This window comes from Mesocricetus auratus, unplaced genomic scaffold (assembly GCF_017639785.1).
Source record: "Mesocricetus auratus isolate SY011 unplaced genomic scaffold, BCM_Maur_2.0 Super-Scaffold_100008, whole genome shotgun sequence".
Taxonomy (NCBI): Eukaryota; Metazoa; Chordata; class Mammalia; order Rodentia; family Cricetidae; genus Mesocricetus; species Mesocricetus auratus.
This window is the reverse complement of record NW_024429192.1, coordinates 42864504-43008682: the sequence shown is the minus strand read 5'-3', so window position 1 is coordinate 43008682 and position 144179 is coordinate 42864504. Positions and strand designations below refer to the sequence as shown.

Below are 144179 nucleotides of genomic sequence, written 5' to 3'. Positions count from 1 at the left end.
TAAAGCAACAGAAAACACAGTAGTGTGATCTAAGCTGTAGAGGAGCAGCCATAAGGTCATTTTGACTGCCACCTTTTGAGTGATTAGGAAGTGACAAGAACATTTAGTGGGAAAGGTCCAGAAACCCTTGATGAACAAATAATCCCACAACACAAAGAATTTCCCTTTCTAGAATAACAATTGTCCCCCTATTAGAACTGTTGGTTAAAATAGCACACGTTGCAGGAAAGTACCAGCGGAAAGATGCTGTGATTAGTTTGTTCCAGTTTGATTTTTGCCATCAACAACTTTTTGGGGGTACCATGGGGTATGGAACACATAGGCTATACATTATGCAAAATCCCATCAGGCTAACTCACTTGAATATTTTTTCTCATTCAAGAAAGTTCTAAATATAGTGAATTGCTACAGGCCAGGGATGTGGTTCAGTGATTGGGTACGAAACTGATGTACAGAAGGCCCCGGGTGTCATCTCTAGTAACACTCAAACACCAAACAAACAGAACACCAAAAAGCTAAAACACTAAAAAATATATAATGAGTTGGATTCATATAAAGTGGAATTGTGGTTTTATTAACAGGTTAATCATCCACTGTTTGTACAATTTTGTAGTAATTAGTAACAGATCACTTTTCATGCATGTTGTAGCTGCAGATACAAACCCCTCTGGGCTAGAGAAATGAAAGAGATGAAAAGATCAATTATAGGGAATCCAGGAACCAAGAAGAGAGGAGGACATTGAAATGATTATAAGCTTTGGAGGCCTGGCACATGGAGCAGATTTTCCTAAATGGTTAAAGTCACTACTCCACAGTGTAATTTGGAGGCTCTCACCACAGCACCCCTTCATCAGATGCTCTGAAGAAGGACCAGGGACTCAAGCCTCCCAGTGCCACTCCTGATCTCAAGGCACACTTAAAGTAGTACTTGCTTAGAGGATACAAGGGATCTCACTTGCTGAGAGCCACAACCTGGCCAAAAAACTTTAGCTAGTGACAGGTGCATCCTTTTCAAACCTAAGCTGTGACAATACAGATGACCCTGTGCTTCAAATACCCTATGCTGCTTCCTCCTAAAATGGAACTCGTTACTCTAGTGGAAATGTCAAACATCACCTCCCTAGCAGAGCTTTAATGAGTATTATACAAACAAATCAGCATTTATTCTTGTGCCCTCCTTTACAAAGAAAGAGCATATACGGAGCTGTGTACAGTGAACATCTATGAAATGCTGCAGGAAAATACACCTACTTCCCCCAGGACACACAGCTGGACAGGCCCTGCTTCTCCATAGGATGGAGGGAGGCACTCCTAGTAATGTTCTGGTGGGTCAGACAATGCCCATGAGCCTGGGATCCCTTCTTTCTCTGTTCAAGGATTAATCTGCCTTGAGAAAGGCAATAACTAAAGGACAGTGAAAGGATGATGTAAAAGGACAAAATGAAAGGAGAAATGAAAAGTGGGAAGCCCACGCTTTTTACATGCACTCTTTGTGCTGAGGTTTCACATGCTCACAAAAGCCATACTTCAAACACAGGGCAGATGCAGCAAAGGAGGCCTTGGCCTCCACTGCGATAATCAGGATGGAATTGGGGCAGCATAGCTGCAGAGCACAAAGGCCTCCCTTTAATGGCATCCTAGGGGCTGGGGTGGAGTTTTATGCCACTCTTTGCCCGCCTCCTCCTCCTGCTCCTCACTGCAGAGTAAGACAGGAATACAGGTGGTCAATCCATTTGTTTTCCTGCAGTAGCATGCTGGAATCTGACTATTATTCCTCAACCTGTCTCAACCGGGTGGCTGCAGGTGACTCTAACTTCTGCTCTAGGACACTTCTTTCTATCACACTGAAAATGCAGAAAAACATTCTTCAAAAAGTTAAAAATGAAATCTATATTTGCACTGAAAGTCATGTGGGAACTTTCTTTTGTGATTCATGCTGACATGTCTTTTGTCTTGAACTCATAAGCAGGCAATATCACTTCCATTGACATATGTTTGGGCAGCTAAGAAACCTGGAGCTGGAGATCTTGCTTAACTGCATATGGCTGACTGTGATAAATTGCTCCTACCCAGAGATGCCTGCCTTGCATTGTTGGTCTCAGGTATTCTAGATGGAATGCTGTCCATCCTTAAAACGTGGGCATCCTCAGCCAGAAGAAACTGGAGGCTGTTGTTACTCATTTGCAAAAGGAAGCTGGAGAGATTTTACAGAGATGTCAAAAGGCAGAAGAAAAGACCAGGAAGGCAGCCATTGAGGTGAACCCAACGACTGCTCAGTTCTACCTTTCATAGTTCACTGGAATGATGGGAGCCTTAGGCATAGCTCATTTGCAGTTGGGAAGGAGTCCATTGATTGCCCATATGGTCAAAAGGAGGTTAACTGACCTGTTTTCAGCCTGAAAAATTAAGCCAATTAGCTCTTCCAACCTACCTTGACAATGAGAAGAAACGACTGAGCTGCTAAAAGCAAAATATTATGAAGGCAAAAGTCTAGATCTTGCTTTTGTTAAGTTTAGTTGCTTCTACTGATGAATCAATATATTTAATATCTATAAACAGTCATGCATTTTGTGGCAAATGTCTGTTTTCCTAGGGCCTTTAATCCTTTTATCATGACCATTTAGAATCCATGCTTCAGTCACATGCTACACATTCTTAACTTTTGTGTTAGTAGTTAAAGCAGGTAGAAATGGCTTTAGGTGCCAATGGACTCTCTATTAAGTTTATAATCTAAAGCTTTAGATGGTGGTTTTTCTTAGGGGCTTCTCCTAACACTTTGATAAGATACCCTGACAAAGCATTTCAAAAGGGATGAAAGTGTTCATTTGGGCTTAAGGCAGAGAAGTTAAGGTGGCAGGAGCTTGCAGCAGCTAGACACATTGCAACCACAAGAGCAGACAACAGCAAATTAATAAGTGCATGCCAATTTTCAGCTGTCTCTCTATTTTTGTATGGTCCTGGATCCCCTGCCTAGGGAAGTGTTGTCACCCATAGTGGACAGATATTATCACATCAATTAATATAATTAAGATAATGGCTTATTGGCACACTCAAAGGCAAAATAATTGTAGATCTCATCAAATTGAAGGTTAGCAACGACCTTTTCCTAAGTGATTCTAAACTTAGTCTCAGTGTACCCTTGTGGGAAAATGTCATCCTTCAGACACCCTCCATGGGCCGATGCTGGAATTCTGTCAAAGAGAGTAGCAAGTAGGAGGGTCCATTGACAAAAAGAAAGAAAGAAAGAAATCAGTGAAGACAACATGAAGGTGTTAAAAAGTTTTGATGCAGATGACTAATAATTGCAAGTCACAGAGTTTGCTGAATAAGTTCATAGCTTGGTTTTAGACTATACTCACTGCTCCCCATGAAGTACTTTAATGTAGTCTACTACGTGCAGACACATGCAGTAACTCGACCCTAATATGGGAGGGGAAGCTGTTGATCTTCTTGTTAAAAAGAGTGTGGGACTGTGGAGAGGGGACTTTCAATTAGATTTTATATTAGCCATTTTAAAATTCAAAGGAAGTGGAGAGCTTCCTTTAATCTGTGTTTGCACAAGTTATTTGGCACACGGAGAATAAAATAAAGTCTTTGCTCCATATCCCAGCCACCAGGTCACTGTCAAATCTAAGCTTCTCCTGGCATAGAGGAGTACACATGTCACAATCAATTTCCATCTAGAATATACTTCCCTCTGATGGAAATGAGATGTGGGAAAAGCTAAAGATATCTATTGGCCATGGGAAAGATAATATGCATGACATGAAAATTCACAAAGTGACAAAAGAATAGATAGATAGTCTTTATTCCTGTTTAGTAGGCATCTAAAGAAATACACTTGAAGATACTGCAGGCTTGACCTTGCTGTGTGTTATATGATTTTCTTAATAATGTTGAAACATGCAAACTACTTCTTTCCCTGCCCAGTTACCCAACCAAGCTGCTCTGTGTTTTCTGCAGGACAGCAGAACCCAAGCTGCCTCTGAAATCTGCAATTCACTCTTGTCTCCACACTCTGCATGCTAGCCTCATCCTCAACCTCTGAAGATGGTTTGATCAGATAGATAGAGAAGCTTGAGGATGGAGTTCTCACATTAAATGCACTAAGAGATTCATGGTGCAGTTTCTTATTTGGGTCCTGGACTAAACCCAAGACACGGTGCATGCCAGGCAAATCCTCTACTACTGAGCTGTATTCCCAGCATGATAGAGTTCTTAATGATTGCCATGAAGCACTGTGCTCTTGTCTACATATCCAAAGCTAAGACCAGACTTAACAGTTAACTTCGCTCCTGCAGAGTGCCAGGGATGAGAACATCTGTTACTGCCAAATTCCTGGATCCTAAATGTGTTTCCAGAAGTGAATCAGAACTATAGAAGTTAGATGGGAAAATAATTTGTGGAGGCAGTGCGCTGCACACACCAATCCCGGTACAGCACCTGACATCCACTTTTTAAATTCAATGATAAAAGGTGTTCCAGTACTTTAATTCAATTAAAACCATCGCCTCGGTTAGTCATCCTTCTTGTTCTTGCAACACAGGTTTTGTATCATAATGTTTATATGGTGCTTCATCTTTGATCTCTTTCCCTGCTACTCAGCCCCCATCTCTCCCATGGATGCTGCTATTGCTTCTTTGTTCACACACTTAAGGGCAGCAGAGGTTAAAGAAAACATGGTGAGAAGAAATGACAAAGACAGAAAACACCCTGGCACTCAGTCAGACCAAGATCCGAAGCTCAGCAGCAAAAACTCAGTTGGCTACAGGGCTAGCTTGTTTCTCTTGCCTTCTTGTTTAGTGTCAGAAGAACCAAAGCAGGAACAAGAGAGCAAGCCCATTTAGAAAGCAGGAGGGGAGAATATGGAGCAGACAGTTAAAGACTTAGAAAAATGGCTGGATGAAGTCGCATAGACTGGCAATCAGAGGAGCAAAGAGCAAATTCAGCAACTGGAATGCAGACTAGCAGGTTAATTAGACTTGACAACCCTAATTCAAGGCCTTGGTGTCTGGGGATGATGTGCCAGACAGTCCCTTTCTAAAACTCCCATCACTTGTTCCTAGCACCTTCAGAACTTTTCAGAGTCTGACCTAAATAATGCATTCATTCTTGCTTGATGTTGGGGCAGCAAATAGGACTTGAGTGAACTGTGCCTCCCTCTTATTGCTAAGAGAAAAATGTATCTCTTCCCATTCACCACACCATTCCTCCTGGGGTTCTTCCCAGGGAGGGCAGCCAACTGTATCTAAGCCTGCCCTTCCATTCCTGCTTCTGGGTTACTTCTCCTATCATGGCCTCTGTAGATAATGTCCACCTCCTAGAAACTGAAGAAAGGAGAGAGAAACAAATGCATGGTCTACAAGGACTTCATGTTGGACACTAGGGGTTACCAGAAATGATGTTGTTGACTTTGTCTTCAGGGAGCTTAGACAGTGGAAGACTTACCACATAATATTTTTATTGATTGTTTAGGAATTTCATACAATGCACCCAGATCACACTCACTTGAAGCAGATTCAGTGACTGCATACCTAGTGTATGATAAATGTAATACAACATAGTGGAGGAGATGACCTGGTGAGTCATGGCACAAGGGTAAGCCACTACTGCTTTCATAGTGACCTCACCATTCTGACCTCATCTAATGCTAGTTACCTTCTAAAGGCCACACTTATGAATGTTAGTAGTATAGGATTTGGGGGGATTACATTTCCAACAAATAGACTTTAGGGTACATGTTTAAACCATTTTTACTCTTTAAAGCATATTACATGTGAAACTCTATGACCTGTAGGGTTCAGTTTAGCAAAGCAACATTCTCTTTGAGGTGCTTAATCACTTTAAAAAATAGTTTCCCCTCCCTCCTGTCCTCAATACCCCTCCCCCACCTTCCCTTTGTCCACTCTTTCTTCATTCTTATTCACAAAATGGCAGGTCTCCTGTGAATATCAACAAAACATGTCATGTCAATGCAGTAAGACTAAGCACTTCTCCATGTATTAAGGCCAGGCAAGGCCATGGAGTATGAGGAGTAAGGTCCCAAAAGCCAGTAATGGATTCATAGGCAGTCCCTGCTCCTACCATTAGGATTCCCTCAAGAGGACCAAGCTACACAACTTTAATGTATATGCAGAGTGCCTATGTCAGTCCTATGCAGGTTGCCTGGTTTCCGGTTCAGTCTCTGAGAGCCCCTATGGGCTCAGGTTAGTTGATTCTGTGAGTTTTCTTGTGGTGTTCTTGACCCCTCTGGCTTCTACAATCCTTCCTCCTCCTCTTTGCAGGATTCCCTGAACTCAACCTAATGTTTGACTGTTGGTCTGCATCTGCTTCCTCTAGTTGTTGAATGAAGCCTCTCTGATGACAATTGGGCTAGCCACCAATCTGGTCACAGGAGACGGCCACTTCAGGTTATGTATTTGCTATTACTAGGAGTCTTAGCTGGGGTCACCCTTGTATATTCCTGAGAAATTCCCTTGTGCCAGGTTTTTACCTGAACCTGAAATGTACCCCCCTTTCCAGTAGTCTCTTTCAGCACTCCTGCCTCTGTTTCCCCTCAACAGTACACCTGTAGCAAGTCCTTTAAAACAATATGTGGAAATCTCAATTAGTGTGTCAACAAAGAGAAAATATGGTTTTATGGGTTATCCACAAGGAAACTGCCCACCTACTGACCTTCCCACCTAGTTATACCTTCCTTGGGAAAACCAAGGAGGGTAGTTTTGATTGAATAGTTACAGGAGGCAATAGTAGGCAGGGGGTTAGCCTGAAGAGATCTACTCATACCTCATGATGACAGGCGTCACTTCTAAAATGATTGTTTTACTTAGGGTTTCTGTTGCTGTGAAGAGACCCCATGACAAGAGCAACTCTTATAAAGGAAAACATTAAATGGGGGCTAGCTTACAGCTTCAGAGGGTTAGTCCATTATAATCATGGCAGGACAAGGCAGACTGCAGGTAGACATGGTGCTGAAGAAGGACTTGAGGGTTATCTACACCTTGATCTGCAGGCAACAGACACATCCTTATGTCCCACACTGGGCATAACTTGGGCATATAAGACTTAAAGCCTATCTCCACAGTGACACACTTCCTCTAACAAGGCCATACCTAGGCATTCAAATACATGAGTCTATGTGGGCCATATACCTATTCAAGCCACCACATTACATTCCTTGGCCCCTATAGACTTGAAGTCATAATATAATTCAAAATGCATTTAGTCCAGTTTCAAAAGTCTCCATAGACTATCACAGTCTCTTCTGAAATTCATGCAATCCCTTATAAAATCAAAATAAAAAATAGACTATGTATTACCAACATATAATGGCACATTGTACATTGCTGTTATATATTACCATTCCAAAATGGAGGGGAAGGGGGATCATGAGGAAATACTGGACCAAACAACACAGAAAAACAGCTGGCAAATTCAAAACTGTGTATCTGATGTCAAAGCACTCTTCAGATCTCCAACCCTATTCAGCTTTGTTGACTGCAACAAATTTCTTTCTCTTGAGCTGGTTCCACTGTGTTAGCAGCTCTCCTCAGCAGGCATCCCACTGCTCTGGAATTTGATATTTTGGTGTCTTGAAGGCAATCCAGGTTTCAATTTCATAGCTTCCCACAATGGCCACTTTAGGTCTTTATTCAGGGACACCCAGACACATGCCTGGCCTTAGTGGCTTTCCTTAGTCATGGAGAGGGATTATGTAACCCCTTTCTTCTATCTTTGACTCTAAAGCCAGAACTACATGACTGAAGCTGCCAAGTTCTGCTTCTTGATGGGGCAGGAACATGGCTCCCTCGTTCAATTATACCTTCACCAGCTTTCTGTTTTCAGATAGTTTCCTTCACTGCCTAAGCTTGGCTGTCCTGAAACTGGATCTGTAGACCCGGCTGGCCTCAAACTCAGAGATTTGCTAGCCTGTCTCTTGAGTTCTGGGATTAAAGGTGTGGGCCACCACACTTGGTTTCTGAGTTTTCTTTAATTCCTTTGCATAAGTTGGAAATCTAACTGAATCTTGCCCTGAGGTCACCACTGCCTTTATTACATTTCTCAATCTGTTTATCTTCTGGAACACAAAATTTAGCTCCAATTTACTTCCTGGTACCACCTTTCTACTCAATCTGTATACTTTGTACTTTTACTTGCTTAGCTTATTCCTTCTCATTATAAATCTTCATTAGAATCAACACTAATAACCAAAGGACAGAGTCTACACTAGGCTGTTTGGAGATTTGCTCTGCCAAAGGAATTAATTCAAAACTCTTCACACTAGCTTCAGATAGACTTTTCAGACAAGGGCAAAAATCAGCCACATGCTTCACCCAAATATCACAAGACTGGTCTCTAGGCTGCATACTAACATTTTTCTCCTCTGAAACCTCTTGATCCAAGCACCCACAGTTTAAATCACCCTCGGCATCACTGTTTTCCATGTTCCTATTAGGATAGCCCAGTAATCCCCACTTAAAATGTTCAACTCTCTTTCTAATCCATAGACCCAAAATCCATATTCCTCCAAACAAAGGTCATGGCCAGTCCTATCACCTGGCACCAACTTTTGTCTTAGGGTTTCAGTTTCTGTGAAGAGATATTATGACCATGGCAACTCTTATTAAAGGAAAACATTTAATTGGGGCTGGCTTACAGTTTAGTCCATTATTGTCATTGTCAGAAGTAAGGCAGTACATAGGCAGACATGGTGCTGGAGAGGTAGCTGAGAGTTCTACATCTTGATCTTCAGGTAACAGGAAGTAAACTGTCCTACATTGGTCATAGCTTGAACATATAGGAAACCTCAAAGCCTGTCCCCACAGTGACACACTTCCTCTAACAAAACCACACCTACTCCAACATGGCCATGGCTCCTAATAGTGCCATTCCCTATGTGCATTCAAACACATGATTCTATGGAAACCACACTTATTCAGACAATCACAATTGTGACCAGGGAAGTCTGATGGAGAGGTGACATTTGAGTCAAGGAGAATAAAGGAAGTCATGCCTGAGTATCTGATAGAATGGACCCAAGAAGAAGCAGCATCCCCCACTATCTCCCACAGAGACTTTTTCTGTTTTCCTGCCTATTTTTTTTCTCTAGCAGTTGACATCATTCAACATATTCTATGTTTCACTTTATTTGGTTTGCTTCCTCTCATGAGAAAGTATGCTTGCTCAGGGGAGGGATTTGTATCTGTTTTCTTCATTGTTCTATCCTTAGCACTGGAACATGGTGCACAGAAAGTAAATTACTGGATAGATATTATATATATATATATGTATGTATATATTCATTTTGCTTGTGTGACTCTGTGAGGCCACAGGAAATCCCCAGCTGCACCTTTCTTATAAAGCAGGGCTGTAGGCCTTCATGTGACATGTGTGTAATAGAGATTCAGGGTCTGATTAAAATACTCTGAACTGAACATGGATGGGAAAAGCTTCTCAGGTCATGTGGAATGGGAAGATGCTACTTGCAGCTTGCTCTCTGGACATAGAGACACCCATGCAGACCAGACATGCATGTGGATGAGATTTTGCAATGTTGTAGTTTAAGGACAGCTTGCTTCCTCTGTTTGAATTAGCCTGTCACAATCTATTTTATGAACTCACATAGTTCAACTATGACTCTCTTCTGGTGAAGGAATTCTCCTGCAGAGATCACCCTGTTTAGTCCCTAACAGAAAGTAAATGATATGCCCTTTCCCAGACTGCTTTATTCTTTTGGTAGAATTTTCAGTTGGGAAATGTATGGCAGCCTTGTTACCAGTATGTAGCCTGATGTCATGGTCTGTTACAGGCATGAGACCTGCAAAGCAGCCTGGACTCTCAGTTCTAGTACAAGGAAGGTCCGGAGGGCGAAGGGCGAAACATGGTATGAAAGAGCCGACCTATCAGCCTATCATCTTCTCCAGGAAGCTGTTCTCTCTGGTGTGGCTAGACACCACCTGTAGCAGTGAGCATCTTCCAGCCTAGAATGGTGTCATGGAGATGCTGCAGTTCCCTCTGGCCCTTTGACCTCTCTGAGGAGCAGGCACAGGCCTGTGTCCTCCACCTCCTATGCTTGATGTTTGGCTCCATCCTTTTCCAGAGCACCAGAGCTTGCAGAGAACGAGATGAGAGCCAGCAAGTTGCAGTAAGAATTGGAAAGCTATTTATACCACCCTTATTTTTTTTCACACATAGTGTTTGCAGCACTTTCAGAAAGATGCCTTCCTGTGAGAGGCTGAGTGAGAACAATGTGTAAATGAAGTGACTAGGAGAGGCTCAGAGTGGCTATGCCACCAACAGACTTTACAGGATGCTGACTAATTAGACCGGGGACATTTGACTCTTGCTTTCTGGTTAAACACACACACACACACACACACACACACACACACACACACACACACACAGCCACTGAGGATTCTGTTCCTGGTACCAGTTAGAAATAGAAAATATGAAAGACAGGTATCTCAATGGCTGTCTACATGTATCCTGTATAACAGACTTAATCTTAAACAAAGAATTGGAAATAAGATGAGCAGAAATAAGTACATGTACATTGTGACATTATACCATCTCCCCTGCCCTTTTCTTTCTAATGGAGTCCCTGATAAAAGAGGGACTCTCTTGCCCACATACTAATACATAGTAGCCTCCTTAACACAGCAGGTGTACACATTTGGAGTGTTGAGCACAGAGGCCAGGTGTCACTGCCTATTCCTCTCACATTACAAGTATCACTTATGCAGAAGAAAACACGGTTATGCAGACACACACTGTTGTAGGTCCCTTGACAGCAGGATGTGTGGGCCCTGATTCTGGTTCTTGAGACTGAGTTGTTGGAGACTTCAGAACCTCCTTCCCATGCAGCAGGAGGCACAGTGTTGATAAGAAAGTAGAGCACTTCAAAAGCATCATCTTGGGCTAATTAAGATGAAATGAACTACTTGCATGGCTTTTATTACCGGATAAGTGCTTCTTTTTTCCAAGATGAAGTCTGTCTGACACTTACTTAGAGCATATGGGGCCTATCAGAGCCACCAAGGAGTGAGCCCATGATATGTGTAGCTAAGTAAGTAAACATCCAGAGAAAATGAAAGCTTGCTACTCTATCTTCCTGAAGGTGAGGAAGTTGCCATGCTGACAGAGTGAATTGATGCTTGCTAGCAGTGCATGGGTTTTCCTTTTATTTTCTCATTGATTATTCTTATTGTTTTCTTCTTTAAACACATTCATTATAAAGAAAGAAAGAAACAAAGCTATAATTTGGGAGGAGAGGGTAGCGTCCCAAAGAATGTATTATTTTCCTATTGTATCTTGTCTCTGTTTCTTCATTGCACTAACCTTGGTGTTTATAAATGTGCTGTGTGGAAGGTGCATTTCTTAATTATATACAAGTGTCTGTATAATGCTTAGAGTAGAGCCATTCAACTTGAAATAATTTTCTACCATCAGGTCAGAAAATATCTATTGAGTACCTACTTTGTATAAGATATTAGACTGGACCCTGTAATTTGAAAGCTACTCTACATCTTTTTTTGGTACATGTTCAGGTTTGTTTTGTTTTGCTTTGAGACAGGATTTGCCACATAGTCCAGACTGGCCTGAAACCCACTATGATAACCTAGGCTAGCCTCAGACATGCATTTCTTCTGTATTTTATTCACTTTTGTAATGTGGAGATGAAAATTCCTGACAGCAGACAGGAGCATCTCAGTTCGGGTGGCAAAGCTTGCACAAGTATGTGTTTACAAGGCAATAGAGAAGAATCAGAGAAAACATGACTAGACACAGAAGTAGTCCCACCCCTAGTGACAACCAACCAGCCACACTCCACTAAAGGATACAGCCTTCAAACAGTGTACAAAACAAAAGATATGAGTTGATTGGGACCATTCCAGAGTCAAAGCATAATTTTTGCCTCATAACATAATTCTGTGATCTGGTTTGTCATATTTATTGATATTTGCATCTGTTTTTAGAACTTTTAAAGGTCAATGCTGTGTCCATTCAGTCTATCCCTTTCTAATATCAAAATACCCCTCAGATTGTAAGGTGGGGTGTTTTGTGACAACCATTCATAGGTATCCCTTGAGGAAAGAAAATAGTAGTTTAAGAAGAACACAAAGATGGATTTCTTTTCTTAGAGACCTTCCCTAGGAAGACTGTGGTCATACACTGCAAAGGTATCAAGTGTAAACTCACTTCACGGTAGTTCTATGACTTCTCCCCATTGACACATCTCTCCTGCTTTATGTACTTCTTCAGCTTGGACATTTGTTCTCCTTTGTTTCTCTGATGCCAAGAAAACTTGCTATAAAGCAACAAGAGGCTAGGAACTTGTAAGTTTCCTGAAGGGGATGGCAGATCCGTGTGTCCACTCCCCCGTGTGTCCCCTCCCCCATGTTTCCAATCTCCTGTGTGTTCACTCTCCTGTGTATCCTCTGCTGCTTTCCAGCTATGGCTGCTGATTCAAGAACACAAACATGGCTTTCCTGTTGAGTCATAAACATGGGTGCACAAGCTACTTACATTTTACAAATGTATTACAAAACATACTTTCTTCATATTTATGTAGATGGAAACAAATAAGTTCTTTAGTAAGGAGATGCCAGGATGACTAAGAAGTACATGAAATTTATTGGGAGTCTAGAAAGATCGCTTAGTAGGTAAAATGAATGTTGTGCAAGCATAGAGACCTGAGTTCGAATCCCTAGAACCAAGTAAAAGGCAGGCAAAACTGCTTGCTCCTATAACCCCAGTTTCTTGAAGACAGAGACAGATTGTTCTCAGGGACTCATTGACCAGGCAATCTAGCTGAAACAGTGAATTTCAATTTCAGTGAGAGACCCCATTAAAAAGCCAATACAAAAGCAGAGAACATGACTCAGTGGGTAAAGGTACTTGCCACACATGCCTAGAGACCAAAGTTTGATCCCTGGGATTCACATAAAATTGGAAGGAGAGAATTTACTTCATACACTAAGTCCTCTGACAACCACATATATACGATGCATGTGCCCCCATATGCAGATATCACACACATGAATATACATACCTTATTTTAAAGTCTTGAAAAATAGGGCTGGAGAGATAGCTCAGCAGTTAAGAGCACTGACTGCTCTTCTAGAGGACCTGGGTTCAATTCCCAGCACCTAAATGGCAGCTCATAATTGTCTGTTACTCCAGTTCCAGGGGATCTGATATCCTTATAGCAATGCACATAAAATAAAGTTAAATAAATTACATAAAAATAAATGGAAAAGCAACTAAAGAAGATTCCTAACATCATCATCAACATCCAGTCTCTACATATGCCTACTTGGGTGAGAGAGAGAGAGAGAATTGTTAAGGTGATACTCATGAAAAGTAAGGTGCAAACAGATTGGGTGTAGAAAGATCCTCAGGCTCCCATGTAGGGCTGATCCAGAACCAAGAAAGTGTGAACAGAGGACTTGGGTAGAAAGAGAAACACAGTGGAGAGATGCTGAAAAAATCTCCCGCACAAAGGGCACTGTGTCCCATGTTGAGCAGCGTGGGTATGAATTACACTAGTAATTCTGTATGCCAAGTTATTGCAGAGAGGCAATCTGAGAGCTAGTGTTGCCTCATTGCCAACACCATGGCAGATCCCAAAGGCACTGCAGGTGGAAGCTGTCAGGTAACAGCACTTGTCATAGCTAAATGGCAACTTCTTTTCTGGAAGGGACACATAGTGCACAACTGTGGGTATCACAGTTATATCATACCTCAGCTTAAGTTGTGACCCTAACATCAATGTCTTTGCCTTCCCAAGTGAAAGGAGCATCCTTAATATCAGCTTTCATAGTAAACTATGATTAGAATTAGTCCTGTATTGATATTAGAGTTTCTTATAAATACAGTTACGAAGTTCCAAATTGCAAAAGCCAGACAGGTAGAGAGATAGGCAATAAAAGCAAAGACATTGAAAACATAGCCCTGCCTCTGTTCCCTAGATTAAATTATGTATCTACTTATGATTTGGTAACTTTAAAACTAATTCTTAGTTGTGTATGATCAGAATACACTTTTAGGTGGAATGGACTTAGTTTAGGTGGTGGAAATAACTTAGTCAAACCTACAGAGGAGAGATATGAGGATAAATGTGGGACTATGAGCTGGTTCAGTGGGAAGGTTTGCAGAGGGGGTGGTAGCAGGAGAGTCGGGGATCAAAGAGGAGCATACCAAAATGAGCTCTTTAACAGTGTCTTAAATGTCCATCAAGCAGAAAGGCTTGCTTATGGATTCAGTGCCACTGGGAGACGGGGAGACTTTTTAAGATGAAGGGCCTCTTGGAAGGAAGTCTGGATATGGTGAACCTGTGATTGAAAGGAACATTGGGACCCTACAACTTGTGTTTCTGTTTCCCAGATACCAGCAGCAAGAGGGTTGGTTCTTCTGTCACTTTCTTTCTTAAATGGACCTTTGGGACCCTGTGCCTCTACCTTTCCCTCTCCTAGGGGCAATGGGGTGAGCAGTATTTTCCCCAGTTCATTGTCAGTATGATGCACTTGCCTTGTCAAAGGCCTGAAAGCAACCAGGTTGGTTGATTAAGTCTGAAAATTCCTGAAACTGTGAGAAGTAAATCAATCATCCGATCAATAAATCCATACGTAACACAGACCTTTCTTCTTTTAACCTGATTATCTCAGATATTTTGTTACATGCTAACAGAAACCTTGCTGACACAGGGAACAAGTGCCAAGAAACTGGGTCATTTCTGTCTCTGCGCAGTGATGTGATATAGAAACATTTAGAACTGTTTGGGCGGGGCTGGGGGATGGTTAGACAGTTTTGGAGAAGCAGAATAGGCAAGCTTAGAATGCTATGAGCAGAAGTTCGGGGATGAGCCACATGAGGGTTCAGGAGACAAGCATTGCTGATAGGAAACCAAAAAAAAAGGTTTTGCTCCTAAGATTTCAAATAAAGTAAGGACTCATTTGAAAGCTAGAGACCATCCTGTCATTTGCTGACAATTAATTCACATGACATGAATGCTGTAACAAAGATTCCAGGTGCATTTTGTTGTCCCTGCCCTGCTCTTGTGGGAGGCTGAGCTTTGCAGATGACAATTCAATCTGGCAAAGGAAATTTCAAGACAGCAAGGCAGTGGCAGGAGTACTGCTGGCCATTTTACCCAGGTTTACCGTTAGAACCAGGAACAACACAAAATGGATTCTGAAAAATTCTGAAATGGAAAATACCCAAAAAATGCATTTTGTTACAAAAGGAAATGGTTTCAAAGGTGATGATGGGGTCCAGTTATTAAGGATATCAAGGATGTCATTAAAAGGAAGCCCCGCACTTTGTACCAGGATGGCAAAAAGGATTCCTCAAGGGCATCTGAGGACCTGACAAGTTCTTGCTCATCATGGGATCAAAGTTGTGGCCATATAAACTTGTTTCCAGATTCTTCTTTGAAAGGTGAGTCTTAGGGCCTCAGCTAGCACAGAGATGATGGTGAAATCATTTCCCTGGATTACTTTCCCCTTGAGTATGGACATCAGAACAGTCAGAAGTGATTATAGCCATGTCACTGTCAAGTGTGCCCTGGGAAAGCTCACACTGGTGACAAAACTGGGTATCATCCACCTAGCACTGCTTTTACACCATGCTGAATGTCAAAGCTATGGGGTCATGAATGCTTCTACCTAGATTTCAGCGTAAATTTAAAAACCATAAATAGTGGAATCAGAGTAGCTGACAGAAGTTGCTGATTTGGTGCATGCAGCAGTGAGAACTGAAGCCTTGATGGAGACCTTTGGGAGACAGATGCCAAGAACATGGGACATCCATAGTCTGCATCTGTGATGCTCCCCCAAAAGCAATGTATGCAGATTTTGTAGTCAGCCAGCGATGGTATTGAAAGGTAATTGGCACAGTGTGATATGGAGCCCAGCAAAGGGATGTTGAATCATTGGAGGTGTGGGCATCATCTAGATATTGAAGCTATACCCCCTCCTCTTTCTCTGCTCCTTTGAACTCTCTCTTTCCAGAAGGTGAGTAGCTTAGGTTTATCACAAGCTCTCCACTGTGCTGTTCTGCTTCATAACAAGTCCCAAAGCAACACAGTCAAGTGATCACTGGCTGAAATCTCCCAAATTAGGAACACAAATAAATCTTCCCTGCTTCTAAGTTGTGTATTTCAAATGTTTTCTCATAGTGATGGAAAGTTGACTTAGAAGTAAGAAGGCTACAGGCAATATGCAGAGCCACCCTGAGATCATGCGGGATGTAGCCAGTAAAGCTACGGAGACAGGCTTGCCCAGGCCCTTGGAAACACACTATGCCATCATGTGCACTGAATGCAAGATGTGGGACATTGGGATTTGTTTGTTCCCACAGAGTGTTGGTCTTACTTTGGTCTGGTTCTTCCTTTCTTGACCCAAATTTCTCTCCTTTGGGTTGGGAATGACTATCCTGTTCCATGATCTTGTAAGTATGCTCTTTGTTTGGATTTTTATAGCTCACAGCCAGAAAAATGTCTCAAGTCGAGTCCAGACTTGTGCATTTGACTAAGTGTAGTACAGTTAAAATTGGGAATTGGGCATGTATAGTAATGCATTTTATACTGATAAAAGCAGGAAGCTTTGGAGACAGTAGGATGCTATAGTTTGAATGATGAATGTCCCCCAAACGCCTATATCTTAAAGACCTGGTACTTAGTATACACCGTTACTGGTGAGTGATAGAAATGGGACCTACAGAAAGAAGTTCAGTCACTGTGGACATGCCGTCAAGGGATATTTGGACCACGGCCCTTCCTGAATTCCTTCCTCTCAAGCTCTGTTGGTCCTTTGCTCATCCGATATGCTCTCATTTCTGACTGCTGTGACATGAGACGCTTCTTCTATCATGTACTCCCACCATGATGCACCGCTTCACTTCAAAAAGAGCTGCTCAATGAATCAACGCATCACGGATGGCAATCTCCGGAACTGTGACTCAACAGAAACCTCTTAGGAGTGTCTCATGTATTTTGATCCAGTAACACAAGTTGACCAGCAGGTGGAGCCAGTAACAACATGTGAGCATTGGGGTAGGTTTGAAATCAGAGTTTCAGCAAACCGAGATATTTCCTTCATTTGATAAATTAAATAGCTTTGAATCAGAATGGCTGAATGACAATGGCACATGAAGGTGGAAAGGGGTCATGAATGGCCCTATTTACTTGCTTATCGCTTCTCTCCTTTCTCAAAATAATTACAACAGCAAGAACCGATGCACCAAGGTCCACAGAACTTACAGGATCATCCTCAGCCTCTGCTGATATTCATACAAGAATTACAGAAAATGTGCATTCTCTAGAGCTCGTTACTTGAAACTCCAGAGTCAGTAAGTTCAAATGGTGGGTCGCTGGGAGGATGCTTGGGTCCTGGTTTTGCACATGTGGCTTTTGTAATGACTTACTAATAGATGTTGCTTCTACTGAGAAAATTTAGGCTAGGGTAACTTGGTTGGGATGGAAGGACAGAAGACCACATTGAACCCGAGGCTTTAGACTTCCAGCTGGTAGACTGCTATCATGTACCAAGAGAAAGGATCCTGTAGTTACTTAAAATGTGGTCAATAATTTCTCAATATTTGGAGTAAGTAGAGTTAAATATTATAAATCACAACTTGAGATGAAATATAATATATTTCTGTCACACAAAGCTACACCCAGTATAGAACACAGGATTTAAACAACCTTCACGTGCTTATCTCTGCATTTCAGAGGCAGACAAGGAACATATGAGCAGAAGTCAGACTCTGATGGCCCAAGTTCAGCTGAAAACACAAAGTCACAGCAGCAACTGGAGGTAGCAGAAACTTCCAGAGGCAGACACAATGCCATGAATTTCCCAGCTGTTGCTGTTGGCTGATACCCGGAGCTAGGCAAGTAGCTTGGCAGAAGGGACCAGGTTGGCATCATGTCTGCCCATTCTCTGATTTTGCTCAAATCAGAACTATGACTCACAATTAGAGAGAGAGAGAGAGAGAGAGAGAGAGAGAGAGAGAGAGAGAGAGAGAGAGAGGGAGGGAGGAAGAGAAGATGAGAGAGAGATGCAGCTTTTCCCTACAGGAAGACAGAGCACTCTCCCTTGACCTTGGGAGTGCAACCAAACATGCCAAGCAAAAGTAGGGTTGGCACATTCTGGATATAGCTGTCATACTGGGGTACCCTTGTAATCAAGTATTAGATAAATATACAACTTGCATTACTTTTTCCAGATTAGCCTGGATACAGCTGTTGACAAGACCACCAGCATTGAAATATAGATGTTATTCTTGAAGCCATAGCTTCATAGATTCATAGACTATAACTAATAATCAGCATGTACATATATATGTGTGTTTGTGTCTGATAATATTATCTAATAAGAGGTTTTGAATTGATTTCATGATTTTCACTAAAACATCACTGGGTCTAATGAATACCTATTGATTCGAGCCACTTTTTAGGTTCAGTGCCCTCTGCCCAGAAGGAGAATGAGACATTGAATTAATGATAAGGCAAGCAGCTGTGGCTGTTAAGGAAAATGGCAAACCTGTGAGCATATAGGACATACAGTTGGTGGAAACTACCAACCACATTCTGAGATTCCAGAGATTAACAGCTGTCAAAATGGAGCTTGTGTATCTGTTCCAAATGTTGGGAGCATAACAAAATTTGATTTTCCATTCAATACTCAAAATTCTTGATTATGCCTTTCACGCATTCAACTATTTCATGTCAGAGAAAACAACAACAAAAATCTATATAGAGACTGATTTTTTCAGTATTTTTTTATTTTTCATAAGACACAAAAGTCAATCAATATGTTCCCAAGTATTAGATGCAGCAACATGGGCTGAATGAAGTCAAGGAAAGGGCAGAGACAGAAGAATCTCTAGTCAATAAACTCAAAGCTAAAGCAAAAGAGCTTGGGGAAATGAGATGGATGTTCAGGGGTGCTAACCTTTGAAATGTGCTGGCCTAGGGTTCAGAACATCCCAAGGACCAGTGTAACAGATTTTTGTCTTCTCTTTCTTCTTAAAAGGAACTACAAGAGACTAAGCCAGTTAATGTCTCCCCGTATTTATGAAACTCATCTTTACCCAGGTAGTACCGAAGTGCTAAGTATTTGAGAAGGAAATACTTTTATTTTTCAAATGCTTGAGTCCATGTTGGGCCCTCAGCTCATGTGTGTAGACTGTTCAGGAGTACATGCAGCAAAGATAGCTTGTAAAGCTCAAATGGATCTGCTGGAAATTCCAAATGAACACTTTCCATGATGTCCAAGAACATAACTTTGTCCTGTATCAATGGACTCTTAGAAGGGAGGTATTTAGTGTAGAGGTAATGACGCAGAGCAAGGGGGAAGAGACCTGTGTTGTAGGTCTCTGCTTTTTATCCCAAATACTCCCCCAAGCACAGAGAATGGATCTTGTGGTTCATTAACTGGCTGTCCCGATGCAGTGGTGGAAGCTAATGCCCTCATTTTCTGGTCAAAGTGACGAAGTGACACAGAACTTTGAACTGAATGCTGGGCAGGGCCAGTGGGACCTCAGCTTCTTTACTGAGATTTTCCCCTGGAGCATGGTTTTTCAATGAGATCTGGATTTAGGAAAAGTCAGTTACCAGAGGTTGGAAAATGAAGCTACCCTTCACAAAATGACTGTAAAGCAGTTAGGAGAGTCCCCAGTGCAGATTACACCCTCCTTTCATTTTCAAAAGTTTGTGGGTGCCTAGCCTTCTTATACATGATAATGATTTACTACTAGTCCCTAGTCCCACAAGGTAAGTCAATAGGATTGCCCATAATAAATATTAGCAGAAGGGATGTCACATGGATTTCTTGAAGGAGGTTAAAAGTTGGCTGCACAGAAGATATTGTGATCTACGGATGAGAAACCTGAGTTATTGGCAGATCCAGAGAGTTCTCACACTGCCTGAATAGCTGTCTCAAGTTTAGCCCTGATTGGAGAGCTCTAGGGGAGTGGCTTGAATGCCAGCCTCAGTTGGAGAAGCATTACCACACTGACTCAGGGGCTCCTGTGCAGATTCTGCACAGCAAGGCCATATAAAGGGTTTGCTTGGGAAGGGGGGCACTTCCTGTGTGCTCCAGTTGTATTCAGCTGCAGGAGGTCACAGGGGTCCAAACTACACCCATGCATTTGACCTTGTCATGGTTGTGTCCAAGGATGAATAAAACAAGTGAGGTAGAAATTGCTTCTGGCAGGAGATGAACAAGGAAACCTTGCTGGCCAGTGTGGTGACTAATTGCTCCCGTTCACAGAAGAAAAGCCTAAAATCCCTCAACTGTCAGAAATGCAGGGAAAGGGTTTCCTGGTGCAATTGTGTGTCAGGAGCAAACCAGTGATATGGTTGTAGAATCTTCTCCCCATGTGGGGAGGGGGGCAGAGATGGAGAGTGACAGCATGTCCTTGGGGTGAGTCACCAGGGCCTGCTCTGCTAGACAGATAATTGCCTCAATTTCCTGCCTCCCTTTGAAGTCCATGGAGAGCTGCTAAGGCCAGCTTTCCTCTGGAAGAGGCTCACATGGGTCTGGGATTGCTCAAAGTCACTGGAACTTCACAGGACAAACTGACATACATTTGTTTTCCAGGTTGGAGAAGAATAATTTCTTTTTTATAAAGATTAATCGGAAAAATAAAAGGCAGCCGCTAACCTACAAATCAAAACTTAAATTGCTTTTGAAAGAAACACTTGAAAAAGACATGTTTGTATAAGTTGGAGGGCACTTAAACAAGGTGATTAAAGAAATGTAAAAATTAAATAGAATATCATTGCTTTCAGAGTGGCTGGGGATTTTTGATCTTCAAATGAAAGTAAACTACCTTCTAACATTTAACACAAAAGATTAAACATATACAAGAACTTCTTAAGATCAGATCCTGGGAGAATAATTATTTTATTCCCTGTTGTGTTTTAATGTATAAGATTCATAGAAGACATCTTAAGGCTAATTGTGTTCTGTGGACCCTAGGGCAGGGCAGGTTGGCAGTGGTTGCTGAACTTAGCTGACTCTGCTTAACTGGTATCTTCATCCATTACTCTATTTTTAGCTCCAGTGGCTAAGCACTGGGATGCCGACATTGCCCCAGTTAGGCATGTCAAATGTGCAATTAAGACCTTCCTAAACGACACACAAGGAGGCTCCTGTGGGCTTTAACTGCTAAGGTAAACTGTTTCACCCAAGACAGTGTCGGGCCACATGTATGCTTCATACTCCTACAGCTTTGCTAAATAGGAGGGACGCATCCTAGAATTCCTCCCTGCAGGGTTCTTTGTGTAAGCTGGTCACCAGAAAAAATCACAACTGATTAGGCAATGTGAAGGAGCAGATGTTCATTTCTTACGCATAAGGTCACTAAATGGCACTGTGATCGCTCATACAATATAACCAGAGGCCAAAAACGGGAGCTGGCAAAGATCAGTGGCTGCTGTCAAGACTGATGATGGCTCTGCCACAAGCTGCCAGTTTCCTTCAGCTTTGCAGAGTCTGGGACAGGAAGGTTTTCAGCTCCAAGTCACCCAGATCCCTGCTGAGCACTCCCAGCTTTGCCCTGGAGGTCATAAATAATGGACAAGGGGTCTGGCTTGCTCCTTATTTACTGCCCCCATCATTCCTCTGTGTTTCAGGTTTATTTCCTTAGCTGACCTACAGTCAAGTTAGGCCTGACACCGAACCTCAACTACAGATCCTAGTCTCTGTCATTCTCAGTGACTCGGCCTGTCTACCCAATCCCACTCACTGGAGACTCTGAGATTAATTCAGGGGCTTAGCACTGCCAAAAAAAAAAACCCAAACCAAACCAAAACAAAACAAAGGTCATTATTGTCTAACAATATCCCTGTGTAGGCCTTTGATCTCTAGATTTGTGTCTCTTGTCACTCCATGAGGACCATGGTAGTTCTTGAATTCCTCTACTAATGCAATATCTGTGTCTTTTTAACATTTAAAAAAGAAATGCCTTCCCAGATTCCCGCAGGAGCAGTATTTTCCTGCCTCATTAACTAGACTTTTCCACATTCCAATTGTGAGGTAGCAGGACGACAATGGCCAGGGTTGGCTCAGACAGGTCAAGGCTGATCCTCTCAAATGTCAGGGCTCCTCCACACATGGGACACCAAATCAGAGTTTCGTGCTATGGGGATAGGGGTGTCTAGGAAGCCAAGGCAGGAACCTGGAAGCAAGAACTGAAACAGAGAGCATAAAGGAACCCTGTTTACTAACTTGCTTCCCCTGGTTTGTTAAATCACCATTCTTACATAGTCCATGATCAAAGTGGGCCACTACCTGTGTCAATGAACAATCGGGAAAATGTCCCTACAAGCGTGCCTACTGGCCAGTCTGATGGAAGTGATCCCTAAATTGAATTGTCAATGGGCATGAGCAGCTTTGCCTTCAGGGTGTTCTGGAAGCTGTGGGGCCTCCTACAGGAGAAATTTTATTCTAGAGAATAACTGTTTGAGTTCTTGCACTCTGGGAGGGATAGGCCTCTATCCATTTGGAAGCAGAGGCCTCTAGCCATCTTGAGAAAGCATTATGAAACATCAAAAGATGTTATTATTCTTTATAGGGATACATTTAAGTAAAACAGAACTATTCATCTTTTCTCCAGAAGGAGTGTGTCTTTTATACTACAGTAAAGAAAAGTGTGGCTGATTTCTGCCTCAGACATGAGTTATGGAGGCAGAGTAGACAGGGTTCCCCCCCTTTTTTTAATAATAAAAGCCACAAGTGGGAAGGGCAGTTCATGTCTAAATTTTAAAGTAACATGAGTTGTGAGATTCCTTAATAACTTTTTGTTTGGGCAATAGAATATGTTCCCCTGAGTCCACCAGGCATGTTCAATAAGTTTATATGCTTACTGTGTAGCCCATTTTCACCTGTTGCTATGTAAGACATGCTTATGCTTTATTTTGGGACAGCTATCAAAGCCATTTCGGTCATTTTCTCTGTCAGCTTTGCTATATAGCTGCTATAGCTTGTAAGTGTTCTAATTATCTGAATGCAACAGAGTGGAGGAAAAAGTCAGCTAATGGTGTCTGAAATGTTCCCTAAATTTTAGGTGAGCATTCCCAATGTTATGCTTTGTTCTTAGGGCATATATGGGGCAAGATGAGCCTGGAAACAATGACTTCTTCAACTTTGGGGGCATTTCCAACAGCATTTTAGTAAGGGGTCCTAGCTTATCAAATAAAGTATTAGGTGAGGTCCCATTAACATTTTTACTATTACATCAAAAGTTATCTAAGGCACCTTGGTGGCTATTGAATCATTGGAGTCCAGCTTTCAATAGGAAACCTGGAACAGCTTCAGTCTTTAAGAGTGTCATCCATAATTGTGTTTGAATATCTGTCCTCTCCCAGAGGGATAGTCTCCCAGAGTAGGGAGAGTCACATTTTATTAGAACTCTGTTGAGTATAGTTATTTTCCAGTGTCTTGGTTTCCCATAGTGATAGCAAGCATTACCCCTTAGAAACTTCTGCCTGGGGTTTCTTGGAAGTAGCAGGTACTTTATTAGCCTGGTGAAATATATTATTTCTCATGGTTTAGGCTATCAGCCTGGCTTGTTCTTTTGCCTGTGATTACTTCCCCGGGACATTTAGACTGTCTCTGTTTTAGCTCTGTTGTTCAAATTTGGAGTGTCTGGAGAGTCGCTGCATCCTTTTGCAGCTCCTTCCTGACATCTTGGCAGACTGACTCACAAAAAGAGTACCCAGCAAAAATCTGACACTTGGAAATTTTCATTAGCATTAATTATAGTAAATCATGTGCATATCTAATATTTGAGTTTTACAACTTCATAAACCCTTTTGTGACATAGTTGGACCTTCTGCAATGTGACTAAGTGCTCCAGTTTTGTCTTCACTTTTTTTCTACTTCTCTTTTGGAATAATCCTTTACTGACGTTAAAGCTACCACGTAAAATCTGTTCTCATCTAAAACCATTGCCTTTTTAACTTTACCCTTCTTTACCAAAAGTATACTTCACCCACAACTCTCTACATATTTTTCTTGATGGTTTCTCTCTAGCTTATTTGTTTTTAGTAAACCTGTTTTTTTAATAAAAAGTCTATATTCCAATGAAAACTTAGCAAGCTACATCTGAAACACAGAAATACCCTAGAGATGTTTCTATCCTTCTATTAATAAGAAAGAGAATAAAAGTCTAGTTTCTCTGGTTCATTTCATGTTTGTCTCCTTCCCTTAAGAGTATCTGGTTACGTCTGCATATTAGCACAATGAACTACAATGATAAGCCATTGTTTTCAATGTATTGTAAAAGAGGGCTGGATCTCAATTATATGTAAATATATTAGGATCAAGTCCATTTAATATCATTTGCAAGACTCAAATCACACAGAGAAGGCAGCAATGATTTTTTTTCTTAAATGACCCTTTTCTTTGAATCTAAAATTGGTCAAGATAAGATCTTAGGGAAAAAAATCTGGCTCTGCTTTTTCAAAAACAAAAAAGACAGTATCAAGCAGGTGAGGGAAGAAAGCACATGCAGGCAGATAATAATAGCTTCTATTTCATGACGCCATAATGGCAAGTTTTAAAACATCATGGAGTGTGGAATATGACTCAGCAGGTAAGAGTGCTTGCTGCCAACCCTGAAAACTTGAGTTCAATTCCCAGGACTCACTTGACAGAAGGAGAGAATGAACTCACTCCAGAAATCTGTTCTGTAGCTTCCACACATGTATCATGTGCATGCCTGCCCCACAAAAAAAGTAAATAAATATAACAAAAGTCAGCCATAAGACACTTACCTTTACACGCACCTATGTATATCTCAAATTAGGCATGCAAAGAATAGTAATTTTATCATAAAGTAAGTTAAAACTTGAAAAGGAAGATTTAACTGGTACAGATTTTACAACCCAGTTTCAGCAATTTTGGAGGTAGATTGAGTTTTTGGCCCAGGCAAAAAATCATACCTAAAAACAATTATGTGGAAGCAATTATGAACATATATGATAGAATTACATTAAAGCAGCAAGTGTGATGAGTTAAATAGAGTAGAAAGTCTGCACATCATTGAGGTGTAGGAAATGACCCAATGAAAGCAAAGGGATTGAGAGGTGAAGCTTGTTAAGTAGATTTAGGTTAATATCTTTCCCTGTTTACGAGTTAAAAGGCAGAGGGCAGAGCAGCTTGGGCAGTCTCAATGCTGTAAAGAGCTTAATTAGACTGTTGAGAAACACCCCCTTCCTTAAGTGGCCTCTCTGATCTTACCACAGTTAACAGATTTCTTATTGTAATTTTCATCCCTGTGAGGAGTCTATGCAAGTGATCTATGGCATCTCCAAGGGTCCTGTAATCCCAGGTGTGGGATCCTCATCTGGGTGTGTCTGTGCATTGGGAAGATGGTCGACAAGGCTTTTGGATGTCTTCTTCTTCCATCCAGATCATCTTTCCCCTTGGAGGTACAAGCAGTCAGAGCCAAGTCAAGCTCCTTCCCTTGTGAAAGAGGATTCCTGTAAAGTTGTGTCTACAAAGGCTGACTGAATGATCAAAACTAAGAGCAGAGAATCAGAGAACTGGGAGTTTGTCATGAGAGTGTGACTCCTAATAATGACACCTACAAAGTCTCTCCAACGTCTACACATGAGCAGAACCGAGATGGCACCAATAGACATGTCTAATAGAAGTGGGTGTGGGAAGCCGGGCATTGGTGGTGCATGCCTTTAATCCCAGCACTCAGGAGGCAGAGGCAGGCGGATCTCTGTGAGTTCGAGGCCAAGCTGGACCAACAGCCTCCAAAACAATACAGAGAAACCCTGTCTCAAAAACCAAAAAAAAAAAAAAAAAAAAAAAGAAGTGGGTGTGGGAAAGACGAGGAGGCCTCAACCCTACACAAAGAAAACAATGCGGAAAGTGAGAGAAATAATCTTCTCCAGGAAAGAGAACACAGAACACAGATTGGTTATCTAATACCAAATGGTCAGCCCTGAAAACACACATACAAGTAATATTATACAGAGTGGGTTGTATTTAAGAATATAAATGCATATATCTATACATCTATAACAAAAAACAATGAAAAAGAGGTCATGGGTTTGAAAGAGAGAAAAGAAGGGATATATGAGGATTCGGAAACAGAAACAGGAAAGGGAGAAATGATTTAATTATATAAAATAAAACACACCTTCAATGCCTGTGAAGAATTTGAAATGATGGAGCTTCAAAGCTTGGTGTCATCTGCCCAGGGACCATTTTCTGAAGTAACTTTCACAAGACTGGGATGCAAGCCCTTTGCTATAGGGATCTCCCAGGTTAATGCTTTCTTGCTTGGGTGGAGCAAAGTATCCCTCTTCTAATGCTCTGAAAAGGTTCAAGTGGCTAGGCCCATCAAAGAAGAGGCTTGTCCCTACAAACAGCTCTGGTATATTTTTCCATGTTGCCGTTCATGTTTGAAATGGGCAGTCTTTTTCATGGACTTCATATTTCAGGAAGTGTTTTACCGCCTGGAAGACTAAATCCATACTTTCCCTGCCAGAACTGCATACAGTAAGCGAGCAGGAACACACACTGAGAGTTGGTAAAGTGTGGTGACACAGAGAGACAGTAAGGATACAAGGAGCAAATTCAGCAAGGAGTGCAGAAGAGGATGAAAATAGGTAGAGGCATGGGAGGCTCCAGCAGCTCAGGGGAGCCCAGGGAAGCATCAGTATTCAGTAGATCCAGTCTAGGATGGGTATCCCCAGACCTAGGGCTGCTTCATCACATTCATGGCACATTTATCACATCTGGGTCAGTAGGTCAGATTCCCAAATGCCTGGCTTCTTAGAATCATTCATCTGGGGGCGGGGGGGACTTGAGTTGAATCCTCATATTCTGACTACCCATGAGCACCCAGACAGCCCCATCCCCATTCTACTAATGGTCTCCTAATGGTAAAGGGAGGTGAAAGTGAAGGAAGGAAAAGATGGAAGAGGAGGAGACACAGTAGGGGAGAGAGATGAGGGAAATATTCAAGGCTCCTTTGCCATTATTAGTGTTTATCGGGGAGGTGATTACAGGAGCGGGACACTGTGTTGTTCTGTAGGGTACCTTGGGGAGAACCAACTTCTAACTTTGGCACAGGACCAGATAATCCTGTCTGGGTAGTTTTCAAGCAGCTTGTACCCTAATAGTCCTTGAATGTTCCCCTCCCCCGGCCCACAGTTTGAAGCAGCTCCTATCACTCACTCCAAAATGAGTTGGAAGTTTAAGAGATTGGAACACAAATCTTCCCTCCTGGCTAGCTCACCAACTGACAATACTGGTTAATGTCAGGCTTGGAGGACATCATCACTATAGGGGTTTCAGTCCCTTATATCCACAAAAGATTGAACAGGAGAACAGAGGTGTAGAGTTAGTTTATTGAGAATATGCTTCCAAGAGAATACTAAGGGCAGTAACATGGAAGAAGTTCAGCAGCTTTGCTTGCTATGTGCCTTATATTCTGAGATGTATTTTGCTTTGTTTTGTTTTATGTATCTGGATATTTTGTCTGCATATATGGGTATGCACCATGTGCATGCCTTGTGCCCATGGAAGTCAGAAGAGGATGTCAAATCCTCCGGAACTGGAGTTTTAGATGGTTGTGACCTACCATGTGAGTGCTGAGAATAAAACCTGGGTCTTCCACAAGAGCAGTGAGTGCTCTTAATCACCAAACCATCTCTCCAGCCAGGGCTCTGAATATTTTATTAGTTTGGCATGCATAGAAAAGTAGCTGGATCTGTTATATGTTCAACTTGCCATTTCTAATTAGCATTTTAAGTCTGCCCAGGGATGTGTTTTAATATAATGCTGATCCATAGGTTACTCTTGGATAACAAAGTTCCACTACATCCAGATTGGCAGTGAATCTTAGTTGGCCTTGACTAGGGAGGTTCCTGACTCTTTCTTTGTCAACCCGTGCTTTTCATATGCTAGTCATAACTAATGCCTCACTAGGTATCAGAGGTATTATAATTGATTCAAGCATAATATTATCTCAGTGGAGTTTTTCTTTACATTGCAATCCTTAACACATTACTATTTGTGAATATCTTGCACAGCATTATACAAAAGGTTGCCAAAACTATGTACAAAGTATACTAATATAATACAAGGTCAACTGATAGAAAAGATTTGATAGGTGAAAATCACACCACTCTTCAGATAGAATCCTTAACACATTAGTATTTATGAACATCTTGCAGAGTATTATACAAAAAGTTACCAAAACTATATACAAAGTATACAAATATGATACCAAGATCAGTTGATAGAAAACATTAGATAGGTGGCAATCACACCAACCATAGTCTCAAAAACTTGATTACCTAAGGGAAAAAAGCCCAGTTATATCATATTGACAAACTTTCAAGTACTAACATCAGTCTGTTTTCTCTAAGTTGATTATTAAAGACAACAGATCATCAAGCCAACCAGGCTCTGCTTTCTCTCCCTGCAGAACATTTACACACATGGGACTCTTTGTCCTTTTGAAGACAGATGAACAGTATGCCAGCTGAGCTAGAAGCCTTCCTCAAATTGTCCTCATAGCTATCTGTCAGAAGCTATGTCAGCCTGTGTTCCAATTTTAACTTCCACCACACGGGCCAGCTCTGGTGATGATACAATCTCTTTCCTAAGTAGTCTTGGAGATGCTGACATCTTTACTCTTAGGGATCTTGTAACTCATTGCCCTAATTATAATCAGTTATGCTCATCAGCCATCATCTAAGACTAGAGAATAATTCTGTATCACATTGGTTGTCTTGTTTGCAGGCCATGCATGGCTCCTTACAGTCCCACTAAAGATAGTCATGCTCCCATCTGCTTTCATCAGATCTTGAAGCAACCTCTAATCACACAGTTCTACTGAGTTCTTGGTGGAAATGTTCAGTAACTCCCTAGCCTAGCTGCAACAGTGGTGTTCATTAGTAAGACAATTATTTCCGAAGTTGGAATCCTTTGCCTACAAGTACCCATCATCTTATTGAAGGGATTGATGTTTACATCTTGAAGAGTCAATGCAGTTCTGGAGGTCTTTGGTTGGTGTTGCTGTACAGTGAGTAATTTATAATGAAAATAGGTTTAATTATTATAAGTCTGCTGTGGGAACACCAGATCTTGAGCAGAGACCCACTTCCCCTTCTGCCTGGGAGTAGGCAGCTGTAAGACAATGTTTAGTAAAAACATGTTTACTAAAAACGATACAATAAGTTCCTGGCCACTTCCCCTTCTGCCTGGGAGTAGGCAGCTGTAAGACAATGTTTAGTAAAAACATGTTTACTAAAAACGATACAATAAGTTCCTGGGAAAGGCCTTCCCACGGAAACCGCCCTGACCTCGACCTTGTCCAAAGACTAACCGCACCTTCAAAAACCCACACACATCCACCTCTGGGGTCAGAGCAGAACCAGCCAGGGGAGAGGAGAGAGCAGAAGTTTCTCTGGTGGGAGCTTTTCTTAGGAAGTTTTTCTTGAACCTTTTTGGAGCCTGTTTAAAGTTCTCTTTATATCATTGAACGAGTCTCTGTGTTGTCAATCCCCGACACCCTCCGCACGTTCTCGGACACAGGCCACGCTGCAGACGTGACAATTGGAGGTCCCACCGAGATCGTGAAAGCGAGGTAAGTGGACGGGGTTAAGAAACTATGGGGAATAGTTCTGGGAAGCTAGAATCATTACAGTATCAACTAAAAATTTACTTAAAGAACATGGGACTGCAGTCAAGTCTAAAACCCTAGAAGGCTTTCTAAAATCCATCGAACGAGCCAGTCCATGGTTCATTACTGGGGGAAGCTTAAATATTCCAGATTGGGAGGAGGTTCGCCGTGATCTTCATAGACTTTTACGAAAAGAGGGATCTGAGTCCTTGCCCCCTACGACATTCTCCTTATGGAGATTAGTGAGGGGAGCACTTTTGACAGATAAGGTTCGTCACCACCAGGTAGTTCAGGACACAAAAGAGGCTTTTTTAGAGTTACAAGAGACTGAGACTCAAGCCTCCTTGAGTTCAGGGGAAGAGAGTGAGGAAGAGACCGTGACTGAAACTAGAGGCTCCATTGTTAGTGAGGATGAGGAGGAGTCTCTTAGTAACAACAAAAAATGGGTAGACATCTCCGGGCGCGACCCAAAAAGAAGGACTCCGGTCAGAATCGGTTATATCCTTCTCTATCAGACCTAGAAAATGGAAGTAGCTCAGACTCAGACTCGTCACAGTCTGAAAAGGAACGGTTACTTGCTGAGATCGCGGCTCTTAAAAAAGAACTAAAAAGATTCTAATTAAGGAAAGACAGGACAGGGAGAGAAACCCTTCCCCATACTCTGAAAAAGGGACTCCTCCTATGAGATAACCCAGTCCTTCTCAGACCTGGAGGGAAGACCCAGAGGAGGGGTCCAATGCTGCCCGGTGGTGGCCCCAGTAATGGAAGTTCCAGATCCGAACAATTCTGGACAGGTCATTAGGCGTCATAACCCTTTAAAATTTAAGGATATAAAACAACTTAAAGAGGCAACTTTAAATTATGGAGCACAGGCTCCCTTTACACTTTCCTTAATGGAATCTTTTGCGTCTCTTAATTTGACACCTGGCTATTGGCAGCAGCTTTGCAGAGCAGCTCTGTCGGGGGGAGATTATTTGATTTGGAGAGGTGAGTTTCAGGAAAGATGCAGCCAGACAGCCCAAAGGAATGCACAGGCCGGACAGCCCCAGAGAAATGTGGAGATGCTTACCGGGAGTGGTCAATACGCCACCATTCAGCAACAAATGCAATATGACATTGCAGTCTATGCCCAAGTGGCAGCAGCGGCCCAAGGGGCTTGGAAAGCATTGCCTTCCAAGGAAGGAGGGGATCATCTGTCCAAAATCCTTCAAGGACCTTCCGAACCTTTTCAAGACTTCGTAGACCGTCTCAGTCAGGTAGCAGAAAGAATATTTGGGGGCATTGGGCCTGTGATGCCAGTCATCAAGCAGATGGCATTTGAAGACGCAAATAAGTATTGTAAGGAAGCCCTTCGCCCCTATCGCAATAAAAGTCTAAATGACTATATCCGGATCTGTAGGGACATTGATGGGAACTTCATCCAGGGCCAAGTGTTAGCTGCTGCTATTCGGCCCCAAGTGGGGAAAGAAAGACCTACTCTGGGAGGGAGAAAAACATGTTTTAGCTGCGGTAGGGAGGGACACTTCCGTAGAGAGTGCCCTCAAAATAGTACTGCGGGTCTCAAGAGACCTGGTTTATGCCCCCGTTGTCGAAGGGGATATCATTGGGCCAATAACTGCTACTCTAAAACTGACCAGGAGGGAAATTTCCTTCCTGCTAATAATAATCAGGGAAACGGGAGGAGGGCCCCACCCCAGGGCCCCAAAACCAATGTGTACGGGGCAATGACCCCTGCTCTGGGCAGTGGCAGGACTCATTTTCTCCCCAGAGCAACCCCTTCATATCTCAGACCTCCTTAGAGCCACCTCAGGGAGTGCAGGATTGGACCTCGCTCCCTCTGCCCGGGCAATCCTAACACCGGAAATGGGTATCCAGGCCCTCCCTACTGGGGTGCATGGGCCATTGCCCCCAGGCACGGTCGGACTACTTTTGGGACGGTCCAGTACTATTCTTCGAGGCATCCAGGTACACCCCGGTGTTATAGACCAGGATAGTGAGGGGGAGATTAAAATAATGACATCAGTGGGCAGTGGGGTTGTTGCCATCCCTGCAGGAGAACGGATTGCTCAGATACTCCTTCTCCCTACAGCTCCTTGTGAGGCTAGAAAAATTAAAGAGAAAAGGGGCAACCAAGGTTTTGGAAGTACCGGCCCGGCAGCATTTTGGGTAGCCACTATGGAGAACCGCCCCAGCTTACATTAAAGATAGAAGGCAAGTCCTTTAGGGGCATCTTAGATTCTGGGGCAGATTTCTCTGTCCTCTCAGATAAATTCTGGCCCCCCGCCTGGCCGAAAGAGGAAGGGACAGTGACCCTCCAGGGAATAGGACAGGCTGTGCCCCAAAAAAGCCTCAGAATCTTAAAGTGGCAAGACTCTGAAGGCCACACAGGGCTTTTCCAGCCATATGTTTTGCCTGGCCTCCCTATTAACCTCTGGGGACGGGACCTCATGCAAGAAATGGGAGTGGTCCTCACCACCCAGGCACCCAAGTCCAAAAGCAGGGGCCCCCAGATGACGCAAGGGAGGGGCTGGAGCCCGGGGAGGGAACTAGGTAAACTAGAACAGGGAGAGGTTTGCCCTGTGGCATCCCTCCCTTTGGAGACCAGGGCCCCAGGGGATAGGAAGGGTTTTGGTCATTTTTGAGGGAAACTGAGAGATCTAAAAGGCTGGCCAGTAAGGCTATGCGGATGTGTTAAAAAGGGGTACCAAGCTAGGGGTACCGGATTAAATCTCCAGGCCTTCGCCTGACACCAAGGTCAGGAAAGAAAGGGGAACCTGAGAGATCACCCTCAGTTGGAGGATGGATTAAAAGTGAGTAAATTGAAAATTGGTAACAGTTAATAAAGAGGTACTGGTATTAAGTAAAGAAAAAGAAAAGGACAAAGGTATATGGAATGAAAATTTTTGTTTACATTTAAGTTCTATTTTGTGAGTCATCTCTAAAAACTTTTGGCCAAAATCCTGGCCTCTCCACCTTGCATCTACAGAGTTACAAGGAGTGGGTACGGCTGTACCCCATGACTATAGCTCAAATGGAGGAATGATAAAGAACATACAGGACTTTTAACCCTTTTAGTTCAAGGATTGGCTGGAGTTGTTCTTTTACATAGATTTCAATTAAGGGAGCTTCATTGCAACAGACTAATCATGACCTAGGGAAAAAGGATGACTGAAAGATGCATGTATGTTCTGAATGTATGGTGTGGCCACACCGGTATGTATGAAATGTGATTGTTAATGCGTGAGTGTGAACTGCTTATATGATTAAAAGGATACTTAAATCCCTTCAAAAATAGTTCAGAAGCTACCTAGATTGCTTTATATATAGCCAAAAGGAACATCCAGCCAGTCTTTTAATGTTTTAACAGAAAAATTTAAGATGCAAATGAGGCCTTGTCAGCTAGTGAGAGCTCTACAGGTTAGATTGGGAAAGACTGCTCACAGACTTCAAATAATTTTAAAAACTTATTTGAACACAGTATAGTTTACAATCTTTGAGTGATTTTCAGAAGTTTTTGGGAAATATTTAATGGATATGTCCTTTTTAATGGGCATCTACAAATAATCTAAGTAGTAATCCCAATTTACCTAGATAGTCAACCAAGGAGGGTAGACAAATCCTTCTACTGTTATGGTCCAGCTTCAACAGTTCAAAAAAAAACTTTATTTTTTAGAAAATAAAAAAGGGGGAATAATGTCCCCAGTCCCCACATGACTCATCAAATAATACACTCCTCATTTAAAAATTTTATAATGTGAATGCCAGTGAGCTTCAGACAGATTCTGGCATGATGGAACTTGAGCAACCATTGCTCAGGTCAAATGGAGACATCCATACACTAGACAGCGGAGAAGACCCTAATTTGGGGTCGAGGGCATGTTTGTGTTTTCTTGTAGGAAAAGAATAAAGAAAGCTTCGGCAGCTGTCAGACCAATTAGTGAGATGCATGGAGCAGAGAAAAACTGGACCCGAGACCATGGGAGCCTACCTAAGCCAGTTTGAGTGAGATCTCCTAAATCAGTGTTCCTGACCCTTGATGTCATCAAATCTAGAGCCCAAGAAAGAAAGAAAACAGTCGGTTCGAGATTTCCAGTTTCTCAACAGACCTGCTGCATTAACCTTCCGGACCCGTGAGTTTTCATCCCGAAGCCAACAGAGAACTGGAAAGACTAACTGTCTGCCCTTGACACACCTTGAAACAACAGAATTCATTTTGCCAGTTTTCCCTTTAGGGGAAAAAAGGACCCATTTAAAATATTTGGACATTGATATGGACTATGAGTGGCAAAAGCCTCTTTTCAGTATTTGAACAGGACATGGTCACTTGAAATATCAGACTTGATGGTTCCTGTTTCTGGAATCACGACTAGGCCAGTGTATTTTTCTGGAGAAATGCAACTTGTCCTAATGCGACAACTATTGTTCATATTTTTCGTAATGCTACATGTGTAACATCAATGATTGTACCTAATGTATCTGTGCAAGTGCACTTTCTAAATGCTTTCCTGAGCAGATCTTGGAACGATTGTAAACTTTATCAAATTGTAAATGTAAATCACATGCAGGTTACCCTTGTAACAGACGAAGGCTGGTAGAATGTTATGGCCCAGATCTGGTGATGGGTATGGTGATGGAGAGGCGCTATGTCAATGGGGGTCCTGGAAATGGTGGCAGTGGCGGTAGGCATTCTGGCTTTATGCCGAGCTCAAACGTGCCTTGTTCCAGAGACAAGAGATCCGTAACCAAGTATTGCTTAGCTTAGCCCATGGCAATCCCGATAGCCATGAAGGTTGGTTACGGATGATTTAAGGTTGGGGTATCTCCGATGACGGGCAACCTGTGGGGAAGACCCCTCCCACCTAAAACAGGGGTTCAAGGTCCCCCAAAGACGGGAAAGGGAGGGTGACCCTACTTGACCTAAGCCAGGAGTGCCTCATTTGAAAATAAAAAGGGGTGAATTGTGGGAACACCAGACCTTGAGCAGAGACCCACTTCCCCTTCTGCCTGGGAGTAGGCAGCTGTAAGACAATGTTTAGTAAAAACATGTTTACTAAAAACGATACAATAAGTTCCTGGGAAAGGCCTTCCCACGGAAACCGCCCTGACCTCGACCATGTCCAAAGACTAACCGCACCTTCAAAAACCCACACACATCCACCTCTGGGGTCAGAGCAGAACCAGCCAGGGGAGAGGAGAGAGCAGAAGTTTCTCTGGTGGGAGCTTTTCTTAGGAAGTTTTTCTTGAACCTTTTTGGAGCCTGTTTAAAGTTCTCTTTATATCATTGAACGAGTCTCTGTGTTGTCAATCCCCGACACCCTCCGCACGTTCTCGGACACAGGCCACGCTGCAGACGTGACAGTCTGCAAGCTTGGAAGTCCAGTATTAAGGTGTTATCATCTGGTTTGAGTCTTTTGGGCATAACATCCCTTGGCAAAAGTTTGAAGATCAAGAGAGGTCAAGAGAAAGATAGTATACTTTCAGGACAAACCAGTTTTCCAGTATTTAACCTACTTCCAAAATGTTGGTAAAGTCCTCAACACAATTACTTCTTAGGCCCTAGCCCTTCCAACACAATGTTTCTAATACATGAGGTTTAGGGCCACATTCAAATCCATGCATGGGAAATAAATTACTGTCTTCACAACAGTGGAATTGTCAAATCTGACAAACCATCACCTGGAATGACAGTGATAGAATGTGGGATGTTGTCAATCAAGTAAATCTTCAGATAAATGGAGTAAGGCAAGTAGAGGATTTCGTCTTTTTTGAAGGAGACTAGAAACAAGAAAATGAATCAGTTTCTGTTGTCCAGGTCAAAATGACCACTTTTATCTTAGTGGATTTTGTAGGAAAAGTGAGTATGATGAGGTTCAAGCCATCACTTATATCTGTGATCATAGATCCATGAGACATTATAAAATGAATAGAGATACAGCCTAAGTCATGTCAGTCAATTTTAATCTTTTAGATGCTCCTGAGTTTTGAAGTTTCTACCCCTTATTTATATTCAGATTAGGGGATGATGTAAAACTGTAAAAACTGATGCAGCAAAATGAATCAAACTATGCATTGTGCCTGAAGTGTTAGTCACCTGGGGACCTAGAAATATCTGGAAAGTATGGATAGACAGCCAGACATCTGGATCTGAGTGAAAACTGTGGTCTACTTGCATCCATTTTTATACAAGTCTGTTCCTTCTCATTTTAGCTCAACCCCACATCTATCAGAAGAACAACTACACTGAGCATACTCTGATGAGTGTCTAGATGCACAGTGCCACTGGATATGTTTGCAAATAAGAACAGGAGACCAAGAAGAGCTATTTAAATAGGAAGATCTCATTCATTGAGAAAAGCCTACTTGTATTTCTTCCCACCATATTATCCTGCAATTCCTCTTGCCTCTCCCCAGCCCTAAGACTTGTATAATGATATCAAAGCTAGTAAAAAAATTCACTTCCTTATTTGTTTGTGGTAGAGATGGTTTTGTATTGTTTTTGAGACAACATCTTGCTAGACAACTCAGGTTGTGTCTACCACATGAATGCTGGGATTGCTTTTAGGCTTCAGTTCCACATCTGTGTCTTCCTCCTGTTTTTCCTTCTTTTGCTTTATCTTTCCATTGAGAATGGGTCTATGAAGAAATGATATGCCTTACATCATTTCCATTGGAGTTATTGCCATTATTAACACTTTCATCAACAGAGACACGGCACATTTCTAGAAGAGAGACCAAAATAAAATTCTCATCATCAGAATTCACATTCCCATCTCTTCATAATCATGGGAGTCACCTTGGTTCCTTTCTTTTACATCTTATTCCAACAAACAATATTAAAAATGTATTCACTGTAGAAATATGACATCCAGTGTAGCAATACATTTCTATGATTGATTCCAGTGCTCCAAAGGGGAGAACAAATACAAGTCAGCCAATCAACAATTATTGGCTCATTACCAATGTGGGCCAGGTTTCCAGCAAACACTAACAAAGGAAATGTCCTGGTCAAGGAAGGGCTGAGTGTGTGAGTCAGGGGACAGTGATAGAATTCCATTTGTCAGGGAAGCCCTTCTTTCTTATCCTTGCTGAAAACTCTGGACCATCTAAACATAGCCTAGAGGAGGGGCATTTTAAGCAATAGAAAACTGAATTAAAAACCAAAGCATATGAGCCACAGCATATTAAACAACAAGCAGGAGCCTGGAGACAGGTTAGTTTTTATGACATTTAGTATAAGAGCTCCAAATGTTTTTTTTCATTACATCTAACTGCAGAAATATGGTGATGATTTTTGTCAGCTTAGTGGCTGCATGTGAATCTACTGATGTATATTTTTTAATCTATTGACATTCTAACCATTGCCGCAACCTTTATATGTAGGTTTAAACCAAGTCTATCATTCTATTTGCCAACAAAGACTCAGAAGTCAAGTGTGGGGATGAAAACCTGCTAGGTCAGAAAAGCTGAGAAGCAACCATCTGACCTTGATTTTTGGCCCACTCATCCCCAAAGCAAATTAAAGCACCAAACTCTAGCCCTGCCCTTTTCTTCCTTTTCGCCTTCTCTATCCAAATTCCTGGTTTCTCTATGGCTAATTGTGGTCAACTAGTCTCTGGCTCCATGTACCATTCAAAGTTAACTTCATTAACAGTCTCAGGATGTCACAGTGCAATCAAATATCACACAACAGCATAGGAAATTTCTTTTTTATAATCAAGAGGAGTATACCCTGACCTGAATTGTACTCCATTACATCATCAGAACCACAATGCACTTCTTTCTCTGGTGTGGGATCTGGGATGCATTGGTCTCCATTGGCAGAATATGTGGATCTTCTGGTCCCTGGTTTTGTTGGAGATCAGAGAAGAGAGAGCTAAGTAGGTGTTCATCCTCCCAGTTCCTCCCCTGCATACTTTTCTTACTTGGCTGTGTCTTTTCATTGAAGGTCACTCTTCCATAAGAGAGTGATTTGTTGTGACTCTCCATTCCAGGATTGGGGAACTCTTCTCTCTCCTTGCCACCTCAAGTTTAAGTTTGATTCTGTTTCAGATGTGGATAGCTGGGGTTTGAGGGGGTGGGAGTGTGAATGCATTATATTCTATGCTAACCTTGTAAGTTCTGTGTGTTCTGTGTGTTTTTCTATAGACCTGGATGTGGGCAGAATTCCAGGGTAGGATCTATCATTGTTAAGCAACATGAGATACCCCATCTCCCATAATTTGAATTTAATTCAACCACAGGATGAATCTGGAAACAAATTATATTTCTCAAGATGCACCATCTCTGACTTTTTCTAGTCAATGTAGTGGCTGGAGTAACAAGCAAGGAGATGAGCCTGACTATTAGACTGAATGATCACAAGGTCAAAATGTTTCAAATGATCCTATGATATCACCCTGAAAACTTCAACATCAATAACTGTTTCCCAGTAACCAAAATCCTCTACTTGCAAGAAACATATGCATAGGACATGAGATTTATCTGAACACCCAAGAAGCTCAGGGATTTCTTGGGGACAGGATGGAGTGAGGAAGTGCTTTTGGAAGCACAGTGCTGCTGTTGACACTAGTGGGCAGGGAGATAGCATACAGTCACACAGACCCACTTCCTGAGCCTATTCAGTACTGAACACCTCCCAGGATTCACAATTTCAAGGGAGACAAGCTCATTCCCAGTTTCTACAGATTTCTTGCAGCCAAGTTGATGTACATTTCAATGGAGAAGTCCAAAGACTGGTGGTCACAGCCGCTTAAGGCATTGTTTTAAATGATTGTTGGGAAATACAACATTGTTTCACAGAATTTATGGAAATGTTTTTTGATTTGTCAAGGATTTTAAAAAATGACTCAAGAGTATAGCAGCTTGTGAAAACACCAAATGTAGAATGAGGTCTGTGCAACAGACAATAGAGCCTGGGGACAGGAAAGAATTACCCGCATAAGGTGGGAAAGTGGGCAAACCATGATCTAATCACTGCAAAGATAACTTTTTAAAAATTTTCTTCTAGCTATGTTACAGTCCAAGATGATCAGATCATCCTTTTGTATTACATTAAAAATATTTTGACATTTTTTGTAAATGACCACTTGTGGCTCTTAATTAATTAAACTATCTTTCCTATTAGCAATAAGAACAGTAAAAAACCTGGGAATATTAACAGTAAGCTACAGTAATTGTGCTTATATATACCTTAATGTGCCACTGGCCACTTGCTTGGAACAAATTTTAGGAAGCTGAATAGTTAGGTGAAAACACAAAAGAACGCTAATGGATTCTGATAAATTGTAGAATGGCTTGCAAAAAAATAAGATATTTACATCTGCAACCAGCAGTAGAGGTGATTGGTTCACGCCATCATTAATAGCAAGGGTGTGGAACTACCATTAGTAAAGCGAAATTCTGCATATTACCTTCAGAGTCACTGGAGTCTCTTCTCACTTTACAGTACCATACTGGTAGCACCACCAGAAACAAAGCTACTGACGGAACTATAAAATATTTGTGCCGTGAAACTCTTCCTTGACTCTGTGCTAAACAAAACAAAGTCACAAATGCTGTGAGCTGAAGGAAACATACAGAGAACATTTCATGCAGTAAAAGAGCCCTCAAAAAGCTTTTAAAAAGTTAATACTTTAAATAAACCATCAGTATAAATATGTCTGCTCTCAGCCTCTGTTACAAGACACTTGTAGTCATTATAATGTCAACCAATTTGGCTCTAGGTAAACGTAAAAATTAGGAGAGAAAAATGTCTGAAAATTTGAAGAGCAAGTACTCAACTCTGCATTTCAATTTTCTATGATCTTATATTACATCAGGAAGTTAATATGTCTTTGCAAAAGGACTGATTAAGAATGGGAACCTGAGTTAGCCTGCAGTTCTCCTCAGACCCTCAGGCAAGAGTACTTTTGTACTATTCAAGAATTCCTGGAGGAGCCTGGACTTCACATATGATGGCCTGTTATAAAGGAAGCATGAGTTGATATGAAGAAAAACTTGGGGGTTTGAATTACTAAAGTTAGACCTAGCTGATCTTACAATCCATGTCCTACCAAATAGTAGGAGGCATTAGAGCACAAAGGCTGATATAGGGTGGAAGCAATGTACCCGCATTGTTCTTTAAAATGATTATGTTTATTTACATGTCACACAGAAATTGTTCTGAACATATATATATATAATAACATAATGCTACTGCCTAATACACTCTGCATTCTTTTTTTTTTTTTTTTTTTTTTTTTTTTTTTGGTTTTTCGAGACAGGGTTTCTCTGTGGCTTTGGAGGCTGTCCTAGAACTAGCTCTTGTAGACCAGGCTGGCCTCGAACTCACAGAGATCCGCCTGCCTCTGCCTCCCGAGTACTGGGATTAAAGACGTGCGCCACCAACACCCGGCTTACACTCTGCATTCTAACAAGGAAAATATTAATCTCGCCATTTAGTTGCTAATTCTGAATATCTGTCTCTTGTGAGGAAGAAGAGTTTAGGTAGAGAGAACAAGTTCACTTTCTAATGTGTATCCAGGTGTATGTTTCCCCTTCTGAAAACAACCCTGCACCATATAACTATATCACATTTTATCTGTGACCCTCAGTCCCTGCCAGAGCAAAGAGACAGCCACAAAGTCACATAGTAACTCAGAAAGACAATTTAGAAAAGATTGGTTAAGTTCATTCAGTTCGACGAAGCTTTCATTGAGCAGATCTAAACACTAGGAATCCCAGTGCTGCTGTTTGGACTTCTTGTTTGTACACTGTGGCATCTCCCAGCAAGGCATCAAATGGAACATTGTAATTAATAATAGAAAACCATGTGTGGCAGTATGAATGGGAATGGCCCCCATCGCTCATTTGTTTCCTTGGTCCCAGTTAGTGGAACTGTTGGGAAGGACTAGGAATCATGGCCCTGAGGTGTAGGGTAGGTTTTGAGACTTGAAAAGTTCATGCCATTCCTAATTACCTCTCTCTACCTGTCTTAGCTAGGGTTTTATTGCTGTGAAGAGACACCACAACCATGGCAACTCTTATAAAGGAAAACTTTTAATTGGAGATGGCTTACAGTTCCACAGATTTAATCCATTATTGTCAGGGTGGGAAGCTTGGCAGCATTCAGCCAGACATGTTGCTAGAGAAGGAGCTGAGAGTTGTACATCTGGATTGGCAGGCAGCTGGGAGTGGACTGGCTTGAGCTTCTAAGACCTCAAAGCCTGCCCCCATAGCGACACAGTTCCTTCAGCAAGGCCACATCTAGTCCAATAGACGACACCTTCTAATAGTGTCACTCCCTATGGGCTAAGCGTTTAAACACAAGAATCACTGGAGGCCATACTTATTCAAACTGCCACATTGCCTCATGCTTATAGAACAGGATGTAAGATCTCAGCTACTGCTCAGTGTTATGAATGCTGATCTGCTGCCATGCTGTTTCCCATTATGGCCATGGTTTTACCCTCTGAAACTCTAAGCCCCTCAATAAACTACTTCTGTACATTGCCTTCATTGTGGTATCTTAGTACAACAATAGAAAAGTAACCAGGACAGATAGAAATTGATACCAAGGAATGGGCTCTTGCTGTGATCAGATTGACCATGCTGTTTTTTTTTTTAAGGAATGGAGAAGATGCTGGGATTTTGGACTAAGAAAAAGTGGTTGAACACTGTCAGTTAATGGGCTAGCACAGTAGGAACTTGGAAAACAAGACCCCACTCAGCACCCTGCAACTTTTGAAAAGAAATAGCCAGTTCCTAAAGAGCAACAACAAATGAAAGATTAAGCACATGACATTCAAGGAGGGGCCAGGTTTCATCCCAAGCAGGCAGTAGCACTCGGCAGCAGCAGCCACTGGGTTCTGGCTTTAGATCCAGGAAGGGTACAGGAGTAAGAGGCTGTGGAATTTCTCTCCACAGTTAAGGAAAGCTACTGACCCACTCTACTAGAGATGTTGCAGTCTGGGAGAAGTCCAGGTGGTATTCCCTTCACCCAAACGTCCACATTTTCTCACTGGCTCAACACCTCCCACACTGTGCCCAGCCCCATGCCTTCCTATGTGTGCCTCAGTCTCCAACAGGGACAGACTCCCTGTTCTGCCAGAGAACAAGAAGACTGGGAGAAGTCCACCAAACTCCCCCACCCCTGCACTGTCTCAGCTACCCCCCATTGCCACTACCAGTCCTGTGCCCTCCTAGTTTCCTTTCCCCAGCCTCCAACTGGGGCAGAGACCTCCTGTTCTACTAGAGACTACACAGATGGAAGAAGCCCAGGCCACACTGACCAGAAAACCAGAGAGGAAACAGAAACCAAGGAACAAAACACCCATCCAACCAAGACAAACTCAGAAATCAGTACCTAGACCTTTAATTACTCCAAATCCAGATGTCTAGAAGTCAGCACAAGAACACAAGAAACAACAAGCCAAGGCATCACCAGAATCCAACTATCCTATTGAAGGGTCCAGGAATATAGAAATATAAAATTTGAAACCCAAATACAGTTTGAATACACACACACACACACACATACACACACACACACACACACACACACACACACGGCTGGCAGCCACTGTTAACCTTTAACAACAACTCTCTGCCTTAAGAACAGACACCCTTGCAGCCACTGCATTCAGAGGTAAACTTTTTACAATTGTCTCCTGCCTCCCAGCTTCCCAGCTAGGCAGGTATGACAAAGGTTAACTTCCAACTATTGCCTCTGTGGGGCCCTCTGCATTGTATTCTCTTAATTTTTTTACCTGTTTTCCTATATGACTGTACTCTCTCTGTCTTGCATTCTTTAAGGGATAGCAAATGCAAACATCCAAAATTAACACCCTATAATCAAAAGTTGTAAAACTTAGCATGTAATGTGACTTTACTCCTGGCCTCAAAGTTATAAAAGCTCTATGACCCACACCTGGTGCTTGATTTTATTGTAAGAAGAGACCCCAAACCAGTCCCCATGGTCACAGTTTCAGAAGCCTGATCTCTGACTGTGGTCCTCGTTGACTGGTAAGCTTTTTGTTCCCTGTGGTAATTTTATTCTTTTTCTAGAATAACACTTGCTTCTGGCTTAATAGACTTTAGTGGTCTGTCCCCCTTCATTGCATGAACCTGAGACCCAACACTACTACATCAAACCCTGAATATTACAACATAACAGAAGCACAAGGAAAAGACCTTAAACCCAACATTATGAAGATGATTGAAGACCTTAAGGAAGAAATGAATAAAGCCCTTAAGGAAATTCAGAAAAACACAAACAAACAATTGGAGAAAATAAATAAATCCTTTAAAGAAGGCCAAGAGAAAAGCAAACAGTTGAAGAAAGTGAAATGTTCAAGACCTGAAAAGGGAAATAGGAGCAACAAAGAAAACACAAATTGAGGGGATTCTGGAAATGGAAAACATAGGAATGTGAATAGGAACAACAGACACAAGCATGATCAACAGAATACAAGAGATAGAAAATGCCATGGAAAAAAATGGATATATTGGTCAAATAACATGTTAAATATAAAACGTTCCTGGCACAAAACATCCAGGAAATCTGGGACACTACAAAATGACCAAGCCTAAGAATAATAAGACTAGAAGGAGAAGAGTCCTAGCACAAAAGCCCAGAAAATATTTTCAAAACAAATCAAAGAAGGAAATTTTCCTAACTTAATGTAGGAGATGCTTATAAAAGTACTAAAGGCTATATGCCAGATCTTGTGGTAGACTGATTCCCATTTTCCTGGGGGAAACACCATACTGATTTCCAAAGTGGTTGTACCAGTTTGCACTCCCACCAGCAGTGGAGGAGTATTCCCCTTTCTCTATATCCTCTCCAGATAAACTGTCATTGGTGTTTTTGATTTTAGCCATTCTGACAGGAGTAAAATAGTATCTCAAATTTGTGTTGATTTGCATTTTCCTGATTGCTAGGGATGTTGAGCACTTTCTCAAGTGTCTCAATTGAGCTATAAGGGGAAAAAGTCCAAGTAACATATATAGGCAGAATATGAGAATTATACATGGCTTCCCAATGGACACTCCAAAAGCCAGAGGAGCTTGGAGATATAAGCTGCAGATTTTATGGAACACAGATTCCAACCAAGATTACTTTACCCAGTAAAACTTCAAACACCATAGTTGGAGAAAACAAGATATCCCATGACCAGCCAAATTTAAACATCACCTATTCATAAATCCAGCCCTACAGAAGGTACTAGAAGAACAACTCCAACACAAGGAGGTTAAGTATAACTACAAAACCACAGGCAATAAATAGTCTCACACCAGCAAAAACAAAAGAAGGGAAGAATGTTCTCGCATGCACGTGGATACACTTAATCACCACCACCACCACCAACAACACAACAGGAATTAACAGTCATTGGTCATTGGTATCTCTCAATATAAATTAATTCAATTTCACAAAAAAAGACACAGGCTAACAAAATGGATGCAAAAATAGTATTCATCCTTCTGCTGCATACAAGAAACCGGTCTCAACACCAAATATAGCGATTACCTCAGAGTAAAGGGTTGGAAAACGATTTTTCCAAACAGTAGACCAAAGAAACAAGCTGGTGTAGCCATTCCAATATGTAACAAAATAGACTTCTAACCAAATTAGTCAAAAGAGGAGGGGAAGGACACTGTATACTCATCAAAGGAAAAATTCACCAAGATGATATTTCAGTTCTGAACATCTATGCCCCAAACATAAGGATACCCACATTTGTAAGAGAAACCCTACTAGAGCTTAAATCACACAACTAAAGCAGTAAATTAATAGTAGGAGACTTCAATATGTAATTCTTACCAATGGACAGGTCATCCAAACAAAAACTAAACAGAAAATTTACAGAGCTAAGAGACATTATGGCCCAAATGGACCTAACAGATAGCTACTGAACATTTCACCCAAACACAACGTACCTTCTTCTCAGCACCTCATGGAACTTTCTCCAAAATAGGCCACATACTCAGTCACAAATCAAGTCTCAACAGACCCACAAAAATTGAAATATCCTCCTCTATCCTATCAGACCATCATGGACTAAAACTGGACTTCAATAACAACAGGGACAACAAATATATGGAAATTGAACAACTTTCTACTGAATGTCTACTAGATCAAGGCAGAAATAAAGAAAGAAACTATAGGCTTCCTAGAATTCAACAAAAATGAACACAAAAACATCCAAACTCATGGGACACAATGAAAGCAGTGCTAAGAGGAAAGTCCATAGCCCTAAGTACCTTCATAAAGAAATTAGAGGGATCTCCCCACTAGCAATTTAACAGCACACCTGAAAAGCTCTAGAGCAAAAAGAAGCAAACATACCCAAGGAGAGTAGACAGCAGGAAATAGTCAAACTGAGGGCTGAAATCAATAAAATACAAACAAAGTGAACAATACAAAGAATCAATGAAACAAAGGGTTGGTTCTTTAAGAAAATCAACAAGACATACAAACACTTATCCAAACTAAGTAAAAGACACAGAGAGAATATCCAAATTAACAAATCAGAAACAAAAGGGGGGAAATATCAACAGCCATTGAAGAAATCCAAAGACTCATTAGGTCATATTTAAAAAACCTGTACTGTACAAAATCAGAAAATCTAAAAGAAATGTACAATTTTCTTGATAGATATAAGTTACCAAAGTTAAGTCAAGAACAGATAAATTATTTAAATAGACCTATAACCCCTAAGGAAATAGAAGCTGCCAGTAAAATTCTCCCAAACAGAAAGAGCACAGATGGTTTTAGTGCAAAATTTTACCAGACCTCCAAAGTAGAGCTAATACCATCACTTTTAAAATTGTTCCACAAAAGAGAAATAGAAGGAATATTACCAAATTAGTTTTGTGTGACCACACCCACCCTGATACCCAAACCACACAATGATTCAACAGAGAAAAAGAATTACAGACCAATCTCCCTCATGAATATTGATGTAAAATGTTCAGTAAAATACTCCCAAGCTGAATTCAAGAACACATCAAAATTATCATCCACCATGATCAAGTAGGCTTCATCCCTGAGATGCAGAGCTGGTATAACATATGGAAATCTGACAGTGTAATCCACCACATAAACACACTGAAAGAACAGAAAATACATTATCATCTCATTAGATGCTAAAACGGCCTTTGACAAAGTACAACACCCTGTCATAATAAAACATATTAGAGAGATCAGTGATACAAGAAACATGCTTAAATATAATAACAGCAATTTACACCAAACCAATAGCCAACATCAAATTAAATAGAGAGAAGCTCAAAGCAATTCTACTAAAGTCAGAAACAAGACAAGGCTATCCACTCTCTCAATACATATTCAATATAGTACTTGAAGCTCTAGCTGAAGCAATAAAAAAACAGAAGGAGATCAAGGGTGTACAAATTGGGAAGGAAGAACTCAAACTTTCACTATTTGTAGATGATACAATAATACACATAAGCAAGCCCAAAAATTCTACCATGGAATTCATACAGCTTTTAAACACCTTCAGTAAAGTGTCTGGATACAAGATTAATTCAAACAAACAAACAAAAATCAGTAGCCTGCCTATATACAGAGGACAACACCCTTCATAACGACCACAAACAATATAAAATATTTTGGGGTAACTCTAGTCAAGCGAGTGAAAGACATGTGTGACAAAAACTTCAAGTCTTTGAGGAAAGAAATTTAAAAAGATAACAAAGATGGAAAGATCTCCCATGCTCATGGATTGGTAAAATCAACACAGTAACAATAGAAATCCTATCAAAGTCAATCTACAGATTCAATGCAATCACCATCAAAATTCCAACACAAATCTTTGTAGACTTTGGAAGAGCAATATTCAACTTCATATGGAAAACAAAAACATCCAGGATAGTTGAGACAACCAAATACAACAAAAGAACTTCCAGAGATATTGACATCCCTGATTTCAGGCTCTACTACAGAGCTATAGTAGTAAAAAACACATGTTGCTGGCATAAAAACAAACAGGTTGATGAATGGAATCAAATCAAAGACCCAGACAGAAAGCCACATACCTATGGACACCTGGTTTTTTATTTTTTTAAAAAAGCTAGAATTATATAATCAAAAAAGAAAGAAAAAAGCATGTTTAACAAATAGTGCTGGCATAACTGGATGTTGGCATGTAGAAGAATGTGAACAACTCCATATCTGTTACCTTGCACAAAACTCATGTTCAAGTGGGTCAAAGATCTCAACATAAATCCAGTTACACTGAACCTACTAGAAGAGAAAGTGGTAAATACCCTTGAACCATGGGTACAAGAGAAACTTCCTGAATAGAACATCAGGAGCGTAGAAACTAAGATCAACAATTAATAATTGGGACCACATAAAACTGAGAAGTTTCTGTAAGGCAAAGGACACTGTCAATGGAACAAAATAGCAGCCTGAAGAATGGGAAAAGATCTTCACCAACCCCACATCTGACAGAGGGCTGATATCCAAAATATATAAAGAACTCAAGAAACTAGACATCAATGAAACAAGTAACCCAATTAAAATGGGGGTACAGATTTAAACAGAATTCTCAGCAGAATAATCTCAAATGGTCAGGAAACACTTAAAGAATTGTTCAACATCCTTATCCATCAGGGAAATGCAAATCAAAACAACTCTGAGATTCCATCTTACTACAATTAGAATGGCTAAGATTAGAAACACTAGTGGCAGCTCATGCATGTGAGGATGTGGAGAAAGAGGAACACTCCTCCATTGTGGTGGGAGTGAAAACTTGTACGGCCCTTTTGGAAGACAATATGGCAGTTCCTCAGAAAATTGGAAATCCATCTACCTTAAGACCCAGCTATACCACTCCTGGACATATACACAAAGAACACTCCATCCTACCACAAAGACACTAGCTCAACTGTGTTCATAGCAGCTTTATTCATAATATCTAGAAACTGGAAACAACCTAGATAACACTCAATGAAGAATGTCATCTGTGGGAACACCAGACCTTGAGGAGAGACCCACTTCCCCTTCTGCCTGGGAGTAGGCAGCTGTAAGACAATGTTTAGTAAAAACATGTTTACTAAAAACGATACAATAAGTTCCTGGAAAAGGCCTTCCCATGGAAACCGCCCTGACCTCGACCTTGTCCAAAGACTAACCGCACCTTAAAAACACACACACATCCACCTCTGGGGTCAGAGCAGAACCAGACAGGGTAGAGGAGAGAGCAGAAGCTTCTCTGGTGGGAGCTTTTCTTAGGAGGTTTTCTTGAACCTTTTTGGGGCCTGCTTAAAGTTTTCTTTACATTGTTGAACAAGTCTCTGTGTTGTCAATCCCTGACACCCTCCGCACGTTCTCGGACACAGGCCGAAAAGCAGACGTGACAGTCATCCATTTACACAATGGATTTACTCAACTGTTTAAAAAATGACATCATGAAATTTCCAGGCAAAGGATGGAACTAGAAAAATCATCTTGAGTGAGGTAACCCAGACCCAGAAAGACAAACATGACATGCACTCATTTATAGCTGATATTAACTGTAAAGGATAATCATGCTACAAATCCACAGACCCAGAAAGGCTAAGTAACAAGAAGGACTCAAGGGTAGATGAATAAATCTCCCTGGGAAAAGAAAATAGAACAGATATTGTGGGTGGACTTGGGGCATGTGGGCATAGGAACAGGATGGATCCTGTGGGAGGGAAAAATGGAGTACTGGAAGAACCAAGTGGAATTGTGGGGGTGGGTGACAATTCGAGGGAAAGATAAGAAACCTAGTGCAATAAAAACTCCCAAGAATCTATTAGGGTGTCCCAAGTTAAGATTCCTAGTAATGGGGGATGTAGAGTCTGAACTGGCTGTCTCATATAACCAGGCAAGGCCTCCAGGAGAGCGATTGGGATCCCAATTATGTCACAAAACCTTCGAGCTAAAATTTATCTTGCCAGCAAGATGTGCTGGAGTAAAGGTGGCACAGAAATTATGGGCATGGCCAACCAATTATTGGTCCTGCTTGAGACCCATGCCATGAGAGTGAGCCCATCCCTGACACTGCCTGGAGAATCAGAAATCAGAGGTTGGAAAGCCCAGAATCCTGCGATAGAACCAAACAAACCCCGAAAATGTAAATTAAATGATTCATAAAGATATTCTGCCATATTCATAGATAGGAACCTGGCATAATCACCATCAGAGAGGCTCCATCCAGCAATTGATGGGAAGCAGATAAAGAGCTCCACAGCCAAACATTAGGCAGAACTCAGTGAATCCTTTAGAGGAGTGGGAGAAAGGATTGTAAGAACTATCAAGGACACCACACAAAAACCCACAGAATCAACAAATAGGAGCTTACAGAGACTGAACCAACAGCCAGGGAGTCAGCATGGGACTGACCTAGGCCATCTGCATATGCTATAGTTGTATAACTTTATTTTTTGTAGGGTTCCTAACAGAGGGAGCAGGGACTGTTTCTGATGCCTTTACCTGCTTTTGGGATACTTTGCCTCCTACTGGGTTGCCTCATGTAGCCTTAATATGGGCATGTAGTTGCCAAAGGAGGAATAGGCCCAGGCATTCTCTCGCAAGCCATGACCATGTGACAATACATAGATTAATAGTTATGGGTTAATAATTAAGAGAGAAGTAACTAGTAAGAAACCCTAGCCATCGACCAACAGTTTAATAATGAATATGTCTCTGTGAGCTTATTTGGGACTGAAAGGCAGTGGGACCAGGTGGGACAGAAACTCCAGCTACATAGGGAGAGGTGCCTACCTTACTGCAACTTGATTTGCAAAATTTGGTATATTCCTGAGAGGCCTGTTCTTTCCTGAAGGGAAATGGAGGAGCAGGGGAAGAGATGGGGGACTGGGAGGAGAAGAGGAAGAAAAACTGCAGTTAGGATGTGATATATGAGACAATAGATTAACTAAAAATTTTAAAGGAGAATGTCTGAGGACTCCCTGCATGGTGGCCTGGAAAGGCCACTGGTTAAAGCTCTGAAGGTGAAACCTGGATTGTGTTGGAGACCCCAAGATGCTGGCAATGCTAGATTCAAGAATAGCTACATACAGAGAGAGGAACCATCTCAAAAGCGTCAACTGTTTTGGAGTGAGCAAAGCTGGAAGGCCAAAGCCCTTTGATATCAGACATGGAGTTAAAGGATTTGGTTTCTATCTTAATTTTATAGCTGGTAATAGTTAAGACATCACCTTAAGTCTTAGAAAAGACTGGACTTTTAAATAGTTTTGAGACTGAAAGACTAGCAGAACTTTTGAAGTTGAATTGAATACATTTTGCACTGTAATTTGGCCATAATCCTCTGGGGACTAAGGAGTAGAATATGGTGGTTTAAATGACCTCTAAAGGCTTATATATTTGAGTGCTTGGGTGTTGGTGGAACTGTTTGAGAAGGATTAGAGGTGTGGCTTGTGGGAGGAGGTGTGTCTCTGGGGGGGGTAGGCTTTGAAATTTCAGTTAATTGCCACTTAGCTTAGTCCTCCCTGCTCTTGCTTGTGGATTAGGTGTAACCTCTCAGCTACTGTCCCAGCACCATGCTGGGCTGCCTATTGCTATGCTCCCTGTGGTAATGGTCATGGACTCTAAACCCTCTGCAACTGTGAGCCCCAATTAAAGGCTTTCTTTCATGATGCTTTGCCAGAGCAATAGAAAAGGACCTAAGAAACCAAAGCTTAGTGAAAACTTCATGCCCAGTTCCCCACTGGGATGTTCCTGCTACAAGTCTCTTTTTGGGGAATGTGGGCAGAATTTCCCTGGCCATACTGAACCGGGTATGTTTGAGGATGCAAGATTCTGGAAAAAAAAACATATTCAGAGCTGGAATTGCCCTGATGCTTCACTTTGGATGAACTAAAAACTAAATCTCTGCTTAAGGAGATGGGACATATGTAGCCTTCAGACACATGCTTCCTGATTGTTTTTCTATACTCCAAAATGAATCCATTATAAGGCAACAGTTTTAAAATAGAATTTGGTCTTCACTGCATTTTACATAGAATGAACACTCTTATTGGGGAGAAAAGTAGGAAGTTTAAATGCATCTTTACTTTTTCAATATCATCAGAAGGAGCTTTGTCATTCAGCATAGAAGCTTTCTTTGGAAACCACAACAGAGACACATAAAAATTCACAAAACACGTAATAATTATCACAATGCCAAATACCCTTATTAAGGGATGAAAGAGAACTGTTAGGGTTTCCTCTATGCCAGGGTGATAGAATGGAGGGTAGGCAGCCACCTCACCAGAAAGCCAATTTCATGTCACACATTCCCGGAGTCTGGTCAGTGGACTAGGAGAATTCCTTATAAACAAAGAATTTTGGCAACTGACTGGGGTAAAAAGTGAGCAGAAAAGGTACATCCTTAGTGCTTCAAATACCATGCGATTGTTTCCACCAAGTTAATAGACATCACCATGTTTCTCAGCATCCAAACTTCCCTAGTGCCTACAGCCTAAGCTCCTAAACCAAGACCCTAAGGTGTATGCTACATGCAACAGTAAAGAGGAGGTGAAGGTACTTACCTTAGAGCCACCAAATTGTACACATTACCTTCATTTCTAAACACAGACAAAGTGAAAAGGCAATCTTCTGAGAGTAACTTTGATCAAAAGATGGCATGTTGCCTACCACCATGAGTAAAGGTGTTTCCATCAATGACATTTTGAAAAGTCTTAACAAACCTTTGTAGCAACACCCCAAAAACATCAGCCTGCCCTATTTCCAACTTACCTACATGCAGCCTGTGCACTGTGAGTAATGTATACTCAGTTGAAGAAACATTACACAAGTATTCCCCACTGTCTGAAGCACGAAGATGTTTCAATGTTATGGGGAAGCCACTGTGATTTCTTAGCTCTTTCTTCCGTGAGAATTGAGGGTCATTAGTGGTGGTGTCCTGTGAATAGTTCAGATGCCAATCCAAGACAGAATATATCCCATTTTCTACTCTGGACCAAGTAACATGGAAGTCTTCATTTTGTAGAGAAAAATTGCGGCTGACTGTACACCAGAGTGAAATGGACTCACTTTGATTCATCCAATGACTACCTAAAAACAAAACCAAAAAGGAAACTAGTGAAGACCAAAATGTCTGATGGATATTCTAAATTACACTTAAGATTAGGAAGGAATACAAGCTACAGTACTTAAGTCTGTGGGGAAAGCTTTCTGATATCTATATTGTAGAGTTTCCTACAAGAAAAGCTGCCCTGTTTCTATTTTAACATTTCCCTCTAAGGTTATATTAGACCTTGGAGTTGTGCTGGAATGGAATATTCCAGGGAGGAAAGCTCCTGGATTTTAACTCTTCCACCCTGAAGAAGCATTCTGGAGCACTACACCTGCTGCTAAGTTAGCAGCCTGAGTTCAATTCCCAGGATACACATGGTGGAAGGAGAGAACCAACTCCTGCAGATTATTCTCTGATTTCCTCTTGCTCAACGTACATTACATTTCCTCCAACAAGTAAAATAAAAATACTTTAAAAGACCACTGTGTAAACACCAGCAATAATAATAGTTAAATCTTTCAAATGGAGAAAATCAGGGGCTGTAATCTTCTAACAGACACATATTCCTGTGCAGATGGGAAATCCTATTTGAAGAAGGAACCATAGATAGATAAACAAACATTCATGGACTGATCTCCAGTGTTTTGTTTCAGTGTGAAAACACTTAGTAAGGTAGGTACTTCTATTTTATGAATAGGAACTGATGCTCAGAACCTATGCAACACAAATTATCCCTTCCGCAGACTTTTTTTCTTGTTTGTTTCCTTATAGATCTATCACAAGCACTCCCGGATTCTGACATAGCCCTTGTATGCAGAAAATTCAATGAAGTCTACCTGCCAACGTCCACTCTCCTCTCCATGTTTGATTGAGAAGTGAATTTCCAATAGCACACTCAAAGGATGAATTTGATCCTGTAATATTCAGTGTGCTTTTAATATAAAAAGGACCCAGAGTACTATTTTCTTCTGAATTGCTTTCAGAGACATCTGCATTATCCATTTTCCATGTGATATGTGCATGAGGATAAATACTCAGGATACTGCATTCCAGAAAGCTCTCTGTGTTCCTTTGTTCATATTTCATTAAAGGTGTGTGGAAAGCTGCACAAAACAAACAGTGAGTTATGAAGAATCATGGCCACTAGTTTCTTTATCAATACCTCTATAATAATGGTTAAGTTTTATTAACAAGATCTCTCATTTGTTTATATAAAAATTAAATCCAAACAAAAACTGAAGAAGCTTCAGATTGGGTATTGCTGCTCTGGAAGAATGGAAAGAATATGCATGGGTACACAACAAATAAAAATCATTAGTCTCTAGAACTTTATCTGACAAACTTAGTGGCCTCACTGGGCAAGAAAACAGGGTCAAAATCTGCAGAGTTCATGCAGCACTTTCTGGACTCCTTAGCTCCTGACTCAGCCTATTTGAGTTTTACTTTTATTATACAATTCTGAGTCAAGATATAGAACTGTTAAATCAGTCAGAGGAAGAAATAGTCAGAGGAAGAATTAAATTTAAAAAATAGATGATATCCCCCAGAAGCATGCAATACTCTACACCACTATATTATACAGAACACCCTAGCTGTGCACACACTTAGATGTACTCATACTCACTTGCCAGTGAACCTCAGAGAAATATGATTTCTCTTCCAGCCTGCTACCCTACAACAAATAAATGTATATGTATATGTATGTGTATGTGTACATACACACACATGTATATATATATATATATGTATATAGTCACTTATGTAATAGCTTTATAATTGTTTTGTTTCCTTTTAAACAGGTTTTTTCATGGATTAAAGTCTGGCCTCAATCCACAGATCCTAATTTTTCAATCTCCCTAGTACTAGAATTACAAATACATGTTACCACACTATGTTCTCTAATAGCATTGTTTCTTAAAAACCTATGCTGAGCCATATATGAGACATCCATGTCACAAGCCCCTTGTAGGATAAAAGGGTTAGCCAAAGAAACACACCTTGACCCCAAAACCAGAGCCAAAGAAACACAGTTTGGCCCTGAAACCAGAGCCAAATCTATCCCTGATCAACTGAACAGGAAACCAACCAATTCCTGAGCAGGAAAATCAACCAGTAACCAGTCTCTGAGCAGAAAACTAACCAATCCCTGAGCACAAAATCTAGCATCCTGATTCTGAACCCAGAGCCAGTGAAAGAAACGCTTTAGTCTAATAACCAGAATCAAAGAAACACACCCTGACCATGAAACAAGAGACAAAGGAACATACATTGATCCTGGAACCAGAGTTTGTGAAAGAAATACACACTGGCCCTGATAACATAGCCAAAATGTTAAAAGGGGCCAGGGGAAAAATAGTTTAGCCCTGAAACCAGAGCCCCTGACCAACTGAACATGAAACCAATCAATTCCTGAGCAGGAAAACTAGCCTATCTGAGTTTTTCCAAGTTCAGGGCGATCAAAATCTGATCCTGATTCCCTCCTGAAAAACTCCACTCCTAAGAAGCTCTATATGAGCCTCACTTCCTGCCCAGTTATCAGTTGTCCTTCTTCACCCTGGCAGAGACAGCCACTCTCCTGGATTCCTTCTTCCCAAAGACATCTTTTGCTTAGCAGAGTTTTGGGTGAAGATCTTTCACCAGCACTGCTGGGACATTGCCTTAGGAGAGCTGAGCAGAAGAAAAAATGGATACTTCTGCTGGGAAACTCCTTTGTGAGTGGAGCGGAAGTAACAACTCGTTGCCAGAGCTAGAGCAGATCACTACATTTCTGCAGGAGTTTCCTGTTTTGCAGAGTACAGCAGAAGAAGCAACATCTTGGGCAGGAGTTGAGAAGAAATGGATACTTTCTCTGGGAAGCTCCTTTGGGAGGGGAAGAGCTTTAATAACTCTCTCAGAGAGGAGCTGGATAGCTACATCCTGCAAGGAGACCATTCCCCACTACACCCCAGCCTCAGATATAGTCTGACTTCCCCACCAGTCAAGATACCTTTCTCCTCACAGCTGTAGGTATCAGGATTCCTCCCATCACTAGGTATAGCCTGACTTTCCCTCCAGAGCTGTAACACTTGCACTCCTTCTAAGGCTCAGGGACCATTGAAGAAGAATGGAAAAAAAGATTGTAACCATTAGAGGTTGGGGAGTACTGTGACAAAACAGTGTCTTCTGGATATGACAGAACAAATGTACTCATAAACATACAACAGCTATGTCTCCCTACATAAGATATGAAAAAAATCAAACTAGTCAACATCCCAGCATGGGGAAGGCAAGGCACATAAGCTGACTGAGGGGCTACTGACAGCTACTAGTGAAGAGATAGTTTTCTTTAGGAGTATGACCACCTAGTAGGTGGACCATGGTCTAGTACATGGCCTCATACACGTACATATATGGGAAGCACTAATTAGATACAGTGGATTATTTAAAAAGAAAAAATGAACATGAAGTTGGGAAGAGTACATAGATCCAAGAGAAGGTAGAAATAGGGCATGGGGATTGTTTATGATAAAATTTATCTAACACCTATATTCATGTATTTAAAATAGCAAAATACAACTGAACTAACAATAAATTCTTAATAGCAGTAAAATTGTCTATGAAATGAAGAATACTGTCTAACATACCTTGTCAATGATAAGCACACTCAACATCATGTTATATCAACAAGAATTCTTGGTAGTATGATTATGAATAGGCCATGAAATTATTTATTTTGTTTCTTAAGTTTTAATTGGATTCCAGTTTAATTAAATATAAACTTAACCATGAGTGCATTAATCATATAGTATGGCTAGAGTTACATAATAGCTGCTACAGAGAGGGTAAAATCATGCAATATCAATGGTAACTTCTATCTTATTACAAATAGGCAAGTTAAATTTAATTCAGTATTTCTCATCACCATATTGGAAGAGTTGTTTAATACTAATGATACTCAGCACTGATAGAACTACCAGGGAAATGAATGTCCTTATGCTGCCAATAGTATTGGAATATCAAAACCTTACTTGTGGTACTTTTAGTTCAGATAATTTGTAATCATCTTATGTAACTATAAAGACACTCACCACAACAGAGTCTGTGGTGGAAAACACTGGAATCCCTGAATACCCACCAATAGGGCAAATGGTTATATCAATCATAGCAAGTCCATACTATGAGACATTATGTTATAAGCACTAGCTATGAAATTATGCAAGGTAGAGTTGTAAGGACTTGAAAGGAAGATCTTATATTAAGTTCAGAAAAAGCTGTTTCAGAATCATATCAAATTATATCATTATGCCTTACTAAAATTTACATAAATACTTACCTCCCACTTTTAGCACCACTCTTTGGTCAGTACGTTCATTTTTTGTTCCCACATAGCAGCTATAAATTCCTTCATCCAGAAGGCTCAATCTTCTGATAGTTAGAGAGGCGTTCCCATTGTGAATTTCACCATGAAAGAGGGATGTCCTGTTTTCATATCTAAAATACTGGGCTTCCAAATGGTCCTTGCCACCAAAGTAACTGTGAACATAATTATTCTGGTTTCTCCAGTGAATTACAATGTCAGCCCCACTTGTAAATGGGCAAGGGAGAATTACATCTTCATCATATCTTCCAAGAATGAGTTGCTCATTATTACTCACAAGGTGACTGAAGGGGACTGGGAAGAATAAGTCTAACATGGGGAGCAGAGACAAAATGAAGAGGGTTAGTGACAGGTGCTTATCACAGAGCTTATGTCAAGACAGACTGAATGAACCACCTAGAAGAATAGCCTCACCACATTTCAATAATCTCTAACTTGGTAGCCATTGGAAACAAACCCTGATATTATGACAGAGTATCTTCCTTTGCAGTTGAATTGAGTCAAAATAACTGTGAGATTGGCAACTGTCCAACACTTAAGCATATTAATTTGTAACCCACTTGAACAACAATCCATTTCTCTCCAAATCACTGCTATAGTATTAGTAAGATTCAATATGAAAGAATTCACCTTTGATTCCTACTGCAATATTAATAGGTTTTGAAGCTTGCTAGAGTCAGAAGGCCCTAAAACTGGGGAGAAATTAGTTTTATTGAGTCAATAATTATATTGAGAATTTAAAAGACAATTCTGGGTTCAACAGTCTGTTAGTAGTCTAGAAGATACTCTCAGCCAAAGCCAACATAGGCAGGAGACTAAAAAGAGAAATGAAGTAATGTATTGACTTTGGCTTTAGAACTGTACTAGTGATTTTTCATCATCGTGAGAAGACACCTGATAAAAACAACCTAAGGGAAGAAATACTTATTTGGCTCATTGTTTCAGAGGGTTCAGTCCATCCTGGATGACTCTATTGTTTCCAGGTCTGAAGTAAGGCAGAACATCATGATGGTGGAAGCATCTGGCAGAGGTGACAGAGAAAAGGAGAGGGGACAAAAGCAAGGTATCGTTCTCAAGGATATCCACAATGACCTACTTCCTCCAACCAAGAGACTATTCAGTGTAATCTGGAAAATGATTTGCAATAGCCATATTTTCAGTTTCAAATAAGCTACTTTATTAAGCATGTAGCAAGCAAAAGTAAAAGAACAAATAGCAAGCAGCAGAAAGGTAGAATCTGAAGACAGAGCAAAACACCATCCATCACATGCTTATAGCATCAAGCAGAAATAACTAGATTAGCCTGAGTGAGAGAGTAAACAAAGGTAACACCATCAAATAACTGCTGGAGTTCCCAACTGAGAGTCTCCCCATTGATAAACTTGTAGCTTCCTGTTCCCACTGAAAGCATTTTTATATCACAAGATAAACAATAGTAATGTCTGTAAGGAATGATTTGGCTTCTAGCTGCTCACATTAACACAATGTTTTTATGTGTTTATCTGTTTGCTCCTCATCTGTATTCCCTGTTACAGAGAGCCAAGTGGTCACCCTAACTCTGGACAGGATTTTAGAAGATGCAAGCTAAAACCATGCTTGATTATTATATGAGGCAGGGCCCCGTGGTCTCAGAACCTGCCCTCAAACAATTAGCACATTGCTATGTCTCAGGAAGTTCATATATTCAGAAAAGAGCTCACACTGGACTACAGCAGGATATCTAGTGGTTAGGTAAAAGTCAGCATTCCTCAGGAATTTGTGAAACCAGTGCCCATCTTCTAAAAGGAGTCATTTCCTTTACCTCTGGCATAAGGGACATACAGCTCTCGATTGACATATACATGTGGTTGCATATCAAAACCCATGCTGGCCTCCAGGCTGCATCAGTCCCTACTTACAACTACTTGTTACAAAATTTAAAGACCATGGTAGTTTCCTGGGCCTTCCCCTCAAGTCTCCCAGCTACTGCTTCTCATCCTCCTTGTAACCCATCTACCGTCTTATTCTCTGTCTTGCTATCTTCTTGCTCTCTTGCTATCTCATTGCCTCCCCTATTCTCCCCTGCTGTTCTCCCATCTCTCACAGACAGTCGTGGCCATGTTCAGTCTGCTTCTCCTTTGCTCTGCTCTGGACTCTTGTATATGCCTCTGGACATCTTCTCTTTTTTATTCACAACAAGAACCTCCCCCTTAACCATTCAACGATGCAGCCTTTTCTGTACCTCCATGTACACACAGGTGACAATTTTCCAGTATGTGTTACAGTTCCCACCTCCTAGGTTTCTAGAACCATTCAAAATAACACTAGTAGCTGGAAGCCAAATATTTAACATGTGAGTCTGGAGGGGGCCAAACCACATTCAAATCATATAGATCATGCTCACAATACTTTGAGTCAGAAAAATGAGATTTGGGAAATATTATTCCAGGCATAAATATAAAATTTTAATCCTCTCGATTTATCAGATTTGGCTATTGTTTTGCTGTGAGTGTGAGAAGATTTCAAAAGTCAAAATAAGTCATACACAAGTAAGGGTTTTATAATGAAAACAACTTAACCGCATTATTGCACTGAAAGCAGTATCTACTTCTTTGACTAAAGATACCACTTGTAAGTAGGTCCTATTTTCTTCTCTGAATTCTAAGATACAAGGTAAGAAAGGGCCATGTATTATGGACATTGGAATAAGAGCATATGGATTTTTGCCAGCACTGCCTAAGACTGAGCAGTTGAGTGCTGGCATGACTCTCTTCTGCCTTTTCCCTTCGCCCACTCCCCTGCGGATGTTTCTCTCAGCCATGCTTTGTTAGTCTTTCTCAGAGAGACACAGAGTCTCTGAAGCAAATTTGAGAGATGTGGCATTACATTAAGAAAAACACATGGGCTGGTAAGGAAGAAAAGAAGTGACCACTGATTTTATAGCTGCAAGGCCCAGCCCCTGTAGGGTTCCACTGTAATAACTGATAAATAGGACCACATGAAACCAAAACGCTTCTGTACAGCAAAGCATACAAGCAGTGAGTGAAGAGACAGCCTACAGAACGAAGAAAATTTGTACCAGCTAAAAATCTTACAGAGGGTTGGTGTCTAGAATATACAAATGAATCAAAGAAATGAAACATCAAGAAAATAAAGACTGAAATTTTAAAATGGTGCATGGAACTAAACATGGAGATGAAATACAAATTTCTTCTAAAAGGAGAAACAGTTTTATTTTTTAATGTTCAGCATCTTTTGCCATCAGGAAAATGCAAATTAAAACTACTTTGAGATTTTGTTTTACTCCAATCAGAATAGCCATGATTAAAAAAAAAGACAGAAAATGCTGACAGGGATAAGGAGAAAGGGAAAATTTTATTCACCACTGCTAGAGTGCAAACTGGTATAGCCATTATGGAATTCAGTGTGGAGTTTCCTCAAAAAGCTAGAAATAGATCTACCACATGACCCAACTCTACCAGGCTCATACAGGTGCTCAAAGGTCAGTGTGTCTCAAACAGAGATATTTGTTCTTCAGTATTAATTGCTCCTTTATTCACAATAGCCAGGAAATGGAAACAGCCTAGATGTCCAATGCCTGATAATGGATAATGAAAATATGACATATTTATATAATCAAATATTATTCAGCTAAATGAACACAGCACTCAAACAACTCCTAATCACATATTTATATAGTCATAGATCAACACATAACTCATCCCTCATCTTCAAGTTGGGTGAGTAAGGAGATGGAGAGGGTGTGTATGGGAGGGGTTGGAAGAGTGAATATGATCAAAGTATATTGTGTGAAATTCTCAAGGAATTAATGAAAACATTTAAAACAAATAAAACAACAAAAAGTAAAGGGTCATTCAAGAGTCTGTCTGGGTTATCGTGTTTTAAATGACTGCTTTGCAAGCAGCTGTTCTAAAGTGGTTTCTGTACATTCAATGAGCTGTGCACCTGTGACTTTCAGTTGTGTATCTACATCTTACATGTTTACAAAGGCTAAAGGGTTACATGCTTCTCATGTGTAAAAAGCCCTGAAAAGGCTGTTTTCACTATATTTGGATGCAGATCCCGGCATCTGGATGACCTTGCTACTTAATCACCTCCCACACCTCTGTGGGGCTGGAGAGATGGCTCTGTGGTTAAGAGCACTGACTGTTCTTCCAGATGACCTGGGTTCAATTCCTAGTACCCACATGGTGGCTCACAACTGTCTGTGACTACAGTTCCAGGATACCCAAAACCCTTACAAAGGCATATATGCAGACAAAACCCCATTGTACATGAAAATAAATAAATGAATAAACATAAATAAACCACTCTGTATCGATTTGTCCTGACTAAACAACAGTTTTATCAGAACTGAGGCACAGAGACCATAGCAGTATGCACAAGTCATGCACAGGTCCAAGCTAAGCTAGATATGGTCTGAGTGCTGATAGGGGCAAGTAGACCCAAACTCCCACCACTGACCAAACTATCTCCAATGGACAATTCTGGCAAAGGGAAAATTAATTTTCTCCAGTGGAATTTCACTAGGTGTATAAACCACATTACAGGGCTGACTCAGTGTCTAGCAACAGATGGCCAACACAAAGGGAACTCAATGGTATTTCTGGAGAGTTTTTTAATTTTGTTTTTGTCTTATATTACCTTGTCTGAACATTTCTTTTAACCTTACTGGCCTTTTGTTTGTATATTACCGATTGTGATTTTGTTTTTCAATAGTTTGTGTGTGGGTGTGGGTGTTTCTTATACCTTTTCCTTGCTTCTTTATTATTATTATTTTGATTACTATTTCTAGTTTTTTCCTATTTGTTTATGAAGAGATGGAAGAAGAGGACATGGAGTTGGGTGGTTGGGAAGGTGAGGAGGACGTGAGAAGAGATGAGAGAGGGGGAACCATGGTCAAATCATATTGCATAAAAATTACTTTCAATAAAAAGAATGTGTTTTGCTATCATATATTATTACATATGTGTTTTATATACTATATATGCTACACTTACACAGAATGTATGTGTAACGGAAAGCTTTAAGTCTGTAAGTGATCGAAAATCTTGTTTTTTGCCAGTGTGATAGCCCCATTACTGTGTTCAGCTGAAGGTTCTGAATTTAACTTCCCCAGCACAAGCTGACTCAATATGTAAAGGACTTTTGTGTACTTCTGCTATGATGCTAATTAATGCTGCCTCTTCTATGTCTGTGTGATAAACCTTCTATGATTCGATGCTTATGAAAACAGTTTATCTAGATGGCATACTCTAAAATGAAAATGTTAATGATGGTTTAAAAAGAAAGAATGCCAGTGATAGAACCTTGGAAATCTGTCAAACTTGGGTACCAAACTTCCACTCTGAAACTGTATCAGTCACACCTCCCTTTGTAGTGATGTTGGTAGCAGATAGCATATTAGAGACGGCTTTAATAGAGCACAGAGAAGATGTGGTTTTTAACATTTGTTTATACTTCTGGGCTGCTGTTTCTGCTAAGGCATAAACTGATCACTAAGGACTGCCCCAGGGCTGCAGAGATGCAGCTTAATTCCCCCTCCCCCAACTGAAATCAGAGCTGGTTTGGACTTTTCAGATTATAATATTTGAACATACATAAGGAGATGACTGGGGGAAAGAACTTTTTTTTCCATCTGTGCTTTCACTGTCACCTGTCACATGAGGTCAGCTGTGGCATAGCCCGATGATAGTGTCCTGTCAATGCTCAGAATGTTTTACATTTTGGAGCAGTTTAGATAAGGCGTGTGCAATCTATAGCCAATTTACTTTTTGTGCTACTGCTAATCTCAAGCGATTCAAATAACTAACACCTGTATTACAAAAGAAGTTACCGTGAGATCCACAAGGGTACAGTGCGACAGCAAAGAAGAAATACAGTAGTGCCTGTGCCTTCATGTCTCGTGGAGGTCATGTTAACTGTGCTGTTGAAAAGAAGAAAAAAAAATCATGTTATGGACCGTAACGCAGTAGACGACTGAAAAGAACTACAGTGTCTGACTCCAGGAGATTAAGTTATTATGCATTCACACAAATAATCTGTCATAGCCATTGCACACAATATTATATGAGTTCAGTGGCATTGAACTTCTTCCTGCAGCATAGGAAAAGAAAACATTTATAATACAACTTTAAACACCACGCTCCTGTTTTTTGTTTGTCTGTTTGAAACACACACCTTTTTGCATACAAGATTCTAGCAGGACCCATCACCAAATCTACATTATGGTGTTAATACTGAAGGGTGGACTTCCCATTCAGAGTGGGGTGTGCTGTATGTTAGTCACTGATAAACGGTTTCGGAATGAAAAGGGATTTGGCAGTGATCCTACGGTGGCTCTCTAGACAATAGCTGTTATTTATAAAGCTTCCTACAGTGTGAATACATTGTTTTTATAGTAAAATATACTAAACTCGAACTGAATTCAATATTAAATGCCAATGATAACTACAGTGTTGTTTATAATCACACTTAGGAACAGCTAATGAATGACATCAACCTTGGTGCACACCACAAGCCTGCTGTTAAAATGGGGGTGGGGGATGACACTAGTATCAGTGGTTTGAATGAGGAATACTGCCCATAATCTCTGGTATTTGAGCACTTGGTCTCCAGTCGGTGGTCTTGTTTACTTGGTATGGCCTTGCTAGAAGAAGAGGAAGTATGTCACTGGATAGATTGTGGATTTTGAGAGTTCAAAGTCTGGTCTCATTTCCAGCCCCCAGCCCCCACTTCGTCCTTGTAGTTAAAAACATGATCTCTTTGATTTCTGTTCCTGTCACTTGCTATAATGACTCTCCACCATGATGGATGCTTGTCCCTCTGGAACTGTAAGCCCAAATATGTTCTTTCTTTGGTAGGTTGCTTCTGGTCATGGTGTGTTATTATAACTACAGACAAGTGACTAATATAGATGATTAGTTACTTGTCCACACACAACATAGTATCACATAAAATAGAACTGATTTTCTTGAATGATGGGATCATACTTAATTTTTCCTCTTTGATAAACAGTGTCTTTAAGAATAGCCTATAATTTGTTTTAAAAGCACTAGAAGATTCTGAAGAATCATGTGGCCATTCTACAATCGAGACTGTGCTTTAAATGTGCTATAAGATATCACATTTTAGAATGATTAGGATTATTCTACAAATTTAAATTAGACTCCTCCATCTAAACAAAACCCAGTAGCATAATAATTTATAGTTTCAGTTTTATATCTTAAAGGCTAGAAGGAATTTTTAATTAAATTTGCGACTTTTCCAAAGAGTTTCTTCAACTTGACTCATTTCCTGATTTTCTATTAAAATGTGTTCATTTTCTGTGAAACTTGTTCATTTTATATTAAAATGTAGAGACATAAAAATCAGAAGAGCAACAAAGACAAAAACAAATGTTAAAATAAAAACAGGGTCAATATTTGCTGCAGCCTGGTCTACAGAGTGAGTCCAGGACAACCTCCAAAACAATTCGGAGAGACCCTGTCTCAAAAAAAATAACAAAACAAACAAACAAAAAAGGGAGCCTGGTGGAGAGGGATGGGAAGAAGGGGAGGGAGAGGAGGCTGGGATTGACATGTGAAACAAGCTTGTTTCTAACTAAAATTAAAAAAAGGAAAAAAACCAAGAATCTATGAATGGGAATATTAGTAACTAGTAAGCTCATATTTTCAAAGATTTATTTATTTTTACTTTACTTGTATGAACATTTTTTGTCTGAATATGCATATGTGTCTACCTATTTCTCATTTCTTTAATCTTTAAAAGAATTCACTAAGAAAGTATCTCCATTTTTTCCTTTACAGGCTCAACTTTATCTACTCAGGCTTTGTCTTTGTAGGTTATATCAAAATTCGCCTTTGTGATTGTCATCAAGAACTCCCATCTGATACCATTTGTCATCTTACTCAAACCCAGAGTGCCATCAGCACAGATGACTGCTAGCTCTTCTCTCCCCCCATTCTCTGCTCTGGCTTCAAGGTACTGTTTTCCCTGCTTTTCCTTCGATTGGATCCCTTGGTCCTTCTCTGGTCCTGCTGTGATTGTCCCTTTTGTGTAGAAGTGGGAATGTTCCCAAGTATTCTTCCTCTACCCATAACCTCTGCATGTGAGCTCCTTTATTCCATGGAACTAAATGCTGTCGGGAACCAAGGATTCAGAAACTTCTCTAATGAGCTAGGGTCTTTGACCTGTTTTATCTGTAGATGTCACAAGGACAGTATGAGCCTAGGATGTGTGCCTTAGCCCCGTTTTCATTATTTTGCACTCAAATGAAATTGAACAGTAAGGATTATCATGTGTTCCCTCAAGTATTCATTCTGATCACCGATACCAAATTCTTCTAGTTGTTTAAGCCAAAAACTAAGCTTTTTTTCCAGTTCCTCAAGACCATAGACTTGTCTGTTGTCTACTTCTCTCTCACTCCTCTGTCATCCTGCTGCTCCAAAGCACTGCTGTCTCTTATGATGAAATCCAATAATAGACATCTGGATAATAATCCTTGTCTGCCCTGGCTTCCTTATACTTCCTTATACTGTTGTAAACACAACAGTCAAGAATCATATTTTTAAAATATAAAACTCATTCCATGACATTATCCTAATGCAATCCTGGAGTAGCTTCCCACCATGGAGATTAAGATTTAAATTCTTCCCCCTGCACAGGAAGCTCTCAGTGTTCCAACTCCTTCTTCAACCTCCCCCATAGTAGCCAATAATGCAAATTCCCAAAGACTCATGAACACAAGTACTCCAGTCCAAGGGTCAGTAGAAGCATGAGCTGAAAATTGGGTCCTTGAGACAATTTAATTCATGTATTTTGAATAAAATGGCTAATTACAGTAACCTACTTATCATCTAAGATAAAGTACCATGAATAAAGTACACAAAAGCTCGATTTAACACTATAGAAATAGTTTCAGCTAAGTGAGACAGTTAATGAGCATTTGGCCCTATTTTTATGCCGAGGTTTTATTTTTAGACATTTACTTCTTTCCCCCTCAAAGCAGCAGAGAGCATCTACCTTGCATGAAACTGGTGGTCCAAGTTGCAATCAACATGCTTACAAAAGGGTTCAAATGTTAGAAATAGCTTGTTCTGGTATACTCTGGCTAGGATCCAGATGTGAGGGAGAAAAGCAAAAACCAGTCTCTGTAAAGAACACAACCAAAAGGAATCCAGATGCCAAAGGCAATCAGAAGAGAAAGCTGAAGCTATTTTCACAACTGTATCATAAGGGTGAGAGAACAGTTATCCCTGTGCTCATTCTAACAGCTACAGACCAAAGCCTTAGGAACTATCAGTACCAGATGACTGGGGTGCCAGACATCACTTGGAGGCAGACCAGAGTCTTGAACCTGTACATGGCCAACTCGAGGCCAGTTACTGTTTTCCAGCCAGCTGGACAAGTCAGCTGCTGTGCTTTGAAAAAGAACCGTGGATCACACATCTCAGGGCCAGTTAACCCTCAGAGTCTTTTTGAGGAAAAGCAGATTCTAGGGTACTTCCTTCTCCTCTGCATTTTAAAAAATTTCTTTGTCGCTCCACAGGGTCCATGGCACTGAGCCAATTTGTAAAAGAAATGGAAACAGAAGGCAAACTCTTTGTAGCATCCTGGGGATTTCTCCTTAGCATTTACTTAGATTTTAATAGTATTGACTTTGTTTAGACAGAATAAGAACAAAAGAATAGGACTAGGATTGCCTCCTCTTTATGCAAATATCTCCCCTGATGTTTTACAGCAGAACTCAACCACATAGGGGATTCATACATTACATTGAAAGTCTGAATCTCTAGGGGGTACCATTATTGCCTTAGGATCTATTGGTTGAGATTTCTATTTTGTTTTGTTTTGGAAACCAGGCTACAAGTCCATGCTGATGCATTCTGGGAAAGATTGAGAGGTGTGGTTGTAGAGACACAAGGGTGGAAGAAAGAGCGAATGAAACAAGAATGGAGAGTAGACACAAGATGATGGTTGTCTTCTTGGCAACCAGAGAGACAAACAGCCATTTGTTCAGCTGAAAGCAACTGTATGGAATATACCCACGGAATCCAAAAGTGTTGGATTCCCTTGGAGCTGGAGTATAGGTGGTTGTGAGGTGCCTGCCGTGTACGCTGGGAATCAAACTGGGGTCTTCCAGAAAAGAAAGCCGTATGTGCTCTTAATCCACGAACCATCTCTCTAGCCCTACTGTATAGAATCTTAGCTGTAGGACACCTTGCACTGTTAGAGGGTGGGGAACCATAGTCGATGTTGAGACTCTCTGAGTTAGGTCTAGATTGTGCTGTAGCTCCCCCTATGGACAGTCCAGTGGAGGACCTGACGAAATGATATTGGTATGTCTATGTGAGCCAGGGTCTGATGATGATGACACAGAAATATGGCAGCTGACGTGGGCCCTGGGCTTTTTTTTTCATAATCGTGCTCCAAAATGTTAAGGACCCAAGAGATAACACCAAGTGTGGTTGAAAAATGGAGTTCAATAAAAGTACCCATTTAAAAAAAATGGTTCTGACATGCTTGATTTTTGTTTGTTTCTATGTTTTGTCATTTTGACACAAACTCAAGTTATTTTTGACTGAAGACTGATCTAGGAGGCCTAGCTCAAGCAACGTCTTTGGTCTCTGCCTCAGTTTCTGCCTTCAGCTTCCGCCTTGATTTCCTCCATCGACACTTAATGGACTGTGATGAGTTTATGAGAGCCAAATAAACCCTCCTACTCCCAAACTTGCTTTTGGTCATGATGCTTTATCACAATAATAGAAACCCTAACTAGAACAGGTACTCGTTAAATTTCTGATCTTTTTCTAATTAGAAGATAATTAATGGCCTTCCCAGGTCCCTTACAATTGCTTTAATCAATTTAGCTTTTGGATGTGAATTACCTAGCTTCTACTGTCTGCTCAGTAACTGCAAAGTTCTTCAGAAGGCAGTGACTGTGCGGCAGTGGCAGTAGCAGGGAGTTCCACCACTTGACCAGCGCCTACCGCAGTGGTAGGTTTAATGAAACTGCACTTCAGAACTTCCCTGGTGAAGGCTGAGTTTTTAACTGGCCACGCCCTTGCTTAGCTGCATTTGCGATCTACATCTACATCACTGCCTTCACTTCCTTTCAGGGCACATGTGGGACCACTCCGAACACTTGCTCACACATCTGCTCTCAGGTAAGGTTGGGTCCCTGTATGTATAAAGACTAAGACAAAGCACTTCTGTAGGAGACCATTGCTTGAGAGGATCAAGGTGTGGCTCTGTGTCTTTGAGGACCACTTTGCAGTTTAGATTCTAATCATGCATGAAATGCTGTTGGGGGGGCAATTATAAAACTCTCCAAAAAAGTAGTATTATGTATAAGAAGGAATACAATCAGATACAGAGGGCTTTTGTTCTCCCTTCCTTCTTTCTTTCCTTCCTTCCTTCCTTCCTTCCTTCCTTCCTTCCTTCCTTCCTTCCTTCCTTCCTCTCTCTCTCTCTCTCTCTCTCTCTCTCTCTCTCTCTCATTCTTTTTGGTTTGTTGCAAGAATGCAGTAGAATCACAGGCAGGAAAACAGACAAAGGAAATCACCCTGGGTAACATAGTAGACAACAGGCACCTTGTCAAGCATGATAAGACGGGACACAATTGAAGACTGCATTAGGAGGAGTGTTGGTCGTGTGCAAATGTGAAACCTAGAACTTCTTAAAAACAGTGACCTCTCCCTCTTTAAATCATGCTGATAATGCCGATGGCACACTAATTGTGTGGGGAAAACCAAGGCTCATTTCTGTGCACTTCTGCTCCCTCATGCTCCTTGAATAATTTAACAGAACGGTGTGTAACAGAATGCTAATTCCATAGAAAGACAAGAACAAACAGTACTTCTGCAGCAAGGAAGCTGAATAAGAGGTGCATTTAGGAAGGGCTAAAGCAAAGCAGGCCACAAAAAGAAAGAGGAATTTAAAAGACTGTGTTCTCAGATGAAGCATACTACAGATAGCAACAAAAGAATGAAAGCCAACTGTAGAATCCCAGAAGCAAGTGGATAGAGTCTCCGGAAGGCAAAGATCCCTGGCAATGTTCAGGGAATCAGCACTGACAATATGGGATATTACTTCATAGGCGTGGAGGGTACCAGAAAGAAAACTCAGAAAAACAGCAAACAGCAGTTTCCATATTCAGAACAAAGCCTGCCTTCTCCCACCCCAGAAACCTAGACCACAAGTGGGTTCCTACAAGTTCACAAAATTGAGATTTTAATTCACTGCACAACTTTTTTTTTAAACAAAATCAACTACTTACTGGGCCTGCTAATACAGATGTTAACGATTTCAACTGAAGTAATGAACAGTCCTATATCCTATAAATGAAGTATCACAGGGGAGGCTCATCAGTGTGTGGAGGCTGAGGAATCTGGTCGCACTGATGTAGGATGCTTCACGTGATTCTGTGGATTTACTGCCCAATTCTGACATTAGAACTTTGTCCTATGCTGGTCAGAGGCATTATATACAAATACAACTATGGAGTGTTAGGGATAGAACTTGTCCATGCACTCATTTCTCAGTGTGAGTTAATCATCCCATTTTAATGCTCATCTTCTTCCTTCAAATCAGGAAGGGGAAAGCTCTTCCTTGCACCGCCATGCGGAGGTGTTAGGCTGGGTGAACCTGTAATTGAATACCAAAATTAAAGATTTGAGGTACAGAGCAGGTTCAAACCAATCTTGAAAAGACTCATTCCTAGCTGTGTGAATGACTTAGAACTCCTATCTGGTAATGCTCTGTGATAGAGTACTTCCAGTAAGTATCCTGCCTATATACACGTGGATTAGTGAGTTCGTGTCCCCAGGATTTAATGCTGCTGCTAGCCTGACTGCCTAGTATACAAGAAAAGAAAAACTACTGGCATAGCTCGGTGAATCACTTCTAAAGTACAGGGGTTATCATGTTTGCTTTGTGCCAGTGAGATTTCTGTAGTGCTCAGGGTCAATTCTGCCAAATAACTTTTGTTTATAAAGCATTGTGTCTGCAGCCCTGAATTGTATATACAATCCATTCCTAAGTTAGAGTCAGAAAATGTGAAGATTCCAAGACGCAAGAACAAGTCCCTCACATTTATCCTGACCTCCTAAGAAACAGGAGTAAGTTTTTTGTCACTAACACTATACAAGCTGAGCATCACCTATAGGTCATAAACTACACGGATGAGCCAGACAGTCTTTAATCTCAAATAGTTCAGTCTAGTACCGGAAGACAGGTGGATTATGAAACAAATAAATCATAACAGAAACATGAGCAGCAGTAAGCGCTCTCATGAGGTGCTATTAAATACTGGAGCCTGCTGGGGTAGGGTACTTAGAAAAGGCTTTCAAAGCATCTGTTTTGAAGAAAAAGGAGAAACAGCCCAGAAGGAAGAATAGAAAAGAGGGTAAGGTTAGATGTTCTAACAGAAAACAGAGAGAAGCTGCAGCCACATTGAAACATAAATCTTAGATGACACGACCAAGCAGCCATGTGGAAGACAAAATGCTGGAAAGATGTGGAAGGGATGAATCATGGTTATTCTTAGAACTCATACTAAGCACCCAGGAGATAATCATGAAGTTAGACATATTTTAGAAAGGGTAGACCAGTACAATTGTAATGGTTGACAGAAGGAGCCAGCCTGTGACAAAGAATGCAACAGGAAGCCGTTCAAAAGCAGCTTACTAATGTGAACGAGGTAAACTATCTAAAGACAATATGAACTGCGCTACGGTCCCTTTCTTCCCTACTAGCAGAATTCCTCTACCCAGTCCTGTGTCCTGTGTAGGATGTGTCCACTTCTAAATAAGTGGAGGTAACTGCAGTGGCCATGACTGATTCAAGGCAGGACTTGGAGTCCTCCAAAATTTGAAAAAGCAACTGTATGCTGGTGGTCACACTGAAGTGAAGCTCTGTCAGTGGTGGGAGGTGAAAGCCAGCCAGAAATTCTCAAATTCCTTGAAAACTGAAAGCCAGCTGAACTGTGTTTATCAGACCCTTGAGTGTGGCATGATGGCCATAATACCTGTGTGCCCACCCTTTCCTGCTTATGACGTTGAGTCTAAGGGAAGTAATAGAGTGTAGTGGGAAGTATGTTCAATCTCTTTCACTGCATTGTCCCTTATAAACTTCTGAAATAAATTTAAAAAACAACCCTACCATCTGAACAATGGAATTGAAAAGGAGGCCATTAGGAGGACGTCTACCTCAACTTGTTATTTCCCTCCTGATCTCTACCTTCTCAGCATCAATTTGATGCCTAGAGTCAGTACCCATCTAACAGATAGGTGAGGAGCAAAATAGTTAAATGTCAACAGGAGATGGACAAAAGGACAAAACAATGAGAGGATCTACATTTTTAACTTCTAAGCCCCTCCCTATACCTGTTCTGAACCTCCTACCCCTAGACTGTTAATTAAGCAGTACATTTAAATTACCTTGAAATGAGTGTTCAGATATCTCCAGGTATTTATAATTGACACTGAATTAGAATAATCAGTGAGGAAAAATAGCTGAAGCTTTTCTTATTTTTCTAATAGCAAAGTGCAGAAGAAAGAAATCCTCTCTCTCTCTCTATCTCAGGAAATGGGAAGTCCTGTTATCTTTTAACAGAATAAAGAAGTATTCATGTGCTTGGTAATAGTACAAGTAACATTTAATTTGAAGCTCCCAACATTAGATATGAGCCATTGGAATTTTATAGCTACTTGGATGCACCTTCTGTTGTGTATAGAAGGTTTCTAACAGAAAAAGCACATTTACCTTAAAATTCCAGTTTCCTTTTAGTATCAACATTAAAACGAAAATACTTCCAAATAGAGCATAGTTTTACAAACAGGAGAGATTTCTGCTCCACCAGAAGAGTTCGTCTGCCTATTTGACTCTGCAGGAAATCGTGTTTTCTTATTTATTTCAAAGAAAAAAATAGTAAATCCTTGTTTTCAAAGGGATTATAGAAATAAGCCTATAAAACTGTAAAGTAACTTCAAAGTAAATATCTGAGAAGTAATGAATCTGACATTTTACAATATAACTATTTGTACTTCAATGTCATAAATTTAGTGTTGAATTAGCTAAGGGTTGAATCAGCTACAACATTAATAGAGGTAATACAAAAGCTTTAATTTGGCATATAGGCTTTCACTTTTAGAAAAATTTAAGTTTCACTCATTTTGACATACAGACATGTTCGTTCATACAAATTAAGTCTCCCAGTGAACCTACCAGGTCAAACTCTACCCAGTTCCATTTGAATCTACAGCTAGAGATTATATGAATTTTCTGGACATAGTAAAGATGTTGCAAACTCGGGCAAGGAGATTTGAGAGAAGATAAATCAACCAGTGGTGAATAACATGAAGGACAAGAGGTTTTGTGAGTGAGGCATTTTACTGCCTATGTATTGACAGTGAGGTCAATGATTTATTGCCAAAAGATGATCCGGTTTCTCTTGTAGTGACTTCCAGTCTCTTACTATTGAAAGATCATATGCCATCTTCTTCAAACAATATAAAATTCCCGATCTAATTCTCTCAAGCAAATTCAACTTCTGAGAAGTCCTCTGCATCTGAGTCTTAGCTCTTGATCTCATATCCCCATCTATCTCCCTGTTTTTCAACAAGCATTCTCATTTAGAAGCTCTTTCCCATGCCAACAATAAAAAAAAAACTAAAACTTAAAGCTTTTTCATGCCAAAGAAAACAATTAGTGACACTGAGACAACTTGTGGAGTGGGATAAGCTAACTAATCATCCAGCAAGGCATTAATATCAAAATGAATAAGGAAATCAACAGCATTTTGATGATAATTTATTCCAGGGTTTTGGTTTGTTTGTTTGTTTGTTGAAAATAAAATTACTCTCATGCAATAGATTCAGATCGTGGTTTCTTCTTCCTCATCTCTGGTCCTCCCTCCACCCTTTCAACTCCATACTTTCTTCCTCTTTCTCTAAGAAATTAGACAGACAAACAGGGAAGACAAATAAATATAAAACAAAATGAAAAAATTAACAAAGAAACAAAGAAAGCTCACAAAAAATGTGCACGCACATACGTATACATATCCATAAAAACACAAAATCAGAAACATACAAGCAAAAGACCAATAGAGGATAATAACAACAATAATTAATCAATTAAATTAAATTTTAAAATGCCCAAACAAAGCAATATGTGATGCAAAAAAAAATCTCCAAAATATCATTTAGTTCTTTCTGTGTTGGTCATCTACTACTGGGCATGGGACTTGCCCTTATGTGAGTGAGGTTTGTATAGCCAGTGAGATTCCCTTGCAGAAACTAGTTTTTCTGTTGTGATTATTAATTATAGATAGCTTTTTGGTTGGGGATGGGAGCTTGTGTCTACCTCCCCATCTCAGTTCTGGGACTCTGTCTTGTTTGGACCTGTGCAAGCAATGCATGTTGTCACAGTCCGAGTTCATATGTGCATCAGTCTATTGTGTCTGGAAGACACTGTTTCCTTGGTATCATCCACCTTCTCTGACTCTTAAACATTTTCTACCTACTCTTCTTGAGCACTGAAGTGAGGGATCTGATAGAGACATCCCATTTAGAAATCAATGGTCCAAGGTATGTCACCCACTGAGAGATCAGGTGTTGATCTCTATATCAGTTCCCATCTACTGCAGGAGAAAGCTTCTCCAATAATAACTTAGTGAGATATTGATCTATTGGTATAGAAGAATGTTGTTAGAAGTCATTTTATCACTTTGTTCCATTAGCAGAAAAAACAGTATCTGCTTACGCACTAGGTCCATTGCCTTTCTAGGCTCAGATACTTGTCAACCCAAGCAGTACAGTGTTGGGAATTGGTTCTATCTCATCGAGTTGGCCTTAAATCCAATCAGATAGTGGTTGGCTACTACTACAACATTTGCCCCACTACTCTATCACCATACCAAGCAAGCATGTCAGCATTGTAGATCAAAGGGTTTGTACCAGTGCTGGTGTTTCCCCCTCTCCTCTGGAAGCATGCAGGGTAACTTCCCATACCATGAATACTATTCAATAGGGGTGAAGACCCTAGACAGCCAACAAATTGACCTCTACATGTTCAATGAGTCATGTAGGAGTTTGCAAATACTTTATTTTCCATCTGTATTCATAAGAAAAATGGGTCTGTAATTCGCATTCTTTATTGGGTCTTTATAAGGTTTTCATATCAGAGTAACTGTGGACTCATAGAAATGAATTGGGCAATGTTCTTTCTGTTTCTGTTTTGTGAAATAATTTGAGGAGTATTGGTGTTAACTCTTCATTGAAAGTCTGGTAGAATTCTGTACTAAAACCATCTGACCCAAGGCTTTGTTTTGCAGTGATTGGGGGCAGGGGACTAAGATACTTTTAATGATCGCCTCTATTTCTCTAGGGGTTATAGGTCTATTTAGAACTGAAATATCCTCTTGATAGATTTTTTTCCTTTGACAAATATACAGTATTCTTCTGACAACTTGGGTTTGAAGAGTATTTTGTCAGGTATTAAAGTGTCTACACCTGCTTTCTTCTTGTGACCATTTACTTGGGGTATCTCTTTCCATCCTTTTACCCTGAGGTGATGTCTATCCTTGATGGTGAGGTGTATTTCTTTTTTATTAAGTATGTTTTTTATTTAAATTAGAAACATGCATGCTTCAAATGCCAGCTCCCCCCTTCTTCCTCCACCAGCCCCACCCCCACATCCTTCCCCAGGGAGGGTAAGGCCCTCCTTGGGGGGATCTCCAAGACTCTGTCATTTCATCCAGGACAGGACCTAGGCCCTTCCCCATGTGTCCAGGCTGAGAGAGCATCCCTCCATGTGGAATGGGCTCCCAAAGTTCATTTGTATGCCACGGTGAACACTAGTCTATTACCCAAGGCTCCAGAGATTTCTGAGGCCTCCTCACTGACACTACATTCACGGATTCTGGATCGTCCCCTTTTGGCATTTTATTCATCAGTCTGGGGTTCAAGAGCTCCCCCTTGTCCAGTCAGCTGTCTTTGTGGGTTTCACCAGCATGGTCTTGACTGCCTTGCTCATCACTCCTCCATCTCTGTCACTAGGTCCCAGGGGGTAATTTCAGTGTTTAGCTGTGAGTATCTGTCTCTGCTTCCATCAGTCACAGGATGAAAGTTCTAGGATGTCACATAAGGTAGTCATCAACCTTATCATCAGGTAGGGGCTATTAATGTAGTCTCTCCACTATTACTTAGTTTTCTAGTTGTACATCTCTGGAAATCTCACTAGTGTCAGCTCTTTCCTCAAAGCTATAACTTCAACTATTATGGTATATCTCGTCTAGGTCTCCTCTATTCTTACCCTGACTCAAACTTCCTGCTCCCCCATGTCTTCTTCTATCCTCCTCTTATCCCCCTCTCTTTTTCCTGGTTCCCTCTCTTCTACCCCCATGTTCCCAATCTGCTCAGGATATCTTGCCTCTTTCCACTTCTCTGGGGTATAATGCACATCTCTTAGGAACCTCCCTGTTTCCCAGACTCACTGGTCCTAGGATTGTAGGCTGACACTCCGTTGATCCATGTCTAAAATCCATATATGAGTGAGTACATACCATGTTTGTCTTTTTGTGACTGGGTTACCTCACTCAGGATGGTTTTTTTCTAGTGCCATCCATTTGCCTGCAAATTTCAAGATTCAGTTGTTGTTTTTTTTCCACTGAGTAGTACTCCATTGTGTAAATGTACCATATTTTCCCTATTCACTCTTCAGTTGTGGGGCATCTAGGTTGTTTCCAGGATCTAGCTATTACAAATAATGTTGCTATGAACATAGTGGAACAGATGTCCTTGTTGTATGATTGTGCATCTTTTGGGTATATGCCTAAGAGTGGAATTGCTGGGTCATGTGGTAGACTGATTCCCATTTTCCTGAGGAATCTCCATACTGATTTTCAAAGTGGCTGTACAAGTTTGCACTCCCACCAGCAATGGACAAGTGTTCTCCTTTCTCCATATCCTCTCCAGCATAAGCTGTCATTGGTGTTTTTGATTTTAGACATGCTGACAGGAGTAAGATGGTATCTCAGAGTTGTTTTGATTTGCATTTCCCTAATGGCAAAAGATATTGACACTTTCTCAAGTGTCTCTCAGCCATTTTAGTTTCCTCTATTGAGAAATCTCTGTTTACTTCAGTCCCCCACTTTTTTCTTTTTCTTTTTTTTTATTAATATTTTTTTTATTTTCCATTTTAAATTTAGATAAGAAACAAGGTTGCTTCACAAGTCAGTACGAGGTCCCTCTCCCTTTCCCTCCCCTCCTCCCGTGCCCTCCCCCCCATCCTCCCCCCGTTATCCCCTCATTCCCCCAGGGAGGGTGAGGCCCTCCATGGGGGTGTCCATAGTCTGTCATTTCATATAGGGCAGGGCCTAGACCCTTCCCCAAGAGTTCAGGGTGAGAGTGCACCTCACATTGTTCTATGGGAGTCCAGAGACCGTGTGTATACTTGGGATGGGTACTGATCTGCTGTCCAAGGCTCAATAGATTACCTAGGCCTCCTCACTGACACCCAGATTCAGGGGGTCTTGATCAGTCCCATGCTGGATTCCCAGGCTGATGCCTGGGATTCAAGAGTTAACCTTTGTCTGGTCAGCTGTTTCTGGGGGTTCAACCAGCCCAGTCTTAATCCCTTTGATCATCAGTCCTCCCTCTCTGATACTGGCTTTCTTGAGTTCAGCTCAGTACTTAACCAGCCAGTAAATGAAGTTTCTGTTTCCCAGACTCTCTGGCAATAGGATTGTAGGCTGGCACTCCCCAGTGTTTTGGACAATAGCTTCTTGAGTTCTTTGTAAATTTTGGAGATCAGCCCTCTGTCAGATGTGAGGTTATCTTTTCCCAATCTGTGGGTTGCCTTTTTGTCTTGCTGACTATGTCCTTTGCCTTACAGAAACTACTCAGTTTCATGAGGTCCCATTTATTAATTGTCAATTTCAGTGTTTGTGCTGCTGGTGTTATGTTCAGAAGCAGTCTCCTGTACCAATTCGTTCAAGGGTACCTCTCACTTTCTCTTCTAACAGTTTCAGTGTGGCTGAATTTGTGTTGAGGTCTTTGATCCATTTGGACTTAAGTTTTGTTCATGGCAATAGACATGGATCTATCTGCAGTCTTCTACATGCCAATATCCAGTTATGCCAGCACCATTTGTTGAAGATGCTATCTCTTTTCCATTGTATAATTTTAGCTTCTTTGTAAAAAATCAGATGTTCATAGGTTTGGGGATTAGTATCAGAGTATTCAATTTGATTCCACTGGTCTACCTGTCTATTTTTGTGCCAATAACAAGCTGTTTTCAGGACTACAGCTTTATAATAGAGCTTGAAGTCAGAAATGGTGATGCCTCCAGATGTTGCTTTGTTGAGCAGGGTTGTCTTGGCTATCCCAGGTCTTTTGTTTTGCCATATAAAGTTGAGAATTGTTCTTTCAAAGTCTGTGAAGAATTGTGCTGGGATTTTGATTGGGATTGCATTGAGTCTGTAGATTGTTTTTGGAAGGATTGCCATTTTTACTACACTGATCCTACTTATCCAAGAGCATGGGAGATCTTTCCATATTCTGGTATCTAATTTATTTCTTTAAAGACTCAAAGTTCTTGCAATACAGGTCTTTCACTTCTTTGGTTAGTGTGACCCTAAGGTATTTTTTTTCTTGGATACAGCAGAAAGATGAATTCTGTTTTCTAATCCAATCTGTTAGTCTGTGTATTTCTGTAGGTAACTCTGGGCAATGATGGTGAGAGTTATCAGTGAGAAGTATTTCTTGATTCCTTCTTGTTTTATTGATTTACTTGTAGAGGATTATATATATATATTCTTTGTGTTTTCTTGGTGTATTAATCTCTTCAGATGGAGTTTCCCTTCTAGAATCTATCTTGTAAATAGATACTGCTTAAATTTGGTTTTATCTTTATATTTATTTCTTCATCCATTGTGATTGATACTTTTGCTGGTAGTCTGAGCTGGCATCTGTACTTTCATAGAGCTTATGGAACCTTTGTCCAGCCTCTTCTGGCCTTTAGAGTCTCCATTGAGAAGTTATTCTAAATTCAGTGGTCCTCAACCTTCTTAATGCTGTGACACTTTAATAGAGTACCTCCTTCTTTATGTTAGGGACATTTCCTATGATTTCATTGAAAATATTTTCTCTGCCTGTAACCTTGGTTTCTTCTCCTTCCTTTATTCCTATTATTCACAAATCTGGTCTTTTCATAGTGTCCCAGATTTGTTGGATACTATGTGCCTGAATTGCTTTTATTTTAACATTTTCTTTGAATGAGGTATCTATTTCTTCTACCTTGCTTTCAACACCTGAGATCCATTTTTCCATCTCTTCCCTCTTCCTCCTGTGGTGGCCATCAGTGATCCTGGATAGGGAGTGTTTATAGGTATTAGGGACTGACACAAATGGATCCTGGGTGAGGGAGAAAAGCAAGGTTTGGCAGAGTTTCCATGGAATGGATGGATGGATGGATGGATGGATGAAAAGAGAGAGGACAGGCCCTTACAAGCACTCTACTGCAGGACTGGGGAGGAGACTGGAGAGACTGAAGTGTGGACAGGAAGGAGAGTGGAAGCTGCCTACCTGAGTTCAGAACAGGCATGTCCACTGAGGATCCCAATAAAGCTAACTGTGGTATTCTAACATAGGAACATGAGGTCCAATGAAAGAGACTTCTTCCTATCAATCCTGAAAGCACTTCGAAAGTTTCTAGTTACATAATAGACAATGCTAAAAACATTCTTAAACCACACGAGAGATATCCATCCATTCCTTCATAATTTTTGGTGGATTTTGTTTGTTTCTGTCATGGTCATGGAGGAAGCAATTGGTATATTAAGTAAATTAATATAAACTAAATAATTAGTGTGAACGATGTTTGTTAGGAGATTCTACCTACTGGGAATACCTATAGGTCTTCTTTTTTTCTTTTTTGTTCTTTATTTCATTTTGGGCATATTAAGTTTTTAGAGTTTTAAGAAAAGTGTAATATTTAACTATATGTAATTTATAAATACATTACATATAATATCAAGATATATTTCTAAGCACAGTTATGTGTCATATTTTAATTACCATTTTATAGCCAAAGACAAGTATTTAAAGATACTACATAACTTGTTCAAGGTCATACTAGGCAACTTTCAGTCAAGACTTTGAATTGCATCAGGCTCATGAATTTGGAGCACTCTGCTAGATGCTCTGCTATGAAACCTTATATTGAAAGCCTGATTCATCACCCCAGAATTATTCCCCTGAGAACCAATCATCAACAAGTAAATGGTTTCTTGAATAGACTTAATCTTTTGTGAGTCATGACCCTTTTCTGAGGCTTGGTCCTGGTTCTAAGAATTTATTTTCTCTTGGCAAGTTCTGGGTGGTGATTGTAAAATCCTGTGTGGCTTTTCATTCTTAGTCTTAGACCTCAGAAAAGAGGTTAGTTAGTTAGTGCAACAGCTCCAAATAGCCTCTCTTCCATTTGCTAAGCTTTATTCTGATAGGATGAGTATATATTCCATTGATTATTCACAGAAGTCCCTTCTACAAAAATGTCCCAGTTTAGATGATGGGCTACATGATTATCTTACTATTATATAATTTCTGACTGCTCAAAAATCTAGAGCACCTGCTAAGGAAGTAGTGGACATTTCTTCATGCCTAGCAACCTTTCTTCCCCAATTTTCATTTCACCCTGAGAAGAACCATTAATCTTAGTTAATCACAATCTCCTGTTCTACTATTTCAACCATAGAATAGGCTAATAACTCAAGTGTGGACAATCATGAAAACCATCCCTAAGGGCAGTAGGTAAGCTACACAGGAGAAGTCAAACCACTGCTGAACTTTAAACAAGATCTATGTATACAGTAGCAATAATTCCTACTAAAGAAAGATTAGGTGTGAACACCAGGGCTTAGGGTGAGTGATGATTGGAAAACAGGTGATTGAAAGTACCAAAATGAGCAAAAGTGAAGCCTGATAGACATGCTCTCCTGAACTTGGTCTCATACTTTTTAATTCAATTCTATCAGCTACACTGATATCTTTGCATATATGCTAATAAAACCCTTTCTGTCTTATTTAATTTAAATTTAGTTTCTATAACTTGCAGATAAAAATATTCTGACACTTCATATCACCCAAAGTTCATCCTTCAATGATTTATACAGAGATATGAAAAAATGCAAAATGCAAATAAGTCCCATTTCCATCCTGGAAGAATGTCAAAAAGTCATATATAGATAGATAGATGCATAGCTACAGGATGGTGTCATTTGTCCAAAAGACATATGTAGATACATGTATACCTACAGACTGAGGTCATTTGTCCACAATGCTTCATGCATTAATTGTTTTTTATTTCTTTTTTCTTATTTTGGAATATTAACATATATATATAGTAAGATATCTTATATATGAACACACTCTGAATGCAATCTTACAATATTATATAATACTTTTAATAACTTTGTATTTGAAACAAAGTTTTGTGAGGCAAATATGCCTGCTTGTGGCATCATGCTAGTGTTTGAAGACTTCACGTTTTAGAATTCATTTCAGAATTTTTGATTAGATGTGTTTGACCTTGCCCACTTCTTCAAATACACATACTTATATACATGTATATTTAGTATTCAGCTGTGGGAGAGACACCAGGAAACAGTTATTTAAGCCACAGGTAATGGCATAGAATAATTTTAAATTTTCTGAAAAGTAAATCAGTGATATTTATCGAATGCTTTTAAAACTGCAAAACCCTTTCTATCGTCTGCATTTTTAATGAGAAGGCTCATATATGTGAAGGCTTCGTCACCAGTGAGTGAAAGTGTTTAAGATTACTTGAAGGTTTAGGAGGCATGGGCTTGGTAGAGTAATTGCAGCCTTGTTGGAAGAAGTGTGTCCCTGGTGATGGGCTTTGAGGTTTCTAAAGTCCACACCAGGCCCAGTCTCTGTCTCTGTCTCTCTGCTTTCTGTCTATGCATGAGGATGTAAAGCTCTCAGCTACTGCTTTAGTACCATGCCTCTTTGACGACCACTTCCTGCCATGGTGATAATGAACTAACCCTCTGAAACCAGAAGCAAGTCCCAGTTAAATGCTTTCTTTTATAAAAGTTGCCTTGGTCATGGTGTCTCTTCACAGCAATAGAGGAGTAACTAAGACAGAATCATTTAGGTTATCATAAACAGGTTAGGAAAAAAGGAGAGATCCCACATGAGTGAAAGTTATGCAAAAGAGAGAGATTCAAAAGAGAGAGGCACAAGAGAGAGGGGGATGAGTTGAAGGACCCATGTCTTCTTAGATTCAAAGTACTCTGGAAACAGGCAGATCAACTAAATATCAGAACCAGCAGAGTCCAGGAACACCAACAATAAGGACACTGAAGACTAGGATAAGTTTGGCCCACTGAGGGCCAACCAATTTCTACTTTGATGGGTTCTTGTTCCATTTTCCAGGTTCCTTAAGGAGGCTAATCTTTGGTCATTCATTCCTGTTCTTGGGAAAGGAAACCACAGCTAATCCATCAACTTATTGCATGAAGAAGAGAGAAGACAACAAAGACACATAATGCAGTGTTAATTCAAATGTTTACACTGCTTTTGAATGCCCAGTCCACACTTATTCCTCTAACTGTCTCTCTGTCTCTGTCTCTATCTATGTTTATCTCTCTCTGTCTCTGTCTCTATGTCTCTCTGTCTCTCTGTCTGTCTGTCTGTCTGTCTGTCTGTCTCTCTCTCTCTCCTCTCCTTCCTCCCTCCTTGTCTCTCTCTCTCTCTTCCCCAAAGATTACTCATCTAACACTTACAAGCACTCTGAGGAAAATGACAAGCTTCCTTACTACCTTCTCAATGGGAAACAGAGGCTCCACATGGCTACTGCATCAAGAATCAAAAGCCTGTTTTTCATGCTGTTGATGCTCAGGAGGTCAGTGCTTCTCAAACTGCCTGTGGGAAAGGGGCAATAGCCTTTGTTTCTAATATTCCAAGGGTGAAATCATTGGAGAAATGTAATAAAAGTGAATTGGCAAAAATTGAATTAATAAGAGCATCCTCTGCAAATTGCAATTTATTATCACATACAATAAGCACAGAATCTTCAGCACCGATGTGACGGTAATATTGCCATACTCTATTGTCATGCACTGGTGCCAGCCTACAAAACATTATTCTACTTTGACTTACATTTCTCCAGATGATACCAATTCCTGCCCCAATTCTGCCTCATACAGTCTGAGAGGAAGCCTGTACCACCACCACTCTATCTAGAATCTAGAGAAAAAGATGGCATTTGTTTTAAGTTATAACACAGCAAACAAGGAAACAGTTTTCATTTTTTTCTGTCACGCCAAAGCCAGGACTGATACTAGATTCCCCCTTATCTTACTGACTCCATGATTACTAACTTTTGTCACCCCCCTCAGAGTAGAGTAACCTGAGGCTTCATGCTTGAGCTCTGTTCATTCTTAATGGCTTTTCCAAATGAGGGGAAGGAGACTTCTATGGACTCTTGCCACTGAGCATACTAGGAAAGGAAAAGAGATCTACTACCTATCATATTTCTTCCAGATCCATTTGAACTTCCTCTTATTAGGTAAGCTCAGTCACCACAGATAGGATAGAATTCCATTTTCTGTGATTTTCTCCAACACCAAAAAGCCCAAGCAACTCATTTTATCTTCCAATTCAAAAGAATCATACTTCCCTTCCTCTTGCCCAATCTGGGATCTCCTGGCCTGGGGACTGAAGGCAGGTTGACTCATCCCCGACTCACCAACCAATCTTGAGTCTGCACTGTCCTAATCCAGTTCCCACCCTCTGGGACAGGATGTGTCTCAGAAACACCTGCACCCATCATAAGACTCATCAGAGTATTGGACCTGCTTACACCCACCAGAAGAGAACCTTGGACCTGCACCCACCAGGAGAGGAAGAGACTCCACCTGTACCCACTGAAGAAGGGATGGGAAGGCGATAATATAAGAACACATTCAATAACCAAAAACCAATATGAGGTCACCAGAGTCTAGGGACCCTACAACAGCAAAACCTGAACATCCCAACACAGATGAAGCAAAAGAGAATGACCTTAAAAACAACTTCATGAAGATGATAGAGACCCTAATGGGGGAAATGAGAAAATCTTTTAAAGAAATGTAAGAAAATACAAACCAAATATTGCAAGAAATGTTCAAACAGTGGAAGGACTGAAAGCTGAAATAGAGACAATTAAAAAAAAACAAAGTCTGAAGAATGCTGGAATTAGAAAAGGTGGGTAAATGATTGGGTACTATAGATGCAAGGATAACCAACAGAATATAAGAGATGGATGAGGGAATCTCAGGCATTGAAGATACAATAGGAGAAATAGATTCATCGACCAAAGAAAATCATAAGTCCAACAAATCCCTGATACAAAATATCCAGGAAATATGGGACACCATGAAAACACCAAACCTAAGAATAATAGGTATTGAAGAAGGTGAAGAAACCCAACTTAAAAGTGCAGAAAACATATTCAACAAAACCATAGAAGAAAACTTTCCCAACCTAAAGAAAGACATGCCAATGAAAGTACAAGAAGCCTACAGAGAACACCAAATAGAGTGGACCACAAAAGAGTCCCTCAAAACATAATAATTAAAACACCAAACAACAGAATAAAGAAAGAATATTAAGAGAAGCAAAGAAAAAGTTCAAGTAACACATAAACACAAACCTACCAGAGTCACACCTGACTTCTCCATGGAAACTCTGAAAGCCAGAAAGTCCTGGATAAATAGTCTATAAACAATAAGACACCACAGATATCATCCAAGACTACTATACCCAGCAAAGCTTTCAATCACTGTACATTGGGACAAATCCAGATTTAAACAATACATATTCACTAATCCAGCCCTACAGAAAGTACTGGAAGGAAAACTCCAACCTAAGGAAGTTAATGACACTCACAAAAATATAGGCAATAGGTAATCCCACTTTACCAAAAGCCAAAAGAAAAAGCTGAGTAAATCCACAAACAATACCACTACCAACAACAAATGAAAAACAAACAGGAATTAATTCTCAATGGCCCATAATGTCCTTCAATATTAATGGCCTTAATTTGCTTATAAAAAGACACAGGCTAACAGAATGGATATGAAGACAGAATCCATCCTTCTGTTGCATACAAGAAACACATCTAAACTTCAAAGACTGACATTACCTCAGAGTAAAGGGTTGGGATAAGATTTTCCAATCAAATGAACCCAAGAAACAAGCTGGTCTAGCTATCCTGGTGTCTAACAAATTAGACTTCAAACTAAAATCAGTAAAAAGAAATGAATAAGGTCATTTCATATTCATCACAGGAAAAACCCATCAGAAAGAAATTTCAATTCTGAAGATCTATACCCCAAATTCAAAGGCATCCATGTTTGTAAAAGAAACATTACTAAAACTCAAATCATACATAAAACCTCACACTTATAGTAGGAGACTTCAACATCCCAATCTCATCACTAGACAGGACAATCAGACAGAAATTTAACAAAGAAACAAAGGAACTAACAGAAGTTATGACCCAACAGGTATTAACAGACATCTATAGAACATTCCATCCAAACACAAAAGAACATACCTTCTTCTCAGTGCTACATGGAACCTTCTCTAAAATCGACCACATACTAAGCAAACCTCATACTAAGCAAACATAGCAAACCTCAACAGATACAAAAAAAATTTAACCCATCGGATCACCATGGTTTAAAGTTATAATTCAACAACAACACAAATTGCAGAAAACCTACAAATTCATGGAAATTGAACAATGCACACACAATTGCACCATTCCTGGGTAGAGGAAGAAATAAGAAAGAAACTAAAGACTTTCTTGAATTCAATGAAAATGAAAACAAAAACGTACCCAAAATAATGGTACACTTTGAAAGTAGTACTAAGAGAAAGTTCATAGCACTAAGTGCTCACATGAGGAAACTGGAGAATAATCACACTAGAGATTTAACAGCAAAACTGAAAGCTCCAGAACAAAAGGAAGAAAACTCACCCCAGAGGAGTAAACGCCAGGAAATAATCAAACTGTAATCAAACTGAGGTCAGAAATTATTAAAGTCGAAACAAAGAAAACAATACAAAGAATCAATATAACAAAGAGTTGGTTCTTTGAGAAAATCAACAAAATAGACAAACCTTTATTCAAACTAACCAAAAGGCAGAGAGAGAAAATACAAATTAATAAAATTAGGAATGAAAAGGGGTCCATAACAAAGGGCACTGAGGAAATCCAGAGAATCATCAGGTCATACTTTGAAACCCTTTACTCCACAAAATTTGAAATTTTGAAGGAAATGGACAATTTTCTGGATAGATATCACATACCAAAATTAAAGCAAAAACAGATAAACAATTTAAACAGAACTATAACCCCTAGTGAAATAGAAGCAGTCTTCAAAAAATCTCCCAACCAAAAAAATCCCAGGCACAAATGCCTTCAGTGCAGAATTCTACCAGAATTCAAAGTAGAGCTAATACCAGTACTCCTCAAAGTGTTCCACACAATACAAGCTGAAGGTTCATTTCTGAACTCTTTTGTGAGGTTACAATTACCTTGATACACAAGTCATACAAAGACAAAACAAAGAAAGAGAACTACAGACCAATATCATTAATGAACATTGATGCAAAAATACTCAATAAAATACTGGCAAATCGAATCCAAGAACACATCAGGAAAATCATCCACCATGATCAATTAGTCTTCATCTCAGTGATGCAAGGATGGTTCAACATACAAAAATTCGTCAATGTTATCCACCATATAAACAAACAAAAGAAAAACCACATGATCATCTAACAAAATGCTGAAAAAGCTTTTGATAAAATCCAACACCTCTTTATGATAAAAGTTCTGGAGAGATCAGGGATAACAGGAACATACCTGAGCATAATAAAACCGATATACAGCAAACCAAAAGCCAACTTCAAACTAAATGGAGAGGTACTCAATGCAATTCCTCTAAAATCAGGAACAAGACAAGGCTGTCCACTCTCTCTGTATCTCATCGATATTATACTTGAAGTTCTAGCTAGAGCAATAAGACAGCAAAAGGAGATCAAGGGGATACAAATTGGAAAGGAAGAAGTCAAACTTTCAGTATTTGCAGATAATATGATAATTTACATAAGTGACCCAAAAATGTACCAGGGAACTCTTACAGCTGATGAATAAATACCTTCAGCAATGTGCCAGGATATAAGAGTAACAAAAATAAATAAATAAATAAAAACAGTATCCCTACATATACAGACAATAAATGGGCTGAGAAAGAAATCAGAGAAACATCACTCTTTACAATAGTCACAAAGACCACAAAATGTCATGGAATAACAGTAACCAGACAAGTGAAAGACCTGTATAGCAAGATCTTTGAGTCTTTAAAGAAAGAAATTAAAGAAGACACCAGAAATTGGAAAGGTCTCCCATGCTCTTGGATAGGTAGGATCAACATAATAAAAACACCAATCTTACCAAAAGCAATCTACAGATTCCATGCAATCTCCATCAAAATACCAGCACAATTCTTCACAGACCTGGAAAGAGCAATAATCAACTTTATATGGAAAAACAAAATATCCAGGATAGCCAAAACCACCCTGTACAATAAAGGACCTTCCAGAGGCATCACCAGCCCTGACTTCAAGCTCTATTATAGAGTTATAGTCCTAAAAACAGCTTGTATTGGCACAAAAATAGACAGGTAGACCAATGGAAACAAATTGAAAACCCTGATATTAACTCATACACCTAGGAACACTTGGTATTTGACAAAGAAGCTAAAATTATACAATGGAAAAAAGAAATCATCTTCAATAAATGGTGCTAGCATAACCGGATGTTGGCATGTAGGAGACTGCAGATAGATCCATGTCTATTGCCATGCACAAAACTCAAATCCAAATGAATCAAAGACCTCAGCATAAATTCAGTCACACTGAACCTCTTAGAAGAGAATGTGGGCAGTACCCTTGAACTAATTGGTACAGGAGACAGCTTCCTGAATATAACACCAGTAGCACAGACACTGAGATCGGCAATTAATAAATGGGACCTCCTGAAACCGAGAAGCTTCTGTCAGGCAGAGGACACAGTCAACAAGACAAAAAGGCAGCCCACAGAATGGGAAAATATATTCACTAATCCCACATCTGACAGAGGGCTGATCTTCAAAATTTACAATGAACTTAAGAAGCAAGTCTGAAAAACATCAAAGGATCCGATTAAAAAGTGGGGTACAGAACTAAATAACTAAATAGAGAAATCTCAATAAAGGAGTCTAAAATGGCTGAGAGACAATGAAGAAAGTGTTCAACATCCTTAGCCATCAGGGAAATGCAAATCAAAACAACTCCGAGATACCATGTCACTCCTGTCAGAATGGCTAAAATCGAAAACTCCAATGACAATTTATGCTGGAGAAGATGTGGAGAAAGGGGAACATTCCTCCATTGCTGGTGGGAGTGCCAACTCATACAGCCACTTTGGAAGTCAGTTATAGAGATTCCTGAGGAAAATGGGAATCCGTCTCGCACAAGATCTAGCAATTTCACTCTTAGGCATATGACTGACTTTGGAGATTCCCCCATGAAGGGCCTCACCCTCCCTGGGGAGGGGAGTGGGGACTGAGTGGGGGATTTGGGGGATTGGTGGGGGACAGGGAATGAGGGGGAGAAGGAGCTGAGATTGACATGTGAAGCAAGCTTGTTTTTAACTTAAATTAAAATTTTGTGTATATAAAAAAGAAGAACAAAGCCAGGCGTTGGTGGCGCAAGTCTTTAATCCCAGCTCTCAGGAGGCAGAGGCAGGCAGATCTCTGTGAATTCGAGGCCAGCCTGGTCTACAAGAGCTAGTTCCAGGACTGGCTCCAAAACAATACAGAGAAACCATGTCTCAAAAAACCAAATAAAGAAGAAAAGGAGGAGGAGGAGGAGGAGGAGGAGGAGGAGGAGAAGGAGGAGAAGAAGAAGAACCATACTTATTCCATGATGAAAGAAAGTGTTTCTCCCTTGTGTACTAATGAGCAATGAGTGACACTAAGAGAGGCAGTCAGCCACATCATTGTCTCTTCCACTCCTTGACTTCTAGCTACAGGAAACAGCACTTTATTTTGATCCAGAACCAGATTCGCCCTAGAATTCTGTGAATTGCTCTGTTATCAGGTAAAAGATGTTGTGTAAGGTCCCAGGACTTACTATTAGAGGCCATTTGACCCAGTTACAAGGCTCACATTTTTATCAATAGAAAAGATGAGGCAATTAATTGCTTTTGAATTAGCTTATCAGCTTCATTCTTTAATCAAGGGACTCCCTTCACAACCAGTTTGGAATAATAAGATGAAGTATGAAGTGTTTAGAAGAAAGTCTGTGGTTGGCAGGTCTGGCAGAAGAATAGCCAGGAGAAAGCAGGAAAATGGAAGGCATTTCCATTTCTTAGTGGGAGCAGTTAAGTATAAGGCAACATGGAGCTGATTCGGTTGCTATATCAGAGATGTGGGCAGGTCTAGAAGGTAGACAGGTGGAACGCTCATATATAGTTGCAGCCTTGTCTGCTTTGATGACAAGAAGTCTGTCTATGGAGTGTGCATAAAACCTCTCTTCCTGCTCCAGTGGCTGCATCCTCCATGCTCAGAACACTCTGTTGTTCATCAGAAAGGTCCCACTGCGAAGGAGGCTCTCAGAAGTGTGAGGGAGCATTTGCACAGTCAGGTAAGCCCAGGCTCTTTGGCATGCTTGCTCAATAGGCTCCAGTACGATATTATACTCTGAGTTCATTCTAAGTGACCCATGGTTTCAGAATTTTTTCTTCGGTCTGCCAGTCAGTTTTTTGTTTCCTTGAGTGACAGGCCCCAGAATGGATTCTGAGCCTGTCTTTATGTCCTCTTTCATCAAGAAAAATTAGAATGAGATGTAGTGTTCAATGGCTATCCTCCATAACCTATGGTCCTTTAAAGGTAGTCCTGCCAAGGGGTAGGGGTGCCTATGAAGACACTCTACTTAGTACTGAAGACATTTGTTGCCCATAAAAGCCATTCTCCTGTGCCGTAGTTTATTCTATTACTCATCATTATTGTATGTGTGGAGGTAATGGTAGGATGTCTTAGGTGCTCTTTTATTGCTGTGAAAAGACACTAAGACCAAGGCAACTGACAAGAAAAAGCATTTAGTCGGGGGCTTGCTTCCAGGTTCAGAGGGTATATACATGGCTGTCATGGCAGGGAGTACAATACTAGACAGGCAGACATGGTGATAGAGAATAGTTGAGAGCTTACATTCTGATCCCCAGACAAGAGGCAGAGAGAGAGAGAGAGAGAGAGAGAGAGAGAGAGAGAGAGAGAGAGAGAGAGAGAGAGAGAGTAATGGCTTTGGAATCTTCAAAGTCTACCCCCAGTGACACACCTCCTTCAATAAGGTCATCCCTCTTAGTCCTTTCTAAATAGTCTATCAACTTGGAAGCCAGCATCTAAATATATGAGTTTATGGGAGCCATTCTCATTCAAACCACCACAATTTACTCTCTAACCCTGATAGGCTTGTGGTCATACCATAATATAAAATTTATTCACTCCAACTCCAAAAGTTCCCAAGGTCTTTCACAGTCTCAACACAGTTTCTAATCCAACATCCCTTCTGAGACTCAAGGCAATCCTTTACCTGTAATTCTCTGTAAAATCAAAAAGCAAACTACATATTTCTAATATACAATGGTGCAGGATCACACACATTACCAAAGCACAGTGAGGAAATACTGGACCAAAGCAAAAAATTGAAACCCAGCAGGGCAATTTCCAAATTCGGTATCTATGCCCTGCATCATCCATTCTTTCTAGGTTTGCTGACTATAGCATACTTCTCTCTCTAGGGCTGGCTCTACATCACTGGCATTGTCAACATCTAGGAGTCTTCAATGTAAACCAGGCTTCACCTTTACAACTTCATGAGATGGCCTCAGTAAGCCTTCATACAGCGACTCCCCTGCCACATATCTAGCTTGGCGGCTTTCCCTTAAGTCCTGAGGAAAATTCCACAACCTCCTTATACCCCCCTAATTCTTCCTAAACAGTCCACTAACAGGGAAACAACCATTCAAGTCACCACAAGGGGTTCTCTCCTTCAACCTCATGTGAGTTCCCAGGGATTGAAGTCAAGCTACTTAGTTTGTAAAGCAAACACTTACTCTTTGAGCCATCTTGTCAGCCCCATGCCCCATTTGTTTTCAAAGAAGCTTTTCACAAAGTCACAAGTAAAGGGTAAGGAAGGACCAACAGCCTGCCTGGCAGTCTCAGTGGGCACAAAATCAATGAGCTCATAAAACTCGTTTGTTCTTCGTGGCTTGATGGAATTCTGCCAGGAAAATTCATCTTTTTCCTTCCTTAATTTGCTGTGGTTCTGGATTGCTTACCATGGAACTTAAAATTCAAGTATCTTCTTAATTCAGAATCTGAATCAGTTAGGTTTCTAAAAATAATAGCCCTAGCAAAAGGTAGCAGTCTTTCTCCAAAAATATGCTAATAGAATTTGCCAGAGGCATTTTTCAGCATTGGATCTGCCTTAGTCATTGCATAAACTTGCTCTAATAAGGAGATACCATATAGAATAACAATTTCAAGAAGGATAAACACAAGGTTAAATAATTACATAATGAGAAGTTTTTTTCCCATGACTCAAGGTCCTACTAGGGTCCCAGCTTCCCTGAAGTGACCCAACCTCTGATAGAATTATTTCTAGCTTGGAAGTGACTTCCACAAGTGCCTAGAGTTGCAACAAAGCAATTTCTTAGTATGATATTGCGATTGATTATGAAACCCAATAATTTCATCAGTTTGCCATGCAACATATAGGCAATCAATGCTGATTTCTTTATCACACAAGAAACTGACATCACCAAAGTTAGGTCTAGGTGGAGCAGTTTCATGGATCATGTTGTGAGTCATAAGACATGAAAGTGAGGTTGATTTGTTTGAAGGTGGAGTATCCACAGGATAAATCCTAGTATAACCTTCGTCTACGTGGTATGGGGTGGCACACCTCCTTGGTGAATATGGTCTGCATATGAGTATGGGAAATACCCTCAAAGTTCCAGATGGACTAGGTAATGTATTGCAGTTCTTGAATGTAGCACATATAAAATAAGGTAATAAGTAAGTTATTGTGGCATTTGTGTGACCTTTGCTGTGAGTGATAAAACATACAAACGATGCTGCACTTTCTACCCAGGGGGAACTGCCCTAAATAAGAAAAAGAGATGTGAAGAAGAATCTTCCTTATTAGCCTTGATTTAGCAGGGGAAAATGCTGTTAGAGGAAGAATGAGACGCAGGGAGTGACTTGCTACAGCTAGAGGTGGGGCATACAGGCAAGGGTACACTAAAAACTGTGTTTATTAATCCTTTCCTGAGGTTCAAACACCTGGTAGCATTGGGGAAAATTAGACCATGGGGTAACACAGAGGAAATGAGATAAACACAATAGTCACAGGAGAGGCAATGGGTCATGTCAGATGTACCAAGACAGACACTGAATAGTTAAAGAAAAAGGTAAGTGAGTGAAGAACCATGTACCTGTAACCATAGTACTCAGGATGATGAGGCAAGATCGTTGTAAGTTGAAGGCCAACCTGGGCTACAGAGGGAGGTCCCGTCTCAAAAACAATGGGAACCTCAGGTTTAAGGTTTTAGTGGCTTTATAGAGCTGCGTGGTGGGACATGAGTTTTTCTTTTTTATGAGGTAGGATAAGTTTGGTGGACCAAAATGAATGAAATCGTCATTTAAATTGGATTTGAGAAGAATTAAGATATTCAAAGGGGGCTGAGGGGAGGGTAACATGGACAAAGGGGCTTCTCTGGGTCACTTGAAAGGAACAGTGGCAAAATTCATGTTATGCAGGACTTACTAGAAGAAATATTGACAGAGAGCCAGAACCTGTGCTTGTGTATGAGGAGCAGACAGTGACTCTTTGCTCCACTAGTGTTTCCTTTGTTCTAGAACTATTGAAAAGCACATGGCACATATACTTGATGTCGGAACAGTAACATCTCTTGGAATTCTTGATTCCTAACCAGGTATGGCAGAGACTCTCTCACTTCCTTTTTAATAACATATTGGTTGATAACTCTCTCTCTCTCTCTCTCTCTCTCTCTCTCTCTCTCTCTCTCTCTCTCTCTCTCTCTCTGCCTCTCCCTCCCTCCCTCCATACCCCAGACATCTTTCCTCACTTCTATAGGATAAAATCATGGAGTCACAGACCACAACTATCACAAAGGAAGGAGTTTTCATGGCTTGTAATACTCCCAGTTTCTTCTTTAACTGAGTGGTCTATGTGTCTACCTGTGAAGACCAGGCTGGACAACTGGTGGTCCCAGGGCGAATTCCAAATCAATTTCTTCCCTTTGAGCTATTGGCCAGGGAGACCCTGTGAGGTTTACTATAGCGTAGTCACTGTTGGTACTGCTGTTGGATGGTAAATTTCTTGCTGGAGACTTCTGATGCCTTGGTTGAACACACAGAAAACAAGGTAGGACTAAGCTGAAGCCTTATTTCCTGTGGGTCAGTTTGTAGTACCGCGAGGTACCATACAGGCTGCTCAGATGAATGATCACCAGTGGTCCAGCGCAGGTATGAATCTCATACGCTACTCTATCAGCATGTGAGATAAGATATGCCTGTTGGTGTAATAGTGACATTTCTATTATAGACAAAACCAATTGTTTTCTGATTTGATTTAAGTCCTGCTCTGTTGAAGGGAGCCTATGTTTTACATACTTGAGGGTAAAACCTGTGTCTATTAAAATCATAATTGATACTGTTTTTGTTAAATAAATATAGCATATGTGTCAAATAATCTTCTAAATGTTTGTATTCATAATCGAAATCTCTACTGTTCTCTGTAATAACAAAAGGAAACTGCCTTTGGCAGTGGGTGATATTTCAGAAACTTCAGCTGCTAAGAATAAGTGTATTTTATTGTGGTCTATGCTCTTGCTGTAGGTTATACTGTTTGTGCAGCACAGTGACTCAGGGTATTTTACATATACATACTCTCTCCCTGTCCCCTTTCTCTCTCTTACACACACACACACACACACACACACACACACACACACACACACACAGAGGCTCTTGGAGCATAATGGAAAAGGGAGAACTTAAGAGCCAAAAGAGTGAGAAGTGGTGTAGCGAAGCTATTTCCACTGGAGACAACATGACTATTGGGTCATGAAGCTCAGTTGCTGTAATGGTGAAAAGACTAAGGCAACACCATGTTGTCCTGACTCCATGTTGTGTTAGCTTCAACACTTCTCAGCCCTCTATCCACCTCCCCATTAACAGCCACATCTGCCTTGACAACACATTTTGGGTTTTCCGTGACCCTGACCATGATCCAGATATATTAGTCAAAATGATCAATATTTGTACAAACTAATTATAAACAAAAATAAAAGATAACAGTATAAATCTTAATTAATGATCTTATGTCTGAAATGACTATGTTCTGCCAAGACAGAAGTTACAGTGTTACGTTGATCCTCTTTTAAGATTGATGCAATTGCGTCTGCGTCATCTTCTTACTTTAGAAATGCTATACTTGAGCTTCCCCATCAAGAATCTTTGTGAGGCACTAGCCCAAAACAAAGAGCTCTTATACTCTTAATTGGTTAAGTAAGTGTGGTGTTCTGTAATGTCACCTGTGAATCATTTCAGTGGTATAGAGAATATCCTGTCCTACATCATGGGAACAAATTCAACAAAGCAATACAATGACAGCTAAGCTCATAGTAATGACAATAGTGACGTTATTACCATTCCATAGCAGCAAGGGTGAGCATCACTAAGTTCTTACTTGGGATTTCATACACCATTCCCATCTGTCTGTCCCCAACTACACATGTCCTTGGAAGGTGCTGGAGTACATAGGAGACGGGAGTTTAATTAGGGAGTGGGGCTAGTGCTGCAGCTTTCGTGAGCTATCACACAAGCTAGGGCGAACCTTTCAGTGATATAGCTGTTTTTAAGTACCCTATGTTCCCACACATAACCCCAATAAATTCATTGGATCACCAATCTGGACTTGAATCTTTCCTTTATCTGTCTTGAGCCTATCGGGAACAAACAGTCATTTCTTTATATATCCCCAGAAAAAGTCATACAGCAGCTGGGTTCCTTGTCATTGTATACCGTATTCTCAGCTTTTCTAACTCATTCCCCTGCATGAAATTCCCTGTACTAAACATACTTGTTGTGAATGATATTTTCCTGGATACATTGTCTGTACAGCAACCATCCCATTTTCACTAGTACATAAGGGTCTATAATTAATGTTTTTCTCTGATTACATGTATATATTCTTGCCAACTTTCTGGGTCCCAAAATTAGTACCTTGCGTTTTTATATGTATAAAAATGCAACATATTAGGAAAGGCAGGGGGCAGCAATTTTCTCGCTCTTCAAGCTAGAAGAAGAAAAACAATGTCCCATTCTAGGATGTTTTTAAAGTATAGAAGGATGGACATATGGATATTTATACCTTTTTCCTTTATAATTTTTTGTTTTGGCCATAATACAACATTGATGACACTTGAATAATTTTTTTGTTTCATATTCCAAAGTAAAGATAAATAAACACAGGCTTTAAAGACAGGCTCTAATTAATCCCTGAAGATCCTATATTTAGTTTGAGCCAGAGATTTCTGCTGGTTTGTGTTAGTTCCTAAGCACTGAATACTAAACTGTCTTTGGATGCATGGCCATAGCCATCTGGAGTCTGCAGTGTTTTGTCTTTGGCATGACACTGATCTGTGCTACTTTAGAATCCATTAAGTTGTATCACTTACTCACCTGTAATCTGGCCTTGGATGTGCAATATTGTGCATTTCAAAGGATTCTGAAACCTGCTTTAGCAATCTGTCTCATCAGGAAGAATATCCCTGTGGTCCATGAATAGAAATAGAGGTAGTTGAAACACACACACACACACATACACACCTACACATACACACACACACACACCAGAAAATATAGCAGAAATTATGATACACCACTTCTAAGATGATTATATATATTTCCCTCTATAGTTACTCAGCTTTGGAGAAACCAGGTATTATACTATGTGAATAACCCTATGGAAAGACCCACGTGACAAGGAGCAAAAGCCAAAGTTTCATAGAAATTCACATGACTAGCTTGGAAGCAGTTTCTCTAACAGTTTCAGTTCCATATCCTTGGCAGCACCTTAACTGAAACACAAGAGACTTTGGAGCCATAATCATCTGTCTGTGATTTCACAAACTCTGCCCTTCAGGAAAGAGCTGTTATGCAACAGTAGATAACTATGTTAGTAAACTTCCACCACCCATGACTAAAATGTAGGAAAACCAACTTAAAAGAGGGGAGGTTTATTTTATTTTGCGATGGCAATGAGCTTCTGATCAAGGTCACTTGTATATTGCTTTTGGGACTATGGCAAGCAGGGTGTAGAAGAACAAGTTTGATCATTTCAGAGTGGCTTGAAATCAGAGAAAAAGAGAAATGGCCAGGGCTCTGATAGTCACTTCAGATATACATCCCTCGGTGACCCTCCTTCTAATAGGCCTCATCTCTGAAGAATTCTATCACTTCCCGACAACATTACAGGATGACAACCACATCTCACTCCTGCTCTTGGATTTTTCAGGTAGATACCACAACAGTGGTTAATACGCTTCTGCCCTGGCATGACAGAGGGACAATAGAAGATACTTGTTCTCTGGTAACATTGGAAATGTGTGTACTAGAAGTTAAGGCATCTACAGAAAAATCCAAAATAGGTTGCATGGAAGGATATGGCTAAGTTTTGTTTCTGCACCTAAGGAAGTGTAAATGAGTGCCATGCCCATTGTTCCTGTTGTCGTGAGTTATTACTCTCCCCCATTTTAAGTTCATAGTCTTCTAAGTATGCTGGAACCTGTGAGAACATTTTTGCTCTCTCCCCAACACGGCAGGAATGAATTCATATTGATATGCACCATAGTCAAGCCAAAGACAGCAATTTGTTCATCTTCTCCATCTTGATAGCTATGATTAAGCTGGTTTGCATCTGATTTCTGTCACTTTCCATGAAAGGTTCTAACTGGTAAATATTCTCTGCAGAATCAGCCTTGTGCCTCACCCCTTTAATTTTCTACTTTTATGGTTTCTGTCTCTCCAAGGTCAAGTTAATTGATTCTGAATCACATGTAAGGCCACACCTTTGTTTCCTTGGAGACGAAAATGTGTTTTGTTTATCTGTGTGTCTAAAAGAGCTCCTGTGGCATTGTCTCCCAGGGAAGACTTAACATGCTGAAAACAACATTTCAACTAAGTGATCTGCATTTGTTCGGGGTAAATTTCCTCTACAGTGTGTGGTGTTTGCTTCAAAACTTAGCTAATCAAACACTCTCTGGGTACTGAGCCAACCATCCAAGCTGAAGCAGCCTGAGCAGTCATTGTAAAAGCAACATAGTAAACAAATATCATACAAGAATCCAGCAAAAATTTCCAAGTTCTAAGATGCAATTTCCCTGTACTTGTTGCTCTCAGTGCAAAAGAGTCTTTAGGAACATACGCTTAATCCCAAAGTCTCCCTCCTCCCAATTAGGAACCGCAACAAATTGGGATCTTTCCCAGTGAGTCCCTCTCCCCACATAACAGACATTATTTCATTTTCTCTTAAGTACCCATTATTGCTTGAGTCTGAAATGTCTCCTATGGGTTAATGATTTGAATGCATAGTACCCAGCTTATGGTGATATCTTATTTTATTTTTACATTTATATTGAGAGAGAGAGAGAGAGATGAGAGAGAGAGAGAGAGAGAGAGAGAGAGAGAGAGAGAGAGAGAGATGGAGAGAGAACATGTCTCCAGACTATGGCTCACAAGTAGATACCTGTGGACAACTTGCAAAAGGAGTCAGTCTCTTCTTCAGTCAAGTGGGTCAAAGGATTGAAACTGTCAAGGATGGCCGCTGGCTCTTTTCCTGGATGAGCCATCTCATGAGCACTTCTATTATAAAAGATGCACAACATTTAGGAAGTAAGGCCTGGATGGTGGGAGCAGCTCATTAGGAATAGGGTTCTGAAGGTGACAACTGCCTGTTTCAGGTTCGTCTTTCTGGCTTCTTGGTCCACTGAGATGTAGAAGCAACTAAACGAAGGTGAGGTTTCATTGGTTCGTGGTTTGAGCAGGTTGTAGTCCCCCATAGCTAGAAAGGCATGGCAGATGTATGCTCACACCATCATGAGACTGAGCCACTCTGCCACGCCTTTCTAGCTATGGGGGAGCCTCACCTTCGTTTAGTTGCTTCTGGTCACAGCGACACAAAAGTAACTCACTAATATCCCAGTAGTTACAAAGGTGATATGTAGGTAACACATTTAAAAACTTCTAATCATTATACAAAATTAAAGAAATAAAATAAAATTCTACTCATAACTGTCCATGTCAAGTAATATCAAAATTTACCATTCCATAAAATGATTTGCTATCCTAATCTAAATTGACTGTGATAACAATGAATGATACCCACCCAATTTCCTTTTTATTTTTAATTAGCATATAAACTATAGGTTTCCTTTTGTGCATGATTAGTTTTAGCTGAGAAACCCTCCTCATCTCCCCCTTACTCCCTTTCCACACTTACACCCTCTATGGTTCTCCTTTGCTCTTCCCATCACAAGTGTTCTGGTACTCTCTACATCACTATTCTTAAAAGCTTTGCCCTCCATCTCATGTACACCTGTTGATAGGAATGTTTACTAGTACAACCACAGTGGGAGTCAATTTGGAAACTGAAAGTCACAAAGGACTGTACACCATAGCACAGAGGTGCACATGTTTCCATGATCATTACCGCTCTGTATTTCATAGGAGGGGAGGGGATCAGCTTAGATGCTTCCATCAACAGACAAACAGGTCTCTCATGTGAGGATCCAAGTTTCTAATTTTTGTACGTGGCCTATTTATGTAAGAATGAGTGTGTATACAAGTGCATTCCTTTAGTTAGCCTGGTGACCATTCACAAAAGTTGTCCCTCAAAAAAGAAGCCAAATAATTCTACTCATAACATTGTCTTTTACTTACATACATCCTGAGAAGCCAGGAATATAATGAAGTTCAGCAGAATTGGCTTAGATATTAGATGACCAAAATCAGAAGACAGACTTGAAGCCCAAGTTATTCCATGACCAAAATACACAATTCCTCTCTGCCCTATCTTTGTATCTGAAGCCCTGGGACAATTATACAACAACCTCAGATTCATTGCTGTAACGTTATCTTAATGATATTTGGAAAGCAATTAAAATGAATCTGTATATATAAAATAGATATCTATACTAATCATACTAAACTCTGATTTGCTTATCTCCAAACTCACTACAGAACACCAATTATGCTTGGTGGACTTTGGTATAATTCAAAAGAGGCCACTATCCTCTCACCTTGAGCAAGTTAGTGTTTTTCCACAGGTTATGTTAATGAAATTAAATTAACTTGATCCCAGGGACAAGTGTCCCGGCAAAACAGAACATAAATCCTCTTTGAGGAATGTTATTCCAGGTTGAAAATTACTCCTATATTTTGCAAATAATTTGTGACACACCACAAAAATATAACAAGTACTCAGAGACAAGAAAATAACCAAATGGCCAGAAAAACTTAAAATACTGGAGGTCTTAAACACAATTTTTAAAACACTCATTTTGTTCAAGGAAATAAGACTGAGGCATTTAGCAGTATAAACAAATAATAATAAAGGAGAAATTTGGTTGGATTCTGGTTAGTCAGAAAGAACCTCCCAGAAAAAAGCAAAAAGAAACCAAATGACAGAGACATTAGGATGAAAGACAAGAGACAAAGGATACTATATGAAAAGGAAAAACTGCGAATAAAAACTATTTGAAGAAATAATGATTTAAAAAGTTCTCTAAAATGTAGACATTAAGATTCAGAAATAATTGTCACCCTCAAACATAAAAAAAAAATAAGTTGTCATGGTAAAATGTTACAAATAAAGGAAAAGAAAGTATTTAACCAGAAAAGATTAAAAAAAAAAAAAGACAGACTGCCTTTAAAACAGTAAATATTAGAAAGATGCTTGACTTTTAAACACAGGTAATAGAAATAAAGAGATAAGAGTGTTAGAGTCAGTGAGGAGGCCTGGGCAACCTATGGGGCCCTGGGCAGTGGATCAGTGTTTATCCCTGGAATACAAACAGATATTGTGTGCCCATAGCACAAAGAGGGATGCTCTCTCAGCCTGGACTCTTAGGGGAGTGCCTGGACCCTGCCCTGAGTGAAATGACAGATTCTAGATATCCCCTATGTGGAAGGAAGTGGCGATAGGGTGGGAGGCTGGGGGGGGAGGGGACGGTGGGAGGTGCAGGAAGAGGGAAGGGAGAGGGAACTGGGATTTACATGTGAAGCATGTGGCTAATTTAAATGTGTGTTATAGTGGCAATAATGCCAAAAGGTTTAAAGTGTAAACATTTCTAACATAAGTTGAATACATTATTGACACTCATATTTTAAATATGAATGAAAGACAGGAAGGGACAATAATGGCCTCAAATGTTTAAAAGGCTAAAAGAAATCTTCCATTTCTCATGAAGACAGTAAGATACCAACGGGCAGAGAGACCCAACAGCCTTGGAGAAAACAGAAACCTGAGAGACTCAGAGGAAACAAACAATGAAATCTTGAAATTCACAGGCAAATGGATGGAACTAGAAGAAACCATCCTGAGTGAGGTAACACAGTCACAGAAAAACAAGCATGAGCCTTCATCCAGTATCTGATGCAGGTATCTCCAGCTAAGCTCAAGCAGAACTCCAGGAATGCAGTTGTAGAGAGGGAGGAAGGATGAACAAAGGAGCCAAGACCATGCTGGGTAAACCCACAGAAACAGCTGACCTGAGAAAGTGGGTGCACAAAGAACCCAGTCGTAAAACTGGGGAACCAGCATTGGACTGAACCAAGCCTTCTGAATGTGGGTTTCAGTTAGGAGGCCTGGGCAGTCTATGGAACCTCTGACAGTGAAACCAGTATTTATCCCTAGTGCACAAATGGATTTTGGGAGCCCATTCCCCATGAAGGGATACTCTTTTAGCCTAGATGCATGGGAGAGGGCCAATGATATGACAGACTTTGATGATCCCCCATGGAAGGCCTCACCCTCTCTGGGGAGTGGATGGGAAATTGGATGGGGGGTCAGTGGGGGTACATGGGAGGATGGAAGGGAGAGGGAACTGGGACTGACATGTAAAATAAGATTGTTTCTAAACTAAATTTAAAAAATACCAACTGACCTGTGGTCCTGAGAACCAAGGTTACAGGTAATAATTCTGCAGAGGAATGTGAGGGAGTAAATAGTTGAAGTTCATTGTTCGCAAATGGGATCTGTAGTAACCATAGAAATAAGGTAGACCCTTAAATGAGGGCCGTGCCATTCCATTGCTTGGGGTCCCATACTAAGCAAAATGGAGAAAGCAACGCTAGGTACAAGCTTTCAAACTCTCTCTACTCCTCAACTAGGAACACAATGTGACCAGCTGTCCTAGGTTCTGGTTGCTGAGTTCCCTGGCAGGAACTGTGAGGCAAATGAACCCTTTCTTTGATGAGGGAGTCAATGCAACAGAGAAATTAATATATTTATTAACCGGATAGAACTTACACACAAGCTGGGAAGATGAGAGGCGTGGACTCACCCCTACATTTCTTTTTAATTTTTTTCTAGTTATTTTGTCACAGCCAAAAGAAAAGTAACTAATACAGTGAGTAAAGAAAAATGGAATAATAAATTTTAGTAAGATCATGATATAAGAAGATTGGGCAAGGCAGGAAAGGGACACACAAAACAGGAAGGACAAATGAGACCCACAAGTGAGACACAGAGCAACTCCTATTGTCTAACTCTAGTTACCTAGGATTACAAAAGCAGGCGAGTCTTAACCATAATGCAAGAGGCTCCATATTTAGGAAGTAACATAAAAACAAACAAAGAAAGGATTTCCACAGACAGTAAGGAGAGGCATCATATGAGGGAGGCAGAGACACTACTGAGTGGAAGGGATCTGAAGGAGCTTTGCAGCATCTTGAGAGTGTTCTACCTGCTTGGCTAATCTGAGAGGCTTTTTAACGCCCACTGATTTGTTTAGCTATGCCCCATTTCATATATGTCTTTATTTTATTCTAGCCCATGAAAGACAGTAAGAGAATAAGGCAGATGTAATTGTGTGTGTGTCTATAGACTAATCTTCAGAAACACAGTTAAATATGATCTCGTGCAGAACAGCAGACAGAATGTGCTCTTCTTTGTGTTTTTAAGCTCACACACTCCTACTGTGATTATATCATGCAGACATTTTTAAGGATATATAATACATTTAATCTAACTCACTAACTTGGAGCAGACACTAGAACTCTGGTCTCTATAGCTAAAAAGAATTAATTTGCATCTTTATACTTTTATTGCTAAGATTACTTTGGAATTGTATTTTAACAATAAGAACGACCTTTACTCATCTATAAATTAACTATGAAAACAAAATAATATTACCAATAGATGAAATCATTGTTTTCAAACAAACAATCACATTTTTTAAACAAGATTTTTTAGCGAGAGAAGTAAATTCCCTTTCATTGTAGCTTCTTTCTAGACTGTTGGCTGAAGGCTTTGCATCTGCATTACAATGGAGTGCTATTAATAATAGGAAGCAAATTTAGGTGAACCAAATGACTGAATTCAAGAGTCAGCTATAGACTGGGAAATTATACATTAGGCTCTTAGTAACGTGGACAGTAGATTGCATCAGAATCCAATAATATGGCTGAGCTGTGCTGTCAGAGCAATTAGAACAAAGCCTGTGTGTGCTTCTGGAATTCAGCAGTCTGGGATAACAGCACACACAAGGTGTGAAGACAGAGTGCATGGAATCTGAGACAACATCACAGATTAGACACGTGCCTCTACTCGTTTTCTCATCTCTTTAACTCAATAAACACTTGGCAAAAACACTTAAGACACACAAAGCAGCGAAACAAAAGAGGCAAGAAAAAAATAGTGCCTAAAATTTGGACAAAATAACAATAGGTAAGAAGTAAATGACTTAGTAGATCTAAGAAAATTAATATACAGTACTATAAAAATGTGAGAGTCAACCAGTTTGTATGAGGGTATCCAAACAACATGGAAACTGCTTTTAGAACTGGTTAGGTAGAAAGTGTGTGAGAGGAAAATTAAGATAGAATAGCCCTCTCCGAAGAAAATTTCTTGTAGCCATCCAATACAGGGAAGAGGAACCCTTCTCAGTTAATAGGTGCTATGAGATTGCATCTCCTACTGTCAGAAGCTGTACTCACAGCATCTCACCAACTTGACTGCCTACACATGAGCTGAACGAGGATGACAGCAATGGACAAGTGGAAGAGAGGAAGCCCAAGAAGCCTCGACCCTATATGAAGACCTACAGGTTGATGGTGAGAGTGGGAGAACCAGTCTTTCCCAGGGAAACGCACATCAACGGATCATTCAACACCAAATGGTCAGCTCTGGAAACATGCAGGTTGTGTTTATGTATTTGGAAGTGTGTGTGTGTGTGTGTGTGTGTGTGTGTGTGTGTGTATGTAACAAAAATAATGAAAAGAAGACCATAAAATTTAATTAAAGCCAGTAGGAATATATGAAATGGTTTGAAATGAGGAGAAGGGGGAGATGATCTAATTAGAGAAATGTAAATAAAGTAATTTAAAAATGGGTTAAAAAGAAAAAGTTGGTGCTACATCCTGGTGATATCTTCTATGCATCAGAAATAAGAAATAAATACATCATCACCACGGTCCTTCCTAAGAAGAGCACAATAGAGACCTAGCTACTCATGAGTGCACCCGAAGGACTGCAGCAAAGAAGAGAACAGGGGATTGTTGTGTTAACTCTTCCAGCCAGCCAATCCAGATTACACACAAGACAGTCTATTAATTATAAAATGGTTGGTCTTGGCTATGGTTTCTTAATGGCTATCTCTGAGTTAAGTATTAACCTATAACCTATAACTACTACTCTGTATATTTTTACAAGAATTTATCTTACTGAGGACTCCTCTCTTCCCACGATCACATGGCGACTCTCTCCTCTTTACTACATTTCACAGAATCCTCCTCGACTCTTAGTCTCACCTATCTTGCTTTCCCGTTGTCCAACAGTGCTTTATTTATCAAATAATAAGACAAACATATACACAGAAGGACTTCCCCCATCAGGGAATAATATAAATGGGAGCAGCTGAATCTATTTTGTATTAGGAGATGAGACACAACTGTAGAAGAGTTTATCTATGTGCTCTGAACCCTGTGCTGTGCCAAGGGAAGGAGTGGAAAGCTTCCTTCTCAGTTAGCTCAAAGGGAGTGGAATGGAAAGCTCTCACAGTCAACAATTTTTTAATGGAGTCAAGGCAAGACATAGCAGCAACACCTTTAATCCCATAACTGTGGAGGCAGAGGCATGCATACTTCTATGAGTCTGGAGACACCTTGGTCTGCATAGGGAACTCCAGAATTCCAGGCCAACCAGGATTATATAGTGAGGTCCTTTCTAAAAGTAAAAAGGCTACAGATGCTATTACAGCATGTGAGAGAAGATAGTTATAGTTATTCTCCAGGTTCTTTCCTCCATGCCTCTTTGCTGGGCAGTTGTGCCTACTTGGGGGAATATCTGGAGGCTTGTTCCCTCCAGAAATTAATAACATGAACATCCAGTTTAATGCAGGTGTGTGAAGAAGAGTGAATAGTTGATAAATCCACTGCTGTATAGAAGCCCCTTCCAATCCCCTGCCAGAAGAGTGCCCGCAACAAACCTATTTGATAAGCATGGTCCAAAGTGCAGGCTCTCATAGCCTTCTACAGGCTTCTTAGATTCCCATTCTTAATATTAAGGGGACGTTCAGTGGCTTCCAGGGACGAGGAGGAACGCTGTCATGAAAGCACAACAGCATCTTCCACTAAAAGGCATCCTGATTAAATAAGTATGTAGGCAAGAAACCAACAAATACAGTAACTGCCTGCGATAAAACTGTCTTGTTCCCAGAGATATAAGAGAATGCTGCATCCATAAAAGAGGAGTGAAATGCCATAAGAACTAACAGACAATATACTTTGGGAGTGACAGGAAGAGCAGAGGTGGAGTCACTAGAAACAAAAGGGAAAGGGAAGGAGCGCTGCTTGACAGAGTAAAAAGATGGAGGGGCACAAAACAGGAGGAAAAGGAAACTCTGCCGACAGTTTTCTAAAAGCTGGGGGAAGGACAGAAAGAAGAGGAAGAACAGAAAGTCAGGGGAAATTACAAAATTTCCAGAACATACAAGATGTCTCTATTACTGAAATACAAAGACAGAAAAACCTTTCTGAACAGACACCGTAGATGGAAAAACTCAAGAGTCTCCATTCTGATACTTCAGAACAGAAGGGGGGGCAACTCTACAGACTCCCAAGAAGAAAAAGATCACGGATCATAACGACTTTCAACTTCACAACAGCATGACTTTCGAGCAAAAAGAAAATTCTATGCCACAGTGAATTCTAATGGAAGATGACCTTTAACCTAGAATTACATCCACCTCAAAGCTTACGAGGGCAGAATGACATTTTCAGAATCACACAGTCTCCCAGAAATAACCCATCTTCCCCTTGTTAAGAAGCTGGGGCGGGGGAGAGGGAGGCAAAGCGCTCCACCACAATGCATGCAAAAACAAGAAGAGTGGCAGGGGAAAGAGGGCTCCTACAGTTCAGGAGTAAATGAACTCCCGCGTGCAGACGCCCTCAAGGGAGAGCTGGAAGCCAACCCAGAAAGGAGCAGAGTAAATCTAGACAGACGCACTGCTCGGAGATAGGACCATTTTTCAAACACTGAGCTCTGGACGGCCAGGCCCACATAAGAAGCTGATGATCTTGAAAACTCCTGCTGTCTTTTCGAGGAAGCCCGCTGTACACGTGATCTATCTTCTCCTGGCAAAGTGCTCGCTCTGACTTACTTCTGAGAGTGGGAACACGGCAGCTGGGAGGTTAGAAACAAGAAATGCAGGACAGTCCTACGGGTCTGTACTTAACATGGTTTGTAGTTGTTTTTGCAAATTCATCATTGGTAGTTAAGCTCAAATTCCTAGAACTCAAATCAGGGCCTCTCCTAAATACTCTGTGGCTTTTATAAATCTACAGGATACAGACTTCTAGTTCTAGACACTACTAACTTCATCTTGCCCTAGAATCCCTCACCTCATAGTGGTAACCACATTCTCTTCACAAAACTGAACTTTAAACTTTGGGTTCTTTTAAATAATATTATATTTGATATTATATGAAGAGACCCACCTTATCATGAAAGTGCTAAGAAACCAAGAAGAAACTCAAGGAGACATCCTAAGTTCTAGACTACATGCTCCCAAATTTCAGGGAGAAGATGGGACTCAGAGAGTCAGCTGTCAGAGGCTACTGGCCAATTGGAAGAACAGGCCTAAGTAGAAATAATGAGAAGGGCAAACTCAGGAAGATTCTAAACTCTAGAACATAACGTTTGTGGAGGGTGCAAAAATTGTCTACTGCCTTTGAATTACACACTTACATTTTACAACTAACTTTGTCTGTAGAAAATACAGGAAAAAAGAACAAAGTCCAAACATATAGCACTGCCTACTCTACAAATTAGAACTCCCTGTATGACTTGGCAACAAATGGATTCTACTTGTAGAGAATATTGATAAGAATTAAAGTGTATAAACTATAAAGACTTTGTGAAGTCAGTAATTGACAATAGGAACCAAATGCGTTGTTTTTCAGATTGATCTTATGTAACTGACCAGTTGACAATTAGCTATGAAGTTCACTGACATAAATAAGGTTCACAATATACTATACAATACAATGCTTAAGCACAGACCATGTGATGAGTGTGTGCATTGCTTTTACTCTGCTACCTGAGGGGGGAGCAATGTCTGAACAACTGTTCAGAACACGCATTCCAAGACTCTACTGTAGAAGTTGCTAATACAAGTGCTTTAATGATGATTAATTCTATCAGTGTTGAAGGACTTGTTAACTGCCATAAGAGATGCTCAAAATATGTTTTCACCTGTGAATGAACAAACACTTCTGTTCCCGCATGGAAATAGACTAGAAGCCTGAGACTCTGAGAGTACTTAGATTAGCAAATTTCAGTTTCTGCATCTAGGGATCTTCTCCTCCAAGAACACCTAGTACCTATGAGATCTTCTGGTAGACACAGAGTTTCTGCGAATAGGTTTTATAATTTGTAATAGCCACTTACTGGATGTGTGTGCTACTTGAATTCTTCTAGAAGAGGATGGATCAATGCAACAGATCCATTAGGAAAATATTTTCCAGGGAAAAGCATGGTGCTACAGGAGGGAGGGTGAACCATGACAAAAAACAGGGAAGAAAGGTCTCAGATATCAGGGGAGTTCCAAAGAACTTTCAGTGAGACCCATGGTGAGGTCTCACTCCAGACTCCTAGGCATAAGAATATCTGGTCAAAGTCTAGCTGTAGCACAGGCTATAAGACATACTTGCCGTTGTCTTCCCCTCATAAATACTGACAGGCAGTATGACTCCCTATCTAATAGACTTCCAGTTGCCAGATCTCTCACCAAGGGAAATGAGTTTATATGAAAGAGAATTTCTGCTCTAAAATCCCTTTCTTGCCTCCTGGAAGGGAATCTATGAGGGTGCCTAGAGGGTTGCACTGTGAAATCACCCTCATCCTCAAAAACATATAAGACCCATGTGGGGCCTAAATCCTCTCCTCAGAGCCCCACCCTACTATCTATCTCTGCTGCAGAAGTCTAAAGTCTCTTCAGACCCCCTGTCGTCTGTTCATCTATCTGTCCATGGCATTAACAACTCTTCTAATAAATTACTTAGACTTCCACAGTGCATCTCAGTGCCCTTGAATCCCACCTACATTGGAGACTTTCGAGGGAAACATTAGTTGAGGGTAGTCATAAATGAGTACACATGGAAGGATCATATATTATAGCTAACCATGCTCAGTGACTGACTTGGAGCAGCCATGGGAAAGTACAATAAGGCAGTGGATTGAGGCTTAGAGCCAGCACTGCCAGGCATTAATGTGGGCCTAGCAGAAGGCATGAGAATTACCACAACTGACATAAGACAGGTTGTGGCATGAAGTAGGCTGAGACACCCCACTTAGAAGAGATACTGTGAGTGTCCTAACTCATAATTTCTAATCCAACACACACACACACACACACACACACACACACACACACACATACAAACACACATGAAAGAGAACTTAATGGTTATAGTTAATTGTAAAATGTAATCTGGAATTGAGGAGATGGCTCAGTGGTTAAGAGTGCTTGTTGCTCTTGCAGAGAACCTGTGTTTATCTCCCAGCTCCCACCTGTAACTCTAGCTCCAGAGCATCTGAAGACATGTACAGGTGCTGGAGGCCTTGCTGCAGATGGGTTGAAGAACCTGGAACGCATGTGTGGAGTTGGTGCTAAGAAGGGATTGTGATGACCTGTTGTCATCCAAGTAAGTGGCCCTGAATAGTTTGAGCCATCTTATATAGTTTCAATGATTTGTATGAACAGTTTTTACTTGCTAAGTTTCTTTAAAAATAAAAGTGTACAGCATTAAGGCTACCTTAAATGCCCTCCCATGATAATGAGAATGATGACTACCTTATATGCCGTCCTAGAACTCTTATCCAGTAGCTGATGGAGGCAGAGGCAGACGCCCACAGCTGTGAACAGAATTGAACTCCTGGAACCCAGTTGCAAAGAGGAGTGATGACCAAAGGAATCAAGAGCAGGCTGGCAAACCCACAGAGGCAGCTAACCTAAACAAGGGGGAACACATGGACCCCAGACTGATGACTGAAGGGCCAGCATGGGACTGATCCAGACATCCCTCCCACCGAACCTGGGTGACAGAGAGGAGGCCTTGGCAATCTGTGGGACCTTGGAGAGTAGAGCAGTATTTATTCCTGGCATAAAGAGGGTCACTGGGAACCCACACCACGTGGAGGGATGCTCTCTCTCAGCCTGGACACATGGGGAAGAACCTAGGCCCTTCCCAGGATGATGTGATAGACTCTGAAAATCCCTCATGGAAGCCCTTGCCCTCCCTGGGGAGCAGAGGGGGGATGAAGTGGGGGTGAGGGATTGGAAGGATTGAGGGGAGGGGAAGGAGGGGAGAGGGAACTGAGAGTAACATGTATAAAAAGTTAAAAAAATATGAAAAAAACAACAAAAAATAAAAAGGTTACAATAATTAACAGTTTGGATACTTCTACCTCCCAACTCTCTCATGAGTAGCCATTCCCCTATCAGCCTGTATCTCAAAAGTCAGAAGGATCAGTAGTCTAGCAAGCTACAAAGGAAATTTTCTAACTAGGCACACCTCTAGGCAGAACACTATCCAGTTGGCAGCACATGTAGTTACAGCATTATGCAGGGTGGGAGACAGTTTTGTCTCTTGTGGCTAATATTTATATATGTTATAATTTAAAAAGCAGCAAACAAGAGGAAGATACCATGAGACAGGGCTTGTATGAAGGTTTTTTTTAATTGGAGGAAATTGAATGGGAAAGGGAGAAGGAGAGACCAGCTTCTGGGGACAGGAGGGTAGAAAAGAAGAGAAAGGCAGAGAGAGGGAGAGACAGAGAGACAGGTATAGAAGGAGAGAGAAAGTAACAGAGAAAGAAAGAGAGGTGGAGGGGAGGGAAGAGGGGAGAGAGAGAGAGGGAGAGGAGGTGGACAGGGCCCTTTTAAAAGGGCCCTGTCCACAGGTGGTGCTCTTAGTGGCTGCAGCTGAGGGTGTATCCTGTCAGAACCCCAAGGGCAGACCAGTACAGTTTCCTGAATACTATCAATATCTATGTCATCCTCATGATCAACTCATCAGCCAAAGCTGGATCAATCCATTCTATGTTTTATACTACTCTGTCCTCTCTGGGGGCATACCAGGTTTTTCAATTTATCCTATAGGCATCATAACTTAGAATCTTACTCTTAGTAGTTGGCACTGTTATCCCTTATCCTTAGGTATAACTCCCTTAATTTCTTTGCAGAGTTCGTAGAAATGAGGGAAGAGTGGGTTTCTATGATTCTGCTTCATTCTCTGTTCCTTTAATGTTCCTATTAGCTATCTAGTTAACAGCATTTCTTTAAAGTGCTTATGGTTACAGTCATTCTTCCCAGAACAGTTAGGCAAATATGTAATATTACACTTCTTGATCCACTGTGATTGGTTCAGGTCAGTAGCATGCCCAGAATCATTCAGCAAACTATTCATAGGTCCTTGCCAAGTGGACCAGGGTCTCTAGGGATTTTGCCACAAGGAAAGATGCTGGTGCTATTCCCAGGCATTGTTCCTTGAAGAAGTCACATGGCTCCTGTCACACAGGCACATGAGCATATCCGTGCATGGGCGTATACATATAAACACCTTTTAAAATGTAAAAATCGTGATAATGAGCTGGTCATAAAATGACCACATTTGATTAACTCTGTTCTCAGTAAAATAGTTGAAAAGCCAGTTTCAAGGAACATAACAAGGTACCCACTTTAAAAAATATCAAATTAAGACTGGACTGGTTTAACCCCCAGAAACAGCTGACCTGACAAGGGTTAGCTCTTGAATCCCAGACTGATGGCTGGGAATCCAGCATGGGACTGATCAAGACCTCCTGAATGTGGGTGTCAGTGTGGAGGCCTAGGTAATCTATTGAGCCTTGGGTATTCATCCTGGGTATACAAATGGACTTTGGACTCCCATCCAACAATGAGAGATGATGCGCTTTCACCCTGAACTCTTGGGGGAGGGTCTAGGCCCTGCCCTGGATGAAATGACAGACTATGGACATCCCCATGGAAGGCCTCACCCTCCCTGGGGAAATGAGGGGATATGAGGGGGTTGGTGGGAGGGCACAGGAGGAGGGGAGGTAAACGGGGAGGGACCTGGAATTGACATGTGAAGCAACCCTGTGTCTAATTTAAATTTAAATTTAAAAATAATATATATATACATATATATATATAAATCAAATAATGCTGGGCGGTGGTGGCACATGCCTTTAATTCCAGCACTCAGGAGGCAAAGGCAGGCATATCTCTGTGAGTTTGAGACCAGCCAGGTCTACAAGAGCTAGTTCCAGGACAGCCTCTAAAGTCACAGAGAAACCCTGCCTTGAAAAATCAAAAAGAAAAAATCAAATATGTTTCTAGAGTTGAGCAAAAATCAAAAACCTGCTTTACTAGCTGACAGTATTTTAGGGGGGACTTGTTTCCTTCCCACCTAGGCCTTTGGACTCTAACTCTCTTCCCCATCTTATTAATGCACTTTCTTAAGGCACCATGAGCAAGAAAGGAAAGAGAATCTGGGGTTTGAGAAGCCCAAAAGAGGGAAAATACTGAGAAAAAGTCTTAATTTGAATTACTGTTGCTATGATAGAACACCATGACCAAAACTACTTGGGGAGGAATGGGTTTACTTGGATTATATTTTCATATCGCTGTTCATCATTGAAGGAAATCAGGACAGGAACTCAAACAGGGCAAAACCAGGAGGCAGAAGTTGATGCAGAGGCCTTGGAGGGGTGCTGCTTACTAACTTGCTCCTGGTGGCTTGCTTAACATTTCTTTTTTTTTTTAAATTTAGATAAGAAACAAGGTTGCTTCACAAGTCAGTTCCAGGTCCCTCTCCCTTTCCCTCCCCTCCTCCCGTGCCCTCCCCCCATCCCCCCCCCCCCGTTATCCCCTCGTTCCCCCAGGGAGGGTGAGGCCCTCCATGGGGGTGTCCATAGTCTGTCATTTCATATAGGGCAGGGCCTAGACCCTTCCCCAAGAGTTCAGGGTGAGAGTGCACCTCACATTGTTCTATGGGAGTCCAAAGTCCGTGTGTATACTTGGGATGGGTACTGATCTGCTGCCCAAGGCTCAATAGATTACCTAGGCCTCCTCACTGACACCCAGATTCAGGGGGTCTTGATCAGTCCCATGCTGGATTCCCAGGCTGAAGCCTGGGATTCAAGAGTTAACCTTTGTCTGGTCAGCTGTTTCTGGGGGTTCAACCAGCCCAGTCTTAATCCCTTTGATCATCAGTCCTCCCTCTCTGATACTGGCTTTCTTGAGTTCAGCTCAGTACTTAACCAGCCACTAAATGTAGTTTCTGTTTCCCAGACTGTCTGGCCATAGGATTGTAGGCTGGCACTCCCCAGATCTATGTCTAAAATCCATATATGAGAGAGTACATGCCATGTTTCTCTTTTTGTGACTGGGTTGCCTCACTCAGGATGGTTTCTTCTAGTGTCATGCATTTGCCTGCGAATCTCATGATTCCATTATTTTTTTCTGCTGAATAGTACTCCATTGTGTAGATGTACCACATTTTCTCTATCCACTCTTCGGGTGAGAGACATCTAGGTTGCTTCCAAGTTCTGGCTATTACAAATAAAGCTGCTATGAACATAGTGGAACAGACATCTTTGTTGTATGAATGGGCATCTTTTGGGTATATGCCTAAGAGTGGAGTTGCTGGGTCTTGTGGTAGGTTTATTCCCATTTTTCTGAGGAATCTCCATACTGCTTTTCAAAGTGGCTGAACCAGTTGGCACTCCCACCAGCAATGGAGGAGTGTCCCCCTTTCACCACATCCTCTCCAGCATAAATTGTCATTGGTGTTTTTGATTTTAGCCATTCTGACAGGAGTGAGATGGTATCTCAGAGTTGTTTTGATTTGCATTTCCCGGATGGCTAAGGATGTTGAGCACTTTCTCAAGTGCCTCTCAGCCATTTTAGACTCCTCTATTGAAAACTCTCTATTTAGTTCTGCAGCCCACTTTTTAATTGGGTCCTTTGCTGTTTTGGAGACTTGCTTCTTGAGTTCTTTGTAAATTTTGGAGATCAACCCTCTGTCAGATGTGGGATTAGTGAATATTTTTTCCCATTCTGTGGGCTGCCTTTTTGTCTTGCTGACTGTGTCCTTTGCCTTACAGAAGCTTCTCAGTTTCAGTAGGTCCCATTTATTAATTGTTGATCTCACTGTCTGTGCTACTAGTGTTATGTTCAGGAAGCTGTCTTCTGTACCAATTCGTTCAAGGGTACCACCCAATTTCTCTTCTATGAGGTTGCTTAACATTTCTTATAGAACCCAGAACTATCAGCCCAGGGATGGCACTACTCACAATGTGCTAGGCCCTTCCCCATCAATCACCAACTTTAAAATGTCCTACTTTTTCTTGGTTGAGGTTCCCTCCTTTGTGATGAGTCTAGCTTGTGTCGAGTTGGAATAAAACTAGCCAGTGAACCTAAGGTACAACAGTCAGTCAGTGTCCAGATGACTTCAAAGCCCTTATGAGTTATACTTCGTGTCTGCTACAAAGAGATGTTTGCTGAATGGAAGATAAGGAAATATCTACAATGGAAAAAGTGAGGCAAGCGGGCCAATGTTGACAAAGGTAAATAGGAGTCTAAATTCCAGAAGCCTTGAGACATGCACTAAACTTCTCACACAATTTGAGATGATGGTTCAAGCTGATCGTATATCCACTGTCAGAGCAAGGGTCAGCAGAGCCTATATATTTCTTAAAATTTATGCAGCCATAGTGTATACACACGTAGAAAATATGTACCAGTGTGAATAAAATATTAGTATTGCTTCTCTACATAATAGGATTACAGCTTGATTTTGTCTGTATTCTAATTTTCCTTGCCCCCCTTTTTTCTTATTTGTACATTCTGATTTTCCTCACTCAGCACAAACAGACATAATATAAAGGAAAAGATATTACGGGGAGGAAGAGAAATGATTTAGGTAATTGCTTGTTTCCAGGAATTAGAGTGAACATTAGCTAAGTAAAGTGTTTGTTTTCAGCACAGTTTCCAACATAATTGGTCAATTAGGAAAAATTTTCTGGAGTAGGTCAGTCTATCCTGCAACCCTTGGACATGCTTTGTGATTAATTTATCTTGGTAGGTATGCTTAGGGGACTCTTGAAAAACACAGCAGAAGGTTCAGCTAGGATCTTTTCCATGGCATCGATGAGGCTGTGTAGTTCATCCCTCAAACACCTTTGACCAGGATCATTTCTACTTTATAATGAGGGTGAAGGAAAAATGTTGGCCGATAAAGGCTGCATTACAGATTGGTTAGAGTAAAACGTTATTATTCATCATTATTATGTGTGTGCATGTGTGTAAGTGGGCACACACATGAGGCAGCAATGGTGATGGAGGGGAGAGAAGAACTTTCAGGACTAAGTTCTCTCCTTCCACCATGGGTTCCTGGAGCCCTGGAATTGAACTCAGAGTATCAGGCTCGAACAGCAATCGGTGTTAACTACTGAACCATCTCTGCAGCCCCAAGTTTCTAACTTCTTTTAGAAGCAGTCTTCCTTCATCCTAAGCCATTTCTCTTGCAGAATTCTATAGGTAAACCTCTTAACTTACATAAACTAACAAAGTGCCTATCCAAGGGCTGGGATATCAGGATGTTCTCTCTACACTAAGTCCACTCTTCCTCTTGCCAACTGAGTTTCAGAAGTGTATAGAAGCAGTATAATTCAGCAATAATTGGCATATAGACCCCCTACTAAAAGGCAAGCAGGAACTAGCTAGGTCATTAAACTAATATCTCATTAAATGAATGTCACAGATATCCTATTTGCAGTCTGCATGTAGACTTGTGGAATTGTTAAGTTTGATCCTTATATTAGATCACTGGAAGTATATGTTTTACAACCAGTCAGGCTCCCTTTCTTTTGCTTGGTTCCCACCCTGATCCAGGCATGTAGTATGGGAACTGGAACTAAGACTGAATTCAGTTTCTACTCACCCCACAAGCTCTGTGACTAACCGTAGTGTTCTACCCAAAATAATTGTTCCAGGACACTATGACGCGTGTGTTTTGAAAGCCTGCCATGTTACCGGACCATGCTTCAGCCTTCAGCTTGCTCTAACTTCATGCCACTCCAGCCAGATTTATCAAGGGCTTAGTAGACCAAAGTGTCCTAGCCTTTAGATTTCCTAGGTACATTAAACTTAAAAAAAAAAGTTCGGGGGAATTGATATAAGGTTATTAAATTTTATTTGTAAAACAATGTAAGACTTAAACTATATAAATTACTAAGCACAGCAAGTCCAAAAGAAAATATGTTTTAGGGAAATAAAAAGTATGTATGCGCTCACGTGTTGACTCTGATAAAAATGAATCAGAGTACGGGGGCATGGGTGGCCTGACTGAGCAGTCAGTGCTAGCCTTCGCATGCCCCTCTCTGGCTCAGTGTAGTGTCTGCAGTCCATCCAGCTACTTTTCCTGCTGTCCTGAACTTAGTTGATGCCTGCTGTTTCCCGACTGTCTGATTAAAGAGTCAGAGAAGCATTCAGAAACTGTTACTATTTCTATACAACTGGTCATGTGTCAGCAGATGCAGCAGTAAGCATCTGCTCCTGCAAACTTCGTGAGAAGAACACTCTTACCTGCATTGCTTTGCCTCCAGGCACTGACACAGGACAGGGCTACTTAGCGTGTATTTAAGTATTTACTGAATGAATTTAATGAACACTCCTAATACAATATTTGCTGTGGGTTTGAACTAGAAGACTGCGTTCTTCTCTTTTGAACAGTGGAGATTATACAAATTGTTTCTGCCCTGTTTCTGTTTTCACACCCTTAGGAACATCACAGACTATGCTGACTTCCTCATTTTGTTTATTCTTTCATCTTTTCTGTCCTGCTTATTTTTTGCCCTTTATTAGAAGCAGTTCAAAGTTGTTTCAAATCCTTCCCCCAAAGATGTGGTGTGTAAATAAATAAATAAGAGCCTAATAATGTGATAGCTCACCTGGTCGGGAAACCAAATGCTGACATTTTAAATGCTCCTCGTTGTAAAGGTTAGATGATTAAACCTATTCCTTTTTCTGCTGCTTCAGATTATTCAAATAAACATCAAGTCCATGCAAACCACACAAACAGATCAGGCTTCTAAGCACAGGTAACGCTGAGGAGCAGATAGATATTTGAAACCAGGAGAAAGGAAAACACAGGTATAGCATTCCAGTTTAAAAACAAACAAACTTAAGAAAGCCACCAAGTCTAGTTATGCATATTACCTGCCCTTTCAAAATACCAAGGAATCCAGCTGCCATCCAAGTTATTTTTCACAAATCTTGGCAAAGTATAAGACCGTTGCTTCTTGAACCTATGCCTATCTGCCGTTAGCATCCTCACGGCATCAGGCTGGCTCTCTCAAGCTTTGTAAATAACACTTTAACACCAGACCAAATCTCAATTAAGCTGCAAATTCCACGTTATTTTCTAAAACAGAAGACTTAACCCAAAACACACAGAGACTGATAATCTCTATTTGCCTTAATTCCTCCTCTAAGGCATATCGCCTGTAGTATCTGATATTGCTTTGTTATCTAGAGGAAAGCTCAAAGGGGAAAGTTCCCACCATAAGATAAATCATCTGAATTCTGTCTAATAGCTCACCTGTCCAAACATAACAGAATCCTACAAACAGATACAAAACCTCCCAGAATCTAGCCAGCACCACCCTCTCACAGCCATGTTGAATAAAGTGCAGCAGGAAATAAGAGACCTGCCCAGGGCCACACAGAAAGGGAGCCATAGTTCAGGCTGAGCATCCTCCTCTGCACCTAAAGCAGAGAAGACCAACTGAAGGGTCCAGTGCAAAAGAGAGGCTAATAGCTCCAAGAGAAATTAATATTGGTCCTTGGGCACACGCTTAAGCGTATTTTCCAGTTGCCAATGCCCTTGTCTCCAAAGGCACAGACACACCTAATCAGTATGCATACCACTTTCATGAAACAGCCAGTACTCAGTTCTGAGCTAGAGGCTCTTCTGAGGGCAGGGGACACACCGCTGGCACACACTTGATGAGCTACCTTGAATTTAATCTGAGTCCACAGGGCAAGAGCATCTGAGAAAAGGATTAATGTGAGCACAAAAGCACCATTTTCAACCCACCTGGAAAAAGAAAGGCACTTGCTCCTCTGAGGAGCCCAAAAGAATCTTTGGCACAGGGCCTGGCATCTCACTTGATAGGCACAACAACTTTTGCATTCAGATGAGTTGAGGATAAATAATCCCAACTTTGAGTGTCAGTCTTATTAGATAGTGAGGATACCTTGTCTTTCTTATTAGATAGAGGAGATATCTTGTCAATCTTATTAGATAGTAAGGACACTCTGTCAGTCTTATTAGATAGTGAGGGTACCTTGTCAGTCTGTTGAATATTGAGAATGCCTTGTCAGTCTTATTGGATAGTGAGAGTACCTGAAAATTTTTGCCAGGTCAGGAGCAGGGGTTGTAGGGTCAGAGTTGGCTCCGATTTTCAGTTTCAAATTTTACTAGATGACTGACAATACTATAATCTGTAAGCTGTTATATGTGTAGTGATGAGCAGATGTAGAGGGGTGACAGTTACCAGTAGCTGTCCAACTACTGCCATGTGATCCCTACTGTTATGGACTATAAGCCCTCTGGAACTATAAACCAAAATACCTTCTCTCTTGTATAAGTTCCTTTTGGTCATAGTGTTTTATCATGCAACAGAACAAAATCAAAACACCCTAAGACATATAGCAAAATCAAAAACAGGGGGAGCCAGACTTGCTCTTTGACAACCTCCTTTACTGTTCTACCAGGAACAAGTCCACTCTTGATAGACTTAAACAACTCCAGGAAGGAGACATTGAACTATACCTTCAAAGATGTTATATGACCCAGTCACCTTCAATTGCAGAACACCTCTGAAAGTCCATCAATTTTCAATGCCCCTGCCCCTGGGGTGGGGTGGGAGACCAAACTCCTAGTGCATGAATGTGTAAAATGGCAATAAGGGACACCTCAGGACAAGGGATTGAAGACCCTTTTGTTTCTTAGAGAACAACACAGGACCATGGATGTACTTTACATCACATAACAAAAGTAGAATCAAGGGAAGACAGAATTCAGTCGATGACTACTCTTGGTCTTTTTCACTTTCCTCCTCCCTTAAAACCTTTCTCTGCATTGGATATTTTAAAGGTATAATGGTTAGTACTAGTTACATTGTCAAAAAATCCAACCTGGGCTGACCCAGAAAAATCCATCAGAACCAAGGTGTACACTGCATCTAGGTGTCTAGACTTAGGCTGGGCACAAAGGCACTCAGAAGAGAGTGAGACTTGTTAAACAAACACTCTCAGAAAAAAATTAGCTATGTGAGTTAGGGAAGAGTTAGTTGGGGGTTTGAAGAAAACCCATCATAACCATGCAAAGAGTCATAATGAAAAGTGAATCTCCAGCACTCAGTCTCAACTCACACCAATAAAATAAAGGTCTCAGAGATTAATTTCTATGTGCAGTCAGACTTGACATTGAATTAAGTCAAGTGTTTTATCTAACTACTCTGTGGTTATTCTTTATCGTACACATGGAGGCAGACTACACTCAAGTGGTTTGAACGCATTGGACCCCAAATGTATGTGTACTCAGTGGCCAACTATTGTGCATAGCTTTAATCTATCTGCCCACTTCTTCCTTCAGCCACATTGTAGTAACCAGTTCAGGGGAAGACTCCAACCCACTGACCCCAGTCTGAGGCATGTTGCCCTAGGGCAAGCCTTGACCTAGAGTGTTCAGAAGCAGGGAGATGGACAATCACAGTAATTCACCCATCACTCTCCTCAACACATGATTATATCCCAGAATGATTGAAAAGGTTATGTCCATGGAAATGCTGGGGGGTGATGAGTGAGTGCTTCCCATCTCTCCTCCTGGCAAATGGTCCTCAAATACACCACCTCAAAAAAAAATTCCCCTGGGTTGCACACAGTTATTGGTGGCAATTTACCAGTGGTACCATTCTGTTTAGCTGCTTCTGCTATTCCTGACTTTACTCCAACTAAATTGCATGGTCCTATTTGCATCTCCACAAGACTACACATGCTCGTCTTTTTCCAAAAAAGGAGACATATGATTCAACTCTGAGAATTCCTGACTCTATATAATTATCTTAGAGTTTGGATGTCTAGTCTTGCATCAGACTTCATTTATAATTGGCACCCAGGCATTTGCACTCCTGAAAATGCTGCACTCAACTGGTCAAAGGCACAGAATCATCTTTCTACCATAAAATCTAGCCTCTCTACACTTTCTTCATTTGGTAAGTATATTATTTTTCTCATCTTTGTGACCACACTTAAAGAACCGCAAGGAGACGATGTTGACTTTGACCCACAGATTCAGGGTATTTTGTCTGGTTGGTTCTGTCCTTTAGAGTGTCATGGTGTTAAGAATGTGTTGCAGGTGAGCTTTACCATGACAGGCAGGGACAGAGAAGAAGCCAGGGCAAGGTTTGAATCCCAGGGACCTTTTTCCTCTGAGTAAGCTCTGCCTCATTCCTTTCACAGCTTCCTATGGGATGAATCCATCAATGGACCAAACTCTTCACTGTGTCAGAGCCTTCATGATTTGACTACCAGGACAGTCTCACAGAACCCCCCTGAGGTACACTTTACTAATAATCCTACAGGCATTTCTTATACTATATATAAATGTTAAACATCATAGTAAGGCATTTTTTCTCTTCAATTTTAAAACTTCATACTTTCTACCAACTGTTCATGCCTCTGGATGTTCTGCTGCTGTTGCCTTCCCTGTCAAATTACTGTTGGAAACATTGGGAATTTATGCTCTTTAACTCCATTTATGTTTCTCATCAGATTAGCAGATTTTCTCTATTACATACGTAAACACACTTTAAACTTGGATTTCTAGTAGCTGAGGCAGAGATGGGTATCAACACAGCAGAGTCACTGAGAAGAATGAACTTTCAAGAGAGGGTCATAAAGTAATGAGGAAACTGTACAGAGAAAGATTAGAAGCCCAGCAGGCCAGGGTTGGCTAACATATGGTCTTTGCTAATAGTCCAGGAAGCACTGAAAGCTGGATTGCACCACAGCCTTATGCTTTCCAAGAAGGAAGATGATGTTTGCATCTCCAAATATATTAGTTGTTGGCGAAGGGTGACCCCTGGTCACATGGCATAGCTTCCCAGGCAGCTCAGCAGCCATTAGCCGCAAACCCACACAGTTCAGGCACACCAGGCAGATTTGTGTAGGACATGGCAGGAATGACTGCCCATGTAGACCTGCCTGATGACAGTATGAGCAGTAACAGAATCAGGCCAGGAAACAGCAACAGTTATGGGTGTGCTTTCTTGTTTTTGTTTGTTGTAAAGGAATGAATAAAAATATCCAGTCATTATCAGTAATGAGAAGCTGCTACAGGCAGAGATGAGCAATCAAAGATGCTGATAGTAACAGTGAGGTGTTCTTCGGCTTGTGGAAGTACCAACAAGGTACAAAAGAAAGGCAGCCTCTGCTGGAACACCTCACCAAGTAAAAATGGGGAGAAGGGTCTGGCTTCCTCACTCCCCCTTTGGACTTGCAATTTTCTGTCTGTGCCTCCCACTGGCTGATACTGTCTCTATACAGATGTCATAGAGAAAGGGAGCTGGGAAATATGTGTCTTTGTGAATGACAGCATAGTGGGGGAGGGCAGAAAGAGCAGGAGCCAATCAGTGGTCCTAATAGCACTCCTGTGTTACACGTGCATGCTTCTGCTCACACTAAGCTGTATGCTCATTCAGTAACTGGGTGACATCCACTTTTTTCTGCTGTTCTATAGAATCTACCAGCTTAGGGACATCTAAATATCTTTAGATTAAAATAGAAGTAATCACATTTATGTCACGTCCCACTTATTGCATCAAATTCTATGTGCCATGTGTTGTTTCTCTGGCTCAGATCCCTAGCTCCCAAACTGTGCAAAAGACCAATCTTGAAAATGACGCTCATGCTGATGCCCATTCCCAGCCCCAAATTAGAACAAGCAAAGAAATAAGAAAGAGTTAGTGAATTTGAAAGTGGCACCAAGGATGGAGGAGATATGGGAAGGACATGGTAGGGGATACTGCTCATGTTGACATCATCCAGATGACATAGCCGACGGTCTATAGGGTGAGGGTAGGAAAAAAACAACAATGAGATGCCTCATTCTTTTCATAATTTTGGCACAAGCTGACTTCACATATATCTAGGTAAGTTATACTTAATATTTGAAGTTCCTTGACATTTCCACAATCCTAGCTATCAAGTCCCACATTTCACAGGGACTGAGTATTATATTTGAGCATTGGCCATAGGTCTGTATTTATGTGACACATTGACTTACACGTGTCTTTAATTATTATTTTCACACTAGAACAGTACTTGGATTATCCAAGAGACAGTTGAGACAAAGACCACTCCAAAAAATCACTAATTGATTAGAGGCTTATTAGGAGATAAAAACAAGAGTTCCAGGTGTTGTTCTTTACCAATTGTGAATTCACCACTGGGGGAGAAACTACAATGGGTTTTCTATGAGTGGGATTGTTTCTCAAGTCTATAAGTACCATATGAAAGAATTACCCCAATTCTAGTTGGTAAAGTGAAGAAAAGCAATTAAATTCTGTCAGCATTCTTGACTTGGTATTGCTTTAAACAACTTGAAAAGTCTACAGTTATAACTGTCTACCAAATCTCTGGTGCATTTTGATGACAAGTAAAAGCTTATGCAGTAAATAATATTTTTACATAGGTATGTTAGCACACAGTTACTGTAACTTTATTTGGGTTGGCAGTGAGACTGAATACTCCTGTTAAATGTTGCATTTAAAAAGTTTCAGTTCTCAAGGAATTTATACACTTGAGAAAATGACATAGAGTGAAATGTAATATCAAGTACTTACATCTTCCCTCAACCCTCATTCTAAATGGCCTCTCAAGCTGTCAAATCAATCTTGAGATGCACCATAAGGGCATCTAGTTCTATATTTGCTGAGATGAGAAATCAAATCCACAATCATAACAAACAAGCAAATTCATCCTCACTGCCAATATGCATGTAGGATGGAGTTCATTTTCAGTGATTAACAACTTTTGAGAATCAGAATCCAGATCATTATACTGTAAAAAATTCCCTTGAAAATCCAAATGAATTACTCTGACTTGCCAAGAATTTCTGAAAAATCAACAATTAAGCCAGCTGATTTTTCTAGTAAGAACAATATATCATTAATGTCAACAGAATATGATTGATGAAAATAACAGAAGCGTGTTAACAGAATCTTTTGATGAATTTTGCATTTTAAGGTATTTTGCCCCTAAAGGCAATTTATAAACTGTATAACAGCTTTTTCTCAGTGTAAGGTTTATTTTTCTTACAAACGTCAAAACCAGGGATAAAATATTTCCTTTCAGCTTAGCTAGACTTTCTCTAGAAAAATACACTTTTTCTGACTGAGGTAGATGAACTTTTATGTAGGAAGCGACATTTAGGAAGCTACAAGGAAGGGAAAACAAGATGCTGCTAAGTTTTTGAGAAGTGGACACAATGACCAAAGGGTACAGGCCTCAAACTCAGAGTCCCCAATATTCAAGGCTGGAAATTTTAATCAGCAAAATAAGTTATAATACTGCATAATACTGACACAAATACATGGTAGATGAATTGTTTCTCTTACTAAATAATCCCAGAGAATATATTTACACACAAAGTCCTTATGGTTGGTGATGTTTAGTGCATGGCTTCTTAAATGTAGACTGGACTTGGTGCCTCCTAATGACCAGAGTACCAAAGGGAGGAAATCATCATTTAAAGTGGGAAAGCCTAACAAACTACTTTGCACAAGCAAGCAGGCTAACACTATCTGTAACAAGGCATGATGCAATCATGTTATACATGATTCTAAGTGTACCACAACTGCATTACATGATACACGCTGGTAAGTACCCCACATATGATAATATTCTGCTACAAACACAGCCTCATTCTAACCATGAGAAAACTATAAGGCAAAGCTACAATTTACCTAGCCACTAAACTGTCAAGGTCACAGAAAACAAAGCAAGAATAAGAACTTACACTCTAGAGAACACTAAAGAAACAGATCTGTTAAGTCTATTGGGGTACTGATGAAATTCAAATAAAATTGATAGCGTTCCTAATAGCATTATCCCATTGTTAATTTCTTATATTTTTAGAATACAACATGAATATTAGATGTTAGCATAGGGGAACCTGGGGAAAAGTAAATAAAACTTTATATTGTTCTTGTACTTTTACTTAGCCTCAAATTTGAAACTATTTAAGAACTCAAAGTTAAAAATTGTAAAATAAAATAAAAATGCAGCATATGGTGACAGATGCACAAAGCAGCAGTTGGTTTATCAGTCACTTATTCTTCACCCTGACATCTGACCCCCTTTTCATGACTGTCCAAAGTAACCACGCTGTGTTTTCCTAGGAAGGTCAAGGAAGGCTCCGTATTAGAAAGATCTATAAATGTGATTTACCACCTTGGATGCAAATCTCAGGAGCCACTTTAGATTGCTTTGTCTGAGCTGTTTTATTAACTTTACTGTAATCGTGAGACGCTTACTAGTTACTTCCACCGAATGCCAGGCCATTTTCTATGAACACCGCTTCAGAGCTAGCCACACACCTGCAGAGCCTGGCTCATCCTCATGTTTCTGGAGTAAAATTAAACACTTTCCTGCAGGCCCTGGGTCGGCCATTGCATCCTGAACAGTCATCAAAGGGACTGAATGATGAAGTCTGGATATATATGATGGTTTACCTCTGCATCCTAAATCTGTGTGTACCTGTGTAAATGGGTGCATGTGCACATATTAGTTGGTGTGATTTTGGGCATGCCTATGGCAGTCAGAGGAGAACATTGGGTGTCTCTCCTCACCATGCAGGTAAGGCTTCTTGCTCTTTTTCTACTTTGTGTTCTAGGCTAACTGGCCTAAATGCTTCTGGCCATTCTCTCCTCTCTGCATCCAGTCTCACATTAGATTACTGGAATTATCGATGCTAGAACTGTCTCTGGCTTTCTTTTACATGGCTTCTCAGGGTCCAAGAACAAGAGCTCATGCTTGCACAGCAAGTACGTTTACTCGCTGAACTGGTCTTCCCAGCAGGTGCATGGTAAATCTTTGTGGAAAGGAAACAATAGATGTGGCAGATGAATGCCATGCCTGCCCTTCATCCCTCATTCTCATGGACTACTCTGAGAAACAGTTCTCTAGTCAGGCTGTAGAAATGTCCATCATGCCGAGCGAATGTAACTGTCTGCCACAAAGCTCCCAAACCCCCTTCCCATTGCTCATGAAGCAGCCAGTACGGAAACTCATCTCTCACAGAATCACCCACCCTGCCTCACATCCATCTCGTCGCTGCTTCAGGTTGTCACCTTCTACACGGAAGATCAATATTTCAATCCTTGCCTCAGGTCCGCTTTTTGAGAGAACACATTCTCATAATTGAATATCTATGAGTTAAAAATGCGCATAACAACTAACAGTTTGCAAAAATAATTAATTTGACCCTGTTACATAAATAAAATACATTTTAATATGATAGAAGTTAAATCTTCAAAAACTTCGATGAAGTCCCATGTATGGAATGAGTAGAAATGCTAGAATCAGACATGAGTCCCAGTTGGGCAGCAAATACAACCACCATTGGGGTAATCTAGAACAAATGACTCTGGCTGAGGTGTTCCCTGGTAACATTGTCCATGCCTAACATAGTGAGATCCCAAATCCCACCTCAAGAATCTGGTGGGAATGGAGGAGCAGGGTAACACATGATGCACATAAAAGTCAGGCACACATACACACAAATAAAAATAGAGAAAAATTTAAGACAAAACCAAACAAAAGCAACAAAGAAATCTGTGGACAGGATTAAGGGAATGTAACACGAATGTGCTCCAGCCCCACAGGCAGAGACAGGGAAGAGCAGATTCCACCACTCTAGGATGAAAGAGTAATTCTCCCATCTACAAACCATGGAAGGTTGCAGGGTGGGTGGGGTTCTAGGAGATTTAACTGATGCCCAGTCTCCATAGGGTAGTGATTAGTCTTGAAAGCCCTACCTAATACATTAGGGTGGGTTGACTCGGATGCTGCAATATTTAAGGTCATATCTGAAGACAGGAACTTTGTGAACAGGGAGAAGATAAGGTCTGATAAAAGATCATCCTGGGTTGGGCTGTGCCCTAAATCCCAGTGAGAGTCAGAAAAGGACACACAGTAGAACAGGTAGAAAAAGGGTCTGGAGAAGATGGGGGTTGGTGTTAGAATCACACTGCTGCAACCAAGAAATCTCAGGACACACAAGGAAGGGCCAGGAAGTAGCAAACAAGAATGCTCCTCTGCGCTGTGTGTCCCCTGAACCCCAGATCTCAGAATTAGGGCTTCAGAACTGCAAAACAGTGTTTTTATAATTTAAAGTCATCACATTTGTGGTGGTCTTAGGAACCTAATCCAGTACCAAAGTTTGGAGAGAAATATTTGGTTTTCTTTTCTTTTCAAAGTTTGGGCTAGCCTAAAACAAGAGGGAACATAAAGCATGGAGCTGAATCTACAGTTGAAGTAGAGCTTAGATTATACTTCAAACTGTAGGAAATCAAAGTCCTGAAAGATCACCTCAGACTCACAAAAGACCAACAAAATTGTCTAAACACATGAATGTGATTTTTAGCTCGTACAAGAAAAATCAGTCGAGCTATCTAACTGAAAGCAGACACTGCTTAGTGTCCACCCATGGTAAATAATTCAGGTGAAGAAACTAAAAATGTAACACAGCAATTAGCCCTCTGGTAGTCCTGTGATGTAAGGTGGTTATAGTTACAGCTATCATTATGTGTTATAAAGTCTTAAATGCAGTGATGAAACCAATTAAGTCTGCCACATGTATACTATTCCAAACCAATTTGACTATCCTGAGCGAAATAAACACCACATTAAATGTGTGATAGATAACCATAGTCTATAAAAGGACTAGACATTAGGGATAGTGTAACTGTAAAGTAATGGGCAGAATATATGCAGAGACATGCAAGAACTAAAGACAAACATAGCAAAATAGTAAGACCACAGAGGATTGAAGAGTCAAGGAAATAAAATTTTCAGTGGTAACCAGTGCTAAGACACAACTTGTAAATACATCCCATTGGAAGCCATTCTTGATATGTTGAGCTAGTCTGATGAATTCAAATAGCTGGGGTCAATGAGGTTAATCCTGAGGACACAAATGGTGCAGCCTGAAGTAAAAAGGCCACCAAATGGAGCAGCTGAGCCAAGAAAAAAATAGAAATATTCTTTGAAATTAAAACAAAATCAAATCCCTTTACCCTAAATCAGTCTACTTTCCAGTAAAAGTCAATTTAGCATACTCACAGGCATGACAAACAGTAATGAAGCATTTGAACATCAAATATAGCAAGAAGGAAGATATTTCATTGTGAGAAAAAGAGAAATAACCTTTGGTTTCTACACAGAAGACAGAGGTGGGGGTTGCCGAGTCTTTGACTATTACTCCATGCTGTTTTCATGGAGGGAATAAGCACCAGACAGAAAAAGCAGGACCCAAAGGAACTATTTATGAAGTTAGTTCATTACATCCTCTGCCTTTATTGACTCACATGTACAATATCTTTAGTGAGACCTAAAAAAAGAAAAAGAAGAAAGAAAGAAAAAGAAAGAGAAAAAAACAAGATACCACCTTTGAAAATTCTGTGTGACAAGAACACACTAAGGACATTACTAAGACTTACACTGAGGATGCAGAACAGAAATTGAAAAAGGGTAAGAATTCAAAGGGATGACAATTGGGTGATCCAGAAGAGTGTCTGTAGTCATATATTATTTATTATTTATTTAAGCTTGACTGAGGATTCAGAAAAGCAAAGTCAGCCTTAAGCTATAGAGATAGGGCAGCGGTGGTACACACCTTTAATCCCAGCAGCCAGAAGTTAGGAGATGGTGGTACATGTCTTTAATCCTAGGACTCAGGATTAAGCGATAGACAGATCTCTGTGAGTACAAGGCCTGATCTATACAAGATTGAATCAGTCTAAAAGAGAATTATAGCTCACACATTTAATCCGAGGGCTCATGAGAGGTATATAAGTCAGTATTAGGAGTCAGTAGATGCACTCATTCTTCATCCATGCTGAGGATAGGGGCATTCATTCTCCAGGCATGCTGAGGGTAGGGGCATTCATTCTCCAGCCTCATTCTCCAGGCATGCTGAGGAGAGGTTATAGTGTGAGGCTTGATGAGAGCTCGTGGAGACAGGATCAGCCCTTTCAGCCTGAGCTAGAGGTGAGAGCTAGTAGCCAGCTATGTTGCTTTTTTGATATTCAGCTGGAAGGTTGAAGCCCAATATCAATCTCTGGGTCATTTATTTATTCATGTTACAAGTGCCCCATTTCCCTCGAATGCAATGAATGCCATTTTGGTTTTCGGAACCCAGGACTCCTCACCAGTAACCTGAACAAATCAAAGTAAAATCGCAAGGGAAAAAGTTGAGAGATGCCTCAGATAGTTAATGAAGTGCCTGCCTCTGTCAGCGTTCTATCAGTAAAACAGTGGGAGGCAGGCTGAATTCAGGATGGTGAAGTATTCACACGTTTCTAGTCACTCTAGGGTTGACACCTGCAGATCTGCTATCAAATAAATAATTAATTAACCGTATTCAAACAGGAAAACAAAGTGAACTGAGACAACTTCCTCCTTCAATCTCAAGTTACTATATAAGGACAAAATGCTAGATCATCATATCAATACTCATTTCCCAACTAGAAAAATGAGTTCAACTCAGTAAGTGTATAATCTTGTGTGAGACGATGCTGTACACAAACAGCAGACAAAAACCAAGGATCAGCTTGGGAGGTGTACTGTTTTCTCAGCGTATGACACAGCTCAATGTCCATCTGAATGAGGATACTCATGGGTTAAACCAGCTTAACCTTTTATAACGAGCAGGAAACAACATAGTGACTATTGAACTCGCTCCGGGAGGAGTGCCCACAAATAAGGGTCACACAGGTTAGGTCAAGAGAAATGATAGAAGAAGGATTAGGTAGGAAACGTAGAGAAAAGGCAATAAGATATACTGCTTGGTTGCAAGAAGTTGCAAAATTTCCTTGCCTTGAGGCTGCTCGAATTGATAGGGACAGAGACACAACTCTTATAGAAAAAGATTGCAAGAATTGGTCAAACAAAGTGAAGCCATGCTAGGTTACCCTCAAAATCCCTAAAGAGAAGAAGGAACAGTGAAATATTTCAAACCATCTCGAAGAAGAAACAGGGATGTGAAAAACAAAGAGACCCTGGGGTCCAGGAGAAGGTGAAGTGTATCTCAGTTTGTAGAGAGGAAACATATAGGGGAAACTTTTTAGTTGAATAGGATATACCTTATGGAAAAAAGACTGCAAAAGCATAACTCTAGAAGAAAACAAACACATCCAAAAAATCTGCTTAGAATTCTCAGAAATGGGTCTAGAGAGGACCCAAGTTCGGTTCCAAGCATCCATGTCAGATGGGTCACAACTGCCTCTACCTCCATCTCTACAGAATCCAACACCCTTTTCAGGCCTCTGAGGACACCTGCACTTGTATGGGAATAACCATTCCCCTGCAAGCACACACATAATTAAAAACAAATTTAATCTTAAAAATTATCAGAAAAGGAAATGGAGCCAGTGAGATGTGTTGGCAGGTAAAGGAGACTGTTGCCAGCTGAGCCTGATCACCTGAGTTAGATTCTTGGAACAAACATGATAAGAGGAAAAGATCAACTCCCAGAAGATGCTCTTTGACATCCGCACAGCACACTGTGGTAATCTCCAACACCACACACACACACACACACACACACACACACACACACACACACACACACACACAGGAGTTATATAGGCAAGAATGTAGAAAGATAGACGATAGACAACCAGAAAAATAGACAGATGAGATATACACAGACAGATAAATGGGAAAGAAAAAGGAAAGCAAATGAACAACAATAACAACAAAAAAAGCCCAGCTTAGGCCAGGAGCAAGTTTTACAGCTGGCAGGATCTTATTCAAAGACTTTACTAAGAATCACCAAACTCTTACAGTTGGTTCATGATACAGGGCATTATTTGTTTATCTTTTATATTCACATACTAAAATAGATTTACATAGTTATAATCAATATTTATTGAATACTCTTTACATAGCAGTCACCTTGCTAAACATGGTAAGTTATTTCACTGATTTTTTCCTCAGCTAACACAGGCACTTCTGTCTACTTCCTTTTACAAAGTAGGCAACTAAGGATCAGAAAAAAAACACAAGTAGTTAATGATGAAACAGGCTTTCCCAAGGACTGTTTGCTGCTGCAGACTATAACCTTGGCATCTACAAACCTGCTTAATCTTTGCACTAAGATGACAGTACAAAGTCAGCACCAGTTCAGTGTTCTGAGCAGACAGTTTCTACCAATTTCCAGGAAATGAAGAGACTCAGTTTCACTTCATCAAACTGCAGCAACACAGACCCAAATTATCTACTGCTATTTTTTATTATACAAAGTCTCAAACAATAAAGTTCTAACAAGTATTAAATATTAATTTTAGAAAAATCACTTCTTGCACATTAAAAATAAAATCAACTTAATGACTTTCCCTTGAGATAGTAAAAATGTCTCAGAGACTTGTAAAATCACCCGATGCTTCTGCTAAAACATCATTGCCCCGTTCTTCCCCATCTCCTCCAGCTATGACAGGGGTGAAGTTTGCCACTTTCAGGTAGCTAAAAAGGCCTATATTGTAACTAGATATTACAGAATATACCTACTGAAATCAAAAGTCCTCAAATACTTTTAAACAAGCATTCCTCAGCCCTGCCTTCCATGTCTTGTCAGAACATTAGGACCTCTCATTTTTGTTAAATTCTTCTATTTAAAATGTCAGCAGTACTCTCTATGCCATCTTTCTATTATTTGTTTTGTACATGTAATATATATATATACACACATATATATCCAATTGATTTAAAAGACCAATTATGTTTTCCCTAACATAAAAGTAATGTGTCAAGTAAAAACAATACACATTTGATTCAATCATGCCCAACTCTAAGATCTATATATAAATAGTATTAAAGATTTTCTTACCTTCATTAGGACTCCATACCATCTAGTCAAATGCTAAGCAATCCAAGAGGAAAACATTTAATGCAGAAATGGCAAAAAGAAATGAGAAATGAGTTACTCTGAACAAGTGTAAACCCAAGAGCTCCCTTCTTAGATCCCCACCCTAACTCTGTGCTTCGATTCCAAAGTTCAGACACAAATGGTGGTGACGTTACAGGCACTGAGGTGCCAATGTTAACAAGCAGGAGAGTTTACTTGGTTACGTGATCAGTCAGCAAAGTAACAGAATGACACCACTTCCTGAGGTAAGCTGCTTATCGTCTTCACAGCCACTGCAAAGAGACTAGCTTGCTTTATAGTAATAAAGAAAAGTGCTGGCAATTTGGTGGCTGACAGTTCTATGTAAAGAAACCACGGTCCTATGTCACGTCATCCACACCTATAATCTACATTGCTGCCCTGGTTGCGAGAATACACAAAGTTAGCAAGCAGATTCAATGCAAAGCCCTGCCTATAAAAAATTTTTCTCTCTCCTCTATGTGGAGGATTTAACACTGCTTCTTCTATGCCAGTGTTTCTCAGTCTTCCTAATGCTGCAACCCTTTAATACAGTTCCTCGTGTTGTAGTGATTCCCAACCATAAAATTATTTTATTGCTACTTCATAACTGTAATTTTGCTATTGTTATGAATCATAACCTGATATGTTACCACCAAAGAGGTTGCAACCCGTACACATTGAGAACCATTGCTCTATGCTATCATATAAATAATGGCTATAATCTTCCTTGCCCCCTTCTCTCTCAGGTCCTCTCTCTCTCTCTTTCTCTCTCTCTCTCTCTCTCTCGCTCTCTCTCTCTCTCCCAGTCCATGTGTGTGTGTGTGCATGTGTGTGTGTGTGTGTGTGTATCCTTTAATGTTACATGTATGCATCTAGGCAGTAGATATGAATATCCATGAAGAATCACACCTATTTCTTCAGCAACTAGTGTTATATTGTGGTATTACCAAATACTAGCATGTAGCAGATGGTCAGTACTTGTTGTTGAATACACAGGAGAAAAGTCACAAAAGCTACAAAGTGAACAAAAAAATAAAGTATGAGGACAAGCACAAGTCTTCTATCTGCATCAAGCCTTAGACTGACATGCAGTTTTCTCTTTTTCACGTGAGTTTGTCTTTGTGCATCACTCACTACACACTTGACCTGCCTGTCACACAGGGGAGAAGACAGGTGTATTTGGGAGCTTGTCCCCTCTTCTTTCCCAGATCTCCCTCAACAACTCTATCCTGGAGTCACCTGTCCTAAGACTTCCATTGCCAACTGAAAACTGACTGAGAAACACCAAATCCCCAATGTTACCCACTCCAACTTTCATCATTCTTTAGTATGATTTATTATGACACAAAATTAAACTGGGACTTCCTTGGAGGATGCAGGCAATCAATCCTAGCTTCCACCCCTGAATTCCCAAGAGCCATGTAGTTCCTGACACATCACAGCCACTCTCATGTTAGCTTAGGGAAATAACTAAGATCCTAAAATTTAAAGTGTAGGCATAGGGGGACAGACTTTCATAGAATCTCAAAATAGAAGAACTAGACATTCTTTGAAGGTGTTTGAAATTTTAAAATGGAATAGTGTATGCATCCAGAGATATTTGGTATGCAGATACTGTTCACACTGAGGGTAAAAATAGAACTAAGATTTCATAAAACTACCAATGACTAAGAGAGAAGTCAAGAGGGATGTCACAGGTACTACACATCTATGGCAATCTTGAAGACTAGGTTAGCAGCTCCAGGATCTGTACTTTTTCCTTGTGAGGTATTTGCTGCAACCACCCCAATGAAAAGTACATGAAAAGAAGTAGGATGGAACATTAGGAAACTACAGAGGGAAGCCTATAGGGTCACAGCTTGCAGAAGTTCAGTTGTTCGTCGCTGAACGTCCATTATCATTTCAAACACCAGTAGGAGTTCTTTTCTCAAAGTGGTTCCTTCAAGGGGTGCCATACAGAATATCCCTAACTGTAATTATATCTATAATGCATGCACACCTATAACTATACTTCAGAGGAGAATTTATATAAACATTGTGTTTAACCTTCATTAAATATGCAAAATTATGTAGGAATTAAAGTGTAACTGTCATACAACTTGAGTAGAGAAGGGGAGCTGCTGGTTGATGTCTTAGAGATCTAAAAAGGCTGAAATTAATAATGTAACTGGAGGCTTTCATTGTCAAAGTATGGTAGAAGAAAGTGAATTTGAAGTCTAAAAGCTGAGAAGGGAGCCATGACTAAAATGTAGATCTTAAGCTGGTTTGAGGTAGACCAGGCATTATAAGCTCTTCATGTATTAGTCACTAAAAGTCTATGTCAGTCAATATTAATTCTGGCCAGAAACATTCCTTTAATATTCCAATGAATGGAAAACTTATGTGTTGAAGTTACACATTTGTTTTCCCAAATGCTAAATGTGATGCTGTTATCACTTACGTGTGTCCTCTGTTCTGGCCCATTGCTGTTTTAGAACTGTCACATGAAGGCAGGGGTTCTCCTGACCTCCACACTTTCTCTAATCTCTTCCACATTTTCTGGCTATGCCCAAGGTCTCCAATATCCTCAGAAACTTTCAAGTTTCTAGTGGCTTATTTTCCAAGCAGTTTCACAATGCTCTTTTGGGATCGCTGTGATGAACAGGCAGGGAAGGGGATGCTCCTGTCTCTTTTCAGGCAAAGAAAGTAGACTGAGTGGGCATGATACTCACAATGAATAACTGTTACTATTGGAGGGTTACTAGATGTCTTCATGTCCCTGTCACATCCCCTCAACCCAAGGGTTTACTCTGCCCATTGATTTTTTGCGGGGGTGCGTTTTGAAGCTTTTCTGCCCATTATTGAGTCAATTAGCTCCACACAGATTCTTGACACCTTACCTCAGTTGTGTAATGTGACTCTCCTGCTTGTTGCCCCATACACTCTTTACTTCCTACTCAGACTTCTGAAATAAGATAATATTGATATTCTCTGCTGTTAATTTTATCCTATGAGAGTCAGGCTACCCCTTATTTTGTGTCAGTCAACAATTCTCAAGGGTATTCTATATGATTCCCCACCAGGAACAGGTCTTTATTTCCCACGGGGATATCCTACTCAGCAATACACCCTTGGATTAGGCCCCCTCCATTCCATCTCACTCTGATCTTGTTTCCTATTCCCTGGGTTCACTTCCCAAAAGAATGTGTTTGAAAGATGTATTCTGGCATGTTTTTTGGAGTATCCTCATGGAAAATAGGATACAAACACATTCTTTGTATTTCCGGATCCATTTTTCTCATTACCCCAACAACCATTAGACCTAAAAGTCAATACTCATTATACCCATTTCCAGTAACAGACAAAGCTATAAGATTTAATATTTGACTATCAAGCATTTAATCTCTCTTTGTCCTGCTTGCCATGCATATATTAGGTGCCTCACAATAGAAAACTGTGGGCACCTCAAGCTAAGGGTTGCTTCAGAGGAAGAATTCCTATGTAAAAGTAGCGCCTGGTGCAGGCAATTGAAGAGAACTGAGCTATCTTTACCCAGTGACATTTTAGTCTGTAATGCTTCCTGGCAGAATCTTCTTCATCCCGAGTTTTCTAATAAGAAGTTAGACTTTTATTCTTATGGCTTCTTATTTTAGATGTGCAGAGGACTTATTTTAAGTGGCCTTGCTGAACAGAGAAAACAGAAAACTATCTTTATAGATCTAAGGCTTATAACAGAAATAACATCAATATTTACCAGCTGTAATTATATATACATGTGTGTATTTGTTATGATTTGCCCTTTAAGAATTTATTGATGGGACACGGGCATTCATAGTTGTTTATTTCATGTACAAGAATATTGAGAAAAATAAATGAAGCCTCTATGGTGAAACATATTGATAGCAGCATTCTGTAGAACATGGTACCAAGAAAACTAACTGATACTTTTAAGTCAGAAAGGATAAATTTTAAAGTAAGTAATAGGCCAAAATAGAATCCCTGTATCCTTTATGCTGGCTATCAGGTTAGTTAGTTACACTACTTCTGAGATAAGAGCTCCTAAGGTCACTTCAAGTTTTTGACAAAGAAATACAAAGGCATGCAAATATTGTTCACTTCATAAAATGTTTAAAAATAGTATGTGAAGTTATAAACATGAGGAAAGAAACTGACCTTCCAGGTCTTGGATATATTGGCCAAATTGCTTGTCACTCTAAAACACCAGTTTGTGTCTATTCTGTTTCCTAAACGACATATATCCAGTCTATGGAGAGTAGCCAGTAAGTCCACATTTTTCAAAGCAGGCTTAAAATAGAGACCCTCTATCAGTAATTATTCCATGGAATGGCACTAGAATTGCCCATGTAATTAGTAACTTGATACAAAATAACTTGGCAAGAACATGTAATTGTAGTTTAGAGTTGATAGATTGTAGTTTTTTGTAGTTTGATATTTACCAGAATATAAAAATATTAGCAAGTGCTGGGTGTTGGTGGCGCACGCCTTTAATCCCAGCTCTCAGGAGGCAGAGGCAGGTCGATCTCTGTGAGTTCAAGGCCAGCCTGGTCTACAGAGTGAGTTCCAGGACAGCCTCCAAAGCTACAGAGAAACCCTGTCGTGTAAAACTAAAACAGTAAAAAAATTTAGCAAGTTATTTTACTAAAAAAAGTAGTACATAAAATTCATATTTACTTTTAATTCTTCAGGGAAAAATATATTTTAGTATTTGTTCATCCATTGAGCTCCATCTCCAGTCCTCTTTTTATTTTGATACAGGGTTTCACTAAGTTTACAAGCTTAACCTTGATTTACTCAGGAACCTAGGTACGTCTTGAATCTGTGATTCTCCTTCCTCACCTTATGGAGTACCTGGAGTTACAGACCTTCTCTACTAAGTCCATCTATAGTTGTTTTAAAAGAGAAATCACTCCTACCTCTTTTTCGCCCTAGCTGCCTGAGGATCTGCCGCCATCATAAACAACACAGTAGTTATGAGGTACAGAATTTCATGACCACCCAGATACCTCATAGGAAACCTATGATTGTTGCTGGCCTTTACCATAGGAAAGAAACTATTCTGAAGACAGTAACTTTTGGAAAACTATCCAAGATGTGTAAAATCATCCCAGACTTCATCTTTGGATTTGGATTCAGGTCTTATTTTGGTTGTGGCAAGACAATAAATAGCCTTTGACATTATTTCTGATTGGGCTGCTTGGATTGCATAAAGAAAAATAAACCCAGAAACTGACTTGCAAGATTTGGTTTGTGTGAGAAGAAAGCCCATCAAGAAAACAATGAAAATAATGCAGGGGTAGATTGAAGGGCACCCAGGGGACTGCAAAGGCCACCCTGGTGCTGACAATAATCAGAAATAGAGATTCCATGATGACTTTCTTCATAATAATGTGCAAAACAACTCATGAGAGGATTAGTGAACTACTCAGACATGTTTTAAAAATTGATCTTGGGTTGGAAAGCTAGCTCAGTGTACAAAGCACTTGTCACACAAGCATAAGGATCTATGTTGGATCGCCAGGATCTGTGTAGAAAAGCTGGGGTGATTGCAATGGTGCATATGCTTGTGATGCCACTGATAGGGAGGTACAGGCTCACAGATTCACGGAGCTTGCCAAAGCAATGAATTCCAGGACAGTTAAAGGCCCCATTTTGGAAACTGGCAGCCAGCACGCAGATAATGGTATTTAACGTTGATCTCTGGCTTCAATTCCAACTGGCTTATTCATGCACACACACACACACACACACACACACACACACACACACACTCCTGCGCACTCACTCACTCACTCACACATGCACGCACATACATGAACACACACAGCCTTTGAATCTCCATGAAATTTGCTAAGAAAATGAAATACTTTCATATTGTAATACACTGTAAGTTCTCGCAGTTACCATGGCTTTCTGTAGTCTCCAACGTTATTATCAGAATTTAATTGCTGTTTTCATGAACATTGTGGCAAAGGCAAAGTTGTTATAGTCCTCTCATCAGTTTGATAAAAGTACTACATACCGAATTGTCACTAGTCATTAGCAGTATACATATTCAGAAAAATCCAGGCATTCACAAGAGAGACAGAGACTGTAACTGAATAGTAGACGTCACAGTGGCCTTGGCTACTAGGCAGTTATAAACGGGTGCATATGAACAATAGGAACCAACAGGATCCAGCAGGATCAACAGTGAAAAAATTTCTTTCAAACTCGAATTAAGTCTAAGGTGTCAAGTAGTGGCAGACAGGGTGGACTTTATTGGATATGCATTATGAAGTCTTCATTCTGGGGGAAATTACATACTTGCTCTGGAAACAGGGCAATTATGTGAAACGTTAATGAATACTTTCACACAAAAGAAGTGTCAAAATAGCAGAGTGGGGTTGGATTTTATATAGAGGTTAATTTCTCAAATCAGCAAAATATTCACAATGTCAGAATTACCTCTGGAACTTCCTTATGAAAATCTCTTCCTATGTAATGACCAGACAGAAGCAGGGAAGTCTATGTGCTTTAAATATTACTATTTTCTTTAAGATTTATATGTGCACACATATATATTGTATATAATTTTAGGTAAATACAAGATAATTCATTGAGGTTTTATCAAACAACCTTGATATTCTTTGTTCTTTGTTCCTTTATTTTTTATTGACCTAGTCCTTCCTCCCATCTTGGACACTCTCCTTGTTAATCCATTCTGATTCCATATCACCTGTGTCGTGCTATTCCACTCCCCAAAGTCTCTTGAGCTCTGGTTCCTTTGTATTTTACTGGTAACTGTGGCTATTCTATGTTGTAAATGCACATCCTCCTCTCAGCTCGAGGATCTGGAACTAGGAACTAGAGATGAGGGAGAGCATGTGACAGTTGTCTTTCTGGGCCTGGGCTATCCCACTCAATATAATTTTTTCTAGGGCTACCCATTTACCTGGAAATTTGTGATTCACTTTTCTTTACAGCTGAAGAGTATTGTGTCTATATCCCATGTTTTCATGATGTATTCACCTGTTGAAGGGCATTTAGGTTGTTTCCATTTCCTGGCTCGTGTGACTAGAGCAGCAACGAACATCTCAAGCAAGTATCTGTGTAGAAGAATATTGAATCATTTGGGCATAAGCCAAAGAACGATATTGTTTGTTCGTGTGTGTGTGTGTGTGTGTGTGTGTGTGTGTGTGTCTGTGTGTAAAAGTTAAGACACTTGGGTGACAATGCTCCCTAAAATAACCATGGAGGAACAAAAACCTCAGTACCAGGCATAAGAAACCTCCTTTTAGGATAGTCCAAGTGACTCCAAAAGCTATATATTACATATGTATCCCTTGGTTGCCTTCAGGGGGCTGAGAGTTCTGCACCATGATTAAGACACTACATACTGAAGACACAAGACTTGAATGATTTGAGCTGGATCTGGCCTGAAAGCCTCTTTTTTCCTGTCTAGCTTCCATAGTTCCAGAAAATGCTATGCAAGCTGCCAAGGGGAGAAAGCAATTAAACAGTCCTACCCAGCTACAACACCTATAAACCATGGCAATTACCGGCATGGCAAGATATGCATAAAGGTGTGATAAGTGACACTTGTATGTCAGTGGCAATCAACAGCTGTCTAATTGGGCTTACAGCCCACATCACAGGAGGGAAATCATACCTGGTAGTGGAGACATAGCCAACTTCCTGGGGTTGGTGAAATCTTGGATTTAAAAAAGAATCTACTACTGCCACTTTGCTAGACCAGCATAATCCTAAATATATTCTAAATTATCTTTATACCCACAGGTGAATATAACTACCATCCCTCATCAAAGCCTCTCTTTTGTAGCAAATGGTGACTGCCACAGAAAAGCACAAGTGGACACAATGCAGAGACCACTGATCATGGAGAGCTCAGGCCAATGAGTACACGTGCATCGTAACTCCTGCATCTAAGGCCAGGGAGCGTGGTAGGAAACAGGGTGGAAATCTTAGAAGAGCCACAATACCAGGGAGTCTGCTGTGAACTGGTCTCTCTCAGAAATGGCTGCACAAACAAGACCAGAACAATGACTGTATCGACAGACACGTTAACAGAGAAGGAGGAAACAAAGAACCCTGAACTCAACCCTGAACAAGGAATTACAGACAACTGATGAATGCTGAGAGAAGAATTAGTCTCTCCCAGGGATGAGCTTCTTTATCAGTTGTCTGGTACAGAATGGTCAGTCTTGAAATCATTTACACACAGATAACAATGGACTCAACAAGTTATATTTATATATATATATTTGTACAAACACACATGCACATACATACTTTCATACATGCACACGTGTGTGTGTAATAACATCAAAAGACTATCAAATTGAAAGTAGTGGGAACTTAGAAGGAGTTTGGGGGAGGGTATCTGGGAGAAAAGGAAGGGGAAAGTGATATAATTATATTTCAGTAGAAAAAATGAATACATGAGAAAAATGAAAATTACTGTTTTCTCAAGTGAAGACTTGACATGGTCAACTTACATTTAGGGGCCATACAGTACCAAAATACCCATTTAAAAAGCAATATGCCTTTAATTACTATGAAATGATGTAACTCAAAATGGTTCAGCGTGATTTTTAGAAAATCACAGAGCACAGTGTGATATCAATTGCCTCTAAGACTGCTAAGGCTTTACTTACAGGTGACAAAGACAGAAGATGTCACCCACCACACTAAATTCTGGGTCTCTATGGGTGGGTAACTACTCCATGGAAGGCAGCAACCAGGAAGGGCTGACCTATGACAAGGAAAATCAGAAGGCCTGGTAGAGTAGTACAGTTGGAGCTATCAAAGCTAGGAGTCTAGACCGGCACTCACTTACGTCTCCTGAGTCTACAACTATACTTCAGACTATTGACTCAGCTTCAGGACTGAAGGTCCTCTGACACAGGACTGGGTCAAAAGCCTGGGACAGTTTTAAGCACAAGCTTTCTCAACAGACTTGCATTTGAACCCTAGAACCACTGGAAACATTTATTTTGAAGGCACCCTGAGCTTCTTGCCAGGCAGTTACATAGGCAGCATGGTGACCCATTGCATTGTGGATCAAGGCCCTAACCCTCACACCTGGAGGCTGGCAGAGGACTTGGAACTTCATCAGATAGAGAGGTGGTACTGGTTTCTGCCTAGAGCCTCTCAGTATTGTTAGTGGCCCTGCTGCAGCATCTGGAGTAACCCTCGGTTCTTCATCTCATTAGTTACCCAGGAAGCAAGAGAGAATGTTCAATTCACTTGCAACCACTGGTCTCTTCAGTAGTGATACATTTTGCAATCCAGAAAGTTGAGCAGACTAAAATTTACCCCGTGACACCCATCTTACTTCCACACAGGACTGCTGCCATTAGTTCTCTCCTCCAGCACCCTGGAGCCAGTTTCAGACATTTCAGAGATGCTAGGTGTCCCACATAGAACTTGACATAGTAGTAATTCGAGTATTTACACATGAAATTTGCTGCTGGTCATTTCCTTGGTTGGCTGAAAGTTTAATGTCCCCATGGCATGGATGTTACCCGACAGCACAGAGTTACCAATAGATTTTCAAAATAAATTTGTGCCCACTTTAGTACAGAATCTGAAGGAGGACCAAAAGGTCCTTAAGAGAGCTGTGCTGGCTGGAGACTGCAGTTCTGGGACTCTGCAGATCCCTGAAGCCACTCCCTGCAGGTCACTCCGTGCCTGGCCCTCTGCTGGAGCTAGAGATGAAGCCTTGTTTAAAAGTCAAGAGTTGCAGCACAGTCCTGAAAGTGATTGTCATATTCTCACAGCAAAAATACACTGGGGACATAAGAGAAGGAAGAAAGGAATCTCAGGCCTATGGGAGAGCTTGGTGCTTTTCCCTGCAGTCTGTGGTCATCAAGAGATAGCCTCAGGAGTACTCCGCCAGTGACTGTGAGACCACCCGAGAACTGACAGTGATGGATTGCAGTGATGAGCCGCTGGAGGGTGGAAGCCAGGGGATCCAAGTGGTCACTAATATCAAAGTAATACAGAGGATGCTGAGGTCTTCTGAAAGCTAAGAGAACCTCCCGTGCAGAAACAGAGCCTGGACCGGACTAGCTAAATACGGAGCAAATGACTACACTGAAATTGCCGAGACATGGGCACATGGATGAGCCCGCCTGGCATTAGAGGCAGTGATGCCCCTGAAAGGTGGGCAGAAGGCTGTAGGGATGGATTCAAGCTTCCTGATACACAATTCCCCAGGCCAAGCAACCCCTATGGCTCTTCAGTACTCATCCATGCTGTTTATGCTGCAAAGCCATGTTTCCTGTGCTGTTAGGAGTTTCTGTGATGTGAGCAATACTGCACTGGGAGGAAGGGAAGTTTGCCTTCTCGCCTCTTCATCTCTGAACTCTAGCAGCTGTGGAACTAGCTGCTTGTAACTCAGACTTTTTTCATTTTTTACAAAATAAACTAAAATGTAGCAGTTAACAAAACGAAAAAGAAAACAATTGTCTTGAGACTATTCACAGGCAGTAGTATAAATTATATAGACAAAATCTCATGAACTCAGTTTCCCTGTCAAGCATCTCCCCATAACTGGAAGACATATGTACATATACATTAGAGTATCATAGTATATATGTATATATACGCTAATATACATATTGGGGTATCATAAATAGTATCATTTCCTTTGCTGGCTGATTTAAACAACAGAAACAAAATTGCCCACAGTTCTGAATGCTAGAAGTTCAAACACAAGATGTGTGAGAGCCTATTTCTTCTGAAACATTTTTCTTGCACTTGTGGATGCTGCAGATGGCTAGTTGATCCTTATAATTCACAGCATCATCCTTCTGTGCCTGTCAGTTCACTCTTCCAAGGAAACCAAATTATTATCTGCCCCAATGACCTTTTTTGCTTTTGAAGTTTAATTACCACTTTAAAGACACTGACTCTGCAAATGGTCACATTTTGACATAAAGGAATTGGAGGCATGGTTTAATCCCAGAGCAACTGGGTTTCTAGCAGTAGAAAGACATGGGCCTTTCCATCACCATAGAATTACCCAAGCTAACCTTGGGAAGCTTCACCTTCTTCCTCTCAACCCACTTAAACTTTGACAATCATTCGTCCGTTTTCCCATGGTTAGAATTTTATCACTCCCACACCCTCTTTTAAATAGTATCCCAGCACATAACTTCTTGAGAAAGGTGGTTTTTTGTTGTTGTTTGGTTGGTTGGTTGGTTGGTTGGTTGGTTTTTGTTTAACTCAGTCTAACTGTCAGGAGACCCATCCAGGTTGCCGTACATATCAATGGTTCTGTTCTGGGTGGTATCCCTCGATACATTCCTGTTTAATCGCTTGCCCACTGAAGGACATTGGATTAGCTTCAGTGTTTGGAAATAGGAGTCCTGCTGCCATAAATATCTGTGTACAGGTTTCTGAGTGAATATAATTTTTTATTTCTCTCTGGGAAAAATGCCCAGGTGTGCAATTGCTTTGATATTTAGTGTTTTAAAGAACAGGCCAGACTGTTTTCCCAGAATCTTGTGCTATTTATACTCTCACCAACAATATGCAAAATCCACCAATGATTGGAGCAATCCAATCTCTATAAGTCCTCACTAGATTTGATATTGCCATTATTTTTTATTTTAGTCGGTCTGTTAAGTGTATAGTGATATCTTGTTGTGGTTCTAATTTGCATTTCCCTAATGTCTAATAATGTTGAACATCTTTTCATGCGCATATTCACCATCTGCATATGCTTTTGGGTGAAATGTCTGTGCATATCTTTTGCCCACTTCCTAATTGGATTGTCTTCATGCTGTTGAGAATTGAAGGTTCTTTATGTATTCCAGATTTCATCCTTTGGCAGATATGGAAGTTTGCAAATATTTTGTCTCATTCCATAGTTTGTGTTTATATTCTCTTAACAGAGAGTTTTGCAGAGCAAAACCAGTTAATTTAAGAGATGCTGGCACTTATTTTTTACATTGTATTTTAGTTGCCTTTTTCTGACAGAGCTCCAGCAGGGGAAGTGCAAGAAGGCGTTTGATTACTGCACACTGCAGGCAGAAGTCCAGGTCCTTTGCACAGTCTCCAGCAATACCCTGGAGAGCAATGCTCTGGGGAGCATAGGGTTCATGTTACTGCCCGGTGTGAGGTATGAAAGTTCAGGACCTCCATTCTGCCTACTGTGACACCAGCCAGCAAGAGGGTAGGCACATCCTTCTAGCTGCCAGATGACAGAAACTGAAGCTCTTCAGAAGTTTTCCTAGAGTGTCAGATTGGCACAGAGAAGTTATCTTTCTGTGTCTTCCCTTTCCTGATCATGATCATAGAGTGAAATGGCTTAGGTTCAGCCTTTTTGAACCCATTGAACTCACTGGGGTGAGTGAGTCTAAAGGCTGCCCTTCCTACCCTACCCCAGAGTTTTGTGTGTTTTATGTATGATACCCTGAGTATTTTGTTGCCTTTGGTGGAAACATAGGAGCAGGTACTTCAGCTTGAGCATCCCAGAAAGGGATGTCCATCATCGTCACCTTACTAATTCTGGGTAAGTTTCTGTACCACAGCTGTGACTCATCTATAAGTTCTAGGAAATGTCAACCTCACAGGGTAATTCACAAAAATAAGTAACCACCTGCATAATGTGCTACAAATGCTAGACACAGAAAATCAGAATGCACTTTGAAATGAAGCCATGTTGTCATTCTCCTGAATTTTTAAGTGTAAGTTCCGGGGACACTCAATAGGTCCAGACCCTTCACAAAGCTATTTAGAGTGTCCCTGGCTCTTCTCTGTGAAACTGGTATGCACTATTGGTATAGTCAAATATAACTTCCTTAGCAAAGCGTCCACATGTAGGAGATGAAAATCCTTCACTCAAAATCCCCCCCTGTGTAGCTGGGAGCTTGTAGTGAGTATTCTGACCAAGCCTCAGCAAGAGGCTCACCTTCCCAGTACAAAAGAGATGTTCCTAACACCAGCCTACAGGAAAGAATACAAAACTCTTTGGAACAGATACCTTCACAGTTAAGAGCAACAAAGTTGCCACAGGCCACTGCAATTGCATCCTGTCTTTATCAGCGGTTTCTGTTCTCTCTTGTTTCCTGTTCCACAGCAGGGGACAGCTAGGGGTCATGGAAGAAAGCAGAACAGGAGAAGAGACAATGGCCAGCAGAGTCCAGGACCACATTGTATGAGAATTCTAGCTGCTGTGTGAGAAAACTCAGGCAGGACCACATTTTGAGGTCATAACAGAAACTCTCCCTTATAATAAAGCAGAAATACATAGCTAGTGTGATGTAGACATGTAAAACCATATGTCTCTAGTTTAAACTACTGAGTGAGTGCTACACATAAGCAAATAGAAGCTAATTTCCCAAAAGGACACACCCTCTACCCTACTCCCCACCTCAGTGTCATCTGCAGATGGGTCAGATGCCCTGTCCCTCTCTGGAGACCAAGCTCCCTGGAGTTGCGAGTATATTTCTTTGGTTATCAGGGGATAGTCTCAGGCACATAGAAGGTTTTTGCCTTTCTTGATTTCATGAAGAACACTTGTTTTAATTAGATCTCTATAGCGATAGAGTACATGTGTTAAGCTTTTAAAATTATTAATCTACCATTTTTCATTACTGGTTTTTAAATAATCCGCAGTCTCAGAGCTGGAGAATTGCAGGGCATGTGATCATGACCATGAGTTTAGTTAATTGATTCAATTTGTGGATTCCAGCAAGTCCAAAAAATAAATCTCAGGTGAATTCTGTCACACTTTTCAGGAATGCTGAACACACTGGTCATCAAGTTGTTGTTTTTTTTTTTCACAAATAATATGAAAATTACAAGTTCCCGTTTTTCTTTAAGATGGAAATTTACAAGAAAATCTCCTTCCCTGCTTTGAAAGTTGAGAGATAAAGTTCTTTAAGACCCTCCTGTATTGTATGGAGTTTGGGCATGAGTGGTCTCTCTCTGGTCCTGTGTATTGAAGAGGGGACATTGGTGCTCAGAAATGGAATCTTACTGACATTCACTGATAATGGTTGATCTTGGCATTCGATGAGCACTTGTGAGAAGTTCCTAGTTCCCATGTGGGGGCATAAAGAACTCAGTAGGGGGTATTAGACAAAGCAAGAGAGTTGATTTAGAGGACACCCCCCCCAAGGGAGCAGAGAAAGTTCAGTAAAGAATTGGGGTATCTATGTCACAACAGTCCAGACTTTTGCCTCATTTGTATAACATGGTCCTTTTTTTTTTAAATCACACTCTATGTATTATATGTCTCATTAACATCTTAAAGATCCACCCAAGATTATTATAATTAGCATTAATATTAGTGCTAGTATTTGTAGATGCGCAGATTAAAATACATGAAACTTAGTTACATATAGGTTAAATTTATTCGGGGATAAGTCACTTACATAAGAAACCAATGACCCACAAGTTCCTGCTCCAAGTATCCACACCCAGCCGGAACCAAGAGCTCAAGTCTGTCCTGGACCTCAGACCAAATACCACATGCTCACGGATACACCTGTGACCACACCCCAACAGGCGTGGGTCTGGCTGGGTGGATCTCTCATTACAAGTGAGACATAGGCTATTCTCAGACCCAAGCCTCTGATCCTGCATCTGCCATAGGTGTGCTGGAGCTCCGACCAGTGTTAGTTGACCTCCGGTCAGGATTTTCCAGCCTTCCTCCTTGCCAAGTTGGTTTTATTATCTTCTAACTCTGTAAGGCTGTGTAGATGGCCTTTGAACTTCACCTTCTACCCCGTTCTTCCACCACACTGCCCTCTGCAGCTGGCTCGGATACCTTTAGACATCCTTTTTCCCTATTCCTCTCCAGAGATCAAGCTCGCCTCCAGTTGAGAGTATATTTCTTTGGTTACCAGGGTATGTGAACAATGTCTTGGTCACATATAAGCTACTTACCCTTCCTTAGCTCGTTTAAAAGATCTCTTTCAGGACAGGGTCATATTACCGTTGTTGCCCACTCTGGCTCATTGGCAGTTACTAAGAAGCATGTATCAAATGACACAAATGTAGTTTATGTGAGCATGCACTGGGTGCGTCTGGTTGACATATGGGTGTTGGGGTTGAAGTCAGGGTATAGGTGAACACCTCAGAGTCAGCAGACACAGTCAAGGCAGCCGAGTTCAGTAGGAGTGGTGGGAGGAATATTGGGTTAAGATCACCCACAGGAGTGTCTGAAAAATTTTAGTCCTTCAGCACCTTCCATGGGAATAAGGTAAATGTGAGCCTTAGACATGCAGCTTCTACTTTCCAGTGGGCTGAACCCGTGCAGCCTAAGATCAGTCCTCCAGGCAAAATGGGAGAGGACAATAAAAAAACATGGAGGCTCCAGCGGAATCCAGTGTTGAGTAGAGTAATCATAAAGGGATGAAAAGAGCAAGCAGAGAAGACAATGAGGGAAAAAACACATTTGCCCTTACATCTTTCTATTTAAAAATGTTTTTTGTTGTTGTTTGCTGTTTTTGTCTTTGTTCATGTATCATTTTTCATTCACAGAAGATTTCCAATTTTAGGTAGATGGAGTGTTAGTTCTGTTAAAGTGCCTATTTCTCAAAATATGCAATATTACTTTGTAGTAGGAAACAATTGGAAAACTTTGGCATTTTAATAGTTACCAATATTTATATTTCTACTAATATGGTAGATTAAATGTCATGAACAATTTGTTTTAGGTAAATACAAGAAAATGAATAGAAAAATATAAGTCACTATTGAAATATCAATAAGTTGATGCAAAATTAGAGATTATAAAAACTTTCCAAATCATTTAAAATAAAGAATATAGGACAATATCACAATAGATTCATCAATCTCTGCTGACCTCTGGATATCCTTGGCTTTTTTTTCATCTGTATGAACATGAGTAACAAGAGCTAAGCCCTACAGCCAGTGCAGTTGGAGACTCTAACAGGAAACTCTT

General features: G+C 40.6%; 1 protein-coding gene across 3 annotated transcripts; it reads right to left on the bottom strand.

Moving 5' to 3' along the window:
• Positions 1 to 35608: 35608 nt before the first annotated feature.
• On the bottom strand, positions 35609 to 128377 carry Hhla2 (HERV-H LTR-associating 2). 3 transcript variants are annotated; one of them, XM_040750728.1, is made up of 10 exons: positions 128219 to 128377; positions 96000 to 96115; positions 85576 to 85637; positions 61877 to 61966; positions 55996 to 56349; positions 52520 to 52786; positions 51404 to 51721; positions 39078 to 39197; positions 37402 to 37509; positions 35609 to 36386 (listed from the first exon to the last, which is right to left on the bottom strand). In XM_040750728.1, exons 4-10 carry the CDS (start codon positions 61938 to 61940, stop codon positions 36301 to 36303), a joined length of 1317 nt encoding a protein of 438 aa, XP_040606662.1. In that variant the 5' UTR covers positions 61941 to 61966; positions 85576 to 85637; positions 96000 to 96115; positions 128219 to 128377; the 3' UTR covers positions 35609 to 36300. The 3 variants fall into 3 exon arrangements, with proteins under 3 accessions (XP_040606662.1, XP_040606661.1, XP_040606660.1); XM_040750727.1 differs by lacking the exon at positions 85576 to 85637; XM_040750726.1 differs by lacking the exons at positions 85576 to 85637; positions 96000 to 96115.
• Positions 128378 to 144179: the final 15802 nt, after the last annotated feature.

Coding starts and splice junctions, on each gene's coding strand:
- Hhla2 (XM_040750728.1), bottom strand. CDS start 61,940: ATGAAGGCACAGGCACTACTGTATTTCTTCTTTGCTGTCGCACTGTAC. Junction 51,722..52,519: donor AGGAGAGTGGACGTTGGCAG/GTAGACTTCATT, acceptor TTTTGTTTTTAG/GTAGTCATTGGATGAATCAA. Junction 36,387..37,401: donor TGTAATGGAGTACAATTCAG/GTCAGGGTATAC, acceptor TCTCTCTTCTAG/AAATGTGCCGTGTCTCTGTT.